General features: G+C 41.5%; 8 protein-coding genes and 4 long non-coding RNA genes across 18 annotated transcripts; 4 read left to right on the forward strand and 8 right to left on the reverse strand.

Annotated features, from left to right (window-relative positions):
- Nucleotides 1-7,104: 7,104 nt before the first annotated feature.
- Nucleotides 7,105-10,917, forward strand: LOC101156531 (prostaglandin D2 receptor 2-like). Its single transcript, XM_004079712.4, has 2 exons — nucleotides 7,105-8,758; nucleotides 9,267-10,917. Exon 2 carries the CDS (start codon nucleotides 9,298-9,300, stop codon nucleotides 10,399-10,401), a length of 1,104 nt encoding a protein of 367 aa, XP_004079760.2. The 5' UTR covers nucleotides 7,105-8,758; nucleotides 9,267-9,297; the 3' UTR covers nucleotides 10,402-10,917.
- Nucleotides 10,918-12,545: 1,628 nt separating this feature from the next.
- On the reverse strand, nucleotides 12,546-16,359 carry LOC101156773 (G-protein coupled receptor 4). The gene is made up of 2 exons (XM_004079713.3): nucleotides 15,327-16,359; nucleotides 12,546-13,722 (listed from the first exon to the last, which is right to left on the reverse strand). The coding sequence occupies exons 1-2, from the start codon at nucleotides 15,995-15,997 to the stop codon at nucleotides 13,308-13,310; spliced, it is 1,086 nt and encodes a 361-aa protein (XP_004079761.1). The 5' UTR covers nucleotides 15,998-16,359; the 3' UTR covers nucleotides 12,546-13,307.
- On the forward strand, nucleotides 16,276-17,515 carry LOC110017048. Its single transcript, XR_002292355.1, has 2 exons — nucleotides 16,276-16,372; nucleotides 16,448-17,515. It is a non-coding gene; the product is annotated as an uncharacterized LOC110017048 (long non-coding RNA).
- Nucleotides 17,516-21,822: 4,307 nt separating this feature from the next.
- On the reverse strand, nucleotides 21,823-29,199 carry LOC101159946 (UDP-glucuronosyltransferase 2C1). Its single transcript, XM_020711518.2, has 2 exons — nucleotides 28,457-29,199; nucleotides 21,823-23,790 (listed from the first exon to the last, which is right to left on the reverse strand). Exon 2 carries the CDS (start codon nucleotides 23,785-23,787, stop codon nucleotides 22,195-22,197), a length of 1,593 nt encoding a protein of 530 aa, XP_020567177.2. The 5' UTR covers nucleotides 23,788-23,790; nucleotides 28,457-29,199; the 3' UTR covers nucleotides 21,823-22,194.
- A 3,446-nt stretch (nucleotides 29,200-32,645) lies between these two features.
- On the reverse strand, nucleotides 32,646-35,005 carry LOC101160195 (cornifelin homolog A). The gene is made up of 4 exons (XM_004079649.3): nucleotides 34,914-35,005; nucleotides 33,822-33,938; nucleotides 33,346-33,500; nucleotides 32,646-33,124 (listed from the first exon to the last, which is right to left on the reverse strand). Exons 2-4 carry the CDS (start codon nucleotides 33,925-33,927, stop codon nucleotides 33,014-33,016), a joined length of 372 nt encoding a protein of 123 aa, XP_004079697.1. The 5' UTR covers nucleotides 33,928-33,938; nucleotides 34,914-35,005; the 3' UTR covers nucleotides 32,646-33,013.
- A 2,980-nt stretch (nucleotides 35,006-37,985) lies between these two features.
- On the reverse strand, nucleotides 37,986-42,786 carry LOC105356361 (cornifelin homolog B-like). 2 transcript variants are annotated; one of them, XM_020711675.1, is made up of 4 exons: nucleotides 42,436-42,786; nucleotides 41,655-41,769; nucleotides 41,414-41,568; nucleotides 37,986-38,502 (listed from the first exon to the last, which is right to left on the reverse strand). In XM_020711675.1, exons 2-4 carry the CDS (start codon nucleotides 41,752-41,754, stop codon nucleotides 38,332-38,334), a joined length of 426 nt encoding a protein of 141 aa, XP_020567334.1. In that variant the 5' UTR covers nucleotides 41,755-41,769; nucleotides 42,436-42,786; the 3' UTR covers nucleotides 37,986-38,331. The 2 variants fall into 2 exon arrangements, with proteins under 2 accessions (XP_020567334.1, XP_023804721.1); XM_023948953.1 differs by having other exon boundaries at nucleotides 41,655-42,786.
- A 13,291-nt stretch (nucleotides 42,787-56,077) lies between these two features.
- LOC105356362 lies at nucleotides 56,078-57,351 on the reverse strand. Its single transcript, XR_910533.3, has 4 exons — nucleotides 57,238-57,351; nucleotides 57,042-57,101; nucleotides 56,390-56,500; nucleotides 56,078-56,268 (listed from the first exon to the last, which is right to left on the reverse strand). It is a non-coding gene; the product is annotated as an uncharacterized LOC105356362 (long non-coding RNA).
- A 6,745-nt stretch (nucleotides 57,352-64,096) lies between these two features.
- On the forward strand, nucleotides 64,097-68,547 carry LOC105356364. 4 transcript variants are annotated; one of them, XR_910535.3, is made up of 3 exons: nucleotides 64,097-64,433; nucleotides 64,618-64,948; nucleotides 67,530-68,547. It is a non-coding gene; the product is annotated as an uncharacterized LOC105356364 (long non-coding RNA). The 4 variants fall into 4 exon arrangements; XR_910536.3 differs by having other exon boundaries at nucleotides 64,686-64,948; XR_910534.2 differs by having other exon boundaries at nucleotides 64,097-64,405.
- Nucleotides 68,548-73,215: 4,668 nt separating this feature from the next.
- LOC101161011 (claudin-7-A) lies at nucleotides 73,216-80,933 on the reverse strand. Its single transcript, XM_004079650.4, has 4 exons — nucleotides 80,412-80,933; nucleotides 77,104-77,268; nucleotides 74,630-74,714; nucleotides 73,216-74,092 (listed from the first exon to the last, which is right to left on the reverse strand). Exons 1-4 carry the CDS (start codon nucleotides 80,632-80,634, stop codon nucleotides 73,924-73,926), a joined length of 642 nt encoding a protein of 213 aa, XP_004079698.2. The 5' UTR covers nucleotides 80,635-80,933; the 3' UTR covers nucleotides 73,216-73,923.
- Nucleotides 80,934-87,643: 6,710 nt separating this feature from the next.
- On the reverse strand, nucleotides 87,644-102,793 carry LOC101157009 (acetylcholine receptor subunit beta). 3 transcript variants are annotated; one of them, XM_023948869.1, is made up of 12 exons: nucleotides 102,308-102,793; nucleotides 102,079-102,222; nucleotides 100,692-100,825; nucleotides 100,549-100,593; nucleotides 98,939-99,048; nucleotides 97,192-97,300; nucleotides 96,945-97,092; nucleotides 95,706-95,891; nucleotides 94,924-95,147; nucleotides 94,670-94,851; nucleotides 88,286-88,424; nucleotides 87,644-88,207 (listed from the first exon to the last, which is right to left on the reverse strand). In XM_023948869.1, the coding sequence occupies exons 2-12, from the start codon at nucleotides 102,170-102,172 to the stop codon at nucleotides 88,067-88,069; spliced, it is 1,512 nt and encodes a 503-aa protein (XP_023804637.1). In that variant the 5' UTR covers nucleotides 102,173-102,222; nucleotides 102,308-102,793; the 3' UTR covers nucleotides 87,644-88,066. The 3 variants fall into 3 exon arrangements, with proteins under 3 accessions (XP_023804637.1, XP_023804636.1, XP_023804638.1); XM_023948868.1 differs by lacking the exon at nucleotides 102,308-102,793 and having other exon boundaries at nucleotides 102,079-102,273; XM_023948870.1 differs by lacking the exons at nucleotides 102,079-102,222; nucleotides 102,308-102,793 and having other exon boundaries at nucleotides 100,581-100,593; nucleotides 100,692-101,796.
- Nucleotides 91,619-95,052, forward strand: LOC110017056. Its single transcript, XR_002292371.2, has 3 exons — nucleotides 91,619-93,178; nucleotides 94,682-94,832; nucleotides 94,937-95,052. It is a non-coding gene; the product is annotated as an uncharacterized LOC110017056 (long non-coding RNA).
- Nucleotides 102,794-105,731: 2,938 nt separating the features above from the next.
- Nucleotides 105,732-121,664, reverse strand: LOC101157251 (acetylcholine receptor subunit beta). The gene is made up of 11 exons (XM_004079715.4): nucleotides 121,472-121,664; nucleotides 119,788-119,921; nucleotides 117,576-117,620; nucleotides 117,325-117,434; nucleotides 116,012-116,120; nucleotides 115,800-115,944; nucleotides 114,931-115,116; nucleotides 114,426-114,649; nucleotides 110,503-110,678; nucleotides 106,701-106,848; nucleotides 105,732-106,622 (listed from the first exon to the last, which is right to left on the reverse strand). The coding sequence occupies exons 1-11, from the start codon at nucleotides 121,530-121,532 to the stop codon at nucleotides 106,464-106,466; spliced, it is 1,497 nt and encodes a 498-aa protein (XP_004079763.1). The 5' UTR covers nucleotides 121,533-121,664; the 3' UTR covers nucleotides 105,732-106,463.
- Between the last annotated feature and the right edge of the window lie 232 nt (nucleotides 121,665-121,896).

Here is a 121,896-nt window from a genome sequence, read left to right on the forward strand (position 1 = left end):
ACATACATCAATTACTACATTTTTAATGACATCCTGGAACAAATTTTTACCAAGTTCATTTATGGGAACTGATGCATTCTTTAACATAAAAGATGTTGCCGACAACACTGGCGTCTCTGCGACCATTTATCTAATAAAACAGTTAACGCGAAGAAAAGTAGCTTTTCATATCGTCTTGTCGTCGTTATTCAATACAAAGCTGCTTTTCGTGGCTTTAGAATCCATTAGAATCATGTTAATTGCGTAAACCGTTCAAGAGTTACGGTGGTTGAAAGAAGGTAAGGGTTAACTTCTTATGGCTTTTGGTTGGGTAACATTTTAATTTGAATGTTCAGTTCTCAGCAGAAATCATGATTACTTCAATTAATTGTTTGTTTAAGTTACATAATTTGTGTGATTTTTTTTCTTATGGCACTAAGCATATTTTGCATAGATGTAAAACTGATAAAAATGTTTTCTTGGCTCTGATATTTCTACTTGGTAAAACGTTTCTAAAATTGAGCAGTACAGTTTTAACGAACAAATCCCACAATTGTCAAAAGAAAACCTTCCAGTAAAATTGTAATGAAACTAAAGCATAACCTTTTTAACTGCAGAGCTTTAGCTCCAGATTTGACATTCTTTGGACTTCTGTATTTCCCTCAAACGTTAACGCGATTTACATAATTCCAATGGATTTTGAAGCTGCCACACATTACAGTATAGTAAAGTGTAGTAAACCAATTGATCCAGTCGCAGAGAAAAGTGGCTCTGCGTCCAAAACCCTGGAAGAAAACGTGGTAATTCCCACCGGCCCTCCCCGACCCCACCGAAGTATGGTGGTGTCGGTGTGCTGTGTGTGTGCTGCAGGTAAAATAGGAGGTCTCCAGTGTGCGGGGCCCACCGCTACAAAGCAGTAGAGCCCTCCCACTCCGGGGTCCCTCTGTGTGTGGTGTGTATTTGCTGTGTGTGTCTAAAGTGGAAGTTGAAATTGATGGGCGGACCAGTGAAAGATAAGCACAGATGTTTCACCGTGCCCCCCTCCACCAGACCATCCCCATAAGGCCCTAGATGAATAAGGGTGTCTAATATGTGAGTAAAAGTGGAATGGAGGGGACCCAGAGAGAGATGCCCCAAGTGAGCCCCGCCAGCATAACCCACCCATCCAGTTCCCGGAGCCCTATGTGCCTTTGTGCAACATTTGTTTGGGTGGGAGCGGGGATGAGCAGGTGGATGGGCACAACCGGGGGAAGAAGGCTCCCTCGAGCGACCGGCCCCCCAGCCGGCCGCGGTAGGCACCCTCCCTCCCAGGGCGGCCAGGCAGTCAGGAGGCGGCAAGCCAGCCGCAGATAGAGGCCAGAGCTGCCCCAGCGGAGAGAGACAGTCAGGAGGAAGGGGCCCGGTGCCAACCCAGAGGGGCAGGAGGTCCAGCCCCAGATTCATGGCCTGACTTCCCTAAGGCACTAGCACACCGCCCCCCAGGGCGCCCCCCCAAAAAGTAAATAGATAAATGGAATATATACATAAATATATTTCTAAAAAATCCGTCAGCGAATCAAAATCCTCAGTACAAGACATGATTTACATACAGATCTGCCAATCCATCCATCCAGGTAGATACTCAAGACATTGTTGCTCAAAAGTAGCTCACATGCCAGTGTGAGAAGCCCTGTTCTACATAAAGTACAGGCATTACTAAAAGAATAAGCTTTAATTTGAAAAGATGCAGATTTTTTTCAGTTGTTTTTTGATTCTATTGTTAGGTGACTCAGGAGATAGTTAAAAAACTACTTTTTTTATAGTTATCGGTGTGCTTGCTGATGACTTGCCCAGTCTAACTTTTTTTGTTCATTTATTTACTTTGTAAAAATGTGCTTTAAGTGACACATGCATGCATTGTAGATCAGCAGCTGAAAGATCTTATAGACTCAAGATTATTCTGTGCAACACCTGGGTTTATTTTGGAATGTGGGAGCAGTTCCCATTTAAATACAGTTCAATTAAACACATAGAAAACAATTCAAATATATTTGGTTTACTTTTAGGTCTCTGATGTCAAACATGATGTGAAACTTCATGATAATTGTAGAAGACAGTAAAGCAGAAGTTGTTTATTCCTTAAAGTTCATGCAGTAACATCTATAAAACCACCAGATAGTGCTGTTGCTCTTCCTGATTCCCTGCGGTCTGAGACATGGTCCAAACCTGTTCAAATTGCCTGAAAGCTGCCTGTTTCAGTCTGCCCATGGGTCTTGAGGCGATATCTGCTCAAGGTGGTCTTGCTCTTGTTGTTTTGACCCCTCCCCAAACAGGGCAGAGATCTCTGCAGCTCCAGTCGAGCGTCGTGGCACAGGAAGATGTAGAAGAGGGGATCCAGCAAGGTGTTAAAGCTGGTCAGGCCGTAGCAAAGGCGGTAGATGAGGAAGATTGAGTGTTCTAACTCGCACGGCACTTCCGTCCGCAGCAGAGACACGAACCGGTACCCGCCCATGAGGTGGTACGGCCCGAAGACGGCAATGAAGTTGATCGTTATGACAACCGGGATCCCCACAATTTTGTGCCGCTCGTGATCCGATAGAGAAGGGGAGCTCCGAAGAGTCACTCCGATGTGCGTTGAAGTGTAACCGAAGGGAGAAAGGTTCAGATTATAAATTAACAAGTTGCATCTGCGCCTGCATCAGGTTTGCACTACATCTCCCATGATGCATTGTGTTAAAGTGACAGCATCTCTGCTCTACCATGAGTCTTCCCTGTTAAACGTCTCGAAACCACAACAAACACCCATCAACCAGTTTTTAAATATTCTTGATGAAATCAGAGGTCAACAGTTTAGCTCTCCTTCAAGTTTTGTGTTCATTAACAGCCAAACATCCCAGAGTTTGGTCCAAGTCATATTTCTAACTGAAAAACTTTTCTAATAACGATGGATTGAAGGACGAATTCGCTTCTTTCTGTCACTTTTGAAAGATGAAAAGTGAAGCTTGTGTAGAAGTAAAAACAACATTTAAGAAACAGGATTAAGGTGAAGTGGCCAACAGACCCAATTAAACTAAACTGAAGCAATTTAATCATCTAAAAAGACATTTAATTTTTTTTTTAAGTTTTCACAGACTTCATTTTTGATTAAGACGAGAAAAACTAATGAAACTTCAACATGTTCACGTCTGGGTCAGCTACAGAAAACATAAATATAATGTTAGTTTTTTATGTTAAATTAATCAAACATATTACAGTTACAGTTGCCTTTGCGCTGACATTGAAAATATATTTAAAAATAATTCCCTATTCAGAACGAATATATTTGTTTGTGAGGTTACATAAAACTGCATGTTAATAAACTGAAGGGAAAAACAACTACCAGGGTAAAAGGTGAAAGGAACACGACTGATGAGTCAAACTTTATTGACATTTACTCTCGACATAGTTCAGTTGAAAAATACAAAACAATACTCTCACCTTTTCAACAATCCATTATCAGTAGTGCTTCGTAATTCACCAAAGTCATACAGAAACACTTGGATAGATTTTTTTTAACACCGTGTACCACAAAAAATTGGTTTCTGTTATTTGTGAAAATTCAAGGATTTTAAGTCCTTATCCTTCTTAGAGCAATAATTGTCTTTGCATCATTGAATAGATGTTAGCTGTTTGCAGGGTGTATTTCAGAAAGAAGGTTATGCTAGCTCCCACGGTAAGTTTGAGGCTAAGGAAGCGGATAACCTCAGCTTTCGGTTCCTGAAATGGAGGTATGTTTCAGGGTAGGTCAAGTTGCCATAGCAACTCATGCTCTGAACATAACCTGGTCTGGAGCAGGTTTAGTTGAAGGTTAGTTTGTTTTCAGAGAGGTGAAGCAGCATGACGTGTCCATTTGAAGATGATTTAGTGCAGGGGTGGGCAATTCCAGGCCTCGAGGGCCGGTGTGTCTGCATGATTTCCAGATAGTCTTGCCCTACTCATGGCTGATTACCTGGTTCAGGTGTGTCCAGCCAATTAGAACATGCCAGAGCAGGGTATGCTGGAAAACATGCAGGACTGCGGCCCTCAGTGCCCACCTCTGATTTAGTGGATGAAGAAGCTCAGATAATACTTTTTCCACCACGAGAGGGTGATAAGACCACATATGGATGTTGGAAAGAATTTTTTTTTACATTAATCTAACTTAATTATCTGCTTCAGATAAAATAAATAATTTTTTTGAGTTCAGTCAACTTAAAAATAACACGTAGTTATCAGACATTTATTTTACTTTCATTTAAATTAATTCAATTAAGTAGGTGTAATGTTGGTGCTGCTGTTAGATCAGCAACGCAAGGGGTTGTGGGATACCATTCCCTTTGCCTGTCTGGAAGGATTTGGTTTTAAGTGAGGGTTTTTGACCAAATATGTTTAGTTGTTTAGCTGTTTTACTGTGTTTTACCAAGTTATTTGTACCGTTATATTTAATTCTTTCTGCACCATGAGTGAGAGGGAGGGAGAGGATGATGAGTTTATTTAGCATCCCTAGTGGTTAGAAGTGTCATGTTTAGGTTGGAGAAATGGTAATAGGTTTCATGTTGCATATCCAAAGTGTTTCTTTCATTTTATTATAAAAATGAAAATATCTGCGGCCTCAAACTTAGACATTTGAGAGTTCAAAAAGTACAATAAATTAAGATGGAAGAACATTTATGTGAATTGGAGTAATATGACATTTAGTTCTGTAAATATGTAAATTTGAGTTGTAAAAATAATTATTGAATTGGATTTACATAAGAAATTAGGTTGAACAAATTTAACTCAATTACTTGTTACCAACAGACGTAATTCATTTAAGTTGGAAAAGTTGAATAATTTATATATATATATGCGTCACAATGAAAATGGAAACTCGTGTGTTTACTTCGTCCGTTATTTTTCTCCAAGCAGAAACTCTTCCTTTTGATGATGCAGCCGTATTACTTTTTTGATGGACGTATAATCTTCAAACACCATCATTAAAATCTCAGACTCCGTCTCACTGAAGTATAGCGCTTTCTTTTTTTCTCCACGTGTTTCCATGGTGACTCCGGAAATCGGCGATCTATTGGGAATGTCTTTATGTACTTGCCGTGCATTAACCCAGGGTTACCAAGTTGAGCGTAATTACGCTAACTCATATCCGGTCTTTTGGAACCGACATACCCAGAGTAAGCAAGTTCAGGGGGATTTCAGCCACAGTTCAGGATTAAAGTCAGGCTAGTTTAAACATGCTTCCTGGAATACCCCCCTGATTTTTTCTGGTGGAAGTTGACAAACACAACCATTGTTTGGCATATTTTAAGTTTTTCATAGGATGACTTTTCAAGGCCGTGTACAGCCACTATGTACATGTAGCACATTTCTTACATGTGACATTTTGGTTTTTTGGTGATACATACTTCACAAGAGTTTCTTGTGTTTGTCATTCATCGATGTTCGCAGATGTTCGCCGTCTTTTTACTTTTTTTTCCCGTCTTCTCCTGATTCACAATGATTTGATTAAAGAAAAAGTCAGAAATGCAGATTTATGCTAAAAAATTTTTCAATACATCCTCCGTCTTTTAAAAAAAAATGATGCCACAAGAACATGTTCAAAGCACCTTTTTAACAGAGTGGGCTAATTTTAAAGAAGCAGTCACCAAAGTTTAAGTAAAAATAAAAAAATGTCAGAGTTAAAATGTTCTTTCACTACATTCTACCATAACCAACATGTAGATGTGCATATAAACACAAATTAACCTTAGTGTTGATAGAAAAAAAATATATTTTTGTTTTTTTGTTGATGGGGGGGAAAAAAAATTGTTTTTGTTTTTTGTGACTGATTTTTGGTCTAGATATGACAGAGCAGAGCGTGTCTTTTTGTCTTGCAACATGCATATTTGGTGATTTCTGCTTGACTTTATCTGCTCTTGTGGTGTTCTGGATGGGAACACTTGTTTGTCAGCAGCACCTCACTCCTGCTGCCGCCTGCACTCACCAGGGCCTAGAATTTGGTCACAAAGATCTCTTAGGGGTTAAATAGATGGGTTCTGCTCTGTTTTTTTTACACTTCTTTATTTTTATTTTTAAAAACACTGGGCGATGTGTTACTCACCAGAAGGAAGTATTGCTGACCCCAAAGTCCACAAACCCACTCAAGTAGTACATCTGTGTTGAGAAACCTTCCTTCTTTTATTTGCAGTTCCTTTATATGATGGAAATGAGTCTGCCATATTTGATGCAAATGTTTAGAAGTGTTGCATAAGACATCAGTTTCTAGTCTGTAAAAATCTTCAAATTTCATTCAGCAAAGCGAAGATTGAACTAGAAATGAAGACTGGTGGGTTAGAAAATGTTGACCTCAACATTAAACAACAAAATGAAGCTCATCCTTTTTTTTAAATCTTTGGGTTTTTTTAAAAAAAGTGTTAGTTCTCAAAACGGAGGATAATGGGTTGCTTCATGTCAAAAGAAAACGCCCATGTTTCCATAGCAACCACCATTCTCGTCCTGCCTCTGCATGCTCAGAATCTACCGCAGACGCGTTTGCTGGACATTTTTGATGTCACCCAATGAATTCTGAGCAGCAAAAACTGAAACCTAAAGAGGGGCGGGCACATTGACCAGAATTGACTCCGTCCGACTCTACAATGTTCTAGAAACAACAATTGAATGGGGCCAAACATAGTTGGACTATCCACCTCTAAAAATGAACAATTGTGACAGCCGATATATTAAATTGACACATTTAACTAAATGTATGCTTTTTCAAGTTATTATGACTAATATATAAATCAATAAACGTACGGTGGTGTTGTGGTTAGTGCTCTCATCTCACAGCGAGGCCCTGGTTCTTTTTGCAATGAGTTTACATGTTCTTGTGCATGTACGGGTTTTCTACGGCTTCCTCTCACAGACCAAAATTATGCTTCATATGTTAATAGTTTTGTCATTCAATCTTCTAAACCCGTTTTGAACCTTTTGGGGTCACGGGGCTGCCGGAGCTGATCTCGGCTAAGGGGACATCCTGGAGAAGTCATCAGTCTGTTGCAGAGCCACACATCCGAGAACATTGACATTCATACCTAGGGACAATTTTAAAGTGACCAATTAACCTATGAAGCATGTTTTTGGATGGTGGGAGGAAGCCAGAGTCCTTGGTTCAAGTCCCGGGTGGGGGGACTTGAACCAGGGGCCTTCTTGCTGTGAGGCAAGATCGCCAACCACTGACCCCAGGTGTGCGTGTGGCCCTTGTTCAAGGCCTTTTCCCAACAGTAGCTGGGTTGGCTCCAGCAGCCCTGTGACCCCGAAAGATACGTTCCGAACCCAGAATGTACAAGTGTATTTTAGGCTTAAAATTGGACACTTTAACATGGGAGCTGAGTGAAGTTGCTTCCTTCTACAACCAGCCTTAAGTGGTCTTTCGAGGAACTGCAACGCTTACTGGTGTGGGTCAAATTTGAGAGTAGAAGGTAAGGGCTTTGACTGCACTGAAGTTCCTGGTGGTTGCTCGTTGGCGTCAGTGTTTGTCAGCAGAGCCGCCATCAGTGTGCCAAAGCGCCAGTAATGTATTATTTAAATATATACGCCATTTATCTTTTACCGCAAGTGATATTAAAAGCATAAATATAAACTCCTTTTCTGAAGGAGCCCAAAAATTTCCAACAAAAGTTGAAGGAAAGACAGAAAGTGGAGAAAAAAGGTTTGAAATGACTAAAGAGGCCCAATGTCATGAAAGGAAGTCAGACCTTAAAAAGGAACTCTGACCACAGGAACGTCTTTCAAAACAAAAATGACTGGAATACAAGCACTTTGAATTGGTAAAGAAACCAACGTTGAGCAAAGACTTGTGGACAGAGAGGCGCCAGTTGATGACAGAAGCCGAACAAAGAGTTATAACGTGACCAAATGACCAGCGATGGACGTCTAGTTTTTTTTTTTCAAGAGTCTTTTATTATAAATAACTGCAGAGACAACAAAGTGCCGGTGTGAAGACAGAAGATTGTATAAAAGATTCTGTAAAATTGTTGTCACATCAAAAACTGCTTTTGTGTAAGACATCCTGTGGTTGTCGTGGTTTAGACTGAAACCTTTGGTGCAGACTTACACAGTTGCAACAAAATGTGTTGAGTATTAGTTTTAAGTTTTTGGTTATTAACGTGCATAATACTAGTACATTGACGTATTCACTTGTACATAATTAGATCCATGTACGTCTTTGTTTTCCTCGTCTGAGCTGACATCTGGCTCTAAACTGTACGGCTGGATAGCTACGATATTGCTCACCACGTTTGTTGCACTGCTAGTGTCAGTTTGGGGTCGTGAGGAGCTGTAACCTAGCAGGAGAGAGTTGTAACCAAAAGGTTGACTGGGAACGTTTTTGCATTCGATCAAAAGACGATCGGAGTGGGACTTTGACCACGGATGCATGTGAAGACTTATCACAGAAAAAGCCAACTTGGTGCATCATTATTCCGTAGAAACTCACCCTTTAATTTGAACATTTAGCTTTTTTTTTTATTTAATCATCTAAATGTTAAGAACTAGTAAGACTCTATTCATAATGCAGACGCACATTTCTTAACAGCAACATTTATTTTCATATTTTCAGAGTCACTTCTGAAAGACTTTCTTCAAAAGTTGTGCTTGAGGCACCATCTTTTGAGAAAACATGCACCCTTTGAGGTTAACACTTCCTACTGCCTATCATGTAAAAGCCTCTGCCCTGCGTAAAACTGAAACACAAGACAGAGAGAGATCTTGTCAAACCAGCTGGTAGCACGTTCAGGCACTAAAACCCAAGGTGAGTCTTGGTTTTTCTCATGTATTTAATTTCAGAAGAACTGTTTGGGTTAAACTCGTTGGGAAAACAATAGATCTTTGCAACTGACAGTGTACTTTTTTTAATATGGGAAATTATCAAATAAAATTGTTTTATTTTTGCATGAAAATCACTCAATCATCAGCAAAAAATGTTAACTGACCTGCTAAACATTGCTTCACACTAGCTTTTTTATGTCCTTATCTCTAGAGACAGTAACCTGAATCTCATAGTCATTGTTTTTCTATTTCAACCATAAGTCTAAATAAAGCAAGGTTTTTTTTTATCCCAAATCATTGCGTTTAGAGAAACCTGGTTGAAAACATATGTGGTTTTTATATATACAGTAAGAAGTCCGTACATGTAAAAGACAGACCCGTGAAGACGCACCACCTGTGTTCCTGTTCCTTCCTGAATGTGATAAAGATTAAAAGGATGAACTAGAATTTGAAACAATGATTTGACATTCATGTATGAATCTCTGTCTTAGATCTGATCCCCAAGAAGCTCTACAGGACAAGATGTCATGCAGAACTCCCAACGAAAGCATGACTTTCTCCATCAACCAGACGCAGTATACACCCAATCTGAATTCTTTGGACTTGTTTCTCATTTCCCTCCATGGAATAGTTTCAATCATTGGCATTGTGGAAAACCTCTTAATCCTGGCTGTGGTGGGTTTTTACATCCGCCGCTCTATAATCAGCACCTGGATCTTGAACCTGGCAGCGTCTGACCTGTTGACCTCAGCCTTCCTGCCTTTCTTTACCCTCTACATGGCCCAAGGAAATAACTGGATATTGGGCAAAGCCTTCTGCCGGATCTATTCCTCCATCTTTTTCTTCAACATGCATTTCAGTGGGTTCCTGCTGGCGGCCATTTCTCTGGACCGCTGCCTGGTGGTGGTGAGGCCGGTCTGGGCCCAGAACTACAGAAGTATCAAAGGAGTTAAGAGGATTTGCGCAGGAATCTGGGTGCTGGCCATCATCTGCATCATACCCTTTTTTTTGTTCCGTGACATCATTAAGGTTGGAGATGGAAGGAATCTGTGCTATTACAACTACGCTCTGTATCCTCCAAGTGATCTGAACGATCTACAGGCTTTATGCAAGCAGCGCAAAGAGATTTTAGCTTTCACCAAGTTCCTTTTAGCCTTCCTAATTCCTCTCTTGGTCATCATCTTCAGCTACTTAGCAGTGAACTCCAGCCTGGCTCGTCGGGGATGCCGCCGCCCTTTGCGTTTCGTCCGGGTTGTGGTCGCTGTGGTTGTGACCTTCTTTCTTTGCTGGGCCCCGTACCAGCTTTTCATCATTATGGAGGTCATGGCCCCCAACAACCACCCTGTGAAAATTTTTAGTGAGAAGGCCCTTCCAGTTGCAGCAACGATTGCTTTCCTAAACGCCATCTTGAATCCCATCTTGTACGTGTTCAGCTGCAATGACCTGCGCATGAAGATCAGGCACTCCTTTGGGGCGGTGATGGAGAGCGTGCTGGTGGAGGATCTCATGGAGTTTACCCGCCGTCGCAGCACAGCTCACACCAGCCACTCTGAGCTCATGCCGAGGAAGAAGAGCAACGTTGCAAAAGTGTCACCTAGCACTGAAGAGCAAGAGCAGAAAGACTGAACTATTGCCCTGTACCGCTCTGCTTTTGTCACAGCCGCCCTTAAAAACGTTGCTGGAAGTTTTGAAAAGCACCGATCAGATTGTAGATCTGTTTGTTGCCAGGTAGTTTTCAACATTATATCCTGTTGGAATTTTTATTCTCTTAAAAGGCCAGTAAACAAATAACATTCAAGTCAAACATTGGCTCTTAAAATTATTAATTATTTTCATTATTTTAATTATTTTCATTTGTATTTCAAATGAAAATATATATTGTCTCTCAGAGACCTACAAGTTGTAGAGAAATGCCACATCAGGAGAAATGAGTGGGATTTAAGAGTTGCGATGGCCGTAACACAAGCAGGGACTTGCTTTCAAAGGGTCTATATCATGCAAAATAAACATTTTGTGGCTTAAAGTCTACTTTAATGTTAACCCCAAAGAGGTATTTTGATCCATTTACGCATCTCTGAATATTCCTTTAACCGTTGTGCTATCTTAGATGACCCCACCCTTACATTGACGTGTTCTCCCTACCGTGACAAAAGTGGATAAATGTGGAAAGATTTCATGTAATCCATGGACACCAGTGAAGATCACAAATCATTGAAGAAAAAAGGTTCAGCGCACTGTCTAGTGGGTCTACCTGACCCCACTCCCAACGTTAAAGTCCCTAGCATAGCACAAGGGTTACAAGCCTGGGCTCTGAACACCAGCCCTTCCCAACCCACAAAAACGAGTCACATTGTGACGTGGACAAGTGAGGAACAGCCCATTCCAAGAAGTCTCTGTGCTGCCAGCTCCGCCCCCAAGCTAACACATACCCGCTTTCTCCATTGAGCTAGCTGTTTTTGGCCAAAAACGGTTTCCTTTTATATGCACATTACCCACATCCATATTTGCAAATGTTTGGATGTTTGTTTTCATGCACCACACGCAGACATGCTGAGGCCGACTCGACATGACCCACACGGAGTGAAAGGCGGAGCCTCAGAGATCAAGTTGTCTTACTTCCGGGTAGGAAAATACGATGTAAATATAACTCATATTTCATTAGAAATTGTTCTTTAGTGTGGCAAATGTGATATATTAACGTAACTGTGAATATTGTTTACTATGAAATACTAAAACATTTGCATGATATCGGCCCATTCAACATATATCTTGGTGGTTTGTAAATATTCAGCGGACTTGTCTTTTAATCAAATGTGATCAAATCATTTTTTTGTCGGAAATCCATTTTTGTGAGGTGTCTTCGTAAAAAGAACTGGAGATGAGATGGCGTTTTAAGCGTCCTTGCTTGTTTTTCTTGGCTTTAGAAGGAATAATTGAGTAAACAGTTAAAGAGTTACAGTCATGAAAGAATGTAAGGGTTAACTTCTTTTGCCTTTTGGTTGGCGAACATTTCAACTTGAATGTTCAGTTCTCAACAAAAACGTGGTTACTTTAGTTAGTTATTTGTTAAAGTCTCACAACTCGTTTAATATTTGCTTTTTTTTTCCATGTCACTAACCATATTTTGCATAGATGTAAAACTACCCCAGTGACTATCAAACTAGTTTTCTCTTTATTAATGTTTTATGTCTTTTGGTCAATCAAGGTTAGAATGGTTTTCCAAAACTTAATGAACAGGCTTTTGTTTTCAAAACAGCGTCAATCCGGAAGTCAAAGGACACTCAAATGAAACACAGTTTACACAAATGCTTTATTTGACCAATGAAATGATAACTGAAATCTAAAATCTCCAAAAGAGAATTCATACACATGAGGATAAAACCAGAAAAGAGTCAAAGCAACTCGATTACACTGGACGAAAACGTGGAAACTGAACAGAACTCAGCAGATCTCTCTGAACATGCTAGCCGTGTAAACCTTAAATCTCTAAATGTGAATCCTTTTTTTAAGATATCAGATTCATTTGATCTGCATCTGCAACAAAAATGAGAGCCAACCATTGAAGTTTCATCTCGTTCTTTCACAAATGACTTCACATTTTTACGATGAATCAACGCTTTTGATAATGTTCTACATAAAGTACAGGCATTGCTAAAAAAAGGAAATCTTCAGTTTTAAAAGATGTCGATTTTTGTCTATTGCTTTTTGATTCAATTGTTAGGTGACTCATCAGATGATGTAAAAAACAAACTTTTTCATATAGTTGTGTGTGTGTTTTTGCTGAAAACTTGCACATTCAAACTTTTTTTTTTGTTCTTTTCTTTGTAAAAATGTGCTTTAGGTGATGCATGCATGCATTGTAGATCAGTAGCGGAAAGTTCTCATAGATTCCAGATTATTTTCTGCATGGCATTGAGATGATCTGGCCTTGAATGTGTTATCTCCCGCATGAGTTGAATTTTTTATCAGTTTGTGGGTTTTCTTCTAAAAGTATGACTGAACGTTTCCAGACATTGCTAAAAAAACTCATTTCGATTGTTTAGTCTGACAAAAGTCATATTTGTGTTCAACACCTGTGTTTATTATTGAATGTGGGGACAGTTCACATTTAAATACAGTTCAATAAACACATCAAACAAATATATTTGGTTTACCTTTTGGTCTCTGATGTCAAACATGATGTGAAACTCTATGATAATTGTATAAGACAGTAAAGCAGAGGTTGTTTATTCCTTAAAGTTCATGCAGTAACAAGTATAAAACCACCAGATGGCGCTGTTGCTCTGCCTGAATCCCTGCGGTCTGTGACATGGTCCAAACCTGTTTAACCCTTGTTCTATCCTATGGGGTCAAGATGACCATTGACATGTTCTCCCTACCATGACAAAGGTGGATAAAGGTGGAAAGATTTCATGTAATCCATGGACACCAGTGAAGATCACAAATCATTGAAGAAAAAAGGTTCAGCGCACTGTCTAGTGGGTCTAGATGACCCAACTCCCAATGTTAAAGTGCCTAGGATACCACAAGGGTTACATTGCCTGAAAGCTGCCTGTTTCAGTCTGCCCATGGGTCTTGAGGCGATATCTGCTCACGGTGGTCTTGCTCTTGTTGTTTTGACCCCTCCCCAAACAGGGCAGAGATCTCTGCAGCTCCAGTCGAGCGTCAGGGCACAGGAAGATGTAGAAGAGGGGATCCAGCAAGGTGTTGAGGCTGGTCAGGCCGTAGCAAAGGCGGTAGATGAGGAAGATTGAGTGTTCTAACTCGCACGGCACTTCCGTCCGCAGCAGAGACACGAACCGGTACCCGCCCATGAGGTGGTACGGCCCGAAGACGGCAATGAAGTTGATCGTTATGACAACCAGGATCCCCACGATTTTGTGCCGCTCGTGATCCGATAGGGAAGGGGAGCGCCGAAGCGTCACTCCGATGTGCGCTGAGGTGTAACTGAAGGGAGAAAGGTTCAGATTATAAATCATTATAAAGGTTCAAGACGAACAAGACCAACAACAGCTTTTGTCCTAGACCAGGGGTGTACAAATCCAGGCTTTGACGGTTGGCCTCTTGCTGGTTTCCTGAAATCCTGCCTTTTCTGTTGATAACTTGGATCAAAATGTTTAGCCAATAAAAGTTTCAATATTGGTTTGGTTGGATAACATGTTGGACACCTGCCCTCGAGGTCTGGAATTGGACACCCCTGTCCTAATAGTCACACCTAAAGGCCGTGTTATACAGCAACAGCTACATTTTGCACATTTTCCGTGTGTGAAATTTTGTTTTATCGTGATACATCCGTGATTTAGGTGTGTTTCTTGCGTTGGTCATTTGTCGATGTGTGTTCAGCAAAGGTTGTGGTCGACGGGTCCTTACGTAAATTTGGTTTGGAGCTGTTCAAAATTTTGATTGGTTAAGAATTACACAGTTCACGCGAATTTTACGTAGTTTTTACACAATTATTACGTAAATGTAATGCAATCGTTGGGCTCCCTGGGCGCGGTGGGGAGGCTGCTCTACGGGTCGGGCTGGGCGGTCCCGCTGGCCCTGCCCGGCAGGAGGTCTTTCTCTATCTGCTGTACTGTGCGGGTGTTGGGGGGTCCTGTCTACCGCCGCTGCTGCGGTTGGGGGGTGGATATGTTCTCTCCCTCTTTTTACATTCCATCATCCTCCCCAGAAGAACATAAACATAAACAAAAATGTTTCACATGTGTTAGTCTGAATGCATAAATATGCATGTGTGAATGTTAGTGGTAGTATGTCTAGTATGTCCAGGTAGACTTGTCTGTGTGTGAACACTTTTGGAGGCAACAGGTGTGTTTGTAACGTTTGAGTGTGTGTGTGTGTTGACAGGCCCCACCCATTTTAGATTTTTCATGCATCTTAACCTGTCAGTTGTGATTATAAAGCTCCAGCAACTTGTTGCTTTCTGACACTTCATGATTTTACCCTTGCTACTATAATCAACCCTCTACCCCCCGCCCCCCTTATCTGTCATCCCTCTCTCTTCTTTCCTCATTTTCTTTTCCGTCCAGTCCAACAACAAATATTTGAAAATATAATTAACATGAATAAAGTTTAGCTTTCAACTCTCATCTGTTTGCTTAGCTGTTGGACAAGACAAGTTAGAAGAAAAAATCTAACTGTCATACAGGATGAAACCCTTTAGCACTTTAATGTCATTTCAGTGATTTGGTTTTTTTGTGACACAGATAATAATATTAGGTGTGGAAATTACTTTAGACATTTAAACAAAGTATTTAGCTTGGGGGGCAATTGGTGTTGGGGGCCCCAGGCAATTGCCCACCTCTGCCTAATGGTAAGTCCACCTCTGCTAGCTACTGAACTTTAGGAACAAGATGCTCAAAGCTGTAGAACCGCTTTGAAAAGAAGTACAAACCTGCACAAAAGGGACCAGATTCCTTAAAACCAGTTGATATAAAAAAGCTGTAAACCCTATTTGTTAAAGGATGCTTTGGTACGGCATCCCTTTGAGAAACTCGTACTGTCTGGTACATATGGTTGGAGAGTGACGGATGGCTCTAGGAGCAACTCACCCAAGAATGGCACAAGGCAGCAGGAAACCTAGAAGCACGGTGGCAATCTTGAAGTAAGCAAATTTAGAGCTGACAGGATATTGTTCCAGACACAGCAGGCGGTCTGCGTCAAACACCGACGGCAGTAGTCCGCTCAGACAGAACAGGAAGGTCAGGGTCCACACCGCTACGCCTGACACGGCTGCCACCCTGATGGTGCGCACCCGGCGGCTGCTGAGCGGGTAAACGATGGCCAGGCAGCGGTCCATCGCTATCAGGCAAAGAAACATGACACTGGCGTAGACGTTGACGTAAAAAACATAGCCAACCAGCTCACAGGTTAGCTGTCCGTACGGCCATCGGTGACCCCCTTGGAGATATATAATCCAGAGGGGAAGGGTGAGCAGTTGCAGGAGGTCTGACAGCAGCAGGTTGAGGATGTAGACCAGCTGACAGCCTCCCCCGCCCGAGCGTCCAAGGTGGTACAACCCCCAGAGAGATAACAGGTTGCTGGGCAGACCCAAGGAGAAGATAACTCCATAAATACAGGTCAGGCCAAACGTGTCTGTGTCCAATGGGAGGTCACAGGTGACATTGGACATGTTGGTGATAACCCTCTCATGGGAATCCGGAGATGCCTCGGACACCGGCTGGCATAGAGGGGGGTGACTTGCATTAGGAGTAGCCATCATTTTGGACAAAGAGTTGTCTCCTGCATCCAGCCTTTATTTCCATTTTGGGACATTTACAGATCCGTGAGAAAGCTTATCCTCCTTTTATAGCGTCGGTCAAACGATCCTCAAAGCCCCCCAGGTCCATTCAAACTCTTGCAGAACAAGGCATGTGCATGAGAACAAGCAGGTGCATCACGATTTCAACCACAAACTATCAGCCCAGGCGTTCCACCCACCTCTTCAGTCCACAGAAGTCTGCAGCACGATGATAACAACAACAACCTGTGTTTGAGCAACCCAGAGGAGCCGGAGTCTGGCCAAAGTCTCCACTGTTCTGCAATCACTTCCTCTGGAGGAAACCCACTTCTTCGGCTTTAAAGGCAACATCCTGAGGTAGGAGAACGCCTTTCTGGCCTAGAACAAAAACATACACTTGCTCTTATTCTGTTCTGCCCTTTCTCTTGGCAGAGTCACAATGATGGACAGTCTGCAGAAGGGGAGGGTACACTGCCTCACAAAGGCCACTACAACCTTCTAATAGTAGATTTCTGTTATTTATTTATGGATTTTATGGGATTAAAAGATATAAATGTTTCCAGATCGAAAGATGCTCACACATATTTTAGTGAAACATGGAGATTTTGAGGATTGGCGCCTTTTCGTTTCGTTTTTTTGAGTATCTTTTTTGTGTTTATTAATGCTTAATTCAGTGTTTTTCGCTTCCGTCACACCAGGTTTTAGTTTCAATCAATCATTTCTGTTTCCGCTAAATATTCTTCAGTTTATTTGAGTTTGTGGTTTTCAGTTGCTTCTGTCAGGTTCTCAGTTTTGTCATTGCAGTTTCATTGCAGTGTCATTGCAAAAATTCCCATGAATACAAAATACAATAAATCTCAATACAAAAAAATGAAATTAATCAACAAAAATAATGTTAAATTATAGTAAACTTTAAAAAAGTAAATAATAACTACTTGATCCAAAAAGTAAGGGGGATCAAGGGGGATCTTGTTGATGTCCTGGGTGCTTACGGGTGTGGACATTTCCACACAGATTTCATCCATGTTCAGAACCTGTTGTATCCCCTTCTGCATCACGGTGTTGCTGGACCCTATCCCATCCACTGCCGGGTGAAAGCGATTCGTCCTCCTTTGCAGGAACTCTCACACACCAAGACTTGACAAATGCAACATCTTCAAATACAGTGATAGACGATGTAAAGTCAATGGACTCATCCACACATGCATGTTCACCGAAGCTTCAAAAGTTCAGACAAGGTCAGGAAAAAAGTCATGGTTCAGTTTTTAAACTGACTGCCCACAGTCTCATTTGGAGTCAAGTATCCATAACAAAGTTAGCTTGCCAGTAACCTGTTTATGTGATTTCCAACACAACAGGTATTGATTCACTCTGAAGCATCTATGCTGACAATAGTATTCCATGCTGTGGGGAAGAAACTGCTTAATTCTTCAATCATTTTATCTCACAAACATTCCATATTTCCTGCACTATATGGTGCATTAAAACACCTTAATTAAATAAAATAAAAAAACAGTTGCGCTCTGTCAAAATGTTTGACGGTAATGCAGCTAACGCCTAGCAATCTCAGACTTTGGTACATTTTGCGTTACTGAAAAACTGGAGAGTGTTGTCACAGAAACATTTGTTTTAGTGGTATCAGTCTGTTTTTTTTTTCTCGTGTTGGAGGTTACAGTTATTGTGAAAACGGTAATGCAGTTCTAACGTGTAGCGTGTTTCAAACGACTTCTAGAGTTACTGTGAACATTTGTTTGACTTGTCTCTGACTCTTTTGTCTTGCTTAATGCACCTCATAGTTCACTGCACTTTATATATGACATAAATTTAAAAATAGACCATTCATAGAGGGTGCACCTTATAATTCAGTGCGCCTATAGAGTAGAATGTTCAGTACTGATAGTTTTACCATCACTGCTCATCATTTTCACTAAGTCAGCATCACTTAGTTCATAAATTGCTTCCCTTGTGGCCTTGTCTCAGAACTGAAGCCTTGTTCTTGTTGGTTATCTTCAGTTATTGATCACAGGCTATGGCCCATGTTTTTGGTGTGAGTTTATGTACGGTAAAGATAATGTGTTACATATTAACAAAAGAATTACATTATGGATGCCTGTGTGTGTGTGTGTGTGTGTGTATGTGTGTTGGTTTTTCTATATTAATGAGCACCAATATAGCAGTGTTTTTCAACCTTTTTTGAGCCACGGCACACTTTAACCTTGACAAAAATCCCGCGGCACACCACCAAAAAAAAAAAAAAAAAAGAAGCAGGAATTCATGGTCTGTATGGATCGACAGCCCCCCCCCCCGCAATCTCACATGGATTTTTGTGATAAATGTGGCAGAAAAAGCAGGAAGTTGTGGCTGTTATTTTCTAAGAGATGAAATAAAAGTTAAATTAGAAAAATTTAGAAACTGTTTGTTTGTTCGTTGTGGTTTCAAGACGTTTCACAAGGACAACTCATTGTGCGCTGGGACACTGTCCCTTTAAGCCAATGCATCATGGGAGACGTAGTGTGAAAACTGCCGAAAAAGGACAGAAAGACTCGCGTCTCTGAGCTTCATTGTTTTGTTCACTTGTTCCACGGTCTGACACCGGACTCTGTGGAAAGCTACACCGCTAAAGACGAACTTTAGCTGGTATTTTTGTTAGAACTAAGCGACTTTATCAGCAGAATTAAGAACAAGGAAGTGAAGACTTTAAGCACTTCTGATTGGTCAGACTGATGACTGTGATTAAGCCTTCAAGAATGATTGGCGGAGACTGTTGAAGGGGCGGGACTTTTCCTTACAGTTATAGCTGCAGGTAAATCCCGTCATTCTTATCAAAATGTCTTTAATAGAATTAAATAAACACAAAGAAAAAGTAATTTTAAGATCTTTTATATTCCTAACTACTCAGTGTTTTATCAGGCCCTGTTTGGATGAACAAAGAGCTGATTTCCTGGAGATGGAAAATGTTTTTAGATCAGTGAAGTAGGGCAATTCCCCACGGCACACTTGACCATCTCCCACGGCACACTAGTGTGCCGCGGCTCACTGGTTGAAAAACACTGCAATATAGGATGGCCACACACTCGTGTAATTATCCCTGCACTATCTAAATTCATTCATTCATTCATTCATTCATCCATCTTCTAAACCAGTTTGTTTACCTTTTGGGGTCACAGGGCTACCGGAGCCTATCCCAGCCACTCATAGGCGAAGGCAGGGGACATCCTGGACAGCTTGCCAGTCTATCACAAGGCCAAAATCACACACCCATGAACGCTCACAATCACACCTAGGGACAATTTAGAGCAACCATAGACCCTCTACATGAATCCCTTAATGAAAGTTGCAGTGTGTACATTTGTGTGTGCATGTGTCCTTGTGTGTGTGTTGGTTTTTATTTTATAAAGGGCACCTATTTAGCAGATGTGTCCAACACCAGGTCTCGAGGGCCACAGTCGTACTTGTTTAAATATCCCTGCTCTACCTACTTGAATCAACATTTGGGAGTTGCAGTCTGTGCACGCATTTGTGTGCGTGCATGTGTCCTTGCTTGTGTGTTTGTGAACAAGTGAGCTTGTTTTTTAGCATTTACGGGGCCCATAAAGAAAAAAAATGTGTGTGCAAACCATGTCTAAAAAGAGTGCTGCCACGCAAAGCTCAAATCAAGGAAGTACAACACAATTATAAAAATAATACTTAAAAGGTTTGTTTTGATGTGAAAACAAAAATGACCATTTTTACTGACATTCCATCGAACATTTCAACATGGGCCCCCTATGGTTTACTTGTGGGCAGAATGGATGGGTTTGTCCACCGGTTCTATAGCGTTTGTTTTTGACTTTCCAAAATGGTTGGTAATGAGAAATTGCTTCCCATTAAAATCAGCCTCCAGTGGTCATTTGAGGAACTGCAACATTTGGTACTTTTGTCACATTAGAAAGGGGAAATAAGGGCTGACATTGTCAGTGTTTTTCTTTATTTAGAGAGTTAAAATATGATAAAAATGTCTCAAGCTTATTGATGACAACTTCTAAAAGTATGCAAAATTTTACAAGAACACTAGGAAAACTTAGTACTGACCAAAGCATTGGGTCTTCTTCTAAATAAATATAAATCTTTATGCAAAAAGGTTGCATCTTATCCTAAGATCTTTCTGCTGCACAATTAGACATACAATTTCATAACTTGATTATGAAACTTTATTGTCACCCTTAGCAAAAGATTCTCAGGGCAGAGTGGGGTAAAGGGTCAATGGCAGCAGCTGGTTCCATGTGGAACTAATAGACGTACCCACATTGTAATTTGCGATAATATTGGTCCCACCTATGAGATTAATTATGTATATGTAGCTTTTGTGCGGCTTGATCCTGTCTAAATCACAGGCAAATCCCACTTGGTGCCCACATGGGCAAATGATTTGGGGCCACCATGGAAGTTGTGCACAAACACACTTGGGGTCCATCAATTTAGCCTACAGGTAAAATGTATGGTGCCCATTTTGAAACAATTGCTGGGATTGTGTAAAAAACACGAGTTCAAATGTTCCTGAAGTGATATTTTTACTTTGACACCAGAGGAAGGAAAAGAAAACCTACAATTTAGATTGTTGGGACACAGAATGGCTGCACTGAGACAATAGTTGTTAAGTAACATTTTTTTTACCTCATGATTTTACATGAAGGAGGTGAAGTCTTACAGTTTGTTTGCATTTAAAACCAAGCATATACTTAGACTAATAGACCTTTATCCTTTTGTTGGGTTGCTTGAAGCCAACATGAAGACACGTCAGTGCACTGAGTTTTGTGCATGCACACTGGCGTGCCCTGAATATCAGGGTTGGGAAAGACTGCTGTGAGCAAGACTGCATCGGTAAAAACAAAGCTCTCTGTCCTGAGCACCGCTGAAAAATACAGGAAGCTCCCCTTTGTTGAAGTCTTCCTGTTCGTCACCACACCAATGGTAGACTTTTGTTTGTAGCAATTAATCTAGGTATAAATCAAACAATTTGTACAAAACCATCAAATATGTTCACTTCAATTTTCAGTACTTTGAATAAGTTAATGGCTTTGTTACCTTGGTAAATACTGTAAGTTGTGTTCTTTTCATTGGCATTTATCTTTATTAACCCTTTGATGCATATGTGGGGTCAAAAGTGACCATATGTATTCTTTCAAACCTTTGAAAATGAAAGCATTAATTTTTTTAAGATTCCTTAATGAGATTCCTCACAAAACATGTTTGTTATAAAAGCTACAAACAGTCAGAAAAGAGAAGACGGTTGTTTGTGTACATCTGCGTGGATGATGTAATGTCTGTTCTTTCTCTGTTTGTCCTCTATAATTAAACAATAGCACACAATGGATCTTGATTATTTTTTATATAAAGTTGATTGTTTCAACTCTTCTGTTGATCAACATATGATAAAAAAAATATAATATTGAATCAAACTTAAATACATTACTTAAGTTTACTGCAAAAATGGGTTGATTCTAACTGAGGTAATATTTGACCTCTTGCCTAGAAAAGTGTAAGTAAAGCATCCATCTTAAAATAGCTTTAGGGCTTGCAGTCAGGTCAAAAAACCCATAAAAACATTCTTAGTGGTGTCAGTTGCCATCTGTTCCGTACAGTCACACTACTTATTCCCTATTACTTACTTACTCATTTTAGTATTTTAGTACATGTGTCATTATGTACAGTCTGTTTTTTGGTTAAAGGGGAAATGTGTCCTAAACTCTTGTTTTCTTCAAAAGGATGTAATGTATCTCACTCTGTTTGTTTCACAGTGGTCTTAATCAAATAAAAAAAATCAAATATTTCCATTCAGTTTCATGTTTATTTATCCTGTAAACCTAATAAGGTCTTGTAATTTAATGTGAATGAAGATTGAGTTTATTGGTGAGTTCATGAATCATGTAACTCAACGATCTGCTGATTAAAATATTGAGAACATTGGTGAATTACTTTATTTACATGGAAACCCCCTTCTACACTTTGACTAAACAGAAAGTCTTCAAGGTTTAATTAAACATGTAAGTTGTTGGTTGCTTTTAAATCAGTAAGGAATTGTTCATTCACAGCAGTTCATAATTTGATCAACGTCCTATAATATTGGTAGACTTGCATATAAATAAGTCAGACATTTTAAATTCATAAAGAAGAATCATCAAGAATCTCTTTTCCAGTTGTTACTCTGCTTTCGTCTTTCTCCTGGACTTCCTGCAGCAGAGAAACCTACAAACTGAGACTGAGACCCAGATGAAGGCTCCACTTATAGTCACAAAGAAAGCAGCCACGTCCAGGCAGAAGTAGGAGTACCAAGGCAGGTCAAAGCCTCTTGATTGTAGGTGAGCCGCCCCTCTGTTTCTGATGACGTACTCGATCCAGAAGATGGCTGTTTCCAAAGGGGATATTAGCCGGTCACGATGGAGTTGAGAGAGGCGCTGAATATTATTGCGGTAGGTAGGATTGTTGAGGATATCATTTAGAGCTTCATGGAAGTTTTCCTTGTTCAGTGATCTGACTTCCACAACACGAGCTGCACCGCGCACCTCCAACCGGAGAAGGTTATCAAACTGATCAAAGAGGAGCGGTAGACCCAGAACAGGAACACCGTGATAAATGGCCTCATACACACCATTGGTTCCTCCATGAGCAACAAAGGCACGAGTCTTAGGGTGACCCAAGAGATCATTCTGGGGTAACCAGTTGACAATACGAGTGTTATTTCCGAGTGAAGAAGGCTTTTCCCCAACAAAACGCCAAATCACCTTCTGAGGGAGCTGAGCAAAAACAGCAGCAATGGCCTCGGTGGTTTCACGGGGAAGCGCTGATACCAGTGTTCCCAAAGACATGACCACCACCCCGTGTTCCCCAGAACTTTGGACGAATGTTTCAAACTCATCAGGGAGTGGTTGGGCTTCCTTGCACTGGAAGCCCCCAATGTACACCACATTGGGCATGGTGGGTCTAGGGAACTCAAAGACAAAGTCTGCCCGCAGCAACCAGATTTCTGCTGAATACTGTAGAGACAGCAAGTCTGTTCCAGGTGGGAAGTAGCGCCTAAAAAGATCTGAATAAGCGGGGTTAACGATAAAATGTTGCTCAACTACAGTATGGAGGTAGTGCAACATATTCTTGACCCTATCTAGAAAATCCATTTTATCATGTAGCTCAGTTCCTGAGATCGGAACATAGGATAGAGGAGAGGGGGCTATGGTCAAATGGCCCTCCCCCAAGTTAATCCATCGCACGTTAAACACCATTGGTAACTTCAAGTAACCTCCCAGAACAACTCCTAAAGGCAGAGCAGGGTCTGTTAACATCAGGTCAAACTCTGTATCTCTGATCTTTTTCATGAGAGCTTGATCTTCTATAATAGTTGTGGCAGCTCTTGCCAGAATCCTGTGGCCGTTTGAAAATGCAAATGTCATCACTTCCTGTTGGCAAAATGTCCGTATAAAACTTGGGTGTCTGCGACAATCCAAGACGTCCTGGATCATTTTATGGTAGAACTCTCTGTCTGCCTCATCCTCCAGCATAGGCACATTGATGGAGGTGTAAAAAGAGGAGTTGCTGGAGATGTACCAACTCTTAGCGGAGCGCAAGACTGTGAGCTCGTGGCCTCTGGAGTGAAGCTCTTCCAGGATCACCTTCATGTTGACCCAATGGCTGCCATCAACAGGAACGACAAGAATCTTGCTGCTGCTGCAAGGGGATCCTCCGAGCAGAAGCAGCAGAAAGCCCAGGACTGTCAGCAACCCAGAGACGGCGGGGGACATTTTCTGTAAGATACAACAAAGAATGATGAAGGTCCCAATTTCTTGTACTCTTAGATTACATCTTTTACATCTGCATAAAGTGCAATTTGTTAACAATTAGATAGTTTACGTCATAGGTGTCTCAATCCAAGTCTTGAGGGCCGCAGCCTGCCCTTTTGTTTAAAATTATGCCCTACCTGCCGCTGATTACCTGGATCAGATGTTGTCAAAAATAAACTATAATTGTGGGCAGTGTTTGGCACTACACTTTGTGGTGGTAGCGACAAGCGATTGTCATGGTCAAAAAACATGCTTCATAAGGTAATTATTGGTTACTCAAAACTGTCCCTTGGAAGTGAATGTGTGTGGTTGTGTGATCCTGCGACAGACTAGCAATCTGTCCAGGATGTATCCCAACTTTGCTCAACAGCTGGGATAGGCTCCAGCTACTCTGAGCCCCTGATAAGTATTAACCCTTACACTATGTTCAGGTCAAAATTGATCTGTTTTCAAGTGCGACAACGTGTCAATTTTGACCCGAACACAATATAAGGGTTAAGAGGGTTTAGAAGATGGATGGATAGCAACTACAGTGGCAGGTTTGCAGGAAAACAGGTAAGATACTGGAATTTGGGGTATTGAGTGTGACACCTGATTGTTTACCTTTAGTTATGTATGTTTTTATTTCAAAACGGTGAACAGAAATCATATTTCAAAAACTTTGCATGTCTGACAAATAGGTCTAGGGACGGGTACTGTTTGGATTTTATCAGGTGCTGTTGCCAAACTGGTACTTTTAAAGCGGTTCTAGTGCCTAAACGTAGGGTTCGAACCATCAAAAAAAACCTGGAAAGGTTTTGGAAATTGAAATGCAATTTCTAGGTTGGTGAAATTTGAGAAAACATAAATGTTCTGTAAAGTTTGGAAAGAAATTTAAGATTTTAGATGCAAAAATACATAAAAAATTAAGAGTTTAACAAGATTCAAATTTGAATTTTAGCAAAAGTTCAACCTTACACTATCGATGATGGGAGTTTATATTGCTGCAAAGCAGTGCTTCTCAAATAGTGGGGCGCCCCGATGCAATGCCAGGGGGGGCGCGCAGTAGTAGCGGTTTTAGGCGCAGGTAATACAGGCAATTGCCCAGGGCGCAAATTTAATGGGAGGCGGTGGTGACAGCGGCTCAGTGCTTGGATAAAAGTCTGCTCCACTATTGGTTTCCTATTATCTGTTCTATCAAAAGAGTTTGTAACAGCCTGAAACTGTGAATTACCATCCCTACAGCTGCTCCTGTCTGTGAGAATGAAAGGGGAGGGGTAGTGGGCTCAGGCTGCCAGGTGGAACAGCACACGCGGAGCGCTAGATTGTGTAACACCTGGATCATCATCTGCCTTTAGATGACCCAGCTCATGCTAATAATGTCATTCTTAATGAACTATTGTAGACATTTTGACGATGTGTCTTTATTTAGTTGGCGTCAGTATTTGACGTAAAGACAGCAGGTAATGCAGTAAAACAGCTGCACTTTATGAGATCATAAATGAACAATCCAACATTTACAAAAAAAATCACAATGTTTTTTACCTATTTCTTCAGACTAAAAAAATTAAATATATTGGTGCTGCTGTGTTAGTGTTTCAGATCAATTTACATTTAATGTTATGTATTGATTGAATTATTTTGCAGTTCCCTTGAGGGTCGTACGGCCACCTCAAGTGACGTCACGAACATGGAATGTAACATTGTCATACCTCAGGTAAATGTGTTGTTTCTCTGCATCAAATGGTACAGTTGGTCAAAATGTTTCTAGTTTAAATAAGGACTGACAGATTTTTTTATTTCAGGCACTTTAAGCTTCTTTTCTGTTTTAGACTACAACAGGGTTTCTGTCGCAAAATAAAGTCGATATTTGTGGATTCATATTGCTTTTTTTAGTTAATGTTAGGTATACTTACACAATTTGTATAGATACTAAACTTGTTTACTGTCACCGCGGCGAGTGTGTGTGTGTGTGTGTAGGAGGGGTGGGGTGGGGGGTGGGGCGACACATTTTCTTTTTCCGGGGGGGGGGGCTTGCAAAAACTAATTGAGAAGCACTGTCGTAAAGCAGGTCAAGATTTCACCATTTTAGCGCGGCGCTTTCAACTTGCAATAAGACACGGATTGTGAAATTCTACTTAATGCCGGGAAAATGTTGCTTTCACAAGTGGCTTTTCAAGGGGAAGTACCAACTGCAGGTAATGAAAGACCCTGACCAGAAACGTGCAAATGGCAGACTTTGCTCCAAGTCCTTCAATATAATTAGCATGGGAGCAGCTGGGCTAGTGAGGCACAGTAAAGGGGTGAAAAAAATAAAACAGCAACGGCTGCAGAGCGCTGCAGAAGCCAGTTGATCCGAGAATTTTTTATAAACAGTTCATAACATTTTTGTGTTTAAAGTGAAAAAAAAAACACCCACGGGGGGGTCTTTATTCAAATCTTTTCTGTGATTTTCCAGTTTCCAGGATTTCTCCAGTGAGGCTGTGAAAATGTACATGTCTGTCTGAAAAAAGTGTAGCAAGTGTGTAGTGAGGAGTTTTACAGCCTCATCTCTAATCCTACTTTTCACTTATCACAGTTTATTTATGGAACATTTCACCTGTGAAAGACGAAAAAAAACTGTATGTGGAGACTGCTGACTTTTAAAAATTCTTTTCTATCAACCTTAAGGGAACTTATAGCCTAATGGGAGCATTTACTCTGTAGTTGCAGGGTTTGTAGTTTAACATGCTGTGTTCCTCTTAAGATGGTGTTATAAAATCGTTCCGCCTTCCTTCAAATTCAACGGAGACATCTGTCATCAGGGTTGTGAAATTTAGAATAAGAGGAAGGTGTAGAAACCACACAGCAGCATTTTCCGCTTCCTTGATGATTTAAAGAGCTCCACGCCCAGCTCCAGAGCGGTGAGGTGTGTTTTTAGTGAATTGCTTGATGATGTGTTTCTATAGACTTGGGTGGTCGGTTGTTGCTTTGAAAGCATCCTTATCTGGGAGTAAAGCATGATCTGTGGCCTTTAATTATGTACTAACCAGCACATTTTCAATTTTTTTGGACTAGTTTGGGAGGCGCTGTCATGTCATAAGAGGGAAACCTTTGTAAACATTGCTCTGATAAATGTGACTAGTCCACATGGGTTGTTTGGGGAGTTCTTGTTTTGCTTTGTCTTACTTGCTGGTTATAGCCATAAAGAGAGTAAATGTGTTTTGTTTGTTTGTTGGTTTTAGATCATTTTATTAGAACATGTCAATAACAAAGGCTTCTGATTGGGGATTAGACTAACTGGGGATGAAACAGCTGATGGACTTTAGCCTCATGTGGATCCAATGTCTGCCATCAGGGGGACCTTCAAGGATCTTACTGTTATGAAGCCTAAACACACGACTTATAGCACCCATTTCCTATGAGAATAAAGTTTAATTTTGACCTTAATAGATTTCCCAACTCACTGCATGGTCAGTAGCCCACATCCATTTTTGACTTCATTCCTTTCTAAAGTGTGGTGCATAAAACCAAACACTTCAACAAAACATGATTTTCGTAGTTAGATTTTGAGAATCAAAGGAAACTTTTGGCAGAAACTCATGCCATAATGCTGCGTTACCATCAAACACAGTTCGTTTTCCAAATTGCCTCTCATCAAATTTGCGTTTGGACGTTTGTCCAAAATTATGTTCATAAACCCCATGCTCTTTACGCACATGGGAAGGACTCTGCAGCTTTATCTGTGACCCGGTTGGACGACTTGCTGTCCCGGATTGGAAGAAAAATGCAAATAAGAATTAAATTAGAGGATCCTTTTAGTATCCTCTCCATGCAAAGCAGAAAAACACGATGGTTCTGGACTTCACCCGCTGATTAGATCAACTCATCAACAGCTGATTTCCTGATTGGTTGATGCGACGTGAATTCTTTGGCAAAAGTTCAGGTGTTTGAACTCTGGAAACATGGCACTGTGAAACCCAAAACGAGCTGCTGCTAGACTCTCACGCCTGATGCTGAGATGGCACCGCAGGACCTCTCAACTCTTCTGTGCATTGACTCAACATTCAATCTGCCGCGCAAATCGCGTTTTACTTAAACAATCTCCATCAGGTGTAAATTGCAGAGGTGGGTCAGGATATGAGATTTCTGCCACTAGGTTGACCATGAACCACTTTTTGTAGGCAGGTATTCTCGGGTCAGGCAGGAGTTCGTATCTCTGCAGAAAAGAGAAGTCAAAGTCCTCGCCGCAGAGCCGATAAACATTTTTATGCCTCATCTTAAGGATGTGCTTTCACGCAGCTCTGCTGCCTTTTTCATTTGTTTTCTTTGGAAAATGTAGTTTATCTGATTAATATAGTTGTTTTTTTTTATTTAAACTTCCCACTCCCCTTCAAAAAATTATAGCTTAAAAACAAATCAATAAATTACATTTTTTTGTCAATTTAAGACTAAAGAATTAATACTTTTATATTTATCTTCTATCTTTTGCATCCAAATGATTATTGTGCTTGTCAGCATCATTTTACAGAAGTTTACCAGCTGGGGTTTGCACATGTTGTGAAACTGTCCCAAGGATTTGCACAAAGGCCAACGAATCAACAACAAACAGACTCATCGGTTTGCTCATGAGCGGCTTCGATTGGGATGTAAAGTCGACCAAACGTCTTACCTGCTTATGGCTGCATGCAATTCCAGATGTCGGGGGGGTTTTGAGCCGCAGGTCCTCAGTGAGGCTGCAGGAACAACCGGTTCTGTACTGCCTGAACCTTCACATTTACACATGTTTAAACACACCCTTTTTGAGGCACACATGCTCACAGTGGGGCAAAGGTTAGAGCGTGAAAGGTGAGTTCATTCACAAAGGCACAGAAAGAGTTCATGGTTGTGGTTTTTTTGGTGTTCTGGTTAAACATGTCAGTCGACATCTAGTTTTAGGGCAATCCCCTTGTTTTGTTCAGACACCGACCTTTAATCGGTTGATGTGGCTGTTTGACGTACAAAACTGCCCCCCAAAAAAGGAAAGAAACAGCAAAAATCCAACAAATAATCCAGGATCTTGTTCAAAGTTTTGCAGGAAAAGTCTCTCCTTTAGAGAAAAGTATTTCCACATCACTGCACTGATGCAGATTAAAACACAAAGGCTCTCTGTGGGAGATGTTTGCTCAGGTGATTAGTTCAATCTTCCAGTCAGATCCTTCTGCTTTTCCTTTGACTCGTCTTCTGGGCTTCAAACTCTCTGTAAACTTCGGTGAACTTTTCTCCAGTTCGCCTTCACGGTGCAGCTCACAGGTCAGACTCATAAAGGCTTTAAAGGCCGGATAACGAGGAACAGAAAACGCCTCACGTGGAGACTCAGATGTCAGCGGCACAGAGGGGGAAAAAAAATAACAGGAGTGATTAAGAAAGACAGCAGGAGTCGCAGCTTCACCGTATCAGTGAGAAGCAGCTTTCCCCTCCTCTGCCTCCCCGGGTATATAAGCTCTTGCCGGGCGGCAGGAGATGCACGGCAACGCAGTACAAAGCAGTGGTTAACCAGTAACTACAAACGGAGTCAAAAAATCTGCTGCATCACTGAGCAGACCGGACTCTGACAGGACTGAAGGTCTGCACGCAAGGTTTTGCTTCTGAAAAATAACAAGAACCATCAACCAACTCTTGCCTCGTGAGGAAACACTCGAGCCTGACTTCTTGGGCCTGATTCCCACCGGATCGTCTCCCTTGCGTTGCGTGGGGAGAGTCCGTGTTACGACTGTCACTTAGTTGATGTTGTCTCAGTTGCGTTTTTGGTCCGTCCCCCGTGGCTTCCGGTGGTGTGGTTTGTCCTGCCACCCTCCAAAACTTTGGCAATCAGGCCCCATGCCCTCTTCTTCCTCACTGAGTCCTTCTAAAATACATGTTTTGGGTCATAAATGTTGTGTTTTTGTACTTTGTACTCAAAATGAAACTTTCACCGTCGGTGGCAGAGATGGACCCCGGTGTTATCCAAGGTGTTAACTTGTGTTTTTACGAGTTCGCAAGTCATCTTAAATAATATATCTAGAAGTTGAACTCCTGCTTAAATCTTGCGGGCCGGACGTCAGACGCAGACGTGACGGAAATGATGGAAACATTCCGATTGATCAATGAATGTTCTTTCTTTTTGGGTGTCAACACAACACAGACAGATTAGGGGAAATTTGGTGTCAGATGTTGCTCAACCCAAAATAAAGCTCCACGCCTGGTTTAGAAAGTTGATAGGATGGTCAACCGAAACGTGACCCTATGGAAAAAAAATGCTGAGCATGCCAGGAATGGTGTTTTGGAATTTGCTGCTTGTTTGGCAGTAGATCTGACTTTGATCTTTCAGATTTCCATGAAAGTGAGTAGTAATCCTCTTACAAAATGTAACCTTTACAAAATAATTTACTTTTTTTTTTGGGTTCATCTGAAATGTGTTTTACAGAATGGGGAAGAGTATCTGAATATTTTCTTCTAATGATGATTCTTCGTGTTATTGTAATGATGTCCATTAGTTTACATTGTCTCGGTTGCGTCTCCAGTCCACTCCTCGTCCCCTTTGGCTCCAGGAGAAGTGGTTTGTCATGTCACCCCCATCTTGAGTAGTTCATCCAAAACTTTGGTAACCAGGCCTCATGCCCTCCCCTTCAGTACTAAGTCCTTGTAAGAGGCGTTTTAGTGTCATAAAAGATGTTTTTTTTCTTCCAAACATAAACTTTAGACCTCCATGGCAAAAATGGACGCCCGGAATATGAAATATAACGTCATACAATTTTTTTTTGAAAGTACAACGGAAATTCTTTTTTGAAACCCGGGCCTGTTTACTGTTTCTCCAGCTTTTTGCCGTGTAATGTTTCTGTTTTGTGTTCTCAAGGCAACGCAGAAGCACCACAGACGGAGCACTGGAAATCCACCGTGAGTGTATGTGTGCATATAAAGTCCATGTCTACTCATCTGTATGGTCTGTAACCCTTGTGCTATCCTAGGCACTATAACATTGGGAGTTGGGTCATCTAGACCCACTAGACAGTGCGCTGAACCTTTTTTCTTCGATGATTTATGATCTTCACTGGTGTCCATGGATTACAGGAAATTTTTCCACCTTTATCCACCTTTTTCATGGAAGGGAGAACACGTGAATGGAAGGGTGGGGTCATCTATGATAGCACAAGGGTTAAATGGATCTAACTTTGGTTGGATGTTGGAACCAGGACACAGTCAAGCTAGTTCAGCTAGCAGTAGCTAAACTAGCTGCTCATCATTGCAGGATTAGATTCCCAATCAGCTTCATACAGTGTGGGTCCATAAGGAAGACCTTTTACGCTAGTGCCTAACTATGTAGCCTCAAGGACGCCAAAGTCTGGTTCTCCCTGTGCTGGTCCCTAGCCAGGTTGTGTCAGGAAGGGCGTAAAAATCTCTGCCAAAATCACCTGTGGGAATCAGTGAAAGCTCATTCGCTGTGGCAACCCCTGACAGGATTTGGCGAAAGGTGAACAACAACATTCTAGCAGGACTGGGAACGCTGGTTTGTTATTCCATTTGTTGTCATGGAGGTAGCTCAAATAAGGAAGTTCATAAAACAAAACAGTCATTATTTTTCTCTCATGGGACTCTTTCCACAGCCTGTGCACCTTTCCAAAGTCGACCTCATTCCCTAAGCCGAACAAAGCCTTCGAGAAAGTCGCTAGTACAGGACCTTTCCTTCCTTTAATTGTTCTGTAAAATGATATGCATCGTTTAAATTCTTATTTCAGAGCTCAGGCTGCTTTCTCAGATGCCGTGGTGACAGATTTCAGCTGTTGATCAGAACATGTTCACATGGCATTGAATCCACCGTTTGTCTCCCAGCCAGGGACAGAAGGTGAACTTGGGTGCAAACTGGAATAAACAGTGCTAGTTTTTTCCATGATGATCCAACATATCAACCATGTTAATTCAAAGATTTGATTTCCCTTCATAGAAAGCCACTAGTACATTTGCCTGCATCCTGCACACTGCTTTCCGCTTGCATGACTCAGTTTTGACCACGCTTTAGCTGACAGACCTTACGTTTACCTCCATCCTGTGAGGCTGGAAGATGCCATTGTTCCAAGATTGTAAAACAAGCAGAGCTTATTCCAACTACATTACAGTGATTGATAGGTCCAAGTTTTCAATGTTAGTCTCAAAAATCCAATGTTGAGCCTTCAAGGCTTTGTCTGCTAGCCTAAAACGATTAAAAAATGTGCTTATTTTTTAAATATACATATATATGTGTGTGTGTGCATATTTTCCATAGACATATGACCTATGCAAAGAGCCTGTTACTTTTAGCGATAAGTGTGTCCTCCTTGCTTTCACAGCAATCCAGCCGGGTTGTTAGAACTGAGTTTGTGTGCGCATCCAACAGACATGTGTCACCTGCGCACCTCATGCATGCAGCATGCGCCCGGGGTCAGTGAGGGGCCAGTGCTCGCACCTTACTAACGACTAGAGTGTGGCGTCAGGGCGCCGTACCACTGCATCATTTGAATGTCGTGAGCGCTTGTACCTTACATTAGCCTTAGGAATACTTCAGAAAACATTTACCAGAGGCATGACAATGGGACGTTCCATGTTCATGACGTCACTTGAGGTGGCCGTACGACCCTCAAGGGAACTGCAAGACACACTTAAAGTGCAGCTACTCCTCTATGACCCTCCAGAGATCTGGACGATCCAAAGACCTGGTTCACCTGCACAGGTCAACCCCTGTATCGGTGCATGTGACTTCATGTGAATTCATGTGAATTCATGGATTAATAACACTTTGGGCCACAAAAAGGACTATTAATCACCATGATGTGCTGAGGTATGAGAGAAACAATGATAAACACGACAAGTTAGACACAAAGACTTTCATTGATTAGTCAATACTTAGCCCTGCCAAGTACCTAGCAACCTCAATATGTCAAAGATAGTCATCCCTAATATAAATCCATAGTTATGTAACACAACAAAGTTTATGAACTTTTTACTAGACATCTCTGACAAACTTTCATTAAAACCTGTTTTTCATTCCTTTGCTTTTTATCTTGCTGAGTGGCTTCCATTTTGACCCTGATGTTGCTCCATCACATTCCTCCTGTGCAGGCGGGTTTGACGCTCTGGAGAGGCCAATAGCCCGGTGATAAAGCTGATGATGGATGGGGCTGGTGACGGCTGTGACGGCGGGGTTATTGGCGATCATGGGGGAGAGAAGCGGTCCTCTTCAGGCGGCAAAGATCATCGGCGCTTTCCGTATTTTCATCTCTCTCGATATCTGACACCAGCTGCAGGGCCCGCAGAAGAAGGAGAACACGCAGTCTCTGCAGATTGTTCCCTGTGACAAAGACACCTTAGATGTGATTTGACCTAGCACTTGAAAGGGTTTGTGATTGGCAGGATAACTCTAAAACACTACAGAACTTGAGACCCGCATTGTTTTGACGCCAAAAAAAAAGCTCAAAATCAGATAAACGGTAACATCAGCAGAAATGGCGACAGTAGACTACAGAGGACGGACGCAGATGTGGTGATTTTAAGCAGGAAGTTTGGCTGCACCTCAATGCCGTATTGCTTGCGGATGGACACCCTCATGGCGGTGGTGATGGGCGGGATGCAGCCAAAACCGTCCAGCAGAGGTAAGCACAGACACTCTCCAGCCTTTTTGGACGTTATGCAGGCGAAGCACGGAAAACACCAGAAAGCAAAGCAGCCTGAAAGAACAAGAGTTGAGACTATGACGTAAAGGGATCCAGAAACAACACGGCTTCAGTTCTTTCACATCAGTTTGAATAATGTTACCAACTTGAAGAATGCACAACCTGTTCAGCTGACAGGTCATTTTAGCTACACTATAAAGAGAAATTTTAGTCTTGTTTTTCTCTGGTGATATAGGTCAGAGATGTTTGTTTTAACCTTTGTACGGATTGGCTGCAGCTTTCTGTCCTTTTCAGAGGGTTTTAGGAACACGGCCAAAACAAATGGCCACAGAAAACCTTCTGAGGAACACCTAAAGTGCGCAATCCAACACTCACAGCTCCGGAGGTCATCGAAGCAGTCGCAGATGCCAGAACTCCACTCATTCGATGTGGAGGTTGTGATGTAGGGCCGGGGCTGTGTTGTTTTTACAGTCACTGACATGGTTTCAGTTCCTGACAGGCAGCAAGAAAGAAAGACAAAGAAGCTGATGGCATCAACAGTTTTGAAGATGTACTGTACCCAGGTTATCTGCTAATCTAGTCAGTCAGAACACTAGAAACTGCTTGGATACAATTTTACATGTTCTAAAGACCCATTTTGATGAACAAAAACAACCACTGTGTTTTTAATATGTTCTTGAGTCCTTTTTCGGATGACGGAGGACATAAATTCAGAAAGTTAAGTGTCTTTAAGGCACTAGGTTAAGGTATTTCAAGGGTTAAACAGATTCCCAACATAAAGCTCCAGCAAACAGTTTTAAAGCACAGATCTTTAGGATGTGCGCCCTGCCCTACACGCGTCACATTTGTTCTTTATCGTCACCCTAACTCTGAGATTCTCATTTTTACCCCAAATCAGTCAGATTTTGGTCTCTTTAGCCTCATCAAGGGTCTCTTATTTTGAAAGTTCTGGACAAAACCTAATTGAGAACAACTTCAGACGGGTTGGTGAAGACTTTGAGACCGTTGTCAGAGGAAACATATTTGCACACAGAACACGCACTAACCAGCATGCTTACCTTTAGTACCATAATATTATATCAAACAATGTGACACCTCGCTACAAGCATTTCAAATTATTTCAATAAAAAAAACAAAAACTTTTTGCTAAAATATAAAAAAAGAGGCTTAATTTGATTTAAATAATGCAAACAATAGTTCAAACTACTCCCATGATTTTCGTACAGATGCTTTTTCTACCTATGAAGCATTTCAGTGAAAGACGGTCCCCAACCAGCAAAAACACAACTATAGACTATACAGCTGAAACATGGAAGTATGAATAGGATTATATACACTTCACTGATTAATGACTTAGATTTATTTCGGAAAAACAAAACCCCAAACACTTTCATCAAATACGAATTCTGTCAGATAATCTGGACTTCCTGATCAAATTGGTCTTGAGGTTGTCAGCGATCATCTCACCTCGCAGTGGTTCAGTCCGTCAGGAGCTTCTGTCCCGTATCTCAACTGAGCGACAGCATCGTGGCCTAAAGCCTCCTTATAAACGATGCAATGGAAAAAAAAAACAATGACGGCTAGAGAAATGTGCACTGACCAGTCTGTGCAGTTTGACTGCCATGTATTATGATTGGCATCAAACTGTTAGTCACCGAAGGCCTGGTTGAGTCTTTTTCTGCTGTGTAATATCAGCGAGGGGAAGAAATTTACCTGCTGGTTGTTCTTTGTAGGATGAGGCATAGGTTTTACTCAGCTTTGTGTTGGGAAGTCTTTGGTTGTTGGAACAACACTGACTCGTACTTCACGGTAATGTGACTCTGTTTTTTTGATTTTCCTGGAGCAAATGTTCATAAAATCCATCATAAAGATCTTATGACCAAAAATGCAGGAGAATCCAGTGGGGTGTGAAATTCTGCAGGCAACATTTCTACTTTTGGCAACATCTGCATCTCTGGTTTTTGACCCCAACCACAACATTTGACCCGAAAAAAAACAAAATCTCGTTTTTTTCCTACATTTTCTTTTGGAAGAAGACAAAAATATGCCTTCACCTGCGTTTTGAAGGCTTCTGAGAATGCTTGGCATAGCAAAATTCTGTTTTGTATCCATCCATGTATCTCCTTAACCCGCTGAATACCTTTTAGTGCTAACCACTACACCCCTGTACAATCCTCAGAATCCACCTATTTTTTCCCCTTTTTCATGTTGACATGTGATGTCATTTTCTTTGGTGGGGTGGGGGGTCGTTCGCTAATGAGTATAACCATCCAGAAACTTGTTTCTTTATGCTGCTTCATGGTTTTACACCCCCCCCCCCCCCCTATAATCACCTTCCTATCCCCCGCTCTCTAATAGAGAATGCATGGCATATCCCTCTTTTCTCCTCCCTCCTTTCTTTTTCCGTCCGGTCCAACACAAAAGATTTTCAAATATGACTAACCCTTGTGCTATCTTAGATGACCCCACCCTTACATTGACGTGTTCTCCCTACCATGACAAAGGTGGATAAAGGTGGAAAGATTTCATGTAATCCATGGACACCAGTGAGGATCACAAATCATTGAAGAAAAAAGATTCAGAGCACTGTCTAGTGGGTCTAGATGACCCAACTCTCAACGTTAAAGTGCCTATGATAGCACAAGGGTTACAATGAATAAAGTTTGGTCTCGATTACAAAAGGGGTTTATTCAGACATACCTCCGGTTTGTCAGAAGATTTCTTTTTTCAATATATATATTTTTTTACCTTGTGCTGTCCAACAGCTGGGCAGGCAGATGAGAGCTGAGGGCCTCTTGTGTTGGACATATTTTACTTTAACAACAGGGATTATTAATCTTCAGACATACCTTTGGTTTGTCTGAAAAAAACCCTTTTGTAATTGAGGCCAAACTTTATTCATTTCAACCATGTTCGAAAATCTTTGGTGTTGGACCGGACAGAAGAGGAAAGAAGGGAAGAAGAGAGAGGGACGTTGAAGAGGGGGGGGGGGGGTAGGAGGGTGATAATAGGAGGGGGGGGGGGGGGGATAAGACCATGAGGCAGCATAAAGCAACAAGTTTACTGGATGTTTATCATTACGGTAAGGTTCAAATGTAGTACAAAAAGGGCGGGGCCTGTCCACACACACACTCAAATGTTATCAACACACCTGCTAGTTGCAAAAATGTCCACATGTCAACATGTACACAAAACAGTGTTCACACACACATACTTATGCCTTCAAACCAACCAGTGTGAAATATTTCATTCATTCAATCACGCAAACTATTAGTGCAAAGGTGAGCTAACACCTGTGCTCAATTGAGTGTTTATGTTCTTCTAAAATGGATGGTGGAATGTGAAAAGAAGGAGGGAGAGTGCCCAGCCATCCTCACACCAAGACCCCCGCCGCAGCAGCAGCGGCAGCCGGAACCCCCAACGCCACACGGCAGCAGGCATGGAACCACCGCCCCCCGGGCGATCACATCTGCCACCCAGGCCAGGGCCAGCAGGACTGCCGCGAGGCCCCCAGAGCCAAAGAGCAGGGAGGCATGGGGGGAAAGAGAGCGCCGCCCCAGCCCAACCAGGAGAGCAGCCCAACCGCCGCGCCGGGAGGGCCCAATGCAGGGCCCACCTGAGAAGGGTGCCCACAGCCCCAGACGAGCACTTCATCACCACCCAGGAGTTCTGGGCATCCCCCCTGCCCTAACCCTAGGTACGAGCCAGGACCCCCCAAGGGAGACCCGCTCCGCACTCCAGGCAGCCACCCACCCGGCCCACGGTTGGTCCAGGGAGGAGCAAGGAAGGGGCCAGCCATCCCCACCCAGGAGGGGGGACCCCGGGGAAAAGGGGGGCCCACGAGGGGTGTTGTAAACATGGCCTGAGCAGGCTCGGCCACAGTTGGAAATTTGGCGGGGCTCAGCACTCAGGGACAAGGGCCAGAACCCACCCCCCAGGGACACGAACACCCACGGCTCAGGTGTAATGTGAACCCTCTCCCTGTGCGGAGAGAGCACCGGGAAGGGAACACCCAGGGGACACGGCCACCGTTGCCAAGGGTCCAGTACCCCCCACCAGGGATGGGGTAGGGGACAGATGGTCCTAGGTCCCATCTACCTTGCAAAATGCGTGTGTTTGTGAGGGTGTGTGTGTGTGTGTGCATGTGTGTGTGTGTTTATGTTTGAATGTATATTTTGAGGAGTCAGAAGATTTATAACCTCTATTGTTAAGATAAAATATGTCCAACACAATAGGCCTTCAGCCCTCATCTGTTTGCCCAGCTGTTGCATAGGACAAGTTAAAAAAATTAATTAAAAAATAGATTTTTTACCCGGTACTACATGCGTACACATTTTGGCATGTTTTTAAATATGTGGTGGGGGCAAAACTCTTGCTTAAAGGCGTGGTGAGAATTTCAAAAACAATCTGGCTTTGCAGTTGGCGTCAGCGTGAAGTAGCCGTCATCCTTCAGCAGGAGGCCTCAGTCTGAACCCGACCTGAGCTACGATGAAGGTTTTTACGCTCGATGAGGAATAAATGAAGCGATTACACAAACAGTCATGTAAGATAGACAAACACACAATGTGAGGTTTTACTGAACAACACATGTAGCGCACAAAGGCTTAACTCTGGATCTAACAGTCAAACTTGAGGAAAGAACAAAACAAACAATGACAATGCAATGAAAGTTATTGCAGATACAAAAACAGAGAAGGAAACTGTACAATTTCGAGAAAGTTCTGCTGAAATTTATGATCAGTTTTGCAGATTTTTTATCACTAATTTCAATTTCTTCTTTATGACCTGAGTTTCCTTCTCTCCAGGACACAAAGATGCAGGAGTGAAGACAGAGCAGGGGAAATGTGAATAACTCAGCCACTGTCAACTTCAGAGAAAGTTCTCTTTAGACCAAGTGCGCCCCCTGCTGGGAGGCCAAAGCCGCGTATCTGGCTGAGGAAGAAGAAGACGAGGAGGAGGCGTGGGAGGCCGCTCTTCTCTTCAGCTCTCTTGAAATCTGGAGCCAAGAAAGAGTGTAGCAGCAGCATCCGTACCAGCAGTCGCTCCACGCACTGCCCTGGAAGACACACAGAGAAGGTGGAGAAGCTTCAGCGACTGTGGAGGCGGACTCGGCTCAACAACACTTCACACCCACAGCCGTTACCGTTGTTTCACTCTCAGCTTTTCACGTTTTTCAAATCAAAAGTTAACAGAGGTTTTTATTTATCTCGGCTGCTTTGAACGTTCCTGTCTTGTTCCAGCATTTGTTGATATTGTTTTTATTTTTTATCACTTTCCATCAAACTTTCCTCCCTTCCAGATACAGAAAAAAAAATCACATTTATTATAAATGGCCCCAAAATCTAGGTTGTTTTAGAAAACTATTTAAGTTTGATTGGTCTTCTAATAAATGTTTAATCAAATCTTACAGAAATTCTAATCAGGTCATCCTTCAGGTGGAGAATCAACCAAACGGCGTGATCCCCAACCAGCAGCTTTGCAGCTTTTTAAAGCCTTCGTCACATGGTCTGGAATAACGGATGATCCGTATGAAAGCTGCATGCTTTTGGTGGATTGTAGAGACGAGTAGCTGCATCCTAAGGGGAGTGCAGGTGTGTCTTGCAGGTGTGCAGGTGTGTCCTCTTAAGGCTCGAACGGCCACCTGCAAGGGACGTGTGTCGTCAGTTGTAACGTTACCAGGTTTTGCAAATCAACTTGTAGATAGAAAAGTCAAACAGAAACGTACAGATTGGTGTAAATCTGGTGAATCTTGCGCTAAGCTTTTTCTTTCACAGCTCTATTCTGATATATGAAAGACTTGGTGTCATAGAAAACCCACCGGGCATAAACCCCAATTTTATAATTTCTCCTTCATGATCAATTTTCCAACAGTTGGAACTTCTGTGAATTAAAAAGGACGCTACCCATACGTCACTACCAAATCAGAGTCCCCGTTTGGTCAAAACTTCTGCCTGTTTTGCGCATAGAACCCGAAAACAGGCTTTGAAAGCTGCGAAGCAACATTTTGAATCAGAAGCAGGAAACACCTTATACACATGCGTTTGCATAGACTTTTCTTTGGAAGTTGTCGCTCAAAAACGCGTTTCCAAGCCGTAGCATTGGCCTTAGGGAAACAGCAGTGACCTCATTTGTGCTTCATGACACATTCAGGGACACAATTGTTGCTAATCCTTTAATATTTGAGTCTGGATGTCCAGCTGATCCAATAATGAATGGATTTCTAGCAGAAGAGGGTTTCATTTAGCAAAAAAGAAAACAATAATTACACCAAATCCCAGCGTGGTGCCTTTCTTTCCTCACCCTTTCAGTTTTACTCTTGTTTTTTGTTACGCTGTCTACTAATGCAGCACTACACATCTATTACTCTCCTGTTGTTGATCGTTTAACTTTGATCAGGATTTAAAATCAAACCAAATCAAAGCCGAACAGTTAAAAAAGTAATGAAACAAACAAACAGAAAAAAACAGCAGAAAACAATGAAAGTTGTTTTCTTCTCTCAGGGTTTGAAATCAGCAGCTTTCATCTCACAAAGTGTGTTCTCTTTATCTCTTTGTCTCTCCATGTAACCATCAGCCCACATGCTTGGACTTGCTTTCACGTGAGCCCTCAGAACCAGCTCCCAGCTTGTTCTTTGCAGCTCTGCCAGTGATCCAAGTCCCACTCCACCCCCGGAGAAAGCCAACATTACCAACCACCTTCTCATCTCCGATGGCAGCTCTCCAGCCTCTGCCTCCTTGGCCTCCATCGGCTCCCGCAGCGTGCCTTATCTTCTCTTGTCTTCATGGTCCCAGAAAAAGAGCGGCTGTGCTCCGCCGACACCAAACTCTCGCTGTTGTCCCGGTATGTGCTCTTTGCACATCAGACATCTGCTTTTTGTCATGGAAGAGCACTGATCGGTGACTGGGAACTGATTTTTGTCAGGATATCTGGTCCTGCCATCACTGGAGGACAGGGGGGGGGGGGGGGGTGAGTGCGCACCATGGGTGTAAACAACAGTTGGTGGTTTTTTCTTTACTTTATTCACATTTATAGATCAAGATGCTGCTGGGTTTTCAGCTTGCATCCATGAAGGGATCCGAGTTTTTAGAAGGTACAATTTCTGCTGATTCAGCTTCATCCAGAGGAAGAGAGGAGGTGGTGAACGTGGTGGAGATTAAAATGGAGATGAAAATCTGCGACATGATGCAAAAAGACAAATTGTGGTTTGGACGAGGAAGCCTGGAGTGGCAGAGAATTGTGGTGGGGTTGTAAGACAGTGGTGAGATGTTCTGTAAGTGTGACAGAGGAGTTGAAAGTGGAGGTTGGACCGCACAGAGGATCAGCTTTGAGCTCCTTCTTGTTTGGTCTGGTGATGGACAGACTGACAGATGAGATTCTTAGACAGGAATCTTTGTGGATTATCATGTTTGCAGATGACATTGTGATCTGTAGTGAAAGCAGGTGAAGGAACATCTAGATTCTAGATCTTTAGAAGAACCAATCTAAAAACTAAGACACACATAATGGCCACAGCCCTACCTGTGTGTGGCCATTGTTGTATCCATCCATCCATCCATCCATCCATCCATCCATCCATCCATCCATCCATCCATCCATCCATCCATCCATCCATTAAATTGCTGTATTTCTCACGGGGTCACAGGACAGAACCTAACCTGCTACTGTTGGGCAAAGACAGGGTACACCTGACGGGGTCACCAGCCTGTTTGCAGGGCCACACACCCTTACAGAGTCAGATCTAGGGACTGTGTAACTGTGTAAGGCAATCAATGAATCTATGAAGCATGTCTTTTGACTGTGGAAGGAAGCTGGAGTGCTTGGAGAAAATCCACCCATGCACAAGGAGGACATGCAAACTCCATACAGAAAGGGACCAGCTGGGATTTGAACCTGTGCCACCGTGCAGTGTATCGTAAATCTCTTTTCATTGATCGTAATCAATCTGCTGGGGTGAAATGAGTGATTACCTTTATGCCGTACCGCTCCCTGACCGATGCCCTCATGGCTAAAGAAGCTGGAGGTACGCAGCCGATGCAGTCCAGCAGAGGCAGGCAGGGGCACGCCCCCGCCGCTCTGGTCACCTTACAGGTGAACACTGGGAGGCAGCACAGTGCAAAGCAGCCTGCACAAACAGATTCCAGCTCACAGCGGGATTCTTACTTTCTTCACCCAACATTAATGTGTTAGGGTCACCCTGTCTGTACTCACAGTCCCCCATGTCCTTGTAGCACTCACACAGACCCGTGCTCCATTGCTCCGCCTCTTGCACCCTGATCCGAGGCTGGAGCTGAACCACCTGCTGGTGCATGGCTCAGCTGTACGTCTACCATCAAAACAAAGAAAGCTCATTCAACAAATGATGTTTAGGAGATTTAACAAAAAGCACACTTTGGTTGGATTTTTCCAAAAACTCAAAAGATTGTTGATTCACATCTGTCTTTATTGAGTCTATAAAGGTGCTTAAACTAGAATAAACCCATTCCAATTCCAAAAGTTCAATATGAACTTGAATGTCCACCATTGGCTTCCCTTTCCCCTTTTATTAAAATATTAATGTCACACGCCCTCCATCCAGATATTTCTAAATCATTTTGTAATGGGGATGGAGTACTTTGTTCAATACAATCTAAACATTTGCATCATATAATTTCTTCATCTATAACAATCCATTATTTTAAAAGTTTTTGTGTTTCAATCACAAAATTTGCTTAAAAAACTAAATTGTGAAAATTAAAAACTGGAATTCTGATGTTAGAGCGTTTATGACATCACATTGTCAAAGACAGGAGCTACATTTCAGTAAACACACAACTCCAACCCTTTCTTATTTGTCCCCCCAGTTGTTTTTCCTCCCTTTTGCTCAGTTGCCTGAGGATTTCAGAGAAAAGGAGCGTTTCCCTTCAAACCAGTTGGAGCACTACAGTTCTCTGTGAATTAGCGATTAGCTATACAGTAAAGGTTTTTTGCTCTTCATGGATAGACGACTTACCTGTCAAAAAGCTGATTTATCCAGAAAAATAGAACACCAGGAGCCGGGTTATCATTAACTTTGATGAACTTTTGTTCCTTCCGTCTTTCCCTTCTTTTTTCTAAACGTTAACGGCTTTGTGTTGTCAGTGTAAATATTACACAAACTCTACTGGCGGGTTGTTTCTATGGGTCTGTCTTAGTGTCAGAGCTCTGAGGGATCTTTTTGATTAAGTTTACTCAGTCAAATATTTTCAATGATTTGAGAGTGACTAATGTCACAAATGTCACATCAGCCTTTGTGCTATCCTAGGCACTTTAACATTGGGAGTTGGGTCATCTAGACCCACTAGACAGTGCGCTGAACCTTTTTTCTTCAAGGATTATTGATTTTCACTGGTGTCCATGAAATCTTTCCACCTTTATCCACCTTTGTCATGGTAGGGAAAAGACGTCAATGTAAGGGTGGGGTCATCTAAGATAGCACAAGGGTTAATTGAGAAAAACCTAACTTTGTGTTGCATCTTAAGTAAGACAAATGTCTGGTGGCGTAGGATCCAAAATCCCAGAAACTGGGCTTGGTGGTGAAAAAAACATTTAATAAATAAACGAAAACTAGGAAGCAACAAAAAGGTGGCATAACATGACCTGACCTTGAAGAACTGAAAACACAAGCTCGTGTCACACAGCCACTACATATGTTTTGGCCATTTTTCACCTATGAAATTTGGGTCTTTCATGATACATCCGACACGTAATTCATTGAAATTTCTTGCGTTCGTCATTTGTCAATGTGCGCAGATGTCTGTTAGGGATTTCGGCTGACAAGTCTTTATAAATTTGGTTTTCAACATCTGTGGGTCGATTTAGAATACACAGTTTACGTGTATTTTACGTAAATCTTATGCAATTGTGTGTGATTTTTGCGAGATGCACACGCAAATTTGTGTCTTTCCACGACCGTTCCATGTGTGTCAAATGGACTATTCTCGCATGTACCACCGATCCATAACTTTTATATCGAGTATACGGCGCACATTTCACGTTCAAATTATGTAATTGTTGCTCGAATCACTAATGAATTGATGTAAACAGCGCAATAATCACGCACGGTTCCTGTTCTACTTTGATTTACGTGTTCTTTGTGTCAGGAGCCGGGGCCAGGGCGGTTCATCTTTTTCTCACTTCCGGGTTTCGGGCTTTTATTTTGTTAACTCATGTTCTGTCTTCTGTTGGTTCTTTAGGTAACTTACCCCGGTCTTCACCGGCACCTGTGTACCCACCTGTTTTCATTTATTGTGTGTGTATATAAGCTCCTGTTTTGGCTTCACTTGTCACCGGATCGTTCTACTTGTTTGACCTCTGTCTTTACGAGCTTAAGAGCCTTCCTTGGATTAAAATATCCTTTTTGATTCGAACTTCTGCCGTCCTGCTTTTGTGTCCGAATTCACACCCTTGACATTACGATCCGGTCATCATGGACGCAGCGGACGCAGGAGTTCCACGAACGAGCAGCGACGCACAGGAGAGGGTCATTCTCCAGCAGGAGGAACAGCTTAATTACCTCAGACGAGGTATGCTGGAGATGGCTGGGCGCCAGGAGCAACAGCTGACCATGATCGGTGATCGCATTGAGACATTGGCAAAGCAGCTCCAGCAGCCGCCGTCATCTCATCCGCCACATCACTCTACCTCTGCGCCGACACCGGTGATTCCAGTCCAGACGACGTCACTCGCCCCGGGGGTTCAACTGGCCCGACCAGAGAGGTTTTCCGGCGACTCAGGGGATTGTCGGGCGTTTATCACTCAATGCGAGCTCCATTTCGAGCTGCAGGCAGCCAGTTTCCCTACTGATCGGGCCAAGGTGGCATTTATAATATCACACCTCTCTGACAGAGCCGGAGCATGGGCCACTGCGGAGTGGCAACGTGGAGGAGCGACCTGCGCCTCTCTCTCTGCCTTCCTCGACGCCTTCACCCAGGTTTTTCAACACACGAAACCCGGCAGAGAGGCGGCTCGGGCGCTGATGCGGCTGACACAAGGTAACCGTCGGGTGACGGATTATGCTATTGAGTTCCGGACTCTCGCTTCAGAGAGCGGGTGGAACCCAGCAGCGCTTACGGACGCTTTTCTAGAGGGATTATCAGAGGAGCTGAAGGACCACTTAGCTCCCTTGGAGCTGCCCTCATCCCTGGAGCCTCTTATCGCCCTGGTGATTCGTATCGACAATCGACTGCAAGATCGTCGGCGGGGGCGCCGGGTGGACGTTTCCCAGTTCAGGGGACACCCTGACGTTTACGTCCAGCCCTCCCCTCATATGTCTTCTGTTACCCCCACAGTGCCTCCTGCAGCCCCGTTGGAGGAACCTATGCAGCTGGGTCGTGGCCGTTTGTCCCCCACTGAGCGTAGACGAAGGATGGCAGCAGGTGAGTGCCTTTACTGTGGTCAGCGGGGTCATTACTGTAAGAACTGCCCAAAAGCTTCCGCTCGTCATTAAAGGTGGGCACACTGACGAGCGGAGGCCAGGTGCCCGTCGATTCTAAATCCACCTCCTGTCTTTTGGAGGGTCACATTGTGTCTAAGGGTGGGGGGTTTCCTGTTCGGGCCTTGTTAGATTCTGGGGCTGAACAGAACCTTATGGATGCTGAGCTAGCCAGACAGGCCGGTCTTAGGACCAAGTCGCTTCCCCGTCCTTGGCGGGTGATCTCCCTCAACGGTGAGGTGGTCGCCACAGTTAACCAGATCACTGAACCTGTTCACCTCATCCTTTCTGGGAACCACCACGAGCATACCAGTTTTTTTCTTTTTGAGTCCCCTCATAATCCGGTGGTTCTAGGATTTCCCTGGCTTCTGAATCACAACCCAGTCATTGATTGGCCAACCAATCGCGTAGTCAGTTGGAGTACTCATTGTCACAAGGCCTGTTTACGCTCAGCTCGGCATCCAGAGTCTGACTCCGCTGACCCGGTAGGGGAGCCGTCCTCACCTGACCTCTCCAAGGTGCCTCCTGAATATCATGACCTGGGGGAGGTATTTTCCAAATTCCGGGCTCTCTCCTTGCCCCCGCACAGGCCGTATGACTGCTCTATTGAACTGCAGCCGGGTGCCACACTGCCCAAGAACCATCTCTATAGCCTGTCCAAACCTGAGAGGGAGGCAATGGAGCAGTACGTAACTGACTCTCTTCAGGCGGGCCTTATCAGACCTTCTTCGTCTCCTGTGGGGGCGGGGTTTTTCTTCGTGGGGAAGAAGGATGGAACATTACGCCCATGCATTGACTACCGAGGTTTGAATGCCATTACGGTAAAGAATCATTATCCTCTTCCACTTATGAACTCCGCTTTCGAGACGCTGCAGGAGGCCCGGTGTTTCACCAAATTGGACCTACGGAATGCGTACCATTTGGTTCGCATCAGGGAGGGTGACGAATGGAAGACCGCCTTCAACACGCATTTGGGACATTACGAGTATCTGGTGATGCCTTTTGGACTATCTAATGCTCCAGCTGTATTTCAGGGCATGATAAACGATGTACTCAGGGACTACATTCACCATTTTGTTTTTGTGTACCTTGATGATATTCTTGTTTTCTCCAGGAGTTCCGGCGAACATAGGCGGCATGTTCGTCTGGTTCTTCAGCGCCTATTGGAGAACAAGCTTTTCGTCAAGGCAGAAAAATGTGATTTTCACTCCTCCAGTGTGTCTTTTTTGGGTTTTGTGATTGCGGAGGGGGAGGTGCGACCGGACCCAGCTAAGGTCAGCGCGGTGGTTGATTGGCTTGCTCCGGTCAATCGGAAGCAGCTTCAACGATTCCTGGGGTTTGCCAATTACCTACGCCGTTTTATTAGGGGTTATAGTTTGGTCGCGGCCCCCCTTACGGGTTTGACCTCCACCTCCTCTCCTTTTGTTTGGACAGAGACTGCAGAGGCAGCTTTCCGGCGGCTCAAACACCTTTTTACCACCGCCCCAGTTCTCATCCAACCGGACCCCTCCGCCCAGTTTATTGTGGAGGTTGATGCCTCGGACGTCGGGGTTGGAGCTGTGCTGTCCCAGCGGCAGGGTGCTGACAACAAGCTTCATCCTTGCGCTTTTTTTTCCCGCCGGCTTACTCCGGCGGAGATGAAATACGACGTGGGGGATAAGGAGCTTTTAGCTATTAAGCTGGCATTGGAGGAGTGGCGGCACTGGTTAGAGGGGGCGGGACAGCCTTTTGTGGTCTGGACGGACCACAAAAATCTGTCTTATATCCGGACCGCAAAACGGCTTAACCCGAGGCAGGCACGGTGGTCACTTTTTTTCACTCGGTTTGATTTTGTGGTGTCGTACCGCCCTGGCTCCAAGAACATTAAACCAGATGCTCTCTCCCGACAACTGGAACCGGCTATGGAGGATTCCCTTCCTCAGACTGTAATTCCTGCCTCCTGTGTTCTGGGTACCCTCTCCTGGCAGCTGGAGAGGGAGATCAAGACTGCACAGGCCCGGGAGCCAGACCCTGGTGGGGGCCCCCCTAACAGACTCTATGTTCCCAGGGCCGTAAGGAGCCAGGTCCTCCAGTGGGCGCACGCTACTCGGCTTACCTGTCATCCCGGGGTAAACAGGACGATCGCCTTCCTGCGTCGCTGTTTCTGGTGGCCCAGTTTGGCGAGGGATGCCCGGGAGTTCGTTTCTGCCTGCACGATCTGCGCCCAAAACAAGGTCAACAATCGACCCCCAGCGGGCCTGCTGCATCCCTTACCTGTTCCGAGCCGCCCTTGGTCCCACATAGCTCTAGACTTTGTGACCGGCCTGCCCTCATCTGCTGGCAGAACTGTGATCCTGACTGTTGTGGACCGATTTTCTAAGGCAGCTCACTTCGTGCCCCTGAAGAAGCTGCCTTCGGCCTCAGAGACCGCCAGACTCATTGTGGAACACGTGTTCAGACTGCATGGGATCCCGGTTGATATAGTTTCTGACCGTGGACCACAGTTCGTCTCACAAGTGTGGAAGACTTTCTGTGCAGCTTTTGGTCCCACGGTCAGTCTCTCTTCGGGTTTTCACCCACAGTCAAATGGGCAGGCCGAGAGGACCAATCAAGACCTGGAGGTGGCCCTCCGATGCATCTGTTCCCGGCACCAGACCTCTTGGAGCACCCTTCTGCCCTGGGTTGAGTATGCCCACAACTCAATGACGTCATCTGCCTCGGGTATGTCCCCATTTGAGGGTTCTCTAGGCTACCAACCCCCATTGTTTCCAGAGCAGGAGAAGGAGGTGGCGGTGCCGTCGGTACAACACCTCTACCGCCGCTGCAGACGGATCTGGAGGGAGGCTCGCGCTGCTCATCTTCGCTCGTCCGCAGCTAACAAAAGACTGGCTGATCGGCATCGGTTACCGGCGCCTACCTACGTGCCAGGTCAGTTAGTACTCCTGTCCACTGCCAACATCAAGCTGCGGACAGAGTCTAGAAAGCTGTCTCCACGATTCATCGGACCGTTCGAGGTGGAGAAGGTCGTCAACCCTGTGGCGATCCGACTACGCCTTCCTCGGTCCATGCGCATACATCCAGTTTTTCATGTTTCCCAACTCAAACCCCATGTTACTAGTCCTCTCCAGCCCCCTCCATCTCAACCTCCGCCACCTCGCATCATCGACGGTCTGCCTGCATGGACGATCAAACGTATCATGGACGTCAGACGTCGGGGCCGGGGTCTGCAGTACTTGGTTGACTGGAAAGGTTACGGTCCTGAGGAGAGGTCCTGGGAACCCACATCGAGGATGTTGGACAAAGGCATGCTCAGGGAATACCACAGGCGTCACCCTGACAAGCCCGGTGGTGCGCCCAGAGGCACCCCTTGAGGATGGGGTACTGTCAGGAGCCGGGGCCAGGGCGGTTCATCTTTTTCTCACTTCCGGGTTTCGGGCTTTTATTTTGTTAACTCATGTTCTGTCTTCTGTTGGTTCTTTAGGTAACTTACCCCGGTCTTCACCGGCACCTGTGTACCCACCTGTTTTCATTTATTGTGTGTGTATATAAGCTCCTGTTTTGGCTTCACTTGTCACCGGATCGTTCTACTTGTTTGACCTCTGTCTTTACGAGCTTAAGAGCCTTCCTTGGATTAAAATATCCTTTTTGATTCGAACTTCTGCCGTCCTGCTTTTGTGTCCGAATTCACACCCTTGACACTTTGTGAGGATTATTCATACTTCTGTGCTTTTAACCTGGTTTATTTGTGATACATCTGTGAATATTTCAGCTATAGACCAGAACGTTTCTCACTGTTTCCACCTAAATTCACATATGACCAATTTTCATCTGTGCAGTAGGTGCGAAAGGGACATAGTGGACGCGTCACATGGTCTTTACACGCACTGGGGATCATCAACACAAATCAAGTGCGACTGCTTTAGGGAAAACTTGAAAACAGAACAGGACAAGAGCCAAGGAAATATCACACAAAGTATAAATTAATATGCACAATCTGCACAAAAATTATTTGTCAAAACTTTGATTTACAGCATTTACTCATCAGGAATGTGGTTAGATTTGAAATGTCATCACTTTAACAAGGATATTACAACATAAATAGCGACTTGTCGCATTTCGGACAGGCACACTCTGCAGAGTTGCAGGTTACTCCCCTAGGGCGGGTCAGTCAATTAACTTACCTGCTCAGCGTCCTATTTAAGTCAGGTGTACAATTGTTCATTCTCTCTTACCTTCAGCGCTCATTCTTCGCCCCTCCCTCCTCCCCGGCTTCCACCTGTGGGCTCCGTTACGGGGTTTTGTTACCCGAAAGTTTAAGGAAAAAGAATTATATCAAGGAATTGAACGGAGCCTTATGCCAAAACGAAGTTGTGAATGCCAACCTAAAGATGTTGTGAAATAAATATTCTTCTGCAAGAGTTGTCTGACTGAAATGTCTGCTCTGGCGAGGGATCTCCTTTCTCAGCAAACGCAGATCTGGTAATCAAAAGCCCTTCTGAACCAGTAGAAAACAGACGATACGGGTTGAAGCTGATGATTTCACATGAGATTACCAAAGAGGATAATTATGTAACAGAAGGACAGGTCATGTCAGCTTCTAGAATGTTCTCTCTCCGCAGCCTCCAAACGGTCATGTTGTCGCCAAAAGTGTCCCGTTGAGGTTCTTGGTGCTTCATAAGTGCATACAAGACTTTAAAAAAAAAAATGGTTTGTTTAGAAAATGGAATAATAGAAATTAAAGCTGTTTGTCGCATTGGGCGACTCATACGCGCTGAACACGCCCCCACTCTTCCCGTCTGCCCCTGCCACCCTGGTCAGAGCGCCATGTGACAAATTCATTAAAAAAAACAAAACGTTTTTTTTTACAAAATTGCAGCTTTTCTGTAAAGGTTTTGTTTCCATAGCAACCATTCTATCTTTTGGTTATCTGGGGATGATAAATAGGTCGATGCAAATTTTAGAAGAATGGGGAACATCAAACTTTGGAATTACCTCGGCAACGGAGGTTTTTTGCTAACCCCGCCCACATTCTTAAGATAATCATACCATACAATATATTGTTTTGTTCCGCTTCAGCCAACAATTCATATAATACAATTTTACAATATTCCAGTAAGAAATATATGTGACCAACAGGGAAACGCCACTTTTGTGAGCTTGTCACGCGAATGCCGTTCAAAATCTAAAAACTTTGAAAACAAACTTTTTTCCCAAAGTAGCTTCTTTCCACTGATGCTCAAGGAGTTAGGAAGAAATCAATCAAAATCCATAGTAGTTTATATTTGTAAAAGGGACTAAAGGTAAACCTTTTTTTATTTATTTGCAACCTCTTCTTGAAGTCAAAGATCATCGTAACTAGAGTTGTGGTTGTATACTGAACTTGGCGGCATGTGTTGGAAATTTTGTAAAAATCAGTCAGACAAATATTTTCTTTTCACATATTATGCGAAAAATAAAAAATCTGCAAATTTTCTGGTGTTGGTGCCTGAAGCTATGAGCTAGCTGTTAGCATTATGGCAACAACGCTAACAGTTTCTGGAAGATATTGTGAAACTTCAACAAATAAAACTTCATAAGGAGCATAAAAGGTTAAGCAGGTTTAGTTGCCATGTATAGCTCCTATCATTCTGCTAACGGGGTCATGAATATCAGAATCAGAATTGCTTTATTGATCCCACACATGGGAAATGTGTTCGTTACCGTAGCAAATGACAGCATTGCTACAGCATCATAAGATAGAAAAAAGAACAATAATAATAAAAAAAAAAAAATGTTACATAAATGTAAACAATAAGGTGGTAAGATTTAAAAAGCTATTTACAGACAGTTCAGATAAAAAAAATAATTAAAAAAATGTGCAAAAAAGAAAAATGTGCAAGGGTTATCTGTTGCGTTGTGAGTTTTTGTACAGGGTTATTGTATTTGGTAGGAAGGATTTCCAGTACCGGGCAGGTTTGCAAATGCTGCTTCCCCAGCAGACCACAGAGGAGACCAAGGTGCTGGCCACCACAGACTGCTAGAAGATCTCCAGCATCTTGCTGCACACGTTTAAAGACCTCAGCTTCCTTAGGAAGTAGAGTCTGCTGCAGGCCTTCTTGTACAGTCTGCTGTTGATGGTCACTCCCAGGTATTTGTACTCCTCCACCACCTCCACATCCCTGTCCAGGATGCAGAGAGGCTGCCAGACTGTCCCCCTTCCTTCTGAAGTCCATCACCATCTCCCTGGTCTAGTCCATGTTGAGCAGCAGGTGATTCTCTCCAGCCCACTCCACAAATCCGTTCAGCAGCCTCCTGTACTCTTCCTCCCGTCCACCGCTTTTACACCCCACAACCACAGAGTCATCAGAGAATTTCTGTAGGTGGCATGACTCTGAGTTGTGCTGAAAATCTGAGGTGTGAACAGGAATGGAGAGAGCACAGTGCCCTGTGGGGCTCCCTCACCACTCAGCACCACGTCAGACAGGACGCCGCCCAGTCGGACAAACTGTGGCCTGTCTGTCAGGTAGTCCGTGGACGCACCAGCACCCATCAGTCGCAGTGTTTCACCCAGTGAAAGAAGGCCGGATGGTGTTAAAGGCACTGGAGAAATCAAATAAGGTGATTCTTACTAGGACACCACCACCATCCAGGTGTGAGCTACAGCAGGTGGATGACAGCATCATCCCCTCCCAGATGCGGCCGGTAGGCAAACTACAGGGAGTCCAGAGAAGAGCTCACCAACGGTCTGCAGGGCCTGTTCCCTTTCTGGAGTTCACCTCCACTATATAGTTGCCACCGCACGATCAGGAGGCATTGGCAGAATCTTCAAAATTTAATGAAGCCGCCTGATTTTTGAAAATTGCTGGTGTGGTGAAGAATGCAGACAGGATGACGTCATTACAAAATTGGCCGACAGCTGGGGGGGAGAAGCTGTCCAATCAGGCCAAGCGGCTCTGATTGGACGATGTGTAAATGTCTCCAGACAGCGGCAGTCCATATCAAGTTGCCGCTGGCCACCAGCGGTACATAAAAAGCGGGCCGCTTTGCACCAGTGGTCATTCGGATCTCAGATTCTTCTCCTCTGCCCCTCTTGTGGGTGTTGCTTCTCTTCTATGAGTAGGGCAGCAAGCACAACGTTCTTTGTGTTCTTCCAAGCATCAACTGCAATTCATCAACACGCATGCCTTGGAGCTGCTGTGGTGCTATCAACCCCCTGATGAGCATTGTGAAGCATGTAGCCAAGGTGGCCAGGATCGCTAAATTGACATCCGGTCATCACCGGGCCTCCTGGTTGAATGCACGTGCTACCGTACGATTTCTGAGCGTGGCAGTGGGACGGCAGCACAGGGGGAGAGGGGGTGGCCGTCTGAAATCGCCCGATCAACAGACGACTTTGGGTACCTTGGAGACCCTCCTATCACTCATCGTTCTGTTGCCTTCCTGCCACCCGCCTGTCGCTGGCCTGCCACCACATGACCTCCACAGACCGATGCCCAGAAATCCTCCTCCTTCTGTAAAATTGTAACTTTTTCTTAAAAATACCGCCAGTCGATTGAGCTAAAAAACGTGCATATGGGTCACCGCATGGTGGCATTTTGGGCTTTGTGACCGTAGTCCAAGATAAATTAAACTAATTTCATTCCAAAGTGATCATTCAGCTTTCACCTGAACACATAGATAACTTCTTATAAACTTTACTGATGCAGACAAATCTATTATTTTTAGTTTATTTAAATAAAAAAAGCCCCTCCCTTTTTTTCTGCCTGCTTGATGAAGCGCTTGAAATTGGCAGAGCAAAAACAGGAAAGTGAAACTCCCAGGGAAAAAAAAATATTCACAAAGTTAAAAACTTACAAACATTTCTGTTGTAATAATAAAAACAAAACTTTTTTTCTTAACATTCGGAATTTTGTTTTTACATTTTTTTATTTTAACCTTTTTTAACAAAGTCCACACATTTCCAAAAAATATAGAATAAGGTTAAACATGGGCTATAGGACAGTTGGTCACAGTGAGAATAAATGAACACAGTGAACATCAGAAATGAGATTTTATATACATTTTAGTCATTCAGAATCTGTCTGTAAAATATCTTGATAAAACTTTTCTTTTTCATTCTTTTCTTTGTTCCTTTCAGGATTTCTCTCATAGCGGCGTTTGCACTCCGTGGTTTGGGGGGCCACAGAGGGCTCGCTTGTTTGGATGCTCTGAAAAACAAACAAATAAAACACAATATACAATAAATACAAAATGACAATATTTATACACAGTAACATAAAAACACGTTAAAAATATCACTTTTTCTATTTTACTCACCGTTATTGGTGACGTTTTTGCAGAGACATTCCTTCAGATGCTGTTTTGTGTCAATAGCTGTGGGTACAAGTCTTTGAGGACACCTCCATTTTCCTTTTATAACACCTGAAAAAATCAAAATGGATTTATGAACTCTCGTTTTGATTAGTTAACTAAGCACCATTTCGTGTGGTTCTTACCCCTTAAAATAAGACATTTAGTCGTCTTTTTGTTCTATGTAGGTTTGTGATCGGACAAAAAGCTATGCAGTGATGGATGCTAATGCACTTTTGGGGATGTGAATCAGCAGGTGTATTACGATAAATGTAACACTAAGTCCATTACTCACGTTTGCAGACGCATCGTCGGATTTCCAGCGTCGTAAATCCCGCATTGTGGAATTCATCCACTGTGGGGGCATGGACGGTAAGTTTTATGGAGACTCTTCAAAAGAAGGAATCTTTTCGAATCGTACCTGCGTTGCAGCAGAAGCAGCTCAGCAGGAGGATGAGCAGGATGATCCCCGGTGTGATCCTGGACATGGTGGCGGGACGCTCCTCGGCTGGTTTGAGAGCTCAAACTGTTCCTGTGAGCTGCACAAACACGTGTTTTTATATTTGCAGGATGTTGCCTGGGTGTGTCGGCGCAGGCTGATAACTCAGATTGACATGTTTGAACAACATTTTTTTTTGTTTTTAAGTCTCTGACTTTTGCCAAAGTTCTTTTCACAAACTGTTCTGGACTGTTTTGTTTGTTTTCATTGAAAGCTACAGATGTGCCACGCTGTCAGCTAAAGATCAAGTAAACTTTAAATATTCCAGTGTTAATAAATGAAGAAATGAATGAGTGAGAGACAGATATGTAAACAAACAGGCCCCCCATGGTCTTGAACAGGAACAGAGATGCAGAATGCAGATGGATCCGGTTCAGCTGAACCAACTACACTGTCGTTCAAACTGTAATTTTGGAGGAATATTACCTTATTTTCCGCATTTATAATTCATTCAATCATAACCAGATTAGAGGTGATTTAATGCTCTATTTTTTAAGGTGCACCAAATTGTAAGATGCATTAAGCCAGACAAGTCAATAAGTCAGTCAGACTTAATTACCTGCATTTGGAGTATTTCTAGAATTGGTTTGTAATGCTAGAAACATGCTAGCGTTAGCTGCAGTACAGTATTTGCAATACCAGCCTTGTTTGCATCACGTAAAAAAAAATTGTTATTCCTAAAACAAATGTTGCTCTCCCAACCTTGTAAGTAACGTAAAAAAAACAACATCTTACATTGCTACACGTTAGCCACGTTAGCATATTCAGAATACCTGGCACCAAACATTGTTTGCAACACGTAGAAACAACAGACGGATATTGCTAAAACAAACGTTACTGTGAGTACGATAACTCCCAACATTATTAGTTTACACTTAAAAGAAAAAACATCTGACACTGCTACATGTTAGCCTTCTTAGCGTATTCGCAATACCAGTAGCTCCAATGCTGTGTCCGAATACCCACCCAAACAATGGAAAATATGTCCTCTGCATTTGACCCATCCCCTGCGGGGAGCCAACCAACGCTCGGGAGGCAGTTAAGTAGCGTTAAGGGTCTTGCCCAAGGGCCTTCACTGGGTGATGTTAATTGCTCGCCATTGATACGGTAATTGCCCCAGTACCATTGTTCATTGCTCTCTGGGAATCAAACCCTGGTTTCCTGCGTGGTAGTCTCTCACCTTACCAACCGAGCTACCCAGCCACTTCTGCCTCTCAAAGTCGGTTCAACATCAATGAGCAAAACCAGAAATAATCCGTATATAAGACCACAGGTGGAGCTTGCCCCCCCCCCCCCCCCCCATTTTTGAGTTAATATTTGTATCATAATTGTCAAAGATCAAAAAATCCTCAATACAAGCATTTTTTAGCATTAGTTATTGCATCGCAGCTCACAGAACTAGTGTTTTAATACTAAGAGCAATATTAATAATACAATTCTTAGAGAGATGTATTGGAGTTTGCATGTTCTCCTCATGAATCTGTGGGTTTTGTTCTAACTCATGTTTACTCCCACAGTCCAAAAACATGCTTCACTGGTGACTGTAAAATGCCCCTAGGTATGAGTATGTGTGTGGGTGTGTGTGTGTGTGTGTGGCACTGCAACAGACTGACAACCTGTTCAGGGTGAGCCCCTGCCGTCACCCAAAAGTAGCTGTGATAGGCTCCAGCAATCCCACCACCCAAAAAGGGAAAAGGCAATTTCAGAAAACAAATCAATGTCATAAATGTCATAAATTACAAATACTGACTGAATCTGACTGTTCATCTCATTGTTTTTGGGCCACAACCTACTAACATTTTGTGAACACAAGTGCATTTTTTCCTCAAAATAGCAAAGACTAAAACTTAAAATTTGACTGATATTGCTTCCTTCTTTCTTTTTGAAAAATGTCAACACTCCTATTTTTCTAAATGCAACTTCTGTAAAAAAACAGCAGTAAATTTTAGGAGAACCACAGTGGAAATGATGGAAACACAAACACAACGTAAACTATTCTAATTCTATACAAAGTGATTACTTTTGTGACTTGCAATCTGAAACAGGAAAAGCAATCTACACAAGGTGATTATTGCATGGAGTTTATTTTTGATAAAAATAATAAAATATTCTGAATTTTATGGATTTTTTTGCATCTTTTTATCAATTTCTTTTTAGTTTTTAATAGGTAAATCTGAAAAATCCCCTTATATTAACCACTCATGTGATAAAGAAGAGTGAGTTCAAAGTAAAAAATAACATTTTATTTACTTAAAAATGTTTATTTACAGTGATAAAAATGTCAAACATCCATCAACTATCATAAAAAAGGGTTGTTTTTTTTTTTTTTAGAAAAAAACACTTAGACTTGAGCGCATAAAAAAACTTGTATCAAAGTGAGAGGTTAAGGAACATTCAGAGCCTTTATTTAACATGTCTTTTTGTCATTAAATGACTATGATCGTTGAATTGTAAAACTCTTGTTCAGGTTGTAGGACTTTGCAGCAGGTCCACTTCTTCTGTGACTTACAGAGGAACTTGAGCTGGAGGAGGTCTCTGGGGACAGAATTTCTCTACTTTTGGACGCCCTGGTAAATGACAGATTAAAAGAGCAGAGTACAATAAACATGTCAATATACTTTATCGTTTAAGCAGACAAATAAACAAAAATTTGTAGCTGACAGGCTTTGATGGCCAGTGTTTACGCACCCTTGATCTTAATTGTACTGCAAAGACAATCTTTCATCGCCTTTTTTATGTTTTTTTTTCCAGTGATGGATCTGACAAATAGGGGGCACTGAAGTGTGCCACGGGAAATACCTGAAACAGATAAAAAAAAATAAAAAATCAAGACCGTTAAAAGCTTGAACACAGGTGCTTCAGTTCCAGTGTTGACATTTTTTGAATCACCGTGACTCTTTAACCGTTTTCCGCAATTAACAAATATATCTAATGGATTCTAAAAGCTGAAAAAAGTAGCTTTGCCTTGATATGCAACACTTTACAATGGTGAACTGCAGTAAAGCAAGTGAATCTGTTAGAATTTCGTCATTCACGAAAATAGTAAGAGTTACGAAATGTGAAGACCACCTGTTCTTCCCTGTTGCCGAAGATAGCTTCAGTTTAAAAGGTTACATTTACTCTGACAACCTTAGGCAACACAACAATAAAAGTTAGCAGTTATACGAAAAAGAACTACAAAAGTGCTCATTTCTGTTTGTTTTTGATTTTTTTAGGCTAAGTGGTCTCATTCCATTTTTGTGTTTCAAAGAACTCTCCTATCATTAAAATATCCAACCTCCCATCATCAAAAAGTGCCTCCTAAAGATAATAATCAACTGTCAATCAATCATCCACTTACTTTTGCATTTTTCTATTTCCTCTTTGGTGAATCCAACAGCAAAAGAAGGATGTTTCTGACCTGTTGATGCAAAAAAATAGAAAAAAATAAAAATGTTTGTAACTTGTACCAATGACCAACAAACCTACAAAATCCAAACTTTTTCATGGTGTATGAATCTGATTGTTAAGGTTTTAGCTCAGTTGTCGGTACGTACGCGCACCGCAGCAACAGCACTGCATCAGGACCAGGAGCAGGACGGTCGCAGTTATGATCGAGGACATGATGACTTCCCTCCGCTCGCCCTGGACCTCACTGTGCTCCACTGAGCTGCACAAACACTTTTATACCTGCAGGACGTCGCCACTGTGGTCAACCATCCGGATCGGCCTAGACATGTTTCGTTTTTCAAAATCCCTCAGTTGTGCATGGACTCACATGTAGAATCTGATTTGCAAGGAGATTACGTTTGTTCTCACACAAACACAAATGCAAGGCATGATGGAAACACTGAGCATTTATAAATAACACCGAAATATATATATTTGTATATGTGTTTGTAAGTACCGGTATTTAAAAAAGGATTCTCTTCAGTGGGCCATCATCAAACCCCTTCATTAGAAGTGAAGGAGAACATTTGCTGATGAGATGTTTTCCGTTTCCCCACTGATAGGTACGACATGCTCCATCCATCCCTAACTGATCCTGAAACGAATGAGTGTGGGCGGTGATCTACAAGACATCCTGTGGTTTCACAATAAACACTGGTAATAATCAAGGAAGCTTTTACTTTTTAATTTAACTTATTTTCGTTCAAGTAAATCTTTGATTTATACTTTTTACTACACAAATTCATCCTTTTTCCCGATAAAATGCATTAGAATTTACAAATATTTTTTCCTGATTAATAGTGGCATACTTTTAATGCACATTAGTAAAGTACTCTGGTAATGTACACACGCATTATGTATTAAATGAAAATTTCAAAGAGCTCAAAAAGCAAACGGCAAACCTGAGTCCTCAGAAAGGTTCAAACAGATGGAAGCTAATGAGAGAAGCCTTAAATGATGACTTTTGTTTGCTTATGACAAGACAGTCAGAAGTTGTCACTGTAAAAAAGATAAGGCTCCTTTTAGGATCAGAAAAATTTAATTAAAGCAGTTTTAAACTTTATACACGAGAGCTTTAGCTCCAGTGTCGGCATTCTTTGAATTACTGTAACTCTGTAAACGTTTAACTTAATTCCAATCAGCTTGGCGCTGATATGCAACACTTTGCAGAAGTGAAGTCTTTGTCCAATCAACCCAGCCGATTTTTCTGACACAGAGCACAATGGCTTTGCAATTGTAACGTAGAGTAAAACTAATGGAAACCAACGTAAATGAAAGTGTTGCAACTTTAACATAAAGTATCGTAAAGTTCACTAATGTAAACTAATACGAAGTAAAGCGTTGCAACCATAAGGTCAAGTGATGTAAAGTAACAAAGTGTTTCAATTGTAACGTAAATTAATGTAAAGTAAACAAAATGCAACTATAGCATAAAGAAACGTAAATTATACTAATATAAACTAACCTAAAAGGTCTCAAACATTAAACGTGGTACAATCCACCGGATGGAAAGTGAGACACTTTCTGATTAAGAGGAACAAATAACAACTACATTACCCCAGGTACTAAATCTGCAGCCGTGTCTTCTGGAAGATGGTGCTGGAAACTCTGGGTCACACTGCGTCGGCCGTGGTGCAGCGGTAGGGCGGTCGACCCATGATCGTAAAGTTGCAGGTTCGATTCCCGCCTTGCACGCCTATGAGTCGATGTGTCCTTGGCAAGACACTGAACCCAAACTTGCCTCTGGTGGTAGGTTGCCGCCAGTATTCAGCAGCGTAGCCGCCATCAGTGTGTGAATGTGTGTGTGACTGGGTGAATGGGTCTGTGACTGTAAAGCACTTTGGGCCTTGAAGAAGGTAGAAAAGCGCTATATAAGAATACGCCATTTACCATTAATGTCATGTTAACTAACCTAATGTAAAGTGTTGTACCAGTTACATAGAATAATTTCAACTAATTTAAACTAACATAAAGCTCTGTAACCCTAGCTTAAAGTTAAGCAAACCGATGTAAACCAACCCTATTGGAAAACTATAAAAACTAACATTAGGCTGGCAATTGTAACAAAAACTTAAACAAATGTAAACTACCGTACAGCACTGCAACTCTAACATAACATAAAATAGACTAACGTAAACAAGTGTAAAGTAACCCCAAAATAACATAAACTAACAGTAGGGTTGCAACTGTAATGTAAAGTAAACAAATATATACTAATATACTACAATGTAGCGACTTTAACATAATGTGAAGTAAACCAATGTAAACAACATGAAGAAAATCATTGCAACCTAAACGTAGTGTAAAGTAATGTTTAGTTTGCAACCGCAAGATAAAATCATGTAAACTAGGGTAAAGTGCTGCAGGTTAATGTACTGTAAACTAATATAAACCAATATAAAGTAAAAATGTATGTTAATAAATTGTAATGGAGGAAAAATCACTTTTTTCGCCTCAAAATTCTCACTGGGATTCAAATGGCGTGTCTTGTTTTGCTGTCGGTGGCTACCGCCCCGGTGTTAAAGGGTTCAGTGACTGTCCACAAGCAGATAAAGAAAAACAACCCAACATGTTTTTGTGATATTTTGTGACCTAAAAACCCTTGTAGGTAGCAAAATTACAATTGTTTTATTCAAGAATCATGTCTTGTAAGCCAAAAAAATTGTTTCTGAGAACTAGATAGGAATTTAGCAAAAACATATATTTCTGCCAGAAATGGGAACTATTTTGTGTGCTGATACCGAGAATTTAATTTTTTTAAGTAGATGAAGGCCATTTAATCTTAAAAGACCCATGAAGAATTGGTGTTGGGAGCACATGACTGTTTTTAGATCACTTAACAGCATATTTGATACTGTGTTAAACTTAAACCTCCAGCTTTCCCTTTTAATCACTGACTAACGGGTTAACCAGTAAAGTGAAAGGAGTTAGGAATTAGTGACCTCTTAACCTGTATGACTTGTAGCTTCAAATCAAGGCTAAAGTCGTTTCCCTCTGTTTGGCAGTAAACAAAACTGACTTATAAGTTAATGTTTTGGAGCTCTTTCTTAGAGCGAGTCTTTGTTTTGTCAGCAAAAACACCAGATAAGAAAAAAAGGTTGGTGCCATGCTTACAGAAACTAAGAACCAGTTTAGCATCTTATCCTTTCATCTTGACAAAAGCAGGCAAAAAAAAAAAAAAAAGGAAATTTTCCATCACTGCTAAAGTCTGTATAATGTTTAGACAAAGCCCGGAGCTGTTTTGGAAAACTACACACCTAGAAAACCGTTTACTATTATGCACTTTACAGAGCAAGTGGAGGTTTGTGCGCCAGTGCATTCATCGGTCTGATGAAACGTTTACATTTAAACACGTGGTGTTTACTGTTTACGGTGTACACAACCTGAGAAATTTAGGCTTAAATTGTTTCTGTAAAATATCAAGGGAATTTATTTTACTAACATTTGTTTGATAAAGCTACAAACGGGGATAAAAATCCATCCATCCATTTTCTTAACCCACTGTGTCCCCTTCGGGGTCACGGGGCTGCCAGAGCCTAACCCGGTTACTGCTGGGCGAAGGTGGGGCACACCCTGGACGGGTCCCCAGTCCATCGTAGGGCAACGGGAAAAACAGAAATTAAAATCTAAAAAGTGTCATGATTAGGGGTCTTTTTTGACTTATTTTTTTCCTGTTTTATTTCTGTCATGATTAGAGTTCTGCTTCCTATTTTGTGTTGAAGGTGTCCTGGTTGTTTTTGTTTTTGAGTTTTACTTTCCTGGTCCCAATCTGATCGTTTTCACCTGTGTCTCGTCAGTCCTTTCTGTATTGATGTCTTGTCTCTACCTTCCTCTGTGCTGGTCCATACCGTCTTCTTCCCGGTTTGCCTGTTTACCCCAACAGTTGATTTGGGCAGTGGTCCCCAACCCCTGGGGTGCAAAGTGGTACCAGTCCATGGGACAGTTTGTACCAGGGTGCAGTGAAAAAAAAAAAAAACGAGACCTGCTAAACTCTCCTTTTTATTTCAAATCTGATTCTGACTGAAGTTTTATTTTGAAAAACTGCTGGACTCTCCCCACCACATCCGATTATTTCTCGACGCATCAAGTCGACCGCTAGATTGAAACTTCCAAGCTAACCAAGAAAACAAATGTATTTGGAAAATTTCTTCCTGCAAAATGACTTCAAAAGGAAACACATGAAGAGTTTTTGACTTAAAACTAAAAGAAAGCTGTGCTTAACAAGCATAAACCAGGAGTTTTTACCCCAAAGACGGATTTCTCGCGACTGTTGTTTGTACACACCATCATATTATGCATAATATTCAGCAACCACCTGTCGAACAATACTAGGATGCTGCTAATCAAGTTGATCATACAGTGATTCATGATTATGATTATATTTAGAAAATACTAGTTTTTGAGACCGCTTTTGTTTTTTGTATGTATCTATTCCACCTTAAAGTCAGATGAGACAGAAGTTGACATGCAGAAATTTTTAGCTTCCACTTTGAAATTTATGGGTTAAGGGAAAGTCTGTGGTTCTGTCTGAATTCCTTCACTGGTCACTATATAGTGCACTATGTAGTGTTGTCCAAATCTACAATTCCAAAATCGAGTGCCCTAGAAATTTCCCAGAAGTCTCTGTGAAAAAACTGCGCATCGATGCTCACTAGATCGGGGAATGTACACAGCAATGAAAATGTATTTAAATGTATTTTTAAAATAAAATATTGTTTTCATCTTCAAAACATGATTGTCGCAAAACAGTCAAATCAATGAGATTTTAACTTCGTGAAATCGATGACGCCATATTCGCCATATTAGTGAGCATGGTGTCCGAATTGCTTTTAAAATCCAGGGCACTAGATAGTCCTGCACTATGTACAGCGGTGGACAAAATTGTTGGTACCCCTTAGTTAAAGAAAGAAAGTCCACAATGCTTACTAAAAATGACTTGAAACGTTCAAAAGTAACAAAAAATTAAATTTTTTGAAAATTAAACAATCAAAATCAGCCATGACTTTTGAGTTGTTGATTAATAGAATTATAAAAAAATACAAAACAAATGAAATAGGGTTGGACAAAAATGATGGTACCCGTAACTTAATATTTTGTTGCACAACCTTTTGAGGCAATCACTGCAATGAAACGGTTTCTGTATTTGTCAATGAGCCTTCTGCACCTGTCCACAGGTATTTTGGCCCACTCCTCATGAGCAAACTGCTCCAGTTGTCTCAGTTTTGACGGGTGTCTTCTCCAAATGCCATGTTTCAGCTCCTTCCACAGATGTTCAATGGGATTCAGATTTGGGCTCATAGAAGGCCACTTCAGAACAGTCCAACGCTTTTCTCTTAGCCATTCTTGGGGGTTTTGGCTGTGTGTTTTGGATCCTTGTCCTGTTGGAAGACCCATGACCTGCGACTGAGACCAAGCTTTCTGAAACTAGGCAGCACATTTCTATCCAGAATGCCTTGATAATCTGGAGATTTCATTTTACCTTACACAACTTCAAGACATCCTGTGCCAGAAGCAGCAAAGCAGCCCCAAAACAGAACTGAGCCTCCTCCATGTCTCACAGTAGGGACAGTGTTCTTTTGGTTGAATGCTTCATTTTTGAGTCTATGAACATAGAGCTGATGTGCCTTACCAAAAAGCTCCAGTTTTGTCTCCTCTGTCCAAAGGACATTTTCCCAGAAGCTTTGTGGCTTGTCAACATGCATTTTTGCAAATTCCAGTCTGGCTTTTTCATGATTTCCTTTCAACAGTGGTGTCCTCCTTGGTCGTCTCCCATGAAGTCCACTCTGGCTCAAACAACGAGGAATGGTGCGATCTGACACTGATGTAACTTGATCTAGGAGTTCACCTTTAATGTCTTTGAAGGTTGTTCTGGGCTCTTTGGATACAGTTTTAACTATCAGTCTCCTCAATTTGTCATCAATTTTCCTCTTCCGGCCACGTCCAGGGAGGTTGGCTACTGTCCCGTGGGTCTTAAACTTCTGAATAATATGTGCCACTGTTGTCACAGGAACTTCAAGCCACTTAGAGATGGTTTTATAGCCTTTACCTTTACGATGTTTGTCTATAACTTTGTTTCTAATGTCCTGGGACAATTCTCTTCTTTGCTTTCTGTTGTCGATGTTCAGTGTGGTACACACCTTTTCACCAAACAGCAACATGACTATTTGACTCCCTTTAAATAGGCAGACTGACTGATTATGGGTTTGAAAACAGCTGTGATGTCAATTAAAGGACATACCTGAGTTAATCATAACCCCCTGGGTAATTAGTTCTCAGTCTTTATTTATTTTTTAAATAATTCGGTTAATCAACAACTCAAAAGTAATGGCTGATTTTGATTATTTAATTTTCATTAAATTTTAATCTATTGTTACTTTTGAACGTTTCAAGTCATTTCAGTTAGCATTGTAGACTTTCTTTCTTTAACTGAGGATTACCAACAGTTTTGTCCACCACTGTAGTGTTTTAGTTGTTAGGGGTTATGGTGGGAATTCGGACAAAGCTAAAATCACATTTTAATGGTTCGTATACAAAGTTTACAGATACAATTTTACCGTGGATGAAGATAAAAGTTACACTCAAAAGTTGAGGAAAACCTGAGGCAAAAAAAAAAAAATTGGACATAGCCTTTGACAGAAAAAAACAAGTATTTATTAATGGGGTACAACTAAATATTGGTGTTTTTTTTGTTCAAGAATAAACTTTATTTTAAACGAATAGGTTAATCTTTAGTAAAAGGGCTTTTAAATGTACAACAGAAAAGTTGCTCTCTAAAAAATGGTCGTGGTTTCCGTAATGTCAGTCTTCTCTATTTTTGACTGGAGATGAGTCAACTAACAACCGGCAGTTAAGGAGAATCTCACAATGAGTACGTTGTTTTCCCTCCTGTTCTTAAGCTAATGATTAAACGCACGTGACCTTTCCTGCTAAGTGACAGTTCCTTTAGCCCGTCTGTGATTGGCGGGTACTCCTGTCAGTCTTCCGGATGGAGGAGGGGCGAGTCTCCTCTAAACATCCTCTGGTTCATCGAAGTGTCATCACTGTCACTTGGAGCCGCCACGCAGTGACGTGAACTTCTTCGCGCGACACCGGGAAATCCCCAAGAGCCGAGAGAGAAAAAAAAAGAGCGAGCGGAGGTCTCTTTAAATCGGGACTTCCTCTGTGTGCTGACAGAGGAAGACAGTGAGTCCAGATAAACAACAACACGGAGAAGCTGCTTACACCGGGTTCGGCGGTCTACTTCTTTTTTTTTTTTACGGCCTTGGAAAACAAGAGGTGAGCGCGTGCGAATCCACATTCAACGGTTGGTCTATTTTCAAAGCTTAAGGGGGGTTAAACGTGGGGTTTTTACCGAGTGGTGGCGTGTAACGGATACGCCGTTCGTGTTGGCAGCCAAAAGCGTCATTTGTTTGTGTCGTAAGAGCGATTTAGACTATTTCTTCTATAGAAAATTCGAGTAGTTTTTAACTGACGTGTTCACTTGACAGACCGCGTGGACTTCTCCCCTGACGCCCCCCTCCTTCCTCCCCATTTCACTCCGTTTCCATACATTCAGTTGCGGAAGTGAGAAGACCCCCCCAACACAAGGGACAAAACGCGGCCTTTGGCGACACCAAGCGGCCATCTGGGAGAACGACATGTACGGAGCTTCAGGAATCCCAGAGCTCATCCCGCCCAGCGTGCCCCCCCGTCAGCCCGGCCCGGCGGGGCAGTTCAACCCCGGACACCCGCAGGTGAACGGCCACGATGGGGGCGCTAACCCTCAGCGACTGGGGCAGAGGGCGCCCAAACTGGGGCAGATCGGCCGGTCCAAGAAAGGTAAGCATCGGATGTTGTCCCACAGGACAAATACAGTCTTTTTCCAACTGCATTTTGTCACCTGCTCCTGATTCAAATACTCAGAAATGCAAGTATAGACTTAATTTTCTTTAAGAAGCTCTGCATCATCAGAAGAATCCCACAAGAACACGTTAGAAACTACGACGGAGTATTAGGGCCACCAAAAAAAAAAAAATTAGAGCCACCAAAAAAAAAAAAAGTAAAATTACGAGATTTTATCTCGTAAATTTAGGAGATAAAAACTCGTAAATTTACGACTTTTTATCTCATACATTTACGACTTAAAATCTCATAAATTTACGAGAAAAAAGTCGTAGATTAAGGAAAAAACACCGAAGTTGTCCGTTTATCGGAACCTAGCTTGAAGATGAAGTATGTGGAGCCTTTTGTGAAGCTTCATTTCCGGATTATTATAGGTTTAAAACAAAGAGATTCTGAACCTTTTGGCGACTCAAAATCAGATTATTTTCCGTGTAGCAGTCTTTCCGGGGTTCAGTGTCAGTAAAGCGGAGTTTAATATGTAAAATAAGGAGCTCAGAGACACGTTTGGGTGTAGACAATCGCTGCAGCCTTTATTCTCCTTTTCATTCACATTTTCTGAAGTTCATTTGTCTCATTACGTCATGAACCTGTCATCCCAACACCAATGCGGAAGTAAACAGTGTTACAAACGCCCCCTCCTGCAGATGAAATGTCCCGTTTCAGCATAAAACAATAAAGAGGAATGAAAATAGTGTTTTATATTAGCTTTGGAACGTTGAAAATGCCAAAAAAGTGCTCCTCCTTTTGTGTGACGGAAGCGTCACACAGACGTAGAGTCTTGTCTTTGGTGAAGAAAGGATTCAAGCGAACAGCTGCAGGGACACCGACGACGGCTTCATCGGGCTGCAGAGATCCTGCAAACCAACCATCAATAAATAAAACTTTAATGAATTGTAAATCAAACAAATGACCTTCCAGACATTTGGAACGTTATCAATAAACATTCAGCTCACCTGTTCAACAAAGTTTAGTCGGTCTGCTCTGCTGCTGCACGGCGTTCACCTGCTTCTCTGCATGCTAACTTCCACTGTAATCTCCTAAAATTACGACTTTTTTTCTCCTAAATTTACGAGTTTTTATCTCCTAAATTTACGAGTTTTTATCTCCTAAATTTACGAGATAAAATCTCGTAATTTTACTTTTTTTTTTTTTTGGTGGCTCTAATTTTTTTTTTTTTTTGGTGGCCCTAATACTCCGTCGTAAGAAACCCCCCAAAAAACAAAATTTTTATCAAAAAGTGGGTTTTTGTCTTTCTCCTTTAGTTTTTCGAGACTAAAAATTTTGGTAGAAAACGTGTTGCGTTTGATGTAAACTCTAGAAAGCTAGTCCACCCATGGATATGAGATGTGATTGATTGACTCATTTCAATAAGGTGAGATTTCCAAGATTTTTTGTGTTACAGAAAAATGTGCATATATTTAGTCCTCTGGTTAGATGCTGTTTTGTGTCCTTGGACTGTAGGTGAATAAAGCCCAGAGCCTAGATGCTGGTGGAGGTCAGAGGTCATGCCAAAGCAACACTGCAGGTTGAGAAAGGGTGGAGGAGTGCTTCAAAAACAGCATTTCATGAATGTAAAAGAGAAAATATGATTGGGATTGGCTGAGAAGAAAAGACTGGCTACTTAGCTTTTATTTCAAAGCATTGATTGTAAACGTTGACTGTATATGAGAACTGGAGTGAGTGTGTGTGTCACCTGCAGTCTGAGTGAACATTTTTATGGCAACCACTTCCATCAATCAAGAGTAAGGTTGTTGGAAGGCCACACCCCTACCACTTGGAAAATGGTTACATGAAATCTGTCTAACATCGGACGTGAGACCACATACTTTTATAGAGGGATCTGATTGGTCCATTTATAACTTTAATAACTTGCACTAAAGAAAAAAAAAGATTTAAAAATTGTGAATTAGTAAAAATTAATCATAAAATGGGTATTAGACTAAGAATAGTTATACTGACCAAAATAATGATGAGTAACAGCTGTTTATGTCTCTGTTAGAACTCAATGGGATTTTGGCTTCTTGGAGCCACTTCCTGTTTGGAACAGGAGGGGGTCACTCAGTCCATTTCTCCTATTCAGTCAATTGTTGTACAAGTTATTGACGTGATAAACTAGCCAATCAAAAGCCTACTGCCTCCAACATTTCAAAATGTTTGATTGACAGATATTGTGTAGCCCGCTTTCAAGTGGTAGGGGTGTGTCCTTCCAACAAGCTCACTCCTGTTTGGCGAGAGTGGTTGCCGTAGAAACGCTGACTCAGACCAAATATGCCCAATCCCTGCTCACTGATGACGTCTGGCTCCAACATGGCGGTGTCTGTATCATAAAAATATGGCGACTGCATTGACGTTTCTACGGGTCAGTGAATTCCAATGCAGAGAAAAGCAGCCTTGTGTTGTTTTGCATATCGATACAAAGCAGTCAAGAACTTGTGATAGTTCGCAGAGCTTGTGGTACTCTGTTGTCGCTGACGACAGCTTCAGTGTTTAAAGGGTTAAAGTTCTTTTGTCTTCTCAGTGGACCTGGGGGATGAAGACCTGGACGACATCATGAACAACAACGGCCAGTGCGCAGTATTGCTGTCCCCCATCTCCTAGACTCCGACAGGAAGTGCCAGTAGGAGCCAGACACTCCACCCTTCCGTCAGCACTCTTGACCTCGGTCCTGTCCAGAGTCCCGCAGGAGCTCTCAAGCAGCCTGCTGACTGTACATAATTCACCTTCACTCGGACTGTGAGTGAGGTTTCCCTCGTTTTTTACCCCAGTAGACCCGCTACAGCCTGTTTTCATGGACGAACTGAACAAGGGCTACTGAGCCGGAGCTGCACTCATCTGAAGGTCGGAGCTGTGGGGTCGTCTGCTTGATGCGGACGTACTTATTTGTAGAGGAACTCTTCACACAAATCAATCTTTCTGCAATGATCCTGCTGGTGGGTTCGCAGCTAAATCTACTGCTATTATTTTTTGCTAGAAATGCACTTGGTGTATTTTTCTGACTTGGTTCTGAGCGCATGCTGCATGCTGGTTTGGTGTAGTCTGTCCCTGCAGGACAATCCTTTGCTTAAAAAAACACAAAGCTGGTGTCTTGCTTTTAAAGGGCTACAGTTTTTTTTTTTTTGGTGGACTCTGCAGAATCACTAATTTTCTCTCTCTCTCAGAGTTCATATTTGAAAATGTCCCAAACCACAAGTTTATGGAGCTTTCTGAGAAAACTCTCCAATGCCAAATGAAGGTCGATGCTTTATAATTTATACAGATGGTTGCACAAATGTTGGTATTTATTTCTAAAGCACTGAAGTACTTTGGTCGGAATCGGACGGATTGAAGGACCGTTGGGTTGGCGTGGCCATCAACCAGCAGTACCTGACGAGCCACGCCCGCCATTGGGCTTTGAAGGTGGCACGTCGTCCGTACTGCGTTTCGTGTCTTGCAGCTGTTTCTCGCTCGATCGGCCGTGTGACTCGTGGTTGCCTTTCTGCATGGAACTGGTGCCGTTTTCAGCGCGTCTCTCTGGAAATAAAACCTTTGGATCTCGCTGGAGTCTCTGTGTCTTTTTAGTAAACTCTGACAGAACTCAAAACCTTCTCAGCAAAGCAGGAAGTCGGTGTTTTTATAGCTAGGCTACAAAGTCGATGTCACAGACGTCCCCCAATAAAATAACTACTGAAAAAAATACACAAGTAATTTGATTTAATGTGGAATAATATAAAAAAATGTTGAATTAACTAAAAAGAGAATTTTCTCTTGTCTTCAAAAATAATAGTAGTTTTATTAATTTGAAACCCAAGATTGCTGCACAAAAAATAAGGACAGAGTTTAAAAGCAACAGGAAAAAAATATATATTTTAAGAGAGACCGGTGCATTTAAGTGTAAGGAGAGTATGTTATTTAGAAAAGGTGTTATAATTTAGCTATTAATGTTAGGGAGGTAACCAATGTTTCAGAGGTATGAAGGAAGGGAGTTCCAGAGCCGCCCCGTGGTGACGAGACGAGTGGTGGAACCAGCCGACTAGAGGGAGGAGGAGGAAAAATATTTGTATACTATTCCGTGTGTGATTGGGAGCCAAAGGAGCTACTGTTGCAGAAATGTTGATTTTTTTTTTTCTATATCAGGTAAACACAGCAAAGCTTTTATTTCGACAGTCCCCCTTCTATCAATGTCAAAATAAAAGCTTACTTAATATGGAAACGAAGCAAAGCTTTCACTTTGAAATCCCTTCTTCTGGAAATGTTAAAAAAAAAAAAAAAAAAAGCTTTGTTGAGTTAACCTCATATGGAAACGCAAAATAACTTATTTTGACATTTCCACTTCTGGCAATGCCAAAATAAAAGCTATGTTGTGTTCAGCTAATATAGAGACGCAACAAAGCTTTTATTTTGGCATTCCCTCTTCAGACAATTTCAAAATAAAAGCTTTGCGTTCAAATATCTGGTAAGCGGAAATAAGCTTTTATTTTGAAATTGCCAGAAGAGGGAATGTATTTTATTTTGAAAGTAAGTTAACTTATCGTCAAAAAGTTGCATTTTAAAACGAAAACTGCAGGGTAAAAGTACACTTCAGGCGCAGAGCAAACAACTAATAAACCGTTTAGGACTTTAACACCAGTTGAAAGTGGTAAAAAATATTATCTGTGTCGTTGGTTCATCAGTGAAGACTCAGCTTCATTCATCTGCCTGCTGCAAAGTGATTTGAGACAATAAAGAAAACTTTTATTCTTTATAGTATTTGGCTCCTCTGTTTATGTAAAATCATTCAAAGCACACAACCTTACTTATTTTTTAGAATTTCTATTACTATTTAAAAAAATAGTGACTGTCAAAAAACAAAATAAACCGTTTCATGGCTTCTGCAGTTTGGCCACCAGGTGTCACTATTTCTTTCTAAATCATCCGTCCGCTCACAGACAAGAGTTCAGATTGGGTTTTTTTTCAGGTCTGTCTGCAGATGCAGTAACAGTTCATGTTATTGTGAAGTATTTTTGTTGATCAGTGCTCTCATTTCTTCCTGCACACACAATTTGTTGTTGTTCATCTTTCCTTCAGACAAAAAAGAGGGACGGTGCTGTGATTAATACAAAAAAGGATGCATTCTCCAGACATTCCTCCTTCACCACTTAAAACATTTAGTTGTTCTTTGAGAAAAAAATGCAGCTATTTGTACTTTTTCTTGTGTACAGTGATCCCTTGATTATCGCGGGGGTTACGTTCCAAATAGAACCCGTGATAAGCAAAACCCGTGAAGTAGAAACCTTTATTTTTTTTACAATTATTATACAATGAAATACACTATTATACATTGAAAAGAAAGAACAAACCATTTAACAGGCTAAATCAATTGTTTTTTTAACAAATAAAAGTACTTTAGAAACGTTTTTTCAACAAATAACTTCTGTAGTGTGCTGTCAAATAATAATTTCAATCATCGATAAGAACAGAAGGCTTTAAATTGCAGAGATTAGCCCGGCCCACCGCGACCCGAGTGGATTAAACGGAAGAAAATTTAAAATGATTATGAAAAAAATAAAAAAGTACAGTGGGACAGATAGTGACTCCGGTCTTCTTTTTCACTGCTCTTCATACTGAGCCGCTGCATCCTCTGCAGCGTTTTTTCCTTTTGAAGCCCGCGGTGCAGCTGCAGGTGTGTTTGTTCGGGAGAAGAACATAGTGATAGGCAGTTGTTGTCGCTCTTTTTTCTTCTTTGCTATAAGATCCTTATACACCGACATGCCCCCATCGATTATGTTGGAGAACTGTAATGAACGGCTCATCAAAGGGTCCCATTCTTGAGCTACTCGCTGAGTGACTTTTTAGCCAATCAGAATGCGGAACACAATGCAGGATGCAAATCCGTGAAGTAGCGAAACCGTGAAAAGTAAACCGTGATATAGCAAGGGATCACTGTACATTGAAGCACATTTGTTCATAACAGTCCTGTAAAGTTCTACTCTGAATAAAGTTTTGAACATCACTTACTCCATGTCTGTTACTGAAACTGAAAAGGTACATACATTTTTGTTTTATCCTTGAACACTTGATTTATAAAAGTTAACAGGAAAAGGGGAACCAAAGAGTCCAGCCCTTGACTTCCAGATTGAAGCAGGTCGAAAAATCATCGGAGCTGCTTTTCACCATGTCGCCTCTAGGTGGTACATTAAACATGATTAAAGGCTCAACTTCATAGCAGAAACAGTGACACTTAAGAAATGTAACCCTTGTGCTATCATAGGCACTTTAATATTGGGAGTTGGGTCATCTAGACCCACTAGACAGTGCTCTGAACCTTTTGTCTTCAATGATTTGTGATCTTCACTGGTGTCCATGGATTACATGAAATCTCTCCACCTTTATCCACCTTTGTCATGGTAGGGAGAACACGTCAATGTAAGGGTGGGGTCATCTAAGATAGCACAAGGCTTAAATAATATTTTTTATGTGAGCTAACAACTTGTTTGAAATATTGACAATCAAGAAAACAAGATGGTAGAAAAACAAAGCAAAACTCCATATTCAACATTTACCATTTTTTTAGTATGTTAACAGCTTTTGACTCAAGGTGGCGGCCTTGACAAAGGTCATTGGTTGTGTCTAAAGAAAATTTTTTCTCCTTTATATTTGTGTGGGATAAAAATCTGCGATCTTTATTGTTGCTAAGACCTTCATTTAGCTGGGTTGCCATGGCAACAGACAATAAAGGGTTCCAATCTTTTGCATACCATTGGTTAAAAACCATTACTTACGATAGAATAGAATTCTTTACTAGTCTATTTATCAGGAAGGCAGGTTATTTGATTGACATGTGACAAGGTCAGCATTGCTGGGTCGGTTCCAACAACACAAGGTGTTACTTGACCCGCCCATGTTTTGAAGGGTCTGAGTTTGAAAACATGGTGACAGCAGGCTTCAAGTAACCCTTGTGCTATCCTAGGTGACCCCACCTTTACATTGACGTGTTCTCCCTACCATGACAAAGGTGGATAAAGGTGGAAAGATTTCATGTAATCCATGGACACCAGTGAAGATCACAAATCATTGAAGAAAAAAGGTTCAGCGCACTGTCTAGTGGGTCTAGATGACCCAACTCCCAATGTTAAAGTGCCTAGGATAGCACAAGGGTTACCATTGGGAGTTGGGTCATCTAGACCCACTAGACAGGTCTCTGAACCTGTTTACTTCAAGGATTTGTGATCTTCACTGGTGTCCATGGATTACATGAAATCTTTCCACCATTATCCACCTTTGTCATGGTAGGGAGAACACGTCAATGTAAGGGTGGGGTCATCTAAGATGGCACAAGGGATAAACCAATGAAACATACCCAGGAAGGTCCTCGGTCATCTCGGTCATGTTTTCACAGGATTCTGTTCTCTGGACTTCAACGTTTTGACCCAGAAGACGTTTCATTGGTCTTTGGAGAACATTTTCATTTCTAGAACAAAACGCTTTTCTAGATCTTCTAGATCAGTGTTTTCCAGCCCAGTTCTCCGTCTTTTTTTTTTTTTTACCCTACCCTGCTAAGACAAACCCTCCTTTGAGGATTGCCATAATCAGGCTTCGGCGGTGCTTGATGATGATCTGAATCAGGGGTGCTGGATAGTTTTCCCCAAGGGACCAGAGCTGGGAAACACCATTCTAGATCAACCTTAAAAGTCTTACTACCAATGGAGACCACTGAAGTAAGGGAACCGACAGCATCACCTGTACGTCATAAGTGATTCCAACTTCCAATGGCCTTACAGATACTTCATCAATAGGGGTTTAGGGACTCATTTCAACACCGATTCAATTGATATAATGATTTGTGGTTGCCCATCCGATTCATAGTCGATATTGGTTCATTTTGAACGATCTGAAATAGATCAAGGACATCTTTAGCCAAAAATGTCTGCCTCAGACAGGTCAAACTGCTTGGATCGTAAGAATAGAAATCAATTAGTCGATTAATTGATCAATTGTTGCACCCAATTCACGAAACACCTACCACCTGCATGACAATCACACGTTCCATTTTCATAACGAATGAACCTCAAGGGCTGCAAGACACATCTGTGCTCCTCTAAAGATCGATGACTGTCCAACCCAAAGACTCGCATCAGGTCAACCCCCATAGGGGTGCATGTGACTCAGGCTTTCTGCCCAGTTATGTAATCCCGTGTGAACAAGTGGTCGGTCCATCTCCTACTAACGTCTATGGCGAAAACCAACAGTTAACACTGTGTCAGTACCTTTTTATTACACATGTTCTATGTCACAGGTTAAAAATACACTTTGATACACTTCCTATAGATCCACAAACGTTTGCAAATGTCTCAGCTTAACAGCAGTATGACTATGAAACACCCTAAAAGCTGCTGCCAGATGGTACAGATGTGGGGCGGAAAACCCTCAACGAAATTAATAGAGGCCCCGTCATCTGGTAGTGACCGATGGTGACCAAATATTTCCTGTGTGAGCTGGGTTTGTAACAGCCTGGTGTGAAGACACGCAGCCCCATCTGTGAAAACTCACACTTTGCTTTTCTATTTCAGTCTCAACACTTCACATAAAACTCTGTTTCGTTGTTCCGTCGCTCTGGGCTGCAGCCGACTAAAATTGATTATCTTCAATTACATGGTAAATGCTAATAAACGTAGCTCTCTTGCATGGGGTCGCCACTGTTGGCTTCAATCCACTGTTCTGGCTACAAACCAACAGGCCACGCCCCAAGTATATGAAGCCGTGAGATTCAATTATAATGTATTTGAGCCAGACGGTGGAGATCTTTCATGAAACAAACAAACATGCCTTGAAAGAAAAAGGTAGTCCAGTTTTGGGGTTTCCTCTTGGCAAGTCTTCCCAGAAGTCTTCACTCTGATGCTGCGACGACAGGGGAACTCCTTCTTCAGCTTCTTTTAAAGTCCCGACCAGCAGGGGCATCACACATACTCCTTGGTGCTGGCCGCAGCCCCAGAGCGGGAACTGCCTATCGGTGGGTACTTGGAGACCTGCTTCTTAGTAGGGCAGGATGCCGCCAACATAGCCCCGCCCAGGACGTCCAGGAGGGAGCCGCCCCATGCGATGAAGATAGCAGCTCCAAACTCAAACCTAAATGCAAAGGAAAAAGACATTAATAAAAAATATGTCAGTATGAAAATTTTAGTATAACCTGTTTAAATCTCTTCGTTTGGGTGTTTTTAGTGTATTTTATTTGGTAGAAGTATTTACTGCATTGCAAGTCTTAGTTACACGCATTTGTACGGGAGTTGACCCGACGGTTTTTGGGTTGTCCGGAGCTGTGGACGGTTTTAAGTTTCAGTCCTTGTAAAGTTTCCCCTTTTGTACTTTGTAGGTTTTATCACTTTTTTTGTTCTTAGTATTTCCTCACTTTTACTTTTACGGGTAATTGTATTCTGTATGACAGTCTTTTATCTTTCATTATCTTTTATGTATGGTTGTGGTGTTTAGATCTGGACCTTGAGTCTTTAAATAAATATCTATTGTTTAACAGACTTGAGACTTGACTTGTTTTAACCATTAGACTTCAGACTTGACTTGGACCTTCAAAATAGACGTGTGAGCATCTCTGATAAACCGGAGGATTACAGAGTGACCAAAAGCGGCGGCTGTGTTTTCGGGACTTACTTGGTGTTGACGGGAGTGTAAGGATTATAGAAAGCTCTGATGATATTGTGAGCAAACCAGGAGCACGCCACAATGGCACACAGTCCTGCACATGAAGAAGAAGGCAACAGAAACATCAGTCAGCCCGTTACATCAAAAGCTAAAGGACTCACTTTCAGCTCTTTCTTAAGCAACACAATCAACTTTTTGTGTGTGGTTGTCCTCAGAGAGGACCTTTGACCTCTACTGTTATAATCTGGGCTGTGAAGACTGAACTCATTCAGCCGGATCATAGAGGTGGAAACCTTCTAAGTTTTGAAGGACTGGAAGGAGATCCAAGAAATAGAAATGCTTAGTTTCAACACAGAAGCTTTCATTCTTCTCCATCTTCAGTGTGCTCAGATGATTTTCTCCATTATTTTATGGCTTTTGATTTCACATATAAGATTTTTATGAATGTGATGAAATTGGGAACTTTTCTATTACTGTTTCTCACCTCAAAGCTACAATATTTTTAAAAGTGCACATCGAAAATTTGTTCAGAATGAGAAGCTAGCAGGAGATGCAGGGTTTTATGTTTATCCGCTAACACTGGCGATGTCACTGGCTAAACCTAAATAACCCTCAACCTTTGACCTACCGCAAGTCTTTAACCATCTATGCGATCAACATGAATCAGCTGATTCTGACATGGAGAAAAGCAGCTATTGTAAAGTTACGGTAGTTTAAAGAGACGGTTATTTAGACACTTTACTGACGTAACTAATGTAATAATGTAGGACACATTACTGACGTAACGTAAACCAACGTAACTAACGTAATAGTATGTGACACTTTACCAACATAAACTGTATTAAAGTATTAGTATATGACTCTTTACTAACTTAGACTGTACTAACATAATAGTATGTGACACTGTCCTGACGTAATGTATACTGACGTAACTAATGAAATAGTATGTGATCCTTTGATTACGTAATGCATACTGACATATACTAACGTAATAGTATGTGACACTTTACTGACGTGATGTATACTGACATAACTAATGTAATAATGTATGACACATTACTGACGTAACGTAAACTAACGTAACTCACGTACTAGTATGTGAAACTTTGATTATGTAACGTATACTAACGTAACCAACGTAATAGTATGTGACACTTTAGCAACATAAACTGTATTAAAATAGTAGTATATGACTCTTTACTAACTTTGATTACGTAAAGTATACTAACGTAATTAATGTAACTGTATGTGACACTTTACTGACGTGATGTATACTGACGTAACTAATGAAATATCTATCTGTATATCGTGCTTATAGTATTAATATCTGTAAATTATGTCCATAATATTTACCTGTATAGTTATTGTACATACTATAGACCTTTATTCTGTACTTACTGCTTATTGCACTTCTGGTTAGATGCTAACTGCATTTCGTTGCCTTGTACCTAAATGTGCAGTGACAATAAAGTTGAATCTAATCTAATCTAATCTAAAATAGTATGACACTTTGATTACGTAACATATACAATGTAACTAACGTAATAGTATGTGACACTATACTTACGTATCGCATATTGACTTATACTAACTTAATAGTATGTTTCACTTTACTGACGTGATGTGTAATGACGTAACTAATGTAAGGTTGTATGACACATTACTGACGTAACGTAAACTAACGTAACTAACGTAATAGGATGTGACACTTTACTAATGTAACGTATACTGATGTAAAGACATGTAACACTTTTCATTAGTAAAGCAAATGCAACACTAAGTCAAAGTGATGCATTAAGACGCTTTTCTCCACTTCAGAATTTGTTGAATTTATGTCAATTGCGTAGAAGGTTGAAGAGCTACGGTAGTTAAAAGAACGTCAAAACTGGGGCTAAAGCTCTGGTGTTGAAGGGTTAATAATCAAGTAAACAAAAAATGTAAAAAATCTTCAAACGAAACCTTTTATACTGATATTTTTTCTTAAAAATGTGTTCTACTATTAGCATACTTGCTATACAAAGTGTAGGATTTTTGCACTGGAGAAAAAAAGGAAACCACAGAAGAAGAAAATGTAACTCAACAAGAAGATTCAGAGACTATGTAAAGTTAACCATGAGATATTACAGAAATAGAACACGTCACAGAAAGCAAAGTGATGCAAAGATGAATCTCTGACGATGCTTCAGAAAAAACAGCGCCATCTGGTTGCCAGATAAAGTCACTAAAACTTGCTTCACAGTTTGAACCTTGAGCCCGTGAGCTGAAAAAAGTTCTGAAAAGACTGTAACTATTATGATTTGTTTATATTCTGTTCATTTCTACAAAAAAATGGTTTAGGATCCCCTCAAAAGCAGAACAATAAACTAACTTGTTTAAAGGATTTAGACATTTGTCGCAGCATTGATTCTTAAGTAAAAGTAAAAAGTAAGTAGAAAGTAAAAAAAAAAAAGAAAAAAGATAAAAAGATGCCTTGGCTTCCTGACCTCCTACTAGCAGGATGATTCCTCCTGTCATGGCAACCCGGGACTTGCGCAGCTTATCGCTTCCTCCACAGGTGGTGCACTTCATTCCCATGCAGGCCACGCCCAGACCTGCGATGGAGACGATGATGCCGACTATCATCAAGGCTCGGGTGGCCTGCAGTGCACCTGAGGTTGTCAGAGGGAGGAAAACAAGCAATACTGAAGTAGATACGGCAAGAGAACGTTTTTTTTTTTGTCTTTTCCACGAAGCAGAACAGAAGGGCCTTTGTGTCCTTTACTGTAAAAACAGCAAACGTTTCTGTAAACTTCATCAAACCTCTTGGCTTTCCTTAAACTTTGTAAAGTTTAAGGAAAACTCCTCCTGGAACAGAAACCCTGGAGACACCCAAGAACGCAGACACACAAAAGATCTTCCGCACACTTCATTCACTGTATGTGGAGGCCCACTCCAACTTCCCCATCTTCATCGGTCAGAGGCCCCCCCCTCCTCACCCCATCAACCTATCACGGGGTGAGGCCCCTCTCCCCCTCCCACGGCTCCCTTGTCCACCTAGAACCAGCCTGTGCCAGTTCAGACCATCTCTGCCCGGCCCAAACAAACAAACCCGTCCAGCAGGGATCCATAGACGTAGAGAGAGACGCAGAGGATATAAAACAGAAACAATACGGGGAATTGTGCAGACAAAGGAGCACGAGGATGTACAGTCCTCAGTCCTCCTCTTTGCTTTTCCACCAGCTTCAGGTGTTTGTCACTAAGAATCCATAAATGTAGGCATGAACACCTTAAAATGTCTGTTAAAAACAGATGTTTTGGGGACTTTTGAAGCCAACAATTGCTTTGGATTAATTGTACTTTGACCAATAAACCAATTCACCAAAAAAGCAAACACAAATGTGAAGTCAAGCCTTCCCTATAATCATTCTTTCTGAGCTTCTTGAAATATTCTTGTAGTTGTTTTTTTGGGCCTAGATGATTCAGTTATCCCCTTTAAGGTATTGGTGCATTTCTTTGTATGTTTTCTTTTTGGGATGGGTGAGTGGGGAAGTGTGGAGTGGAGGTCAAACATCCAGACAATCAAAAGGTTGAGTGAAGGTGGACTTCTGTAAGTGTTTTTTAAAGTTTACTTTTTTGTCCAGGGAGCAGTGGATGCAGTTTATTATTCATGGGAAGAAACGTGGTCGAGATTTTGTTAGTTTGCTCTCAAAATCTTTCCTGCCTAAAAATAAATAAATAAATTAAGATAATCATTAAAAAACAAACAAACTTGAAAACAAGGTTTCATTTGAGTTTTTTTTTTGTTTGTAAAGATGGGCATTTAAAAATCATTTCATAGCGAAGCTTTAGCTCCAGAGTTTACTTTCTTTTGACTAGCGTAACTCTTCAATTGTTTACGCAATAAACTAAAATTCTGAAAAAAAGCACTGATATGCAACACTACAATAGAGAAGGGTTTACGCAACATAAATCAGCTGATTCTGTCGCTGAGAGAAATACCTTAGGTTGGTTATATGTAGCATGTCGGTGTAAAGTTGATGAGAAAAGCCGCTTTTCTCCATTTCAGAATCCATTGGAATTACATTGATCGATCAATGTAAATCTAAGAGTTACAGTAGGTCAAAGAGCGTGTTATTTAGGCGTTTATAGCTTAAATATGGGAATCAATGGGAATTTAAAAACAGCTACGTCAGAACTGGTTGGTTTACAACGGTAGAAAAATTACGATAAGTAAAGAATGTCAAGACCAGAGCAAAAGCTAAAGCTTCTCTGATGAACCAATCAGAAAAGGAGCCCTTGTCTGCGAGACGGAGCATCCTGTCAAATATCTTGTTAGTGGCCGATTTGAAAAAATGCAATGCATCATGGTAGATGTAGTTTAAGAATAAATACAAGGTAAACTAGCGTTTTAAATATAGATAGCTTGAAGTTGTGGAGGGGGGGAGTAAAGAGGGTCTTAAGGTCGTGTCGCACAGCCACTATGTACATTTTGCAAATTTTATACGGATTGAAATTGGTCATGTTTGAATATATGTGGAAAAAGTCAAAAAGGTTGTGGTCTTTGCGTGAAATTTTCAGAAATAAGAAATTAACCACTTTAAAACCACAGAAGACGTACGAATAAACAACGCAAAGAACACGTTAATCAATGTAGAACCGTTGCATGTTTATATGCAATTCATTAGTAATCTGTGCATCTGTTATTTTATCGTGATAGGTGCGCCGTATACGCTGATGTACTTGGAACGGTTGTGGAAAGCCACAAATTTGTGTAAGGATCTCGCAAAAATCATGCACAATTGCGTAAGATTTATGTAATTATTGCGTATAAATTACGTAAAATCCGCGTAAACTGCTTAATTCTCAATAGACCAAAAATTCTGAACAGCTCAAAACCGAATTCACATAAAGACAAATGACAAATCGTTCAAATGCAGTGCATTGTGGCCTATATTTGCCAATGGAGAGAGCATTGAACTACTTTTTTACAGACTTGTGGGAAATTTTCCAATTACTGGATTTTGGAATTGCAAATTTGGGACGTGGGAGTGGTGAAGGAATTCGAAAACCACCTTAAAGTCCTATTTTTCCAGCCCTGTGGGTCGCATTTCTAGTCAGCGAATAGCAGGAATTTGCATGATTCTCTCAATTTAATTCTGGATTAAAGTTGCTTCCTTTGAAAATTTTAAGTCCAAAAAGATTCAAATATAGTAAAATATCCCTACTTTCATTTTTATTGATTTATTTTTATTAAAATCTGTATTTTACCAGGACACTTCTTGCAGAATTTTTTTTTTGTGACCTCACAACAAAACAAACATAAAAACATGAAAAACAAGCAAATTTAAAAACAGCTCAAGAATGAATTGTAATGGAATATTTTCAAAGACTTTTACTTTCTGTGCCTAGAAACATAAAAGCAAAGTTAAATTGATGTTTAAATAAAAACCATAGCATTAAATAATGTGATTTAAACTCAAATAGTTTGAAGGTGACATTTTTCTGCCCTTTTGGACATTTTTGTTTTTTCTAATTTCTGGTTTCTCTTAATTTTAAAACACTTTCTCCTATTTTTACAGACCCAACAAGTGTACACATGAAAATAAATATTCTTATATTATTCCCACAAGCTAAAATGATCTTTTCCTCCTCTTTTGCAACATTCTTGAATCATCTGAAGTGGATTTTTTTTTGAGGGGGTTAAAAATCTGGCAGATTTGCGCACATTTTTGCACAAAAGTGCAAACCTGTGGAGCAGAGAGGAAGCAGAAAGGATGCGTCCTGCTGAACTGCGAGTTTGCGGCAGACTCACTGTCCAGCTGCAGGATGGAGTCGTAGATTTTGCACTGCACCTGCCCGGTGCTCTGGAAAGCGCAGGACATCCACAGCCCCTGGTACATGGCCACTGCGGTGATGATGTTGTCCCCGATGTACGCTGACATCTTCCACTGCGGCAGGATGGTGCCGACGATCAGCCCCACGATGCCAAGCAGGGACAGGAAGAAGCCCAGCAGCTGGATGCCCGAGTTGGCCATTTTTTCCCCAAAAAGCGCACGTCTGCAAAAATTTATTAATAAATAAAAATAAAATCAAAGTGCAATTCAGACGGCTTTTGTGCGCAACGAAGCGCTGGAGGGGTCACGCCGGAGGATGGACACCCGAGAAATGTGGAATGGTGTGAAGTGGGTGTGAAATGATCGCGCGCGCTGCTGGGAAACGCTCCCTCTGGTCTAAGGAAGCAACAGGCTGTCTTTATATGGCAAGCAAAAGAAGTCAGAAATCGCCAGGTGAAGTGGAGTAAAGAACAGCGTTTTTACGCACGTTTTAAAAAGTAGTAATTTGTGATTTGTAAAAAAAAAAAAAATAATGCTCTGATTTGGTGTGTCAGACATGGGCGTGAAAGAGTCTGCAATATTGAAATAGACAGCACTTGTCTGACATTGCTTAGTGGTTAAAGCTGCTGCGATGTAGAATTTCGGGAGCTCGATTCCAGGCCATACACAGCGGATTCTTTGTGTTGGTTGTTTTTTTCTTTTGCTGACTTTTAGTGACAGTATAATATTTGATTGTAGTTAGTGTTTCTTGTTTTTGAACTTCTTTTTTTTGGTTTACATGCATGTGTATAGAAACAAATGATTCCTGTTTAGAAATTGTTAAAAATCCACAGACGAACAAATGTTTCGTGATGATCTGATGTCTACGTCCAGAACCGTGTCCTAGGTTGTCCATGTTAACGAACAAATAAAACCATTTTTCTATCACTCACAGGTGGTATAGTGGAATTACACAGCTTTAGTAGTGATTCTCCAGGGTTCAATTCCCATAGCCTCAGTTTTTTCTTTATAAATACATTCCATTAGTCATAAAAATTGATTTTTTAAACCCTTGTATCTTAGATGACACCACTACTATTGTTGAAACACATTTAAACCCATTAATTTATAGGCCTGAAATTTGAAAGTAAGTTCCTGCAATTCTGTTAGGACCTTATTTGTACATACAGTTGACTACTGTACTCGATGTAAATAGTATATGTTGTCTAATCTATCATTTGTTTTGATCTTGTTTAGGTCAGGTTTTTTTCTCTCCACACTTTCTATCCATGATTGGAACCACTTTTGATCTGCACCATTGAGCAATGGTGCATGGTGAGCTGCCCACGAACCGTCAATGAGAACGTAATCAACAAACCTATGACAAAAATGAATCTTGACAAAGACGCCATACCCAAAGAAAAAAGGAACTTTGAAAACCAAAGACTGAAAAATATCCTTGTGGACTTCTGGACACTCCATTCTCCACTGTCTCAACTTATTGTTTTCTTTGTGTTTTAATACAGTCAATTGACTACTTTATTCCTGTGCTGCGTTTTCTATCCACACAATCTGGGCTCTGTGAGTCGAACAAATCATCATCTTTAGGTCAGAGTAAGCTAAGCAAGTGTTACATAGACATTGAAAAATTTGTTCATCTATAGAGTTTTCACAATCTTTGAACAGGAATCAACTGTTTCTGTTGTGACAGCATGTTTGGTTGGTCATGTGATGCTTGCAAAAAGATTTTTGTTAGCAACAAAGAGCCTGATCATCAGTAAAACCAATATTTGTAACAAAAGAACAAAAAGAGGAAGAAAAAAAACGCTAACTATTACATTACTGTCGCTACACGTCATCTGCTGTGAATGCCCTTGAGATGAACTCACAATCCCGGCATGAGAGAAATATACAGTGCAGCTGCTTTAACCATTGGGCTATAGCGTATTCAAACATGACAGCATTTTTCACAGCCATATATGAAACCACAAAGCGGGACTTTGGATGCGCATTCTGTACGCGATACAACAGCGTTTTGGACGCATGGTTTGTAAACAAGATATCGCTGCTTTTTATGCCCATCTTGGGACAAAACTGGGGGGAAAAATACGTGCTACTTTTAAAAACATGCGTAAAAAGCGGCATTTCTTTAATAGTCAAAACGCTGTTTCTTACGCCGCTCTTCCTGCCGATTTATGACTCTTTTTGCTTGCCATATTTTTACACACAGGACTTGTGCTCAAAGCACATCAGCTAATCCCTCCAGTGTGATCTCTGCAAACGATTTGATCCTTGCAAAGATAAAAAAAATTATTTTAAAACTTAACAGATTTTATTAGGTTTTAAGTTGTTTTAACTTGTAAATTTGCTCTACATCTTTTTATGGAACCCTGGGGATGACATAAAAAGAGAAACTGTTCCCTCACATTAGCATTCTGTGTACAGAAATTACTATTTCATTGCCACAAAGTAGCCTTTTGTGTTTAAAGGTAAGAATTTTGTGCATAAAATTTAGCATTTCCTTTACACAAATGAGCATTTGTGCACACAAGTTAGATTTTGTGCGCACAAATGAGCATTTTGTGTATGAATTTAGCATTTCATTCGCACAAGTTAGCATTTTGTGCCCACAAGTTTGTTTTTTTCGTACACAAGTTTAGCATTTTACATGCATAAATTAGCTATTTTTGCGCACAATTAAGCGATTTGTTTGCACAATTTAGCATTTCAGGCACACTAGTGAGGGTTTTGTACGCACAATTGAGTATTTTGTGTACACAAGTTGGAGTGGTGTGCACGCAAGTTAGTATTTTTTGTATACCACATAGCAATTTGTGTGTACAAAACAGCATTTTTTAAGCCCAATTTTTTAACCGGACGAACATTTTATTTAGAAAGTAACTGAAGTAAAATTTGGCAACTTTGGAATTTTTAAAGATATCATAGTGTCAAAATAAATCATGGACAGGCTTAAGACTGCATCACAATTTTAAGCAACTCAAGACAGAAAAAAAAGAGACGAAAAATCAAATTTTGTGTCCTAAAAAATGTATACATGACAGTGAAAAGTTTATCTTATTCTGAGTTTTCACTGAAGTTTAAAATATTTAGATAAATTTATTTTTTTCTTTCATCTGAGAGATTTCAGCGAGACCAGCCAAAGTCCCGAGGGGGGACGAAGCAATAAAACCGTAACCTTGGAGGACGTTCTCCCCTCTGCTCACCTGCCGTTTGGATTACTCGAGGTGTAATGAGGCTTTGCCAGATTACTCATGCGACTTCATCACCTCCTCCTCCTCCTCCTCCTCCTCCTCCTCCTCTGAGGCTTTTGCCTCACACCGGTCTTTCAGTTTCTCACATTCCTGCCCTTTCCGTCCCCTCTGCCCCCCACCCCTTCTCCCACTGTAACTCCAGCTGTCAGTGATGCTGGTAAGAACCCTGGGGGGGGGGGCATTCTTTGAGTGTGCAAAGAAACTGTTTTGAGATACTGTTTGATGATGATGATGATGATGATGATGATGAAGCAGAAGGTTCTGGGGGAAAACAAGAGCAGGGGAGGGACGGGAAGAGGAGCAAGCAGAAGATCAGGGTTTACTGTGTGTCCGGTTGCTACTGGCGACCAGATTTATATGATCCCCTTGATGGCAATGACCGACCATGCCCCCCCCCCCCCCCCACCACCCACACACACTTTGTTACTCTTTTGGTAAACACACATTCATCTGCGTGGTTTTGTCGTTGCTCAACACTCGAAAGGAGAAAAACAGCTAAATCAGCTCAAAGAAGGGACCCCCCCCCATTGCCTTCCCACCCTCTGTGTCAACCCCCCCGTGGGTCTGAAGTGAGCAAGTGTCGAGCAAATTCAAAGACTGAAGTCCACTAAGTGGCCTTGGAAGTCGCTGAGGCATCAGCCATAAAACACTGCGGGTTTTTCCCCCTACAATGGAGGGGTGGGGGGTTGGGGACGGCGCCTGCCCTCTCCATGTCCTCCGCCTTCTCCGACGGATTGTCTTCCTGGTCTTGTGGACTCTTTCTTTATGCCTGATCCTCCGTGACAATCCTGAGAGCTTTGCAGGACAAAAACAGCACAAAATCAGCAGCACATAGTGAGTTCAGCTCCACATCAACGAGTCCAGACATGAGGGACTAGGACTATGAAGGGAAGGTTTGCAGGAAATTATCCAAGTCATGCTTCCTGCAGGCTTTTTTGGATGGCGATTTTTTTTTTCTGTGCTGTTTTTTTTGCCTTCAAAAAAAAGTTTTTGTTCAGGGAGGTAAAACTAATGCTGTCAAGTTCCTGCCCTAATCCCCAACTACTAAAAAACTATCTAGTACAGGACTATGTAATGCCCTGGAGTTTAACCCTTGTGCTATCTTAGATGACCCCACCCTTACATTGACATGTTCTCCCTACCATGAGAAAGGTGGATAAAGGTGGAAAGATTTCATGTAATCCATGGACACCAGTGAAGATCACAAATCATTGAAGAAAAAAGGTTCAGAGCACTGTCTAGTGGGTCTAGATGACCCACCTCCCAAACTTAAAGTGCCTAGGATAACACAAAGGTTATAGCAATTCAATTTTCTTTCGCTCAATATGACGTCATCAATTTCACAAAGTTAAAATCTAATTGATATAAGCGTTTTGCAACAATTCTTTTATGAATCCACTGTCTTCTAAAGATAAAAACATTGATGGTTAATTAAAAAAATACAGTTAAATACATTTATTGGCAAAAATTGTTCAAACGCAATGAATTGTGGTCCATATTCGCCGATCTAGGGGGCATCTATGCACACCTTTTTTTTGCAGAGACTTCTGGGAAATTTCTAGAGCACTTGATTTGGGAATTGTAGCACCACAAAATGCCAAATGTACTATATAGTGCACTTTGTAGTGAGTAGAGAAGGAATTCGGACACAACCCATGTCTGGGTTTAGTCAACTTTCTTAAACCTTGTGCTATCCTAGGCACTTTAACATTGGGAGTTGGGTCATCTAGACCCACTAGACAGTGCTCTGAACCTTTTTTCTTCAATGATTTGTGATCTTCACTGGTGTCCATGGATTATATGAAATCTTTCCACCTTTATCCACCTTTGTCATGGTAGAGAGAACACGTCAATGTAAGGGTGGGGGTCATCTGGACCCCATAAAAGATTACAAAAATTAAAAAGTAACCACATCCAACAGAAAGTATGTGTCAAATCAAATCAAAAAAGGTCAAATTAAATAAAAATAAATTGAATCAAAACAGACTGAATTAAATCAAATCAAAGCAAAACTGATTAAAATAAATCAAATCAAATCAAACTTGTATAAAACCCTTTTTATAATAATGTAACTGAAAGTGCTGTTGGTAAACCAGTTTCAACTCTTTACCACACTTCGGGTGAAACATCCTTTTGTTTTGCCTCTTCTTCAGAATTCAACCTCATCATCCAATCAGGGATTTCCCATAATGCCTACCTTTTCCAGTTTTCTATCCTATTTCATATTTTAACCTTTTCCTTTTGATTTCTGAAATGTTTTTTTTCTCCATTTTGCTTTCTGGAATTTTGTTAGGATTTCTAAAATGCAATGTTCTTTTTTTTAAAAATTGTTTTGCATTTATAATCCTTGTTGTGATCTTTAATATCTAAAGCTGAAGCTCACCAAAGGAAACAAAAATAAAACCAAATGTGGACAAAATCTCAGATCTGTTTTCTCACCATACGTCTGACATGAAAAAATGAGGTTTTAAAACAAACATTGAAAAGGAAAAATACTGTCTAACCGATCAGAACCCCCAGAATCCCTTTGGGAGTATCGGGGTTGCTGGAGCCTATCCCAGCTGGGCGAAGGCAAGGTTCACCAGGAACAGATCTCCAGTTTGTTGCAAGGCCACACAACTACACACGCACACACACACCCAGATGCAATTTCATGACACAAATGAAGCTATGAAGCATTTTCTTAGACTTTGGGAGGAAGTTGGAGTGCCTGAAGCAAACCCAGACATGCACAAGGAGGACATGGACACAAAAAGTTAGTTTTCTGCTCTTGTAGACTCAAAAATTGTAGCATGTGACGCGTGTTCTTGAACACACTCACGGTGTTCAGACTGAACAAGCATGGAGGGAATTCTTCTTCTTTTCCCACTGCTTTCTAATCCATCTACGGTTGGAAGAGGCCTGGTTTGAAATGTCAAAGCGGTGCAGATCTGGTGGATGTTCAGCTCTATTCCGATACACGAAAGACTACACGGCTACAAGCCATGGATTATTTCTTCTCCATGATTCATTTTCAAATTGGCACCAAACGTCCTTATCAAGTCCAAGTCCCTGATCGGTCAAAGTAAGACCCGGTGTAAGTTGGAGCACGCCCCCAATGGTGGCACATTTTGTACATAGAGCTGGAAAACGTAGGAACTCGCAAAGCTACACGTGAAGCCTATATGCACATTTACATAGACCATAACCCTTGTACTATCCTAGGCACTTTACCATTGGGAGTTGGGTCATCTAGACCCACTAGACAGTGCTCTGAACCTTTTTTCTTCAATGATTTGTGATCTTCACTGGTGTCCATGGATTACATGAAATCTTTCCGCCTTTATCCACCTTTGTCATGGTAGAGAGAACACGTCAATGGATGGGTGGGGTCATCTAAGATAGCACAAGGGTTAAATTGGAAGTGGTGGCTGGATTGCGCGTTGCCAAAGGTTGTGTGAACGCAGCTTCACACCCATTGTTTACATGAGCAAACATTCACACATGAAGATCAGAGGACAAAAACACTTAATATAAAAACAAAACAAAAACAGTTCAGGGAAGGGAGAAAAAAACAAAGCAAAGAAGCCACCGATGTCCAAAGATGTGATGCTATATTCTTATGCACAACTTTTTAATAGATTTAGAAAAAAGGGATAATTTTTGAATGAATCACAGAAACTTAAAACATGATATTTGAAAAGTATTTAATAAAATAAATAAAAACCTAAATTAAAAATCACAAACTTTAATAAGAAATAATAATTTCTAAATTTAAGTTAAAGGAAGACAAAAAAAGAAAAACTAACTACATATAAATAATATTTCATTAAGAAATAAATTAAATATTATATAAAAATATGACCAAATGAAAGATAAATTTAAATGTAATGACACAATAATTGAATACACTCATCTGTCAAACAGGTCCAGATGATTTTAGACAGCAGTAGTATTTAAAAAAAACTTCAGACTCAAAGTAAAAGTAAAAAAAAGTATTTACTTTGGTTAGATACACAATAATCCGTACAGGTGCCTAAAAGTTTGTAAAAATACAATTTCTTTTAGTTTTTACGGGGAATTTAATGTCCTTTTTGCACAGAATAGTTGCTTTTTTGAACCTTTTTAGCTTCTTACTGCTCTCTAGTGTCCACATTTCGTACTGCAGTGTTGGCGACCATGTAAGTCACAGCAGATTTCAGATGAAAGAAATGAGATGTAAGAGTCCAATGATAACAAAACAAAACAAAAATTTCCTATAGAGCTAAACACCAACGGGCTGGACGGCGTGATCACAAGGAACAATCTATCAAAGCTACGAGGAATCTTCAGTCAAGGAACGTCAGGTTCAGTGATCACAGAGGAGTGACAACCGCAGTGTGTGTGTGTGTGTGTGTGGTCCTCTATGGGAATGGGTTGTCAGGTGTGTAGTTGAAGCTGGCATCCAGGAACATGGCCAGGGTCCCCAGGGTGGTGATGACGACAAACAACCACAAAAAGAGTCGGTCCACCACCAAGGCGATAAACTGCCAGTCCCCTGTCATCTGTAGGGAGGGGGGGGAGGGGGCAGAAACATGTCCATCAGTCACCAAGACTCTGACTTGGAGCCAGCGGATACTCACCGTGTCGTCTATGTCCTGCTTCCTCAGCTGCTCTGCCATGTAAGTGACGGCGGCGATGGCCGACTTCAGGTTGGGAGGCAGGACCAGGCAGTAGCTGTCAGTGTTGGGAAGCCGCTGTAGGTGGACGGCGCTCTCACATCTGCAATACAGAAAGAAAACCTTAAAAACAAGTTTTACAGCAGCAGTTTTTCATCTTTAGTTCCCCTGAAGCGACCTCGTTTTGATTTGGAACGTTTCTTCTGGAAACATCCATACATAACGTGCGATGCCAGAAAATCTGGAATGTAATGTGCTGACCCAGCCACTGGGAGGCAGTATAGCATGCACCGTACACATTTCCAAACGTGTCTGGGCGGACACTGACCGATGTCGAAAAAGTATCAGGTACAATTGAACTTTTTCTGAAAACCTTGGTGGCCAATTTCATTTGCAGGTCCTTGACAGCCACCTCCTGAATTAGCTGAAAATCATGCATTTAGGTCGCAGCGCAGAGGCATTGTGGGATATGTGACCGTGGGCAAAACAAAAATTCTGTTGACAAAAGTAGACATTGTTTGTGCTGTTTAAAGTTTTTACCACTCAAAGCCTAAAATTTATTGCATAAAATGAATCCTCTATGAATAATTAATATATTGACTGTGTATGAGAACTGGACTGAGTTAGTGTTGTGTGATGTCATCCATGGGAAATGACAAACTTTTAGCGACAACCAAATGAAGCCAGTTCCTTTGTCATTTTGAACGATACTGATGCCGCCCATGTTGGAGACAGACGTCGTCTGTAAGCAGAGATTGGTCCGTGTCGGTCTGAGTTACTGTTCTATGGCCACCATGGTGGTAGCTTTGGCGAGTGTTGAATCGTTTTCTTCCTCTCCGTAACAGTCTCTTCCTATCATTTCAATTTAATCATGTTTATTTTCATGTGTTGACGTGGGACTTATCCACAGAAACGAATCGGCTTTTATTTTGAAAAGCCTCCCTCCCTTTCGTAGATCCATAAACAGATCTCATGTCATAAACGTCACAAAACTGTCAGTGAGGCAGGATGGTGAAACACACCTGCAGTAAAAATAGACTGTGGAATCTCACATCGCTCCGGCGTGGCGAGGAGATTCTCGGACTTTGTGTCAGGGATTAGCGGGAAGCGCAGCAGCGCCCTGGACGGTGCGTCACAGGCGGAGATTCATGTCATGCATGTCATGAGTAATGACCGCAGAACTGCTGAAACATAACATCAGGGGCGTCGTCGGGACATGCATGCCGCCTGACATCCACTGCACGCCGCCTTTATGTGACACTTTTGACCGGCTCATTCTTCCACTCGTGCAGCTGCTTCGTAAAACGAAACATGTGAGCCACGCCGCCTCGCCGACAGCACGCCGTTCACGACTGACCTGGACTCGAACCACATATTGGTTTGGTGATAATCCTTCACGATGAGTCTCAAACATTTCTCCAACATACCAGGAGAGAAAATGAGCCTGTCAGAAAAGAACATTCCCATTGAAATTAACCGATATATATATAGTTTCCGTTTGAGCTGAAAGGGTCCGGGTAGCGGCGTCCAAAATGTGTGCAAAAGGGTGGGATTTTGGTGAGGTGGACATGTGTGACAGCCAATGATTTAGCCAGAAATTCTTTTAACTATTTTGGACACATCAATGTAAGGGTGGGGTCATAGGATAGCACAAGGGTTATACACAATTAACACGTAAATCTTACACAATTGTTTGTAATTTTTGGGAAATGCATTCACAAATTTGTGGCTTTCCAAGATGTATTTCTAACGGACTTTTCAAGCATGTACCACTGATGAATGACTTTTATATTGCGTATAAGGCGCACACAACACGGTCAATTGACCTTATTGACCCACGAATCACTTATGATATGTAAATAATCAGCGCCATAATCACACATGGTTCATGTTCTACATTGATATACGTAAAAGTAAATAAAATTGGTCAGGAATGAAGGATAATTGGATTCTTGTAACAGTTAAAACACAAATAGTTTTGTGAAAAAAGTACAACCATGTACCTATGTATATAAATGTACATACTTTGAAGAGATACAACTTTTTTGTAAACAATATACGCTCGTTTATAATATTTCCAATTGACAGAGGAATAGACCAATATAGGAGCATTTAAAGCTAATTTCAAGATTAAATTTAGCCATAAAGGATCAGGACATCACAATTTATTTTTTAAACCCTTCCAAGACAAATTCTGCTAGTCCTATTGGGAGACTTTTTACTTATTACAAGAAAAACATCAATAAAACATTTCATACTTTTATGTAGTTTTGATGAGGACATTTTCTTTTACAGTGTAGATGCCTTTTTGGGTCTTTCAGAAGCATCAAATCCTGTTTAGTAGTTCTTGGATAATACTACAGACGAGTTTAAAAAAAAAGATTTAAACCAGCAGCAACAGACCATAACAGGGTTGATCAAGCACTACTGTATCAGTTGGATCCAATCGCCAATCGTTCATGTTTAAAAGATGCTTATAAGATGCCATCACCTCATTCCTATAGCTTGCGTGTTTTTAGACACACAACAGTACGCCTGTCCGTGTTGGTGGTGTTCAGTTTCATCCTGTGAGATGCGTTAACAATGTGCAGAAACAAAAGGGTCCAAACAGAGACGGGGAGGGCGGGTGAACTGGCTCCTGGTGCGGTACGAGGGGATTAGCATGAAGCAAAGGCATGTGATGACACATAGACGGCGTGCTGCGGCTTAGATTCATTACTCACCAATTCACACGGAAAAAGAAACCTTAAACTGAGAGGGCGTTACACTGATTATCTTTCATTCTCACCCTTAATACTCCTAGTGTACAACTTTTTTTTTTATAGATTTGTCCATCAGGTATTGCTACATAATAAACAGGGACGACGAGAAAGTCACTTAAATGGTTGGTTTGGTTTGCAAACTACAGAACTGGAGGTGTTAAGGTAGTGTCACGCACCCACTATGTAGATTTTGCTTGGATGAAATTGTGGTCGTTATATGAAATATTCACAGGTCAGGAATATCAGGAATGAGCCGCTTTAAAACCACAGAAGAAGTAGGAATAAACCAGGCAAAGAACACAAAAATCAACGTAGAACATGAACCTTGCGTGATTATTGGGTTGTCAATTACGTCATTTTAACCCTTGTGCTATCTTAGATGACCCCCCCCTTACATTGACGTGTTCTCCCTACCATGACAAAGGTGGATAAAGGTGGAAAGATTTCATGTAATCCATGGACACCAGTGAAGATCACAAATCATTGAAGAAAAAAGGTTCAGAGCACTGTCTAGTGGGTCTAGATGACCCAACTCCCAATGTTAAAGTGCCTAGGGTAGCACAAGGGTTAACGTGATATGTGCGCCGAAGACGTGATATAAAAGTAATACATCGGTTGTACATATGTGAAAAATCCGTTACACGTACGTGGAAGGGTTGTGGAAAGCCAAAAAAATTTCCACAAAATTTGCATAATAATTGCATATAACCTACACTAAATACATGTTAACTGTCTACTTCTCAACCAACCCAATAATTTGAAAAAGCAGGAACCAAATTCACAGAAAGACGCGTCGGCTGAAACTCTTAACGGACATCTGCGCACATTGACGAATGACAAACACAAGAAACACTTCAATTATGTAGATCACACATCAATCATGATAGACCGAAGTTTCGTATGTGGAAAAGACGCACAATATAGGTAGTGGTTGTGTGACACGGCCTTTAGCTTAGGAGAGCTAAAGCTACGGACACTAACGGCATGTGACGCGCGTTCAAGAACGTGCACTAGTGCGTCACATGCCCATGGTCACACTGGACAAGCAGGGAGGTACTTCGTCTTCTATGTCGACTGTACTAGTGCACGTGTGTTACCTACAGTTGGAAGAGGCTTGGTGCAAAATGTCGAAGCGGTGTAAATCACATCAGTTTTTCTCCAGAGTTTTTACTTCCAGTCGGGCATAAATCGCAATTATTAATTTACCCTCCATGATCAATTGTCAAACGGTTGGTACTTACGTTAAATAGAGAGGACATCATTCACATCTCACTACCAAATCTGAGTTCATGATTGGTCAAAGTTTAACTTTCAACAGCAGCGGTTTTTGTACGTGGAGCCCGACAATGGTCTTAAGAGTATGCATAGCTACACCCCAAAACTGCATTAACACATTTTTACGTAGACTTTTCCTGAGAAGTGGCGACTTGATTGTGTGTAGTCGAGGACGATGTGAACATCGTGTAAAACATGGGAATTTCACATCTAATAAAGAAACCCAAAGTACAAACAAAAAACCTGAAGTGAACGAATACCTTAAATCTAAAGAAATGTGCAAAATACAATTTAAAAAAAGGAGAAAAATGAACTAAATTCAAATAAACAACACAAAAACCATAAATATAAATGTATGACCTCGTGTAACTTTTAACAAAAAAGCTACAAATATCTCTAAAATAATTGTATCCGACTAAGTTTTTCACATTTTTGGTGCTAAAAAGTGCTAGAAAATAATCAATTTCAATGGCTGTAAACTAGTATTATCACCAATGTATTTCATAGATTTTATCATAGACCCAACACATGAAAGTCACAGAGTAGCTATGGTCCAGTTTTTATTCCTGATGTCAGATGAAACTTGAACTGTAAAAGGCGTAACCTGACCATCTGCCCAGATCACTCAATAACAGCCTTCACTTCCACTTTTGTACCTCCATCCATTCTTTACCCTTCCTTCTCCTTCTGTTGGATTATCCCCCCTAATACCCAACCTAAACAGAGGCTTAGAGGCTGGCGACTGTAGATGGAGAAGCGGGGCTTAGCTGCGGCTGAATCTGATGCCTTTGGAGCCAGACGAGAGATGCCGAGAAGCCAGGTTCACCGGGCCGCTGTGATGTTTGCGATGCCTGAGCCGGGTGTCAAGGCCCGCGTCTATAATAAGATTAGCTAACATGAAGCTGGACGGACCGCAGTGCCTTTAAGAAGAAAATAAAAACAATCCCCCTCCGTTGTCTACAAGGATTTCAGGAAAAATATGGCAGGTTAAGGAATCGAACTGCATCCGAAGTGGACAGAAACTGCAACCGTAGAAATGATGCCTTAGGGTCATATTTTAATGGTGAAGATGGTTTTAATATGGATTTTTGTTTTTAAGTTAGATTATAAATAATTGCCAAATCTGTCCAAATCTCCAGTCATCTATGTTACCATGACAACCACACAACACAATTGGACAGTTTAATTTTTTACCGTTTTGTTTTGATATCTGTAAATTTCTTAGTTTTTTTTATTTCTTCTACAGAAATGGTAGGTACGATTTCAACCATTTCAACCTAAAGTTATTTGACTTGAAGCAATATCATCATACAATCAGTGATGTCCCATAGTATCTACCTTTTCAGGTTTATTATTCATTTTTTGTAGCATTTACATTTTTTCTGAAAAATAACTTTTGTTTTCAAAAAGTTTTCTTGTTTTTTATTCTTTTTAGATTTGGATTCTGGATTTTTCTTCTTCCTTAAATGCAATGCTGTTTAAAAAAATTGTTTTGCTTTTTCAACCGTTGTTAATTGTGATTTGTTGCTGTGATTTGCACTTCAGGGCCACCGTAGCTATAAAAAAAAATCTAAAATATTACTCAAATTCTATACAGCAACAATGCGAATGTGAGGAACTTCCATGAAAAAATTCATCACAAGTATTTATCACAAACATAATCTGATTGACAAGGAGTTGTTGCAATGATATATGGATATATTTTCATGCCAATGAGGACTACTATATAAGTGGGGATTTGGCAATGTTTAATAATGGTTGCTGTGGAAAGACGGCAAATTAAATTTGAGGTAAATACACAAGAATTTCTGCACATGCTCCTGAGCTCCATCCAAGAAAAAAATTGGACGGCTGCTACAGACAATTTGAAAGCGTCGTCTACTGGCACATTTTGTCACAAATGGATTCTTCATGTCCTCATATGAAGGGATGGGTACCAAAACTTGATGTACATGGTACATGGTAAAAACACATGGTACTTTATAAAAACACAGATTTCTGTGCTTTGTTTCAGACATGTCAATCACTTTTATTATCACTATTATATCCCCCTCTGCTATACAATTCTAACAAATTTTTTAGCTTTCCAGCGATTGGAAAGCTAAAAAAGTATTAGAATGATCTAAGCATTCTCAGACACATTTAAGTGCTCTCCTTCACCCTGTCATGCTGCTTCATCACACTGTTTTAGCATGTTTTTAAGCACCGGTTCGAGCATCGTTTAGGCACTGGAAGTGTTTCAAAAGTACCGGCTCGGCACCAGATAACATCCAAACGATACCCATCCCTTTGTCAGATAACGTAGTCCTACCTGCCTCTCCAGGGTAACACTAGATCTGGGTTGATCTTGCGAAAGAAGTACTCTCCTCCCGGATGTCTACCACCAAAACCCAGGGTTGTAGAGCTGTCCTCAGAGGACTCCTCCTCCAGCAGCGGATCCTCTATTTTTGGTCTCATCATACCAATATATTTAGGTAAGATGTGAATAAAGACCTGGAGAAAGTATATTTGATGAATCTGCCTCCTACCCATGTTTAGATGAAACCTAATGTTGACACTCAGTACCTTTCGGACCCAGTTTGGCATGATGTGTGTGCTGGGCGTTCGGTGGTGGAGGTTGAGGACGACCACGCTCAGGATGACAGAGAATGTGACGAGGATCATGGTGAACATGACGTAGTTGACGATGATGGGGGTGCTGAGGGACGTCTCTGGAACCTTGTCAGCCAGCAGCAACATGAAGACAGTGAGAGCGATGAGGACGGAAATGGAGAGAGTCATCTTTTCTCCTGAAGAGAGGACGGTCAAGACAACAGGGCAGAACAGATTAGCCTGCAGATTCAGATGTTATAGGACGTTCAATCTTCAATATAATTGTACAACGGACAATGACAATAAAACAAATCTAATCTAAACGTTCTTTAATGTATCTGTTGAACCTGGATTTCCACTCTTACTTATGGACATTGAGTCATGTCCGCAATAGTCAACATTTTCTAAAAAAAGTGCTCTACCACAAGGTCTAATATTGGTTTAAGTAGATGTTTGACCTCGTTAAAGCCTTCTAGCATCAGCCCTTGTGCTATCCTAGGCACTTTAACATTGGGAGTTGGGTCATCTAGACCCACTAGACAGTGCTCTGAACCTTTTTTCTTCAATGATTTGTGATCTTCACTGGTGTCCATGGATTACATGAAATCTTTCCACCTTTATCCACCTTTGTCATGGTAGGGAGAACACGTCAATGTAAGGGTGGGGTCATCTAAGATAGCACAAGGGTTACACAACTACATTCGCCTCGTGCATTTTTCTTGCTATTGATGTCAAAACATGTTGGATGTGCTGACCTGCTCCAGGAGGCAGATAGAAGACAAATATAGCCAGTACACTGGTGAGGATGCAGGGCAAAATGATGTTGATGATGTAGAACAGAGGTTTCCTCTCGATGATGAGGTAGAAGGTGATGTCCTCATACAGGCCATCCTTGACATTCTTTCTTGTAGGTTTGTGACAGATGGCCCATTCTCCGTTCTCTGAGCAGGTTAAAACAAAAACAGTTAGCAGCACGGTATGGCCCGCAGGTGAAGGCTCAGACTATGAACCGAGAAATGATGCCGGCTCATGGGTCAACCGGCCCTTTAAACCCTCCTGACATGACCTCACTGGCAGCTACACGCCCCTTATTTCCCCCACTCTGCCCCTGCCACTCTGGTCTGAGCTACATGCAACAGATTCCTGGAAAAAAAAACCACTATTTTCACATGGCGGCTCTTATGTTGGCTTTATCTCCATAGCAACCATTATATGTTAAGTTTTCTTGGGGATGATGAACAAATCTATGTAAGTTTTAGAAGAATCTGCAAAAGTAAATTTTGTGATTTCCTTAGCAACTGGGATTTTTTGCTAACCATGCCAGCATTACTATATGTTCATATGCTGCATTATATAATCTCGATCAGATTGACCCAGGGTTTCATGCATTCAATTTTCACAATATACTGATACTAAAAAATGTGCGAGCAACAGGGCAACCCCACATTTACAAGCTCAAATGCCGTACAAATGTTAAAACCAACATTTATTTCCCATGTATCCTTCCAATGATGGTTGATGAGTTATCAGTTTATACATTTAAATCCTGGTAGGAGTTTAAATTTATAGTAGGCACTTTGACGATTTTCTTTGTTGAAAGTTCAAGATGTTAGCCTTTTCCCAAGGCTCGTGTGCGAAATTCACTCAAAATTCACACAAAAAAAGTTTTCTTTTCCCATATCGTGAAAATGGCCAAATTTCAGACTTTGTTCCCAAATGGCCACCAAGCTGTGGGTCCTGAGGCCATCCCATAAAAATTTTAAAACGTCCTTTTTTATATCCCCAAAATGCCTATTTTGAATTTGTTAGTGGATAATTAAGCATTTTTAAAGCCATATAGGAGATTTTGGCGATTTTAGTGAAATCTTCACTCAAAAGCGCAGTGAGAAAAAAAAACTTGCTAAATCAATCTGGTTTTCGCACTCCAGGACTGCTGTGGGACCGAATTACAAATAGGGATTAGACTCCTAGAGGAGTCAAAAGTAAGTACTGACCAGTGAAAGCATTTTCATCTATGACGATTTCATGGATTTCTTTGCCGTCATCATCGAGAAAATACTGTAGGTCGACCTCCGAGGCATCGTAGGTGTATGAACGGAAAACCATACTGCAGTTTTGCCAGTCAAATGGAAAGTAAGCCACCTATGGATGGACAGATGAAAAAATGTAAAATACCATCAAAAAACTAAGATTCAACAAAGAGAAATATGAATAACTGAAAGTCATAGGTTGGAAGAGTACATCAATGGAGCAGGCACTGCGGTAGATGGCTGGTGGCAGCCAGTTGATGGTCCCGTCGCTGTACACCAAGACGTTGACATACAACGCCACGTCAAAATGGCCATCATTACTGTGAAGGAGGACACAAGTGTGAAGCTCAGAATACAGGCTGGCCATTTCTAGCCCATGTTCACACATACAGACACGTTAACCCCATCAAAAACATGCGAGACAAATTGATATAAGAAAAACTGTTAGATCGGTAAGACTCGGTAAGAAGAGGTAATTTGCTTTTCTAAAGTCATACAGCAACTACGCACATTTTGCGCATTTTCCACATGAAATTTCCGTCTTTGTTGACATAAATTGTGTAAATATTATGCAATTGTGCCTAAATTTTGTGAGTTCACATGCAAATTTGTCTCTTTCCACGACCGTTCCACATATTTCTGAGAGACTTTTCACGCATGTACCACCGATGCGTAACTTTTATATCGGATATAAGGCACACATATCAAGTTCAAATTACGCAATTGATGCATAAACCACCAATGAAATGCGTATGAACAGCGCAATCATCACACGTGGTTCATGTTCCACGTTGATTTAGGTGTTCTTTGTCTGGTTTATCCCTTGTGCTATCCTATGGGGTCACGATGACCCGATCCTTACATTGACGTGTTCTTCCTACCATGGCAAAGGTGGATATAAGTGGAGAGGATTTCATGTAATCCATGGACACCAGTGAAGATCACAAATCATTGAAGAAAAAAGGTTCAGCGCACTGTCTTGTGGGGTCTAGATGACCCCACTCCCAACATTAAAGCGCCTTGAATAGCACAAGGGTTAATCATAGTTTTTCCTTGGTTTTAACGTGGTTTATTCATGATATATCTGTAAAAATTTCACATAAAAACCACAACTTTTCTCACTTTTTCCACGTAAATTCATTCATTCATCCTTAGCTGGAAGTTGAGTGTATGGGTATCGGAAGATACATCAGATCCTAGAAATTAAACAAACGGTAAATAGTGTATACTTGTATGGGGCTTTTCCACCTTCCTCGAAGGTCCAAAGCGCTTTACAGTGACAGTCCCATTCACCCACACATTCACACACTGATGGGTCAACCACCCTACTGCTGCACCAGTGCGCCAAACAAGCTGTTCATAAGACAAACAGGGGTTTCAGTGTGGTGCAGGAGAACCACACAAGGCGTCAATCCTCCTACACAGCTACTTTGACACTGATATTCAAGTATTCAGCTCTTCATAGCATTTGTCCAGAGCCAGCCTGTGTGGTCTCAAGAGTCCAGCAGGGTTGAGGTCAGAACTGCTGGCAGCTCCTTTCATCCTCTCTATTCATGAAACAAACAAGTGGCCAGTGATCCATTAAAGCCTCGTTTGACCTAATTTTTTTGAAAAACAAAGTTAGTTTACTCCAGGGCCGGATTTTTCTCTCATTTACTTTGGCTCTTTTGGTTTTCACAGTGCTAACAGAGGCTCTTTAGCATCCATTAAAGACAGAGATGAAGCAAACTAAGGTACTTTGATTTGTTTATACTGTTTTTAAAAGTTAGAATTTCTGGGTTCATAGTCTGAGCCTTAAAAGAAAAGAACAATCACCTATCATAATGAGTATAAATGTCATAATATGGATTTAACATGTTTTTTCTGCAGCTGTCTGTGTTTTTCTCCTTTCTGAAGCGGTTGCAAAACAACAGGTTTTAATGGAAATATTTAAATATTTGACAATCCCATCCACTCACTTGTTGATGAGGTAGATGTCGGGACGCCACACCTTATTGGCTGGAATTCTCAAAACATCAATGTTGTCATACTCTTCTGGTTTCCATGACAACCTGTAGTCTGACCATTGCTGGGTTGAATGGAAAAATTAAGAAAAGTGGGTCAGATACATTAGTGGGGAGCGTGGGAAACTCATGAACAAACAACACAACAAAAAGGTGGCGATATCAAAAACCTTTTTTTTTTTTTTTTTTATTATTTTTTTTTACTTGTCCTGTCCAACAGCTAGGCAGGCAGATGAGAGCTGAGGGCCTCTTGTGTTGGACTTATTTTACTTTAACAAGAGGGGTTATTAATCTTCAGACAATACCAAAGGTATGACTGAATAAACCCCTTTTGTAATTGAGGCCAAACTTTATTCATTTCATCCATGATTGAAAATCTTTGGTGTTGGACCGGACGGAAAAGGAAAGAGGGGAAGAAGAGAGAGGGATGTTAGAGAGGGGGGGTAGGAGGGTGATAATAGGAGGGGAAGGGGGGTAAGACCATGAAGCAGCATAGAGCAGACAGGTTTACTGGTTGTTTATCATTACGGTACGGTTCAAATGTAGTACAAAAAGGGCGGGGCCTGTTCACACACACTCAAATATTATCAACACACCTGCTAGCTGCAAAAAATGTTCACATGTCAACATGCACACAAAACAGATAGTGTTCACGAACGCATACCTATGCCTTAAAACCAACTAGTGTGAAATCTTTCAGTCATTCAGTCATGCAAACTATTAGTGCAAAGGTGAGCTAACACCTGTGCTCAGGTGAGTGTTTATGTTCTTCTAAAATGGATGGTGGAATGTGAAAAGAAGGAGGAGGAGCGCCCAGCCATCCCCACCCCAAGACCCCCGCCGCAGCAGCAGCGGCAGCCGGAATTCCCCCAACGCCATACGGGAACCGGCAGGGAACAACCGCCCCCCGGGCGACCAAGACCGCCACCCAGGCCAGGGCCAGCAGGACCGCCGTGAGGCCCCCAGAGCCAGAGAGCAGGGAGGCGCGGAGGGAAAGAGAGCGCCGCCCCAGCCCAGCCAGGAAAGCACCAAAAACCTTTTAAAAGACCCACTCAGATGGAAATTGTGTTTTTGGCATGTTTAACGTGTTTATGTCACATTTATTTAATGATGGAGGACATTTATAACAGAAAATTAGGCTTAAAATTGAGTATTTCTTTATTGAAATTGTGAATCAGGAGCAGACAGCAAAATGAATTGTAGTGGTGACATCACAAATACACTGGGAGGGCCACAAACTCCCAGCTCTTCGATCCATAAACGTCTTTGTTTTCCTCGTCCGAGCTGGTGCTATATGGCTGGATAGCTCCGACATAGCTTGCCATTTTTGTTGCACCAGTAATGTTAGGTTGAGGCTGTGAGAGGTTGTAAGCTAGTGGTAGAGAGTGTAAAAAGGCAAATTTTTAATGAACTACTGCCGCTCTGCAGAAACCATGTCGTAGACACAAAGTTTTTTTTATCTTCGCTAATAATCATAATCACAAGACAACTTTAAAAATTGATTATAAGACCATCAGAGTGGGACTTTAAAGAAGGAAAGAAAGGCTCAGTTTTTACGTTTGTACCATGTTCATGTAGACGTTTGTTGTCATCTCACCATTCTTCTCGTTCTGCAGCGAAACAAACACAGCAGGGTAAAGTTTTGTGGCTCTCTAAACGTGTCCACACCCACTGAATAACACCCACATCAGCATGTGATTGTATTTACCAAGCTGACAAGCTGGGAAAGAGTCATCCCCACCCGCACCATCACCTTCTCCTCCCAGTAGCGAGCTGGTCTGACTTTCAAGTTGTAGTTCTGGAATAATTTCTGATGGAGATTTCTTTCTGTCTCAGAGGCTCCTGGATGAATCGACAAAGCAGAAGAGCAAGAAATGACAGCAACAGGAGCTCGTTTTGGTCAAAGAACATGGAACCCACAGGCTTGACAACATTGGGGGTCACATTGGCCCCACCACTCCTCCAGCTGACCGGTCAAATGGAAAAAACAAAGTTTACACTGTCAGGAGGGGTGCAACTTATTGGACTTTGACTTAAATGCACAGTAACCACCAGGATAAATCAGGACTTTTTGGCCAAAATAAAAAAATCCTTTAAGTTCTCATTAAGTATTGACACAACAGCTAATGAACCATGCGTCCTTTGGTTTGGGATTCCTACCATGAGCAAAAAGGGTGTAAAGGAGATATTGTTCTATCACAGTCATGTCAAATCATCTGGAAAAACTGTATTTGTTTACAATTACACTTTTAATAAATGGCAGAAACTTGCAAATACAAAAAGGGTTTATACAAATATACTCATCCTGTGTCCAAAGATTCCCAACCCCCAATTACAATGTAACACCTGTCTATCAGCGCTGATCTATTTAGCTGCTGGATAGGGCAAGTCAAAAAAGGCAGAATTGTCCAGGTTGACATGCTTGGGACACTATTTACATTCAGGAGACCAAAATGTTGGAGGTCAAGGGCAGGCCGGACACCCAGAGGCAGCAGGCAGGTGCTGTTCGCAGGCGCACAAAGGTGACTGCTGATGCAATTGATATGCAGCAGGGGAGCAGGGATCAGAGGGATTTCTGAGATAGCTGCTTTATCAATCACAAAAATAGATCCTGATTAACAAACAATGACTTACTGATGCAGTTCATAAGGCATTCCAGGAAAAATAACAGTCCTAGATGATCTTATGGGTTTATTTTTGTGCAAAGGTGGGACTTGACACACAGAACAGATTATTTAAAGAGATTCTTTTACACCCGTTTGCAGCTAAATATTGATAAAATTGCAAAGATTATTGTTTTTTTTTAAATTATTAGAGATAAAAAAAAAATCAACAAATCCATGTAACCATAAAAAAAGCAAATAGGAGATCCATAAACCATTTCTCAGAAGCAATCAAAAGCCAGAAGCCTATTTTACTGACCACATTTGGTGTCAACAAAAAACAAACAAAAAAAACCCCAAAGTTAATAAACGCATTTGAAATATCAAAACCAAAGTCTATGCCCACTGGAAATAACACTGATCGATCCATTTTTGATCATTATGACCAAAAAGGAAGCATAGACGGTTGTTTTTCTGACCTCACGTCCTTACCAGTAAAAGCCAGACAAAAGGAGATGCACACAAAGACGATGAAACTCGTCCTCACGCTGAACTTCATCTTCATTTGGCCCATGATGTCCGTCATGACATCCTCTTTACTCCAAAAGCCTCAGTCAGCCACTTCCTGTCTTCCAGCTTAATCCAGACAGACAAATGCTTCCTAAAGCAAAGGCAAGTGTGCTGCTGTCCATGCAACACGCCTTCCGCCCGCCCCCCTCACCTTTTTGGGGGGTACATTCCTGGGAAAAACCACTGCCTGATTGGGTGGTGTGTTCGTGTTGGTGAGCACCAATCTGAGAAGGAGGATGGGGTGGATGGGAGTAAAGCAAGAACAACAATACGTTTATTTCGGGTAGAGGGGACGGCAGCTGGGTTGACATGAGATCATGTCATAGTTTGGAGATGAAAAGGACTAAAACTTTTCCCTTTCTTTTAATATATATATATATTTTTGGATGTCTCAGCTGCCTTGGATCCTGTTTTATGCTACAGTCACAAACACGACAGCCATGAAGTGATAGGGAGGCCATCGGCAGAATCTTCAAGAGTTCACGCCGCCTCCCGATTTTTTGAAAATCGTTGGCGTGAATGAAGACGGCGGGTCTGGTAAGAAAGATGCCACTACAAAATGGCGCGACAGCTGGGCGGCCACAGGGCGGGCGGTGGCAGCCGGATCGCCAGCCGGCAGTGGCTCTGATTGGATGATGTGTAAATGTCTTTGGAGGCCATCAGCCGCCCAGCAGCCCACTGGTTGTTGGCATCTCAGATACTTCTTCGTTCTGATTGTGTGTGTTGCTCTTCTACTATGATTATTGCAGCAGCTCAATGTTCTGTCTTCTTTGTGTTCCTCTCAGCATCAACCACAATTTGTCAATACGGTCTGGGAGTAATTGTGGTGCCATAAACGGGCGTGAATGCCAGGTTGAAGACTGGTCTTGGGCATGTGGGCCTGGGGCAGGATCCACTGCCCTAGAGTTTAGTTAGGTTAACTGACATTATATATATTTCTTGTTTTGTTGTTTCACTTACAGAAAACATTTTTACATTTTACACATATTTCTCTTTGTTGGAGCCGCTTTAGCTCGTTCTGGTTTGCGGCGCCTTCCGTCCGTGAAACCAGGGTTCGACTCCAGGCTGCTCCCTGTTCCCTTCTCTACTTCTGTGCCGGTCCCAAGCCCGGTTGCTTTGAGAGGGTTGCGTCAGGAAGGGCATCCGGCGTAAAACATTGCCAAGTTTACCATGCGACTCGTTCGCTGTGGCGACCCCTGATGGGTAAAAGCCGAAAGGGAAACAACAACACATATTTCTTTTTGTTGCAACATCAACGATTTGTGCAAAAATTCAGTTAATCTTTCTCTGATTCTTTTCTTTTTGGCTCTTTTTGTCCCTGTTTTTTTCTGATTTTCTGTTGGCCGGATGGAGACGTGGCATGGGGAGGAGCAGGACAAGATAGTTCCAGTACTTTGTTGTGAATCTGTGATGGGCTCTGAATTTCAGCTCCTTCTCCTGTCAGGTTGAAACTTGGAGTCCAAATAAGTTTGTGAAAAAAGTCTGTGGTCTTTATCAGGGGGGAAATAAAGGTAACTGGGGGGGGGGGCATGTGGCGATAATGCAGCTCAGCTGCAGGGCTATCAGCAGTTCAACAGAGCTGATGCATTTCCACAAAGGCATGTCAAAGGGAGCCCCGACAGCAGCGTCCAACCATCAGGGGCTATTCTTAGAGAAGTGAGCAGGTGATGCACCAGGGTGGGGGGGTCACAGTGCTCATTCTGACAACACATCTGACCACCTTCACTCGAATGATAAAAAACAAGAGGAATTTAAAGAGCCGGCACTTTATGTCTCGACTACAAAGAGGGGCGAAAGCACAAGAATAGCTTCAACATGAAAGCACCAAAACAAGCGCGACAGAAATATCTACTGAGCATGTGTGGCAGGCGGCATTCTGACACCAGGAGGAGAAAGGCATTCAGTGCGCTCCGTCCAGCATCCAGTTTGTGTTCCACTAGTCTTCAATCAGAAATATTACATTTAGTAAGACGGGGAAGCCATTAGCTTGATTTAAGAACTTAAAACATTGATTGTTTCACGGTTCAAATAATTCAATCTGTGTAACATCTAGTCATAAAATTCTAGATGAAAACCGGTGTTAATGAGCGACCTTGGTCGCCTTTCAGGCAGATTACTCAGCAGTGTTTTACTTGGTTACTCCCCTTGGGCGGTTCAGTTCATCAACTCACCTGTTCAGCATCCTATTTAATTCCAGGTCTTTTTTACCGCAGCGCTGCGTTCTTCGTCCCACCCTCCTCCCCGGCTTCCACCTGTGAGCTCCGTTAGGGGTAGTTATTACCCAAAAGTTTTATGGAAATCTTATCTCATGGAATTGTACGGGGCCTTTTGTCAAACTAAAACACTGTGAAAATAAAGAATTTTACTGCATGAGTTGTCAGACTGAAACAGGTTTTAAAGCCCAGATCACCGAAAGCCGAGCCCCAGACAGCGAGCGTGGCCCGAATCATTGACGGATCCTAACATACAGCCACCTGGTACGCCGCTACATCGATCGTGACCCATTGACATTGGGCCAAAGGACGGCGACCAGCCGTGTCTGCACGGAGGACATGGCAGGTGGAAAAGCTGCTGAAGGGGTTTTAAGCTGTTCACGATTTTCGGTTGGCTGACAATTTTGCAGTTTACGTCTATTTTACATATTTATATGCAATTATTACATAAATCTTACGAGCTTTGTGTGAAATAAATGCGTTTTTCATTTGTGTTTTTCCCCGACCGCTTCACGTATACCTAACAGACTTTTCACGCATGTACCAAAGATGTATAACTTTAATTTCATGTATACGGCGCACTTATCACAGTCGAATTACGTAATTATCCCACGAACCACCAATGAATTTCATATAAACAACACAATAATCACCAAGGTTCGTTTTCTACGTTAATTCACGTGGTCTTTGCGTGGCTTATTTGTACTATTGACGTGGTTCATTTGTGATACATCTGTGAATATTTCACGTAAATAACCAACCGTTTTTGTCCCACCTTTTCCACGCATGTTCACGTATGACCAGTTTTCATCCGTGCAATGTGTGCAAAATGCATGTAGTGACTGTGTGACACGGCCTTGTGGCTGCATTTACGCTCTTCATCCAATGAAGACTCCTGCCGTGGTTGGACCTCTTGAGCTTCTTGGGCGCTGTGGCTTTGCTGGGTTTTCTTGGCAGGCATAATGTCAAACAATTGGTAAATTTGTAAATTGACAAGATTATAATGTGTGCTCAAAATCTGTGTTTGAAATGACTAGCGGTGCAGAATGGCCCGTTTTACATTTAATAAATACTTCATTTGGAAGGCCGCCGTCTGGAGACGGTTACACATCGTCCAATCAGAGCTGCTGCCGGCTGGCAAATGCGGCCGCCCCCGCCCAGCTGTCGCCTGACTTTGTTATGAAGTCATCCCTGCCTGACTGCTACCATCTACATTCATGACCTCGTCTTGATTTTTTAAAATTAATCGGCAGCGGCATAAAATCTTTCAGATTCTGCCTACGCTTCCTCATTGTGTGACGCCAGTTGTATTCGTGACCGTAGAATAGAGAGAAAGTCAGCAGGAAAGATGGGCAGAGGCTCTTAAACCTGTAAGACTACCGTTTAATACTTTTAAAAAAAGCTCCTTTACAACAATTTGCAAACCATTGTACCTACAAAGTAAAACAAAAGATTCAGAGAAACAGGAGAAATGTTTGTAATTAGACACAAAAAGAGCACATTTACTTCCACAAACCCTTGTTGGTGAATTCAATCCTCTGGTAGCTAAAGCGGGTCAAACATAAACTAATGTTTCAAAGTTTTAAATGGTTCTGTGGTCAGACAACTTTAAATGGGAAGTGTTTGTTGGTAATCAGGAAAGAAAAACAACAGACTTAGGCATAAAAACAGCTAAGCTTTGTTGTAGTAGAGTTTGGGCCGTCAAAGGATCTGCTCATAGTTCAAACCTTTCAGGGTTACTAAAGGGAATATTTTTTGCACAAAATCAAACACATTTATTGTCTAAAGGCTCCCATTATACCTTGTGCTGTCTTAGATGACACCCCCTTACGTTGACTTGTTCTCCTTACCATGACAAAGGTGGATAAAGGTGGAAAGATTTCATGTAATCCATGGACACCAGTGAAGATCACAAATCATTGAAGAAAAAAGGTTCAGAGCACTGTCTAGTGGGTCTAGATGACCCCACTCCCAACGTTAAAGTACCTAGGATAGCACAAGGGTTAACTGTGTACTGATAGTTCCTGTTGTTGAATTGTGTTCAGATTTCAAATCAAAGAAAGGTTCCAGCTTTTCTAGAGCTCTGGTTGGGAGCTAAAAAGAGCCCCACGGGGACTTGAAGGGGTCTTTGGGCGTATGGTTGAAGCTAGCGTCGATGAAGATGGCCAAAGTGCCCAGAGTGGTGAACACCACGAAGATCCAGAGGAACATGCGGTCCACCACCATGGCCACGAACTGCCAGTCCTCCTTTAGCTGCGGCCAGGAACACATCAGTGATGAAAAACAGTAAAAGAAAATGAGGGAAACAGATCAGGGCGGGGCTTTACTTACGGCTTCGTAGTCCTTCTCGGCCTGCAGAGCCTCTGCGATGTATGTGATGGCATCGATGGCCGTCTTTAGCTCATCAGGAAGAGCGAGGTAGGTGCTCGGACCATCGATGAACTTTCTCAGATCTGTGTACATCCCGTCTGAATGGAACCTGGAGTAACACACACACAGACCAATAACAGACAATCTTCAGAGCCCTGTGACCTTTAACCCCTCAATATCAGAGCTGTCGTGGCGAAACAATTGATACTTTATTGATCCCACAATGGGGAATTCTTCTCCGCATTTGACCCATGCTCACCATTGATATGGTAATTGTACCATTGTTTATCCCCCTCCGGGAATTGAACCCTGGATTCCTGCATGGTAGCCTCTCACCTTTCCAACGGAGCTACCCAGCCAACAAATGCTCTTTGATCTATTGTTAACTCTTCAACTGTTAACCCAATTATTGTAATTCCAATGGATTCAGATGCAGAAAAAAATATGTTTTTTCTGTTGTCTGATTTATGATGATGATGTAAACTACTGTAAAGTGCAGCATATCGAAGCAAAGCTGCTTTTCTGCCATTCAGAACCTGTTGAAATTACAGTAACGGCTACAGAGTTACGATAGTTTAAAGAAAGTCAACACTGCAACTCAAGCTCCAGTACTTATTTAGTAAAGCTCCAACGAAAAGTAAAATTAAGTCATGAAAGGGTTTGAATGAATGCTGTGAAGAGGATTTCATGTAATCCATGGACACCAGTGAAGATCACAAATCTTTGAAGAAAAAAGGTTTTGCGCACTGTCTTGTGGGGTCTAGATGACCCAACTCCCAATGTTAAAGTGCCTAGGATAGCACAAAGGTTAAATGAACTTTTTACATTTCTTTTGGGTTGGGTTGGGTAGTTGGAATTTATGTAAATCTCGCTATAGTTCGGATCGGCCTCCCAGGGGGTCTGATTCTTCCCCTAAAACCGTCTGTCGGGGCGTTGTGGTCCCACATCTGCTGACCCGCCCGCTGCGGTGAGGAAGCTGCCAGTGTGGACGTGTGAGTGTTTCTGTGTTGACTGGTTTCCTTGGTTACCGGCTCTGGCGGTGCCAGCAGCTGCGGACAGAAGTGCTACTGGCACCCTCATAACTCTGCTGTCACTCAGAAATGTTCACAGGACGGTTACAAAACTATAGGTCAACATGGGACACAATTTGATTCATTGTTGCTTTGACACAAAAACTGTTGGAATATAAACAGAAACAACATCAGTGGCATTTGTGTTGGGAACAAATAGCCATAGACGTACATACAGCAGACGGAGAACTCCTGGCATCAATCCTATGGATTCTGAATGGAGCAAAAATGAAATGGGACAAGCCAAAAATGATTCGAATATGAATATGGGAGACTAAGAAATAACTTTCTTCAGACACCAGCCTCCAGTGGTTGTTTGATGAACTGCAGCATTTGATACTTTTGCCTCAAATTTGGGAAATTTTGCAGCCCGAGATGTTAAAGTTATAATACAAGTTAAAGCCACAGGCGATGTTGAGTGGCCCACAAGCACTAACCGCCCCATCGCCCCCTTTCGACCTGCTCTCATTGGCTGAAAAATAAAACTAATCTATAACTGATTTGATTTTTTTAAGATATATTTTTATTTAAAATGAAAAAGAAAATTTTTGTTAAATATTTTTGAGAATTTTACAGTATAAAAAGCTCTATTTGAATGTGATGTTAGGTCGAGCTAAATAACAAAAATATCTCTGTAACCCTTGTGCTATCCTATGGGGTCCAGATGACCCCACCCTTACATTGACGTGTTATCCCTAATGTGACAAAGGTGGATAAAGGTGGAAAGGATTTCATGTAATCCATGGACACCAGTGAAGATCACAAATCATTGAAGAAAAAAGTTCAGCGAACTCTCTAGTGGGGTCTATATGACCCAACTCCCAACGTTAAAGTACCTAGGATAGCACAAGGGATAAAACAATATAAGTGAGGTATTTTGGAGCAATATACAGCCAAACAAGGTTAGATGAACAGATTTCAGTATAAATAAAATACAGTAAACTCAAAAAAACAATAAATTAAACACCAAAGAATTATACAGTTGAACGTTTAACATCAATTTAGAAGAACTGCATGCTTAAAGTTAACCAGCAGAGGGCGGTGTAGTGTGTGTGACTTTCCAGCAGCTGCTTGGTATTCATAGCATGAAGCAGCTGCTTTCTCTGCTGCTCCAGCGAGTGTGGCAGGTGAAAAGACCATGACCTGAAATACGTGCGCTTGCTTCAGGGAAGAAACTATTCAGCCTCACACAAACCTTCTTCTTCCTTCTGTTGTTTGGACCATCTCTTCATCAGAGGGCAGAAATAGACTTTTCGGGAGGTTGAGACTTAACCTGCGTCCGATCCAAGGAGACACGCTACTCATCAAATTGGTTGATCAAAGCATCCCCCCTTCTGCCTACAATCCAGGTAGTTAAGTGTGAGACTGGGAAAAACGTTCTTATTTCAGCAAAAAAATCCCTCTGTCCAGATGTTCTGTGCTGGTTTTCACATAGAAAACAATGAAAAAGCGGTTTAACACTGACACATTTTTGATCAAAATCAAGAGGCAGACACAAGTTTGAAACTTTTCATGTGGCAGGGGCGGAGCTACTGGGGGGCATGTGGGGAAGCTGTGTCATTATTGACAAAGATCAGATCTTTAAGCTTCTTTGAGCGTTAGTACTTTCACCTTCAGCTGAAAAAACTGCCTTTTTAATATAAGTCGCAATAATAAAACTATTAGAAATCTGTATTTTCGATCCTTTCATTTGTTATGGCTGTCCACTCTGCTGTTCTCATTAGTCAAAAGTCCTTTGCCCCCCCCTTCGGCCCCGCCCCATATAAAATCTTCTAGGTCCGCCCCAAGATTAGCTAGTTTAAATGACAAAAACTGAGGATTGACGCTAAATATAAAATTTTCTAGATTAGAGATTTACAAAGCCATTTGGCTTGATTTCTCATTGACCACAATCCAGCAAGAGCCATAAAATCTGAATACAACCTTTACAAAAAGTATGGTATTGTTACTGTTGATCGTGTCAACTGTTACTATGGTAAATGTATTTTTCTGTTGGTGCATCTAAACCCTAAATTTCAAATCTTGCCAACTAAGATGAAATCAGAACAAATTAAGGGGCCCATACAGTATGTTTTAAACAATAAGGTAGACTTAAAATGCTTTAATTTGTTCAAAAATAGATTGTTTGTTTTTGTTTTTACAATCTAATGCACCTTCAATGGCCTATATCATGCAAATTGAACATTTTGAGCTTTTAGGTGTAATATAATGTTAATTCCTCATAAAAACAACCCCAACGCGGTATTTTGATCCATTCATGCATTTCTGAGCAATCCTCTAAAACAGTGGTCCCCAACCACCGGGCCGCGGACCGGTACCGGGCCGCGGGACACTTGGCACCGGGACGCACAGAAGGAAAAAATAATTTCCATTTTATTGTTTTTTTCGAAAAAAAAATTTATTTTGAAAATTGACCGGATTCTCTCTGTTACATCCGTCACACTTAACGCACGTCAAAGTCGCGACACCAAACATCACGTGATACACCCCGCTAAAATTAAACCCAAACAACCAAAATGAGCAAAAAACAAACTTCTTTAGAAAGTTGCTTTGACAAGGGGAAACGGTCCAATGAAGGGACAGAAGAGGAACCTGGACCCGTTAAAAAAAGGGAAATCTGTCTTTAACAGGCAGCGGTAAACGTGCCAGCAACGGAAAAGCTCCAAAGCAGCAAAAAACAGAGACCCGCTCACCTGTTCGGTTTGGGGAACAAGATGGAGGAGTCGGGTTTGCGGATGAAGTATTCGTCTGCAGCTTTGCTGATGGCCATGACTTTCATCTCCCGGCGTGGAACACTCTCCAGGTACTGAAGGTTCTCTTGTTTTGGACGCCGCATGAACAGATATGGTGGCAGCATGTGGAGGAAGATCTGAGTGAAGAGAGGAGGTAAAACAGACAAGAGGGAACATTTTTATGATGAACTACTACTACATCATGAAACACATTGCCTAAATTGCTGCGTTAGATTTGATCAAGGATTAGATTGCGTCGATTCACGTTAATCCCGTCAACGGTCAAAGAGTTATGGAAGGTCAACAAGCGTGTATTATTTCATCTCTGATGATAAAGGGTTAACTAATACTAATGTACTGCATCTTTTCTGAAGGACAAGCTTAACTTTTGTTCTTAAAACTTCTTCTTTCTGCGCCTGTTCCTCAGAACTTTGACCTTTGGCGCCATCGTAGAGTTGCTTCACAAAAGTGTTTTTAAACAGAATACCCTAATAAATGTCGTCTTCACTAAAGGTCCTCTTTTTAACCGGAGCTATTGCAAGGGACACAAAATAACACACTCTTCGAACTACCAGAAATCTTCGACCGTTTGCGCAAATAACTTAGTTCCAAGAGATATTAAAGTTTAATCGGTACAAAGCTGCTTTTCTCTGCGTCCAAATCCATTGGCTTGCAAATGGATAAACACTTGTAAAGTATTGCACAACAGTGCATAGCTGCTTTTCTTACCTTAAGAATTCGTTGGAATTTTGTCAATTGCATAAACAGTTGTAGAGGAATAAGCTAAAGCTCCGGTGTTAAAGGATTAGTTTTGGCCTCCATTTGTTTGAATGAACAATGAACTGAAGACAAACTAAAAGTACTATGAAGTTTAACCAATGTCTTTCAATTTTCCACCTATACTACAATCGTAATGCTAATTCTTTTTAATGCAAACCTTCAGGCATGTTCATCCAGTTTTTAACGCAATACAAAGACAACTATTGTATCAGGGACAGTTTTCCATCTACCTCCTGCACTGAACCAAAGTACCGAAGGGGTAAACGTTCTTCCGCCTGCAAAGCACTGATTTATAGGACAGATGAAATATTATTGTTCTGTATTCGGTCATAACGGCTGAAAAAAACGAGTCCAAAGGTCAAATTTATCACTGAGATAACCTCTGAGAACAAACGACATGGGTGGAGAAACCTGGTCGGATGTCCTTGAACACCGCAAGCAACTCTGAGTAAAGAGAAAGAAGACGGAGATGAACTGGAACACCTCCAAGTCTGGCTGAGTGAAGCACAGAAATTCTGTTTGATACGTCCCAATAGGAATGAAATGATTGCTTTTTATGAATCTGTCAGACGGGATTTCTGCTGTTTCAGCGGCAGCTCCTTTTCAAAGGAATATCAAAGGATTGAGTGCACATGCCTGGGTCAAATATGACAGTAGATCAATATGATAACTGCTGTAAATGGCTACTTTATTTGTCCTTTGAAGTACATTACATTTTTCTCTACCTTGCAGGCAATAAAGATGTGGTGACAAATTTTACAATCCAAAAACAGATAGGATTATTTGTAGATAAGATTGGTTTTCTTTAAAAAAAGGTTTTTTTTTACTTAAAAGATCTGCACCTTTTTTAGTATTTTACTGTTCCAACTCCCTCAATGTGTTTTTATATTGCCACTATGTACATTTGCACATACAGCACAGATGAAAATTGGTCAGACTTGAATAAACGTATAAAATTTTCACAGATGTATTAAGAATGAACCACGTTTAAACCACAGAAGAAATAAACCACGCAAAGAACATCAACATAGGACATGAACCGTGTGTGATTATTGCGCTGTTTCTATGCAATTCTATAGTAATTCGTGCATCTATTACATAATTTTAATGTGCACCGTATACGCGACATAAAAGGTATACACCACACATGCATGAGAAGTTGTTAGACATATGTGTAAATGTTTTAAATATTAAGCTATCCATACATCACCACCAGTTGAATCTGGTTTAACTTTCAACACGTGTCAACGTGAGTAAACCAATGGTCTAAAAAACGTCCATAGCGAACGCGTGAATGGCAGAGTTTTATATGGGGAGGCCGAAACGTGCGTTTACAGTACATTTTCATTGAAAGTCGCTGCTTGAACATGTGTTGCAGAGGTCAATGTGAACGTAGCATCTGATGCAACTTGTCCTCTCTACAACCCTCCATGGACCCAGACAACCAAAGCCTGCAGAAGAGTGAGGGTGCATGTGACTAAGACTTTAGCTATGTCAAACTTAACAAATAACTAATCCATCAAACTACATCCGCTAACAATAAAGACAGAAAGATCGGGTTTATTTACATTAGGGTCATTTGTCTTTCATCTGAAAGCAATTTTCGCAACAATTTTTGCGAAGACATTGATTAAAAATGTATCTTTATTGATCCTATGTGGCATTCTGTGGATTCCCCACAGCATTGACTCATGATTGGCTGAAGATAACAGAGAGGAAACTGGCCCCCAGAGAGCCTCATTTCATTTACCAAGACATTGCTTCTTGACTGCAGCTGATATTGTGTTTTCATGTCACTGAGCTCCTCTCTGTTTGCTCAAGACTGAAAAACTCGCATCTCTTCGGATCAGTAGCTCTTTTAGCTGAACTGGCAAAAAATAAAAAAAAGGAGCACAAGGGGAAGCAGAAGGACGGAGACGGGGGAAGCAGCCGAGCGATAAGAGCTGAAAAATGTGTCTGTTGTGAAGCTGATATATTCTTTGATTTAATTTCAAATGAAAAAAATGTGAGTGCAGAAGTAAGTCTGTCCTGGTTTTGTCAATACTGCTTTTGCAAATGTAGGTGGCGGTTAAACGTAAATAGGATGCTGTGGATTTGGGGATGAACTTTTCTACTTTTACATCATCAGAATCAGATTATTTAAAATCCCTGTAATTTTACCTCTAAAAAAAGAAAATCTCAGATTCTACAAGTTCACTGTCAAACCAGGCGGTGACAGCAAACATCCTTTTGGTTTGTTTGTTCTAAAAACAACCTCCATCTAGTTTTTTTGTAGAACTGTTTTTGTATCCAGATTGACATTTTATTAGAACACATAATGTTATTTTTATTTATATCTGACGCAGCTTGTTGATATTGTGATCCTGTCCAATACACATTCACTCCGTTTCATCGCCACTTTGGCTTTCGGTAATTGTAGCTTGTATGATATTATAAAAGCAAGTGAGAAAAAAAAAAAAAAGTGTTTTCTTCATCTTCTCTTTAGGTCAAGCATGTCCAAAGTCCGGCCTCTGAGCCAAATGCTTTCAAAATTCTCCTAGCTCTGTTTTGTGTGAATTAGTCCACATATTACAGATATAAACAGCTATTTAATTAGAAGAAAAATCCATTTTGATCAGGTTTTAAAAATAACAATAACCTTCAAAGGCTAAACAGGATAAAGAGAAGATGCAGATGAGCTAAAAGCTGATGGGATGTGTGCAAAATATGCTAAAATTTTATAATGTTTCACTTTGTGGCTGTGCGATGAACTGGCAACCATTCCAGGGTGAACCCCCCCTTTGGTCAACAGTAGATAGGATAGGCTCCAGCAACCCCGTGACCCCAAAAGGGATACAGTTGGTGATATTTTGAAGGAAGCTTTGGAACAATCAATAAACCTGTGTGGAAAAGTTAAAGCACAGTGGTGAAGGGATCATGATGGGGGCTGGCTATGCAACCACAGGACCTGAACTACTGATTGTAGGGATTTTTTTGTTTTTATTTACAGATTTCTATGTTTGTGCCTATGTTTGTGATTTTTATGTTTTATGTTGTGCCTAAAGCGGTACAACTTTCGTGCTACACACTTCAACCTACAGTCACTTCACACTGTGGAGGCTGACCTTACGGATCCACATGGGCATCATGTGGGTGTTGGGCGAGCGGTGGTGCAGGTTGAGGACAACCACACTCAGGATGACAGAGCACGTGACCAGGATCATTGTGAACATGATGTACTTGACGATGATGGGAACGCCCAGTGAGGTCTCTGGGATTTTGTCCGCCAGCAGAAGCAGGAACACAGTAAGGGTGAGCAGGACATTAATGGAGAGACCCATCTTCTCACCTGCAGGAGGGAAACCACATCAAGTGACTTTGACTTCAAAACCAACAAGCAGTTTCTAAAACAAAGAAGTCACAAAATAACAAGTACAAAAGTAAATAGATAGATCGATAGATTGATAGATAGATAGATTGACAGACGGATGGACGTACTGTAAGTGGTAGTTTTATCTATTAATCTTTTATTCAAATTTCCTATTTAGCAGACCTTTTGGCAAATTTCATACCAAAACAATGCTAGAAAACCTGAAATAACATCTGTTAATATTTCTGTAAAGTGTGTACCTGCATCAGGAGGAAGGTAGAAGTTAAAGATGGCTATAATGGTGATGAGGATGCATGGGATGATGATGTTGATGATGTAGTACAGAGGCTTCCTCTCAATGATCAAGTAGAAGGTCATCTCCTCATAGAGGTCGTCTTTCATGATCTTTCTGCTCGGTTTGTGTCTGATGTGCCACTCTCCGCTTTCTTTAGAAACATTTGAAAGAATTGGAAAACCATTTAAAAAGTTGGTAACTGTCAACTGAAGGTTGGTGGTTGTGTCCCACAGCCCCATACATACGTTTTGTGCGAGATGAAAATTGGTCACACATGAATGTTCATGAAAAAATAAGAAAAGTTGTGGTTTGTACGTGAAATTTTCCCCAATGTATCAGAAACTAACCAAGTCAAAACCATGGAAGAAGTACAAATAAAAGTAGGGCATGAACGTGTATCAATTACAATCTTAATGTGATATGTGTAAAGTGTACGCAATATAAAAGTTAAACTTATGTGGTACATCCGTGGAAAGTCCATTCGACATACGTGGAGCGGTTGTGGATAGCCCCAAATTTACCCACAATTGCGTAAGATTTATGTAATAATTATGAATAAACTACGTAAATACACACAAATTCTGAAGAGACCAAAAATTTGAACGGCCGAAACCCTCTACATACCTCTACGCATGTTGACAGATGACGATCAAAAGTAACACGTGTGAATTACGTAAATCACGCATGTATAACCAAAGACAGAAATTTCAGTCATGGAAAATGCGTAAAATCTGTGTAGAGGCTGTGTGAGACAGTCTTAATACTCTATGAAAGTAGACATATATGGCATTTTAGGACACAGGAAGCAGAAAAGCTAGAGCTATCAATACCTACCGCTGAAGCCTTCATCCAATTGGATCTCCCGGATCTCCTTGCCCTTAGAGTCTAAAGCGTACTGTAGGTCGATCTCCGTAGAGTCGTAGGTGTATGAGCGGAACTGCATGGTGCAGTTCTGCCAGTCAAAGGGGAAGTATGTTACCTGGAAACAAAAGAGTCAGGCGTTAGCAAAACATAAAAATTCAACCACCTGCAGGATGCATGCCCACCTTGACTCCACAGGAGCTGAGGTACAGAGCAGGAGGCGTCCAGGTTATCCTGCCATCACTGTAGACCAGAACGTGGACGCGCAGCGCCACATCAAATACGCCGTCGTTACTGTACATAGAAGGCGGATTATCCATAGGTTCTTTAAGCTACTATAAAAAGCAAAAAGAAAATTCTAAATTTTGAGAAAATTCTCATTTGTCTTTATATTTCTGGGCTAATGTAAGTTGCATGCACTTTTTACGTACCGGGGATGTGCTCATTCGGTGTCCTTACACTACAATCTAGTCATGAGCAATGTGCATATACTAGTCCCTTACTGACCACGTGCAAACATCAAAAGCAAGCAAGTACACATGTAACCCTCGGTTAGCCACACAAGCTATACACTCTGAATGTCTAATTTCCTCATTTCTACCAGTCAAGTTGAAAGAAGTGAACACGCATTTATCACATGAACAGCACTCCCTACACGGTCCGCAGAAAAAACCTGTACGACGCGCTTGCTTCTAACCTACTTCACGCTTACATACCCTTGCGTGTTGCATACGTTTTCACAACAACGTGTTGAGTCCACCTGTAAGGACCGTTGTGACAAAGTCTAATCCATTTTCCCAATTCACTTCAATGCAAAATGCCCCAACTTCTCAGCATAGTTAAACAGTCTTAAACATTGGTTCAAACCATTTTTGAAAATGTAGATACATTCAACATCTAAAATATCTTCACTAGCGATACATTTGATAAAACAGAGGAATAGGAGCCTTGCCTTTTGATTGACAGGTGACTGTGGGCGTGTTCCTAGGACTGACAGATGTGTTTTGTGTCTAGTTGGTCGTTGTTTGGAAACAATATAAAGTCAATGAGCCTTTAGGTCACACAACCACAGGATTTGACATTTTTATTTATATGTCAAATTACATCTGTCCAATTCCGTACATTCTTTGGACCGTTCCCTACTACCAGATGTTTTTGTGAGTAATAGCCTTGACCACAGGTAATAAAAGCCCCAATGTTTGGCCCTTAATCGGTCGGTCTTTAGTTATAAAGACGTTATGATTATCATGGTCGCGTAAGTTTTACTTTATTTTAACTGGTTACTTTTGAACCGGTCCAGTCTATCTTTAAGGATGCCTTTGATACTTACAAATTCTTAAATACTTGACATTGTTGGACTATTTGTAGTCCAAACAGATGTCGTAATAGTGAGATTAGGACAAAGCAGTTAATCTGAGGAGCAAAGTATGGCAAAGAAACAAACAAACATACGGGCAGAAAACAGACCTGAATACAGATGTCATTCGCTGCTGCTTACTTATTAATGAGGACAATATCAGGAAGCCACACCTTCCCAGAGGGGACTCGCAACATCTTAATCCCATCATGCTGCTTGGGATTCCATGTCAGGCGGTAATCTGTCCATTCCTGTTTGAGATTAAAAAAAAGGAATTTTTAACGTTATGTCAAACGAAATGTAAACTGAAACAGCAAGACGGCGCTGATGAAAATAGATACATTTATTTCCTAGACAACAGCAGCGGCTGGATTATTTTAAAGTCAACCTACCAGGTTCATGACGACTGTTGTGCTCATTTCTTCATTTTTCATGTTCTGGAAAGAAACAAAAAGCTCAAATATTAAAAAAAAAACATTTAAATGTGTGTTTTTATTAACACATAATAATTAAGACTCAAATTACATCAGGATTACAGGATTCTTTGTGGAATGGATATTTAGAGGCAGAAAGTCTCATTTGTTGGTCATGTGTTACCACAATGCATTCTGGGATATTAACTGCTTGTGTCAGGAGGTGAGTCTTAGTATCCAAGGTTGTGTTCATACTAGGCCTGCACAGTATATCGCAAATTTATCGTTATCACGACATTTGTGCAATATGCATATCGCAAAAGACGGCGCAAATTGCAATAAATGATTACCTTAAATATGCTAAAAGAATCTTATGGCAGCTTAAAGTATTTAACGAATCAAATAAATCTATCTATGCATTGACCAATCAGATGGACGCCTTCACGTGTTGACCAATCAGATGGAGCCCTTTTATCTTAGATGCTCGTCTTCTATGGCAACGAGTGTCATTTAGGGTATAATTTTTAAACTGTTGCAATGAAAGGGGAATGATGTTTTTGGTTGTTTTTCTATTTGTTCACATACCAAGTTCTATCGTTATCGCAACCCGGATCATTAATATATATATCGCAAGTTTTCCTCATATCGACAGGCCTAGTTCATGCTAAAAGTTATTTTTGGGGGAATTACTTGTGTGGTCGTCTGTGCCCCTCGACGAATGACGAACGCAAAAAACACGTATGAATTACGTATTTCACTCATGTAAGACCAAAGTGTAATGCGTGGAAAATGTATGAAGTGGCTGTGTGTCATGGCCTTAAAGTCCTTTTTTCAGGAAACAAGAATTTTTTTTTACATTTTCCAGTCAAGGTTCTGCAGGAAAAAACACTCAGACTTTGGTTACCTCTAAAGGCATTATCCCGCTTATACCACGGTCACTTATGAAAGAAAGAAATATTAAATCAATAGTTAGTACTTTAGTCTTGTTATGGTTAAAATTGTGTTTAACAAAAAGCGGACTATTTAATACGTGGTGTGACGCATTGTCATGGTAACGGCTGTTTTGCCCACTCTGACCTCTTCTTAACATCAAAATAGTTCACCACTTCCTGCTTGATTTTGTCCATATAATGAAGCAAAACTATATTTCAATAAAACAAAGTCACGATAGCCACTTTTTTAAAGTTACATTTTAATCTTTTTCTTGTGCCATAATTTCACAAATTTAACAGAAAAATGCCTCAAAATCAGCCTTTTCGCAGCAATTTTTTACGTTAGAGTAAAAATGTATTAATATGATTATTCGTTACAGGTTATATTTATTTAATCGCATGAGAGCACTAGTTTATTACGTACTTAAATTATTTTTTATCAGACACTGGTTTGTTTTGTTTTGTAAAACGTACCGACATGTTTCGTCGACGACCCTGACGAAGGCGGAAGGTATTCCACCGAAACATGTCGGTTCGTTTTACAAAACAAAACAGACCAGTGTCAGATAAAAAATAATTTAAGTACGTATTTTAATTCATAGACACAATGAACCTCATTGAATCAGCACTAGTTTATGTATCAAAAAGAAAGAAGGAGGATAAAGTTGTTAAGTTAATGCTAAGTTTAGACCCTAACAGTAAATTTTAAGATTTACAGACAGACTCAACAAAGGCACAGGCTTGTTTTACGGCTTTGCCTGTGCGTTTGTGTTGAAGTTGAAACACATCCATATTGAATCGACTGCATCAGCAGACCTGAAGACGAACGAGGTAAACATCAAAAAAGCTGCACTCACTGGAGTTCTCATGATTGCAGACCTTGACGCGTCAGAAAGCAAGAGGCTGACTAGCAGATTTCTCCGCAGAGGCTGAGATGGAGGACCTGGAAGGCGTCTTTATCGCTGAAGTGTTGGAAACAAATTCCAAACGACACTCACAGGTGACATTTTGTGAACATTTTAGTGGGGGTTCCCCTTTTCCAACAGGGGAGAGTCACAAGGCCTGATTATTCTGCTCTGAATAGTGACAAACGTAACACCTTTAACACTGGAGCTGCCACCAAGTAAAACACTTTGGACTGCTGTACGTCTTCAACCGTTTACGCAACTAATGTAATTCCAACAGATTTGGCATTGTCTGACAGATGGACACAAGAACACCGTAAACAACCATAAAAAAAATGCGTTTGGCATCATCACCAGTCCAACAAACGAGGAGAGGATCATTCCCACGCGAACCACAACCCTCGATTCGGGAACATGAGCCGGACGGACCTTCAGGTTGTAGTCTGAGAAGAGACTCTTCATCAGAGCCTGTTCCACCTGAGCAGCACCTAAGAGACGAGACCAAACATAAAAAAATTTTCATGGTAAGAAAAAAAACTTGGTTGGTTTGCTACTTTTGGTTTGTTATTTTTGCCTTAAGCCTTCGTCACTTCTGTCTATACAGGTGAAAATGGGCTGTCTGTCTGAGAGCAAACCTGTATGGGACACCCAGGTGGCCCACAGGAAATAGCAAGGTCATAGACCGCTATAGGTGAGCATGTGGAGTAAAAATGTTCATGCACATTTTTGTCTACAGGCATGCTGCGGGAGACAGGTCGTAGCGAACACTGTTACAACACGCAAGGGTAAGTTAGCGTAAGGTAGGCGCGACACAGGTGGATTGTACGGACTTCTCATTTGCTGTGCATCCGGACTGAGTAAAGAAAACAGAGAATCAGTGCATTGTTTCTGTGGACATCCTATCGACACTTAGGTGTCACCTGCTCACCTGTGCGTCCGTGACTCGCAAGTAGTCAGTAAGAGGCTACCTTACTATTGACTATGCACCATTGACCTTTTCAGCAGTACGTCAGTGCGTACAACTTCTATTACAAATACTTCACGATACACTTACCCCACACTCAACAATGGTACGTCCCAATTTATGACGTCTTATGAGATGGGAAGTTTTAACCCTTGTGCTATCTTAGATGACCCCACCCTTACATTGACGTGTTCTCCCTACCATGACAAAGGTGGATAAAGGTGGAAAGATTTCATGTAATCCATGGACACCAGTGAAGATCACAAATCATTGAAGAAAAAAGGTGCAGTGCACTGTCTAGTGGGGTCTAGATGATCAACTCCCAATGTTAAAGTGCCTAGGATAGCACAAGGGTTACAACACAACTGTTCTCACCTTAAGATGCGGCCTGACCTGTCTACAACCCTCCAACCCAAACACCCACAGCAACCTCTACAAATCAACTCCTAGATATACATAGATATGTAACTAAAGGTCGTGTCACTCAGCCACTTAGTACATTTTGCGTATTTTCCACAAATTAAATTATGGTCTTTCGTATTACATGCCAGATACGTAATCCATAAGTATTTCTTGGGTTCGTCATTCGTCGATGTGCGCAGGTGTCCGTCGAGGGTTTTGGCCGACGGGTCTTTACGTACTTTATATGGAATTATTACTTAAATCTTACGAAATTGTGCGTAATTTTTGCAAGATGCCTATGCAAATTTGTGGCTTTCCATGACCGTACCACGTATGTCAAACAAACCTTTCATTCATGAACCGTCGATGTAAAACCTTGATATATACCGCGTATGCGGTGAACATATTAAAATGATGCATGTAAACAGCACAATAATCCAGCATGGTCCATGTGTTACGTTGATTTATGTGTTCTTCTTTTTATTTATTCGTGTGTCTTCCATTGTTTTAACGTAGTTCATTCGTGATGCATCTGTGGAAATGTCCACGAACAGACGTCAACTTCCACGTATGTTCACGTCTTACCAATTTTCCTCCATGCAATATGGCACAAAACATGCGTAGTGGCTGTGTGACACGGTCTTAAGGCCATACGGATAATTTTTGCCTTACCTCCTAAAGTGCTCAGGCCGTGAAGGCAACATGCCAACAAGAACACGTCCAGGTTCTTCATGTCAGCGTCCTGTTCTTCACTCGTATGCGGCCAACAGGAACAGAACACCGGTTTGTTTGGGTCCTTTTGTTGCCTGTCAGTCAAGACAGCCTGAACAACTGGTGCAAGCGCTCCAATTACCTCCAAGAGGGAGGGGGGCGTTGGGAGTTAACCTAAGTTTGGCCACGGTGGTTAATCACACTGACACAATATGAACAAACCAGAAATGTTCTTACAGTTTTTCTGGCTCACATGACCTTCTGTGGACAAAAACCCATTTGGGTTAATCTAGGTCAAACTTCTGTTTATGTATTGGATGTGTTGATGTCACCGTATCAGTCTAAGACATTGGATTGTTCATAAAGTCAACGATGTAAAAACATTT

The sequence above is a fragment of the Oryzias latipes genome, chromosome 18 (assembly GCF_002234675.1).
Source record: "Oryzias latipes chromosome 18, ASM223467v1".
NCBI classification, from domain to species: domain Eukaryota; kingdom Metazoa; phylum Chordata; class Actinopteri; order Beloniformes; family Adrianichthyidae; genus Oryzias; species Oryzias latipes.

Coding starts and splice junctions, on each gene's coding strand:
- LOC101156531 (XM_004079712.4), top strand. CDS start 9,298: ATGTCATGCAGAACTCCCAACGAAAGCATGACTTTCTCCATCAACCAG.
- LOC101156773 (XM_004079713.3), bottom strand. CDS start 15,997: ATGATGGCTACTCCTAATGCAAGTCACCCCCCTCTATGCCAGCCGGTG. Junction 13,723..15,326: donor CTGCCTTGTGCCATTCTTGG/GTGAGTTGCTCC, acceptor TTCTCCCTTCAG/TTACACCTCAGCGCACATCG.
- LOC101159946 (XM_020711518.2), bottom strand. CDS start 23,787: ATGTCCCCCGCCGTCTCTGGGTTGCTGACAGTCCTGGGCTTTCTGCTG.
- LOC101160195 (XM_004079649.3), bottom strand. CDS start 33,927: ATGTCAGTGACTGTAAAAACAACACAGCCCCGGCCCTACATCACAACC. Junction 33,501..33,821: donor CTTCGATGACCTCCGGAGCT/GTGAGTGTTGGA, acceptor TTGTTCTTTCAG/GCTGCTTTGCTTTCTGGTGT. Junction 33,125..33,345: donor GCAAGCAATACGGCATTGAG/GTGCAGCCAAAC, acceptor TCTTTGTCACAG/GGAACAATCTGCAGAGACTG.
- LOC105356361 (XM_020711675.1), bottom strand. CDS start 41,754: ATGCACCAGCAGGTGGTTCAGCTCCAGCCTCGGATCAGGGTGCAAGAG. Junction 41,569..41,654: donor CTACAAGGACATGGGGGACT/GTGAGTACAGAC, acceptor CTGTTTGTGCAG/GCTGCTTTGCACTGTGCTGC. Junction 38,503..41,413: donor GGGAGCGGTACGGCATAAAG/GTAATCACTCAT, acceptor TGTGTCTTCCAG/GGCAGTGCGTGGAGCGACTG.
- LOC101161011 (XM_004079650.4), bottom strand. CDS start 80,634: ATGGCCAACTCGGGCATCCAGCTGCTGGGCTTCTTCCTGTCCCTGCTT. Junction 77,269..80,411: donor CTCCATCCTGCAGCTGGACA/GTGAGTCTGCCG, acceptor TGACAACCTCAG/GTGCACTGCAGGCCACCCGA. Junction 74,093..74,629: donor TACACTCCCGTCAACACCAA/GTAAGTCCCGAA, acceptor CTTTGCATTTAG/GTTTGAGTTTGGAGCTGCTA.
- LOC101157009 (XM_023948869.1), bottom strand. CDS start 102,172: ATGACGGACATCATGGGCCAAATGAAGATGAAGTTCAGCGTGAGGACG. Junction 97,301..98,938: donor GACATCTACCTCATCAACAA/GTGAGTGGATGG, acceptor CCTCCTTCACAG/TAATGATGGCCATTTTGACG. Junction 97,093..97,191: donor GCAGTGCCTGCTCCATTGAT/GTACTCTTCCAA, acceptor GTCCATCCATAG/GTGGCTTACTTTCCATTTGA.
- LOC101157251 (XM_004079715.4), bottom strand. CDS start 121,532: ATGAAGAACCTGGACGTGTTCTTGTTGGCATGTTGCCTTCACGGCCTG. Junction 110,679..114,425: donor TGCCCATGTGGATCCGTAAG/GTCAGCCTCCAC, acceptor CTCTTCACTCAG/ATCTTCCTCCACATGCTGCC. Junction 106,849..110,502: donor TTGTTCCCCAAACCGAACAG/GTGAGCGGGTCT, acceptor GTGTTACTCCAG/GTTCCATTCAGACGGGATGT.